At 38.3% G+C, this 109,623-nt stretch overlaps 2 protein-coding genes across 2 annotated transcripts; both read left to right on the top strand.

Annotated features, from left to right (window-relative positions):
- Positions 1 to 29,423: 29,423 nt before the first annotated feature.
- SEPTIN14 (septin 14) lies at positions 29,424 to 90,043 on the top strand. The gene is made up of 8 exons (XM_027612394.1): positions 29,424 to 29,538; positions 29,911 to 30,106; positions 46,259 to 46,445; positions 49,128 to 49,289; positions 74,630 to 74,726; positions 76,037 to 76,205; positions 79,224 to 79,356; positions 89,629 to 90,043. Exons 1-8 carry the CDS (start codon positions 29,448 to 29,450, stop codon positions 89,806 to 89,808), a joined length of 1,215 nt encoding a protein of 404 aa, XP_027468195.1. The 5' UTR covers positions 29,424 to 29,447; the 3' UTR covers positions 89,809 to 90,043.
- Positions 90,044 to 101,689: 11,646 nt separating this feature from the next.
- LOC113932783 (sorting nexin-5-like) lies at positions 101,690 to 103,632 on the top strand. Its single transcript, XM_027612201.2, has one exon. The coding sequence runs from the start codon at positions 102,031 to 102,033 to the stop codon at positions 102,928 to 102,930; it is 900 nt and encodes a 299-aa protein (XP_027468002.2). The 5' UTR covers positions 101,690 to 102,030; the 3' UTR covers positions 102,931 to 103,632.
- The last annotated feature ends 5,991 nt before the right edge of the window (positions 103,633 to 109,623 follow it).

Below are 109,623 nucleotides of genomic sequence, written 5' to 3'. Positions count from 1 at the left end.
TGTTTCTTAAATTCCACATATGAGTGGCTCTTTCCATAGTTTGGCTATCGTGGACATTGCTGATATAAACTGGGGTGCACGTACCCCTTTGGATCACTACATTTGTATCTTTGGGGTAAATAGTAGTGCAGTTGCTGGATCGTATGGTAGCTCTATTTTCAACTTTTTGAGGAACCTCCATACTGTTTTCCAGAATGGCTGCACCAGCTTGCATTCCCACCAACAGTGTAGGAGGGTTCCCCTTTCTCCGCATCCCCGCCAACATCTGTCGTTTCCTGACTTGTTAACTTGAGCCATTCTGACTGGTGTGAGGTGGTATCTCATTGAGGTTTTGATTTGGATTTCCCTGATGCCAAGCGATGTTGAGCACTTTTTCATGTGTCTGTTGGCCATTTGGATGTCTTCTTTGGAAAAATGTCTGTTCATGTCTTCTGCCCATTTCCTGATTGGATTATTTGTTCTTTGGGTGTTGAGTTTGGTAAATTCTTTATAGATTTTGGATACTAGCCCTTTATCTGATATGTCATTTTTAAAATTTTCATTTTATTTTATTATGTTATGTTAGTCACCATACAGTACATCATTAGTTTTTGATGTAGTGATCCACGATTCATTCTTTTAGTATAACACCCAGTGCTCCATGCAGTACATGCCCTCCTTAATACCCATCACTGGGCTAACCCATCCCCCCACAACCCCCAAAACCCTCAGTTTTTTTCTCGGAATCCATAGTCTCTCATGGTTTGTCTCTCCCTCCAATTCACCCCCCCTTCATTTTTCCCTTCCTTCTCCTAATGTCCTCCATGCTATTCCTTATGTTCCACATATAAGTGAAACCATATAATTGACTTTCTCTGCTTGATTTATTTCACTTAGCGTAATCTCCTCCAGTCCCATCCATGTTGATGTAAAAGTTGGGTATTCATCCTTTCTGATGGCTGAGTAATATTCCATTGTATATATGGACCACATCTTCTTTATCCATTCATCTGTTGAAGGGCATCTTGGCTCTTTCCACCATTTGGCTATTGCAGACATTGCTGCTATGAACATTGGGGTGTATATGGCCCTTCTTTTCACTACATCTGTGTCTTTGGGGTAAATACCCAAGAGTACAGTTGGTGGATCATAGGGTAGCTCTATGATTTTTTGAGGCACCTCCACACTGTTTTCCAAAGAGACTGTACCAATTTGCATTCCCACCAACAGTGTAAGAGGGTTTCCCTTTCTCCACAACCTCTCCAACATTTGTTGTTTCTTGCCTTGTCCATTTTTGCCATTCTAACTGGCGTAAGGTGGTATCTCAATGTGGTTTTGATTTGAATTTGCAAATATCTTCTCCCATGCTGTTGGTTGTCTTTTGGTTTTGTTGACTATTTCCTTTGCTGTGCAAAAGCTTCTTATCTTGATGAAGTCCCAATAGTTCATTTTTACCCTTGCTTCCCTTCCATCTGGCGATGTTTCTGGGAAGAAGTTGCTGTGGCTGAGGTCGAAGAGGTTGCTGCCTGTGTTCTCCTCAAGGATTTTGATGGATTCCTGTCTCACATTTAGGTCTTTCATCCATTTGGAGTTTATTTTTGTGTGTGGTGTAAGGAAATGGTCTAGTTTCATTCTTCTGTATGTGGCTGTCCAATTTTCCCAGCATCGTTTGTTGGAGAGACTGTCTTTTTTCCATTAAACATTCTTTCCTGCTTTGTTGAAGATTAGTTGACCATAGAGTTGAGGGTCCATTTCTGGGCTCTCTATTCTGTTCCATTGATCTATGTGTCTGTTTTTGTGCCAGTACCATACTGTCTTGATGATGAGAGCTTTGTAATAGAGCTTGAAGTCCGGAACTGTGATGCCACCAGCTTTGCTTTTCTTTTTCAACAATTCCCTGGCTATTTGGGGTCTTTTCTGGTTCCATACAAATTTTAGGATTATTTGTTCCATTTCTTTGAAAAAAGTGGATGGTATTTTGATAGGGATTGCATTGGGTGTGTAGATTGCTCTAGGTAGCATAGATATTTTAACAATGTTTATTCTTCCGATCCATGAGCTTGGAACGTTTTTCCATTTCTTTGTGTCTTCCTCAATTTCTTTCATGAGTATTTTATAGTTTTCTGAGTACAGATTCTTTGCCTCTTTGGTTAGATTTATTCCTAGGTATCTTATGGTTTTGGATGCAATTGTAAATGGGATCGACTCCTTGATTTGTCTCTCTTCTGTCTTGTTGTTGGTGTATAGGAATGCCACTGATTTCTGTGCATTGATTTTATATCCTGCCACGTTGCCTGAATTCTTGTATGAGTTCTAGCAGTTTTGGGGTGGAGTCTTTTGGGTTTTCCACATAAAGTAGCATATCATCTTCAAAGAGTGAGAGTTTGACTTCTTCTTTGCCTATTCGGATGCCTTTGATTTCTCTTTGTTGTCTGATTGCTGAGGCTGGGACTTCTAGTACTATGTTGAATAGCAGTAGTGATAGTGGACATCCCTGCCGTGTTCCTGACCTTAGGGGAAAGGCTCTCAGTTTTTCCCCATTGAGAATGCTATTCGCTGTGGGTTTTTCCTAAATGGCTTTTATGATATTGAGGTATGTACCCTCTATCCCTACACTGTGAAGAGCTTTAACCAAGACAGGATGTTGTACTTTGTGAAATGCTTTTTCTGCATCTATTGAGAGGATCATATGGTTCTTGTTCTTTCTTTTATTAATGCATTGTATCACATGGATTGAATGCAGATTTTGAACCAACCTTGCGGCCCAGGAATAAATCCCACTTGGTGGTGGTGAATAATCCTTTTAATGGATTGTTAGATCCTATTGACTAGTATTTTGGTGAGAATTTTTGCATCCATGTCCATCAGGGATATTGGTCTATAATTCTCCTTTTTGGTGGGGTCTTCGTCTGGTTTGGGGATCAAGGTAATGCTGTCCTCATAAAATGAGTTTGGGAATTTTCCTTCCATTTCTATTTTTTGGAAGAGTTTCAGAAGAATAGGTATTAATTCTTCTTTAAATGTTTGGTAGAATTCTCCTGGGAAGCCGTCTGGCCCTGGGCTCTTGTTTTTTGGGAGATTTTTGATTACTGCTTCAATTTCCTTACTGGTTCTGGGTCTGTTCAGGTTTTCTATTTCTTCCTGGTTCAGTTTGGGTAGTTTAGATATCTCTAGGAAAGCATCCATTTCTTCCAGATTGTCTAATTTGCTGGCATATAGTTACTCATAATACGTTCTTAAAATTGTTTGTATTTCTTTGGTGTTGGTTGTGATCTCTCCTCTTCGTGATTTTATTTATTTGGGTCCTTTCTCTCTTCTTTTTGCTAAGCCTAGCGAGGGGTTTATCAATCTTATTAATTCTTTCAAAGAACAAGCTCCTAGTTGTGTTGATCTGTTCTACTGTTCTTTTGGTTTCTATTTCATTGATTTCTGCTCTGATCTTTATTATTTCTCTTCTCCTGCAGGGTTTAGGCTTTATTTACTGCTCTTTCTCCAGGTCCTTTAGGTATAGGGTTATGTTGTGTTTTTCAGACCTTCCTCGTTTCTTGAGAAAGGCTTGTATTGCTATATACTTTCCTCTTAGGACTGCCTTTGCTGCATCCCAAAGATTTTGAACAGTTGTGTTTTCATTTTCATTTGACTCCACAATTTTTTGAAAATTCTTCTTTAATTTCCTTGTTGACTCATTCATTCTTTAGTAGGATGCTCTTTAGCCTCCATGTATTTGAGTTCTTTCCAACTTTCCTCTTGTGATTGAGTTCTAGTTTCAAGGCATTGTGGTCTGAAAATATGCAGGGAATGATCCCAGTCTTCTGGTAGTGGTTGAGACCTGATTTATGACCCAGGATGTGATCTATTCTGGAGAATGTTCCATGTGCACTAGAGATTAAATGTGTATTCTGTTGCTTTGGGATGGAATGTTCTGAATAAATCTGTGAAGTCCACCTGGTCCAGTGTGTCATTTTAAGCCCTTATTTCCTTGTTGATCTTTTGCTTAGGTGATCTGTGCATTTCAGTGAGGGGGGTGTTAAAGTCCCCTACTATTATTGTGTTATTATTGATGTGTTTCTTTGATTTTGTTATTAATTGGCTTATATAATTGGCTGCTACCATGTTAGGGGCATAGATATTTACAATTGTTGGAAATTCTTGTTGGATAGACCCTTTAAGTGGGATACAGTGTCCTTCCTCATCTCTTATTATAGTCTTTGGTTTAAAATCCAATTTGTCTGATATAAGGATTGCCACCCCAGGTTTCTTTTGGTGTGCATTAGCATGGTAAATGGTTTTCCACCCCCTCACTTCCAATCTGGGGGTGTCTTTGGGTCTAAAATGAGTCCCTTGCAAACAGCATATCTATGGGTCTTGTTTTTTAATCCAATCTGATAGCCTGTGTCTTTTGATTGGGGCATTTAGCCCATTTACATTCAGGGTAACTATTGAAAGATATGAATTTAGTGCCATTGTATTGCCTGGAAGGTGACTGTTACTGTATATTGTCTGTGTTCCTTTCTGGTCTATGTTATTTTTAGGTTCTCTCTTTGCCTAGAGGACCCCTTTCAATATTTCTTGTAAGGCTGGGTTTGTGTTTGCAAATTCTTTTAGTTTTTGTTTGTCCTGGAAGCTTTTTATCTCTCCTATTTTCAATGACAGCCTAGCTGGATATAGTATCCTGGCTGCATTTTTTCTCATTTAGTGTCCTGAAGATATCATGCCAGCCCTTTCTGGCCTGCCAGGTCTCTGTGGGTAGGTCTGTTGTCAGTCTAATATTTTTATCATTGGAGGTTACAGACGTCTTTTCTCAAGCTGCTTTCAGGATTCTATCTTTGTCTCTGAGACTTGTAAGTTTTACTATTAGATGTTGGGGTGTTGACCTATTTTTATTGATTTTGAGGGGGTTCTCTGTGCCTCCTGGCTTTTGATGCCTGTTTCCTTCCCCAAATTAGGGAAGTTCTCTGCTATAATTTGCTCCAGTATACCTTCTGCCCCACTCTCTCTTTCTTCTTCCTCTGGGATCCAAATTATTCTAATATTGTTTCATCTTATGGTATCACTTGTTTCTCAAATTCTCCCCTTGTGATCCAGTAGTTGTTTATTTCTCTTTTTCTCATCTTCTTTATTTTCTATCATTTGGTCTTCTATATCACTAAGTCTCTCTTCTGCCTCATTTATCCTAGCAGTTAGTGCCCTCATTTTTTATTACACCTCATTATAGCCTTTTTTATTTTGACTTGGTTAGATTTTATTTCTCCAGAAAGGGGTTCTCTAATATCTTTTTCAAGCCCAGCTGGTATCTTTTTAATCATCATTCTGAACTCTAGTTCTGACCTCTTACTAATGTCCATGTTGATTAGGTCCCTGGCAGTTGGTAATGCCTCTTGTTCTTTTTTGTGAGGTGAGATTTTCCGTCTTGTCATTTTGTCCAGAGAACAGATGAATGAGAGAACAAAATGCTAACAGGGTAACAACGACCCCAATAAAAAATACACTAAACAAATCAGAAGAGACCTGAAACCAGGGGGAAAGAAAGAAAAAAAAAAAAGAACATGATCAGGCTGGTGAATATATCAGAGCCACACACTAGATTTGGGGTGTATTTTGGTCTGTTAGAAGAAACTGCCTCCCAAAATTTTAAAGAAAGAAAAACATATATATGCACAGAAAATAAGTTTAAATACAATGAAGGGATAGAATACGACTGTAAAGATGCTAATTATTTTTTAAAAAAGGAATTGATAATGTAAGATGTTGACTGAAAAAGGAAAGAAGAAAAATTTTAAAAAAGAAATAGAAAAAATAAGTAAAATTAAAAAATTAACTTTGAAAGACTAAAGTATCATGGGGGAAAAAAGCCATGAATTCTATGTGCTGTATTCCCCTAGCGCTGGACTTTTGTCATTCACATTGATTGGCAAAGTTGGTCTTTACTGGCTGTTCTTGCCGATCTTCTCAGGGAGGGGCCTGTTGCAGTCATTCTTAAATGTCTTTGCCGGAGGCGGAATTGCCCCGTTCTTGTCGGTCCGGGCTAAACAATCTGCTCGGGTTTGCTCTCAGGAGCTTTTGTTCCCTGAAGGCTCTCCGTACAGCTTTGGAGGATGAGAGTGAAAATGGCGGCCTCCCGATCTCCGCCCCGGAGGAGCCGAGAACTCGGGCCCCGCTCCTCAGTGCACCCCCAGAGAAAAGCAGCCAGTCACTCCCGTCTCCCCCGTCTCCGGCCGCACTCCGTGCTCACCCGGCCTGTGACCGAGCGTTTCTATCTCTGGCACCGACCCCGTGTGGAGTCTCCAAACCCAGCAGATCCCTGCACCGCTCCTCCCGGGGGAGGGAGGGGAGTCTCCCTGGCTCTGCCGCTTGTTGGGTCCCTGCTGGAGGAGCAGTGGCCCGACTGGGCCACGGATCACAGTTTATGGCCACCCCGAGCTGAGAGCCCGCGCCTCGGCTCCGTCTCTGTGGCTGGCTTCCCCGCTTCGATACCTGGGAGCTCTGCCGCACTCAGGCACCGCCGGTCTTTCTGTGACCCCAAGGATCCTGAGACCACACTGTCCCGGGAGGGTTCCACCTCCCGCTTAGCCACTGGAGCGACATCCCTCAGCGGAGCCGACTTCTAAAAGTCCGATTTTGTGTTCCGCGGCTCTAGCACTTGCCAGAAGCGGCCGACGGAGGCCTCCTCCCCCGCCGCCTATCCTCCTGAATATCGCCTCGGATTCACTTCTCCGCGTGTCCTACCTTCCAGAAAGTGGTCGCTTTTCTGTTCAGAGAGTTGTTGCTATTCTTTTCTTTGATCTCCTGTTGAGTTCGTAGGTGTTCAGAATGGTTTGATCCCTATTCAGCTGAATTCCTGGGTCCAGAAGAAATTTAGGTCTCCTACTCCTCTGCCATCTTGCTGAGCTTTCTGCCTCAACTAAATTGAATTTAAATAAACAACTTAAAAAAGGAAGAAACTTCTGACACATGCTACAGCATGGATGAACCTTGAAGATATTATGCTAAGTGAAATAATTCATTCACAAAAGGACAAATATTATATGATTCCACTTATATGGGATACCTAGAGTATCCAAATTCTGATTTTCACAGTAAGTTCAAAGATTGCCAGGGGCTGGAGTGGGGTGAAGGGGATGGCCAGTTGCTGTTTAATGAGTATAGTCAGTTTGAGACTAGGAAGTGTTCTGGAGATGAAAGGTGGTGATGAGTATACAACAATGTGAATTTATTTAATACCACTGAATTTAATATGGTAAATTTTACATAATAATGTGACTATATTCTAACAATATAAAAAAGCAAAAAATTAAAAGATAACGCAATTACCATATCTGCTTCTACATTCAATCATTTGAAATATGTTATCTTGGTTGATGTTTCTGAAGAAAATCTGGTTTCATATAGATATGTAGTTGGAGAAAAGGAATCCTTAAGTAGTTTTCTCACATAATTGTTAATGTTTTTCTTTGATATGCCACTAAAATGTGACAAGATAAGTTGCAATGTAGAATCTGAAACCACATTAAAGAAGTTTTTGTTTTATTACATTAAAATCTATTGTTCTATCTCACTCTCCAAATAGATCCGGAACTCACATATAACTTTGTAATATAATGCACTGGTCATTTGGAAAATCTCTGTTCACGTTATTCAACCCAGTGTTTCTTGGCTGAAGGTGATTTTACCCTTTAGGAAATATTTGGCAATATCTGGAAATATGTTTGGTTGTCACACTCAAGTCTTGCTACTGTCATCTACTAAGTAGAGGCCAGAGATTCCACTAAACATCTTTTTTTTAATTTAATTGTTATGTGAGTCACCATACAATACATCACCAGTGTTTGATGTAGTGATCCACAATTCATTGTTTTCCTGTAACACTCAGAGCTTCATGCAGTACATGCCCTCCTTAATATCCATCACTGGACTAACCCATCCTCCCATCCCCCTCCCCTCTAAAACCCTCAGTTTGTTTCTCAAAGTCCATAGTCTCATGGTTCATCTCTCCCTCCTATTCCCCCCCATTTTTCCCTTCCTTCTCCTAATGTCCTCCATGCTATTCCTTATGTTCCACAAATAAGCGAAACCATATGATAATTGACTTTCTCTGCTTGACTTATTTCACTTAGCATCATCTCCTCCAGTCCCATCCATGTTGATGTAAAAGTTGGATATTCATCCTTTCTGATGGCTGAGTAATATTCCACTGTATATATGGACCACATCTTTATCCATTCATCTGTTGAAGGGCATCTTGGCTCTTTCCACAGTTTGACTATTGCGGACATTGCTGCTATGAGCATTGGGGGTGCATATGGCTCTTCTTTTCACTACATCTGTGTCTTTGGGGTAAATACCAGTAGTGCAATTGCTGGGTCATAGGGTAGCTCTATTTTTAATTTTTTGAAGAACCTCCACACTGTTTTCCACAGTGGCTGTGCCAACTTGCATTTCCACCAACAGGGTAAGAGGATTCCCCTTTCTCCATAACGTCTCCAACATTTGTTGTTTCTTGCCTTGTCCATTTTTGCCATTCTAACTGGTGTAAGGTGGTATGTCAATGTGGTTTTAATTTGAATTTCCCTGATGGCTAATGATGATGAATATTTTTTCATGTGTCTGTTAGCCATTTGTATGTCTTCTTTGGAGAAGTGTCTGTTCATGTCTTCTGCCCATTTTTTGACTTGATTATCTGTTTTTGGGGTGTTGGGTGTTGATCTTGGATACCAGCACTTCATCTGTAGTGTCATTTGCAAATATCTTCTCCCATTCTGTGGTGTGCCTTCTTGTTTTGTTGACTGTTTCCTTTGCTGTGCAGAAGATTTTTATCTTGATGAAGTCCCAAAAGTTCATTTTTGCTTTTGTTTCACTAGTCTTTGGGGACATGTCTTGAAACAAGTTGCTGTGGCAAATGTCAAAGACGTTACTCCCTATGTTCTCCTCTAGGCTTTTGATGGATTCCTGTCTCACATTGAGGTCTTTCATCCATTTTGAGTTTATCTTTGTGTATGGTGTAAGAATGTTCGAGTTTCATTCTTCTGTATAGCTGTCCAATTATCCCAGCACCATTTATTGAAGACGGTCTTTTTCCATTGCATATTTTTTCCTGCTTTGTCTAAGATTATTTGACCATAGAGTTTAGGGTTCATATCTGGGCTCTCTATTCTGTTCCATTGGTCTATATGTCTGTTTTTGTGCCAGTACCATGCTGTCTTCGTGATCGCTGCTTTGTAGTATAGCTTGAAATCAGGCAACGTGATGCCCCCAGCTTTCTTTTTCTTTTTGAACTTTTCCTTGGTGATTCAGGGTCTTTTCTGATTCCATACAAATTTTAGGATTGTTTGTTCCAGCACTTTGAAAAATGTCACTGGAATTTTGATTGGGATGTCATTGAACATATAGATTGCTCTGGGTAGCATAGACATTTTAACAATGTTTATTCTTCTGATCCATGAGCATGGAATGTTTTTCCATCTTTTTGTGTCTTCTTCAATTTCTTTAATGAGTGTTCTGTAGTTCCTAGCGTATAGATCCTTCACCTCTTTGGTTAGGTTTATTCTGAGGTATCTTATGGTTTTTGGTGCTATTGTAAATGGAATCAATTCTCTAATTTTGCTTTCTATGGTTGCATTGTTAGTGTATAAGAAAGCAACAGATTTGTGTGCTTTGATTTTGTATCCTGCCACATTACTGAATTGCCGTATGAGTTCTAGTAATTTGGGGGTGGAGTCTTTTGGATTTTCCACATGAAGTATCATGTCATCTTTGAAGAGAGCGAGTTTGACTTATTTGCCAATTTGAATACCTTTTATTTCTTTTCGTTATCTGATTGCTGTTGCTAGGACTTCTAGTAGTATGTTGAACAATAAGAGATGCCGCTAAACATCTTACAGCCCCTTCATAACAAATAATTATACAGCCTCAAATGTCAATAGTTGGGAAACCTAGTTTATTTAATGCTGACATACTTCATTATACAATATCAAAATTTTACATGTGTTACTATTACCACTAATCTTTTAGGGAAAGTTTGTAAGCATCAGGAATCTGTCAGGATCATGATGTTGGATATGAGTTCTCTAAGAACTTTAAGACTCAAATTTTACCATTTGCAACATATTTTCCCAGTTATTTTCCTTCATGTTACAAAGCACATTTTATTCATTTTCAAGAAACTGTCCTAGAAATAACAAAGCCTGAAAACTAATGTTGTCAGTTGTTTTTTCAATGGAAATTGGTGTTCCTTGACAAAAGGAGTTATTTCTCAGAAACATAACTTGTTTTACCTAAGACGTCCATCACACTTGCATAGTATAAATATTTAAAGGTACTCACCTTCTTTTTCTTTTTGCATGAATGTGTGAAGTGACTAACACAATGACTAATCATACAATTTGGTGCCACTGCCTTTATTAAAGTGCAAATGTCAACACACTGGAAAAAACAAACACCTTCATATTAGAAAAAATTTTTGACCTTACGGATTCTCTGAAAGAGTGTCAGTGATCTCCAGAGTCCTAGGTAACATACTTGGAGAATTTTTGCTCACGACTTATGTGACATAAGTAAACTCCAATTTGTTTAAGACACAGTTAATTAGGTTTTAAAATACAAGATAACTTGTATCTCCAGTTTTCAAGACATCTTGTACAGGCTTGTCAAAAGTCAGCAGTTAGAGATACTTGTTTTCTGAAAATATTTTTCTCTTTTTTACAGCTTTCTTAAGATGTGACTGACAAAACTATATGTATTTAAGGTGCACAATGTAATATTTTGATATACATATACATTGTGAAATAATTATCCTAATAAAGCTACCAGTACCTCACATAGTTACCATTGTGTGTGGGGGGATGGGGGGGAAGAACACTGAAGATCTACTCTTTTAGCAGATTTCAAGTATGCAATACAGTATTATTAACTATAGTCACCATGGTATTAGCAGATTTCAAGTATGCAATACAGTATTATTAACTATAGTCACCATGGTATATAGATCTCCAGAATTTTTCATCTGCATAACTAAAACTTGAAACTTGAATTTATAGTAACATTTCAAATTCTGAGAGGATAGGTAGAAAAACTTAAGAAACAATTCCTTTTTAGTGGTTTAGATGTTTATTGTTAATTGCAATTAAAGGCTGGAAATACCCATCACTAAGTTCTGCTAAATAGTATAGAACCTTCATATATACTAGACTAGAGTAAACCATACCATAAAACAGAACACTATCTGTATTAGAGGACACTATTTGCTAGAAAGGAAAAAATGAGGTCAGTATATACAAAAAAGAGGAATAATCCTCAGGATGTATCAAGTGAAGAAACCATGGTACAGAGCCATTCTTTGATTCTGTTTGCTATTCTTTTTGCTGTACTTGTATATAATATTTCCTTTTAAATCATGCCTCATATTCTCATATCTTTGTGCTGTACTCAAAAGTAGGGTAGCATGTCCTTCTCAGGCAGTTCTGCTTAGAAATCAGCACAACATGCTCTTTTGTACCTCGCCTCCCTTGTTCCACAGTGTTGCAAACATAGTGAATATTTGGTTCATAACTGGGGACAGTAGAAAGAACACCAGCTTTGGATCAGTTCAGACCTGTGTCTGCTGCATATTGAAGTCTTGGGCAAGTAAGTTACTTGAATTTTTCTGAATCTGAATTTTCTCACTTGGCATATGGCAAAAAAAAATATGTATATATCTATCTACTATGAGGATTAAAGGAGCTGAAGCATATAAGCACTCAGCACAATGCTAGGTGCATAATAAGAGCATCATAAATGACAATTATTATTAATTTAGTTCAATGTCTGAGGGACTTGTTTAGATTTTATAAGCTCTTTCCCAATCCTCCTTGAATAAGTACACTGTAACACCCTAGTCTTCCCTGGTAAGCTACTCTAGAAAGTTAAGTAATTATGTGCTTTCCTGGTTCTTTTAAGTACTTTTTAAAAGCAAAATTAACCTCTTTCACACCCACATAGTACTTTGCTCTCTGTTGTCTTGATTTCAAGAGTTTACCTTTCTTTGGATGATTTTGCATGTTTATGCTTAAATGTATCTCTGTACATTATAAGTTAAATATTACATATTATTTATTATATAGGAACCTCTCTAGCAAAACAATCACAATTTAAAACAGGTCGGTTGTGTGGACTGGAAGCCAAAATCTGGGATAATGTCCTATTAGACTCCCTCATTGATCTAAATTATAGGAATATAGCCTTCTAAAGTAATTTTTAAAAGATTTTTATTTCTTCATTTTCAGCTCTTTTAACCTGGCATGGCAGAAAAACCAATGTGTATGCCCACACAAATACCCCATGATGAAGATATAGTTGAGTATATCTTTCAAATAGAACTTTCCATTTTGTACTTTAATGAGATTGGGTAATTTTAAAATATTGACTCAGTAAAGGCTTATGTTTGTTATGTTTGCACATTAATTAACTTTTATATTGATTGGAGTTAAATACTAATAATGGTTTAAATAACAGTTGTCTGTTTCTTGAGTTTGCAGACCTTTTAGTAGTGCAAAAGAGTATTCCTATTTAACACCAAAGAATAACAAATTAAAACTCCAGGGTGCCTGGATGGCTCAGTCGTTAAGTGTCTGCCTTCGGCCCAGGTCATGATCCCAGGGTCCTGGGATCAGTCCTGCATCAGGCTCCCTGCTCCGCAGGAAGCCTTCTTCCTCTCCCACTCACCCTGCTTGTGTTTCCTCTCTTGCTGTTTCTCTCTCTGTCAAAAAAAAAAAAAAAAACCTCCAGAATTTCCCATTAGGTGAGAAGAATAGCATTATTTTGATGCATGTATTTGTGGAACTTTATGTGCTGATAATAACTTTTATTTATTTATTTTTTAAAGATTTTATTTATTTATTTGACACAGAGAGAGATAGTGACAGCAGGAACACAAGCAGGGGAGTGGGTGAGGGAGAAGCAGGCTCCCCGCAGAGCAGGGAGCCCGATGTGGGGCTCGATCCCAGGACCCTGGGATCATGACCTGAGCCGAAGGCAGTGGCTTAACCGACTGAGCCACCCAGGCGCCTCTGATAATAACTTTTAAATGAAGTTATTTTAGGAAATGGTTGGGTGACTGCTTGTTTATTTCTTTGCTCAGTGGGAGACTGAACCAAGTTTCATTTTAAGATGAGCCTCTGTACTAGGGACAATGTATAATAACTCACACAAAACTTTAACTAAAAGAGTAGTATGCCTGAATGGGTGAAAACTCAATTTTGAATTCTTTTTGAGCAGAATTTCAAATATATACATGAATATTGATCTATGTTAAATAACGTTCATTTATGTCTTTTTGAAATTTAAATTCGGGATGCCTGGGTAGCTCAGTTGGTTAAGCGTCTGCCTTTGGCTCAGGTCATGATCCCAGAGTTCTGGGATTGAGTCCCGCATCTGGCTCCCTGCTCAGCGGGGAGCCTGCTTCTCCCTCTGCTGGCCGCTCCCACTTCTTGTGTGCTCTCTGGCAACTAAATAAATAAAACCTTTAAAAAAATTAAATTCAATTAGCCAAGGTATAGTACATCATTGGTTTTTGGTATAATGTTCAATGAGTCATTATTTCAGTATAACACCCAGTGCTCATCATATCACATGCCCTCCTTAATGGCCATCACCCAGTTACCCCATCCTTCCCACCCACCTCCCTTTCCGCAACCCTCAGTTTGTTTCCGGGAGTCAAGAATCTCATATGGTTTGTCTACCTCTCTGATTTCTTCCCATTCTGTTTCCCCCCCCTACACACACACCCTATTGTCTTAATAACTAATGGCTCTCTTCTTGGTGTTTTCTCTTCCTCCAAACATGCAGGTTTTTCTATACCCAAACTGCAATATTTTTTTTAAATTTTTTTTTAATTTTTTATTGTTATGTTAATCACCATATATTACATAATTTGTTTTGGTGTACTGTTCCATGATTCATTGTTTGTTCATAACACCCAGTGCTTCATGCAGAATGTGCCCTCTTTAATACCCATCACCAGGCTAACCCATCCCCCCACCCCCTCCCCTCCAGAAACTGCAATATTTTTTTTCTTTTCCTTCTCACTGGTACTCCTTTGGAGTGAATGACTTATTCAATTTTATTTTTGTATCAGTCACACTTTTAAAATCACACTTGATCCACCTTTCATCTTCACAGCTTTTTAAACTACTGTCAAGGTTTTGTTTCAGAAACTAAACCACTGACTTATGTTCATTCCATATTATCTTTGGTCCCCCCTTTGCATTAAATCATGGTGAACACTTCTTTGTTTACATGATATTAAAATAATACAATTTTAGAATTAAAAGGGATCCAAAAGGCCAATAGTCAGTCTTTAATCTGATACATAAATGCTTGCTACACATCTTTTTTAAAAAGATTTTGTTTATTTATTTGACAGAGACAAAGTGAGAGAAGGAAAATAAGCAGCGGGAGTGGGAGAGGGAGAAGCAGGCTTCCCACTGAACATGGAGCCCAATGTGGGGCTTGGTCCCGGGGCCCTGGGATCATGACCTGAGCCGAAGGCAGACGCTTAATGACTGAGACACCCGGGCTCCCCTTGCTACACTTTTAGCAAGTAATCTTACAGCATCTTTTTTTGGAATCCTTTTACAATTGACAACGAGTTTATTCTCTCATTTAAATATTAAAATTATCATGCTCGAACAATAGGAAAGAGAAAACACTTCTCTCAATCTAGTCGTTGTTGTTGTTGTTGTTTTACCAGCAATAACTAATCTTTGGACAACTTTTCATATCAGCACATAGATCAACCTTATTCTTTTTAATAGTTCTGTACTAGAAAGTACAGAGCTGTTATGAATGTACTTTTCTTCAGTAACCAGTCCCCTCTGGGTAGCGATAAGGTAACTCCTGCTTTTTTTTTTCCTTTTTTCCTTTCTTCCCCCACCTCCTCCTCCTCCTTGCTTCTTCCCAATTCCATATAATGCTGCATTTAATATACTTCTACATCCTTTTTCATGTATATGTTTGAATACTCTGCTAGAAATGGAATTGTTGGGTCAGAAAATAGACACAATTTAAAATTTGATAGGAATTACCAAATCACTCTATAAAGATATTATGCCAGTTTATACTATAACCATCGATATGTGAGGATGGCTAGTTTTGTTTGTTTTTTTTAAATCTCTCTCCTGTATTGGGTTTAAAGCTTAAGTAAACTCAATTGTTTTTATTGAAGTGTAATTAAGATGCAGTGCTATATTAATTTCAGGTATACAATATGATTCAAAAATTCAAGACATTCCTCAGTACTCATAATGATAAATGTACTTAGTCCCTTTATCTATTTCCCCATCCCCCCACCCATCTTTTTTCTGAGAACCACCAGTTTCTTCACTGTATTTAAGAGTCTATTTTTTGTTTGTCCTTTTCTCTTTGTGTACTTTGTTTCTTAAATTCCAAATATAAATAAAATGATATGGTACATGTTTTTCTATTTCACTTAGCTTTATACCATCCAGGTCCATCCATGTTGTTACAAATGACAACACCTCATTCTTTTTTCATATTCCATTGCATAGAAATATACCACTTCTTTTCTCCTCCAAATTATTATTTAAATTCCAGTTAGTTAGCATACAGTGTAATATTAGTTTCATGTGTAGAATTTAGTGATTCAACACTTCCATACAACACTTGGTGCTCATTAAATCAAGTGCCCTCCTTAATCCCTATCACCTATTTACCACATCCTCCCACCCAAATTCCCTCTGGTAATCATCGGTTTCTTCTCTATAGTTAAGAGTCCGTTTCTTGGCTTGCCTCTCTTTTTTCCCCTTATGATCATTTGTTTTGTTTCTTAAATTCCAGATATGAGTGAAATATGGTATTTGTCTTTCTCTGAACTGACTTATTTCGCTTAACATAATACTCTCTAACTCTTTCCATGTCATTGCAAATGGCATGATTTCATTCTTTTTAATGGCTGAGTAATATTCCATTGTGTATATATACCACATCTTCATCCATTCATCAGTTGATGGACATTTGGTCTCCTTCCATAATTTGGCTATTGTTGATAGTGTTGCTATAAACGTTGGGGTACATGTATCCCTTCAGATCAGTATTTTGGTATTCTTTGTGTAACTACCTAGTAGTGCAATTGCTGGGTTGTAGAATAGTTCTATTTTTAACTTTCTGAGAACCTCCATACTGTTTACCAGAGTGGCTTCACCAGTTTATATTCACACTACCAGCGTTAGAGGGTTCCCCTTTCTCCACATCCTCACCAAAACCTGTTGTTTCCTATATTGTTAATTTTAGCCATTCTGCCAGGTGTGAGGTGATATCTCATTGTGGTTTTGATTTGTAATTCCTTGATGATGAGTGATGTCGAACATCTTTTCATGTGCCTGTTGGTCATCTGGATGTCTTCTTTGGAAAAAAATGTCTATTCACGTCTTCTGCCTAATTTTAACTGGATTATTTGTATTTCAGGCATGAGTTTTATAAGTTCCTTATATTTTTGGATACCAACCCTTCATCAGATATGTCATTTGCAAATATATTCTCTTATTTCATAGGTTGCCTTTCATTTTGTTGATTGTTTCCTTCTCTGTGCAGAAGCTTTTTATTTTGATGAAGTCCCAGTAGTTTATTTTTGCTTTTGTTTCTCTTGCTTCATATCTAGAAAGAAGTTGCTATAGTTAATGTTAAAGAGGTTACTGACTGTGTTCTCCTCTATGATCTTTAAAAAATTTTTTTAAAATTAACTTATAATGTATTTTTTGTTTCAGAGGTACAGGTCTGCGATTCATCAGTCAACACATGGCGCAGTCACCACAACACATACCTTCCCGTGTCCATCACCCAGCTACCCCATTCCCCCCACTCCCTTACCCTCCAGCAACCCTCAGTTTGTTTCCTAAGATTAAGAGTCTCTTATGGTTTGTCTCCCACTCTGGTTTCATCTTGTTTTATTTCTTCTCTTCCCCTATGATTCTCTGCCTTGTTTCTTAAATTCTGCACATCAGTGAGATCATGATATTTTTTTTCTCTGATTGACTTATTTCGCTTAGAATAATACCCTCTAGTTCCATCCACATCATTGCAAATGGCAAGAATTCATTTTTTTAATGGCTGTGTAATATTCCATTGTGTATATATATACCACATCTTCTTTCTCCATTCATCTGTCAATGGACATCTGGGCTTCATAGTTTGGCTATCGTGGACATTGCTGCTCTAAACATTGGGGTGCAGGTGCTCCTTCAGATCACTACATTTGTATCTTTGGGGTAAATACACAGTAGTGCAATTGCTGGGTCGTAGGGTAGCTCTTTTTTCAAATTTCTGAGGAACCTCCATACTGTTTTCCAGAGTGGCTCCACCAGCTTGCATTCACACCAATAGTATAGGAGGGTTCCCCTTTCTCCACATCCTCGCCAACAGCTGTCATTTCCTGACTTGTTAATTTTAGCTATTCTGACTCGTGTGAGGTGGTCTCTCATTGTGGTCTTGATTTGTATTTCCCTGATGCCGAGTGATGTTGAGCACTTTTTCATGTCTGTTGGACATTTGGATATCTTCTTTGGAGAAATGTCTGTTCATGTCTTCTGCCCATTTCTTGATGGGATTATTTGTTCTTTGGGTGTTGAGTTTGATACGTTCTTTATAGATCTTGGATACTAGCTGTTTATCTGATATGTCATTTGCAAATATCTTCTCCCATTCTGTCGGTTGTCTTTTGGTTTTGTTGACTGTTTCCTTTGCTGTGAAAAAGCAGTTTTTAAAAATTTATTATCTTTTTATTACTATGTTCAATTAGCCAGCATCATTAGTTTTTGATGTAGTGTTTTCTGTAGTGGGGCACGTGTAGTGTCCAATGATTCATTAGTTACATACAACACCCAGTGCTCATCACTACATGTGCCCTCCTTACCTATCACCCATTTACTGCACCCCACTCCCGCTCCCTTCTGTAACCCTAAGTTTGGTTCCCAGAGTCTAGAGTCTCTCATTGTTTGTCTCCCTCTCTGATTTCTTCCCATTCAGTTTTCCCTCCCTTCCCCTGTGGTCCTCCATGCTATTCCTTTTTCCACATATGAGTGAAATCATATGATAATTGCCTTTCTCTGCTTGACTTATTTCACTTAGCATAATCCCTTCCAGTTCCATCCATGTCAATGCAAATGGTTGGTATTCATCCTTTCTGATAGTTGAGTAGTATTCCATTGTACGTATGAACCACATCTATTTATTCATTCATCTGTTGAAGGGCATCTCAGCTCCTTCCACAGTTTGGCTATTGTGGACATTGCTGCTATGAACATTCGGGTGCATGTGCCCCTTGTTTTCATTACCTCTGTATCTTGGGGTAAATATTTAGTAGTGCAATTGCTGGGTAGTAGGGTAGCTCTATTTTTAATGTCTTGAAGAATCTCCATAATGTTTTCCAGAGTAGCTGTACCAGCTTGCATTCCCACCAACAGTGTAAGAGGGTACCCCTTTCTCCACATCCTCGCCAACACTTGTTGTTTCCTGTTTTGTTAATTTTTGCGATTTTAACTGGGGTAAGGTCATATCTCATTGTGGTTTTGATTTTATTCCCTGATGGCTAGTGATGTTGAACATTTTTTTCATGTCTGCTATCCATTTGTATGTCTTCTTGGGAGAAGTGTCTGTTCATGTCTTCTGCCCATTTCTTGACTGGATTATTTGTTTTTTGAGTGTTGAGTTTGAGAAGTTCTTTATAGATCTTAGATGCCTGCCCTTTATCTGATATGTCATTTGCAAATATCTTCTTCCATTCCGTGGGTTGCCTCTTAGTTTTGTTGACTGTTTCCTTTGCTGTGCAAAAGGTTTTTATCCTGATGAAATCCCAATAGTTCATTTTTGCCCTTGCTTCCCTTGCCTTTAGAGAAATGTCTTGAAAAAGTCGCTGTGGCCTATGTCAAAGAGGTTACTGCCTATGTTCTCCTCTAGGGTTTTGATGGATTCCTGTCTCACATTTAGGTCTTTCATCCATTTTTAGTTTATCTTTGTGTATGGTGTAAGAGAATAGTCCACTTTCATTCTTCTGCATGTGGCTGTCCAATTTTCCCAACACCATTTGTTGAAGAGACTCTCTTTTTTCCATTGGATGTTCTTTTCTGATTTGTCGAAGATTAGTTGACCATAGAGTTGAGGGTCCATTTCTGGGCTCTATATTCTGTTCCATTGATCTATGTGTCTGTTTTTGTGCCAATACCATGCTGTCTTGGTGATCACAGCTTTGTAATATAGCTTGAGGTCAGGCATTGTGATTCCCCCTGCTTTTCTTTTTCAACAATCCCCTGGCAATTCAGGGTCTTTTCTGGTTTCATACAAATTTTAGGATTGTTTGTTCCAACTCTGTGGAAAATGCCAAAGGTATTTTGATAGGGATGGCATTGAAAGTGTAGATAGCTCTGGGCAACATAGATTTTAACAATGTTTTATCTTCCTATCCATGAGCATGGAATGTTTTTCCCTCTTTTTGTGTCTTCCTCAATTTCTTTCATAAGTGCTCTGTGGTTTCTAGAGTATAGATCCTTTACCTCTTTGGTTAGGTTTATTCCTAGGTAGCCTATGGTTTTTGGTGCTATTGTAAATGGGTTCGATTTTTAAAATTTCTGTTTCTTCAGTCTCATTGTTTGTGTATAGAAATGCAACTGACTTCTGTCCATTGATTTTTTTTTTTTTTATCCTGACACATTGCTGAATTGCTGTATGGGTTCTAGTAATTCGGGGGTGGAGTCTTTTGGGATTTTCACATAAAGTATCATGTCATCGGGGAAGAGAGAGAAAGTTTGACTTCTTTGCCAATTTGAATAACTTTTATTTTTTTTGTCGTCTGATTGCTGAGTCTAGAACTTCTAGTACTATGTTGAACAAAAGTGGTGAAAGTGGGCGTCCTGTTGTGTCCCTCACCTTGAGGAAAAAGCTTTGTTTTTCCCTTTGAGAATATTTGCTGTGGGTTTTTCATAGGTGGCTTTTATGATAATGAGTTACGTTCCTTCTATTCCTACACTCTGAAAAGTTTTAATCAGGAAAGAATGCTGCATTTTGTTAAATGATTTTTCTGCATCAATTGAGAGGATTGTATGGTTCTTCTCTTTTCTTTATTAATGTGCTCTATGATGTTGATTGATTTGAGAATGTTGAACCACGGTTGCATCCCAAGAATGAATCCCACCTGGTCATGATGGATAATCCTTTCAGTGTACTGTTGGATCCTATTGGCTAGGATCTTGTTGAGTATTTTGGCATTCATGTTCATCAGGCATATTGGTCTGTAATTCTCCTTTTGGATGGGGTCTTTGCCTGGTTTTGGGATCAAGGTAATTGTGGCCTCATAGAATGAGTTTGGAAGTTTTCCTTTTGTTTCTATTTTGAAACAGCTTCAGTAGAATAGGTATGATTTCTTCTTTAAACGTTTGGTAGAATTTCCCTGGGCAGCCACCTGGACCTGGACTCTTGTTTTTTGGGGAGATTTTTGATCACTGCTTCAATTTCGTTACTGGTTAATGGTCTATTCAGATTGTCTATTTTTTCCTGTTTCAGTCTTGGTAGTTTATAAGTTTCCAGGAATGTATCCATTTCTTCCAGGTTGCTTAATTTGTTGGCATATAGTTGCTGGTAATAATTTCTAATAATTCTATTTCCTTGGTGTTAGTCATGATCTGTACCCTTTCATTCATAATTTTATTAATTTGGGTCCTTTTTCTTTTCTTTTAGATAAATCTGGCCAGTGGTTTATTGATCTTATTAATTCTTTCAAAGAACCAACTTCTAGTTTCATTGATATCTTCTACTGTTCTAGTTTCTATTTCATTGATTTCTCCTCTAATCTTTATTATTTCTCTTCTTCTGCTTGGTTTAGGTTTTATTTGCTGTTCTTTCTCCAGATCCTTTAGGATTCTTAGGTTAGCTTATGTATTTGGGATTTTTCTACTTTTTTGAGAGAGGCTTTGACAGCTATATATTTCGCCCTTAGGATCACTTTTGCAGTATCCCATAGGTTTTGGACCGATGTGTTTTCATTCTCATTAGTTTCCATGAATTGTTTAAGTTCTTTAATTTCATGGTTGACCCATCCATTCTTCAACAGGATGCTTTTTAACCTCCAGGTATTTGCATTCCTTCCAAATTTTTCCTTGTGGTTGAGTTCTAGTTTCAATGCATTGTGGTCTGAAAATATGCAGGGAATAATCTCAATCTTTTGGTATCAGTTGAGACCTGACCCAGTATGTGGTCTATTCTGGAGAAAGTTCCATGTACACTCGAGAAGAATGATTTTTCTTTGTTTTAGAGTGAAATGTTCTGTATATATCTATGAAGTCCATCTGGTACAATGTGTCATTCAAAGCTCTTGCCTCTTTGTTGATCTCTGCTTAGATCATCTGTCCATTGCTGTGAGTGGAGTGTTGAGGTCTACTATTAATGTATTATTATCAATATGATTCTTTATTTTGGTATATAGGTAGCTTATGTAGTTGGCTGCTCCCATGTTGGGGGCATAGATATTTACAGTTGTTAGATTTTCTTGTTGGATAGCCCCTTTAAGTATGATATAGTGTTCCTCTACATCTCTTACTACAGTATTTGGTTTAAAAACTAATTTGTCTGATAAGAGAATTGCCACCCCAGCTTTCCTTTGAGGTTTGTTGGCATGATAAATGCTTCTCCATCCCCTCACGTTCAATCTGGAGGTGACTTTACGTTCAGAATAAGCCTCTTGTAGATAGCATATGGATGGATCCAGTCTTTTTATCCAATCTGAAACCCTGTGCCATTTCATGGGTGCATTTAGGCCATTCACTCTGAGAGTAACTTTTGAAACATATGAATTTAGTGCCATCATATTGCCTGTAAAGTCCTTGTTTCTATAGATTGTCTATATTATTCTTGGGGTATTTCTTTTATAGAATCCCCCTCAATATTTCTTGCAGGACTGGCTTGGTGGTCTCATATTCTTTCAGTCTGCCGGTCCTGGAAGCTCTTTTCTTTTCTTTTTTTTATATTATGTTATGTTAATCATCATACATTACATCATTAATTTTTGATGTAGTGTTCCGTGATTCATTGTTTGCATATAACACCCAATGCTCCATGCAGAATATGCCCTCTTTAATACCCATCACCAGGCTAACCCATCCTCCCACCCCCCCTGGAACCCTCAGTTTGTTTTTCAGAGTCCATCGTCTCTCTAGGTTCATCTCCCACTCCGATTTCCCCCCCTTCATTCTTCCCCTCCTGCTATCTTCTTCCTTTTTTTTTTTTTTAAACATAAAATGTATTATTTGTTTCAGAGGTACAGATCTGTGATTCAACAGTCTTGCACAATTCACGGTGCTCACCATAGCACATACCTTCCCCAATGTCTATCACCCAGCCACCCCATCCCTCCCACCCACCATCACTCCAGCAACTCTCAGTTTGTTTCCTGAGATTAATAATTCCTCATATCAGTGAGATCATACGATACATGTCTTTCTCTGATTGACTTATTTCGCTCAGCATAACACTCTCCAGTTCTATCCATGTCATTGCAAATGGCAAGATTTCATTCCTTTTGATGGCTGCATAATATTCCATTGTGTGTGTATATATATATATATACCACATCTTCTCTATCCACTCATCTGTCGATGGACATCTTGGCTCTTTCCACAGTTAGGTTATTGTGGACATTGCGCTATAAACACCAGGGTGCATGTTACCCTTCGGATCCCTACATTTGTATCTTTGGGGTAAATACCCAGTAGTGCAATTGCTGGATCATATGGTAGCTCCATTTTCAACTTTTTGAAGAACCTCCATACTGTTTTCCAGAGTGGCTGCACCAGTTTGCATTCCCACAAACAGTGTAGGAGGGTTCCCCCTTTCTCTGCATCCCCACCAACATCTGTCGTTTCCTGATTTGTTAATTTTAGCCATTCTGACTGGTGTGACGTGGTATCTAATTGAGGTTTTGATTTGGATTTCCCTGATGCCGAGCGATGTTGAGCACTTTTTCATGTGTCTGTTGGCCATTTGGATGTCTTCTGTGGAAAAATGTCTGTTCATGTCTTCTGCCCATTTTTTGATGAGTTCTTTGGGTGTTGAGTTTAAGAAGTTCTTTATAGATTTTGGATACTAGCCCTCATTCTGATGTCATTTGCAAATATTTTCTCCCATTCTGTCAGTTGTCTTTTGGTTTTGTGGACTGTTTCTTTTGCTGTGCAAAAGCTTTTTATCCTGATGAAGTCCCAATAGTTCATTTTGCCCTTGCTTCCCTTGCCTTTGGCGATGTTTCTAGAAAGAAGTTGCTGTGGCTGAGATTGAAGAGGTTGCTGCCTGTGTTCTCCTTTAGGATTTTGATGGACTCCTGTCTCATATTTAGGTCCTCCAACCATTTGGAGTCTATTTTTGTGTGTGGTGTAAGGAAATGGTCCAGTTTCCTTCTTCTGCATGTGGCTGCCCAATTTTCCCAACACCATTTGTTGAAGAGACTCTTTTTTCCATTGGATGTTCTTTTCTGATTTGTCAAAGATTAGTTGACCATAGAGTTGAGGGTCCATTTCTGGGCTCTCTATTCTGTTCCATTGATCTATGTGTCTATTTCTGTGCCAGTACCATACTGTCTTGATGACGACAGCTTTGTAATAGAGCTTGAAGTCCGGAATTGTGATGCCACCAGCTTTGCTTTTCTTTTTCAACAATTCCCTGGCTATTCAGGGTCTTTTCTGGTTTCATACAAATTTTAGGATTATTTGTTGCATTTCTTTGAAAAAAGTTGATGGTATTTTGATGGGGATTGCATTGGGTGTGTAGATTGCTCTAGGTAGCATTGACATCTTCACAATATTTCTTCTTCCAATCCACGAGTATGGAACGTTTTTCCATTTCTTTTTGTCTTCCTCAATTTCTTTCATGAGTATTTTATAGTTTTCTGAGTACAGATACTTTGCCTCTTTGGTTAGATTTATTTATAAGTATCTTATGGTTTTGGGTGCAATTGTAAATGGGAATTACTCCTTAATTTCTCTTTCTTCTGTCTTGTTGTTGGTGTATAGGAATGCCACTGCTTTCTGTGCATTGATTTTATATCCTGCCACTTGCCTGAATTCCTCTATGAGTTCTAGCAGTTTTGGGGTGGAGTCTTTTGGGTTTTCCACATAAAGTATCATATCTGCAAAGAGTGAGAGTTTGACTTCTTCTTTGCTGATTTGGATGACTTTTATTTGTTTTGTTGTCTGATTGCTGTGGCTAGGACTTCTAATACTATGTTGAATAGCAGTAGTGATAGTGGACATCCCTGCCATGTTCCTGACCTTAGGGGAAAAGCTATCAGTTTTTCCCCATTAAGAATGATATTTGTGGTGGGTTTTTCACAGATGGCTTTTATGATATAGAGGAATGTGCCCTCTATCCCTATACTCTGAAGAGATTTGATGAAGAAAGGATGCTGCACTTTGTCAAATGCTTTTTCTGCATCTATTGAGAGGATCATATGATTCTTGTTCTTTCTTTTATTAATGTATTGTATCACATTGATTGATTTGAGGATATTGTACCAACCTTGCAGCCCAGGGATAAATCCCACTTGGTCATGGTGAATAATCCTTTTAATGTACTGTTGGATCCTATTGGCTAGTATTTTGGTGAGAATTTTTGCATCCATGTTCATCAAGGATATTGGTCTGTAATTCTCCTTTTTGATGGGGTCTTTGTCTGGCTTTGGGATCAAGGTAATGGTGGCCTCATAAAGCGAGTATGGAAGTTTTCCTTCCATTTCTATTTTTTGGAACAGTTTCAGAAGAACAGGTATTAATTCTTTAAATGTTTGGTAGAATTCCCCTGGGAAGCCATCTGGCCCTGGGCTTTTGTTTGTTGGGAGATTTTTGATGACTGCTTCAATTTCCTTACTGGTTATAGGTCTGTTCAGGTTTTCTATTTCTTCCTGGTTCAGTTTTGGTAGTTGATACATCTCTAGGAATGCATCCATTTCTTCCAGGTTATCTAATTTGCTGTCATATAGTTGCTCATAATATGTTCTTATAATTGTTTGTATTTATTTGGTGTTGGTTGTGATCTCTCTACTTTCATTCATGATTTTATATTTGGGTCATTTCTCTTTTCTTTTTGATAAGTCTGGCCAGGGGTTTATCAATCTTGTTCATTCCTTCAAAGAACCAGCTCCTAGTTTCATTGAATTGTTCTACTGTTCTTTTGGTTTCTATTTCATTGATTTCTGCTCTTATCTTTATTATTTCTCTTCTCCTGCTGGGTTTAGGCTTTATTTGCTGTTCTTTCTCCAGCTCTTTTAGGTGTAGGGTTAGGTTGTGTATTTGAGACCTTTCTTGTTTCTTGAGAAAGGCTTGTATTGCTATATATTTTCCTCTTAGGGTGCCTTTGCTGCTATCCAAAGATTTTGAACAGTTGTGTTCTCATTTTCATTTGTTTCCATGAATTTTTAAAATTCTTCTTTAATTTCCTGGTTGACCCATTCATTCTTTAGTAGGATGCTCTTTAGCCTCCATGTATTTGAGTTCTTTCTGACTTTCCTTTTGTGATTGAGTTGTAGTTTCAAAGCATTGTGGTCTGAAAATACGCCGGGAATGATTCCAGTCTTTTGGTACCAATTGAGACCTGATTTGTGACTTAGGATGTGATCTATTCTGGACAATGTTGCATGGGCACTAGAAAAGAATGTGTATTCCGTTGCTTTGGGATGGAATGTTCTGAATATATCTATGGAGTCCATTTGGTCCAGTGTGTCATTTAAAGTCTTTATTTCCTTGTTGATCTTTTGCTTAGATGATCTGTCCATTTCAGTGAGGGGGGTGTTAAAGTCCCCCACTATTATTGTATTTTTGTAGATGTGTTTCTTTGCTTTTGTTTTTAATTGCCTTATATAATTGGCTGCTCCAATGTTAGGGGCATAGATATTTACAAACGTTAGATCTTCTTGTTGGATAGACCCTTTAAGTACGATATAGTGTCCTTCCTCATCTTTTAATATAGTCTGTGGTTTAAAATCTAATTTTTCTGATATAAGGATTGCCACCCCAGCTTTCTTTTGGTGTCTATTTGCCTGGTAAACAGTTTTCCACCCCTTCACTTTCAATCTGGGGGTGTCTTTGGGTCTAAAATGAGTCTCTTGCATACAGCATATCTATTGGTTTTTTTTTTTTTATCCAATCTGATAGCCTGTGTCTTTTGATTGGGGCATTTAGCCCATTTACAGTCAGGGTAACTATTGAGAGATATGAATTTAGTGCCATTGTGTTGCCTGTAAGGTGACTGTTACTGTATATTGCCCGTGTTCCTTTCTGGTCTATGTTGCTTTTAGACTCTCTCTTTGCTTAGAGGACCCCTTTCAATATTTCTTGTAGGGCTGATTTCGTGTTTGCAAATTCCTTTAGTTTTTGTTTGTCCTCGAAGCTTTTTATCTCTCCTTCTATTTTCAATGAGAGCCTAGCTGGATATAGTATTCTTGGCTGCATATTTTTCTCATTTAGTGCTCTGAATATATCATGCCAGTCCTTTCTGGCCTGCCAGGTCTCTGTGGATAGGTCTGTTGCCAGTCTAATGTTTGTACCATTGTAGTTTACATATCTCTTGTCTTGAGCTGCTTTCAGGATTTTCTCTTTGTCTCTGAGACTCGTAAGTTTTACTATTAGATGTTGGGGTGTTGATCTACTTTTATTGATTTTGAGAGGGGTTCTCTGTGCCTCCTGGATTTTGATGCCTGTTTCCTTCCCCAAATTAGGGAAGTTCTCTGCTATAACCTGCTCTAATATAGCTTCTGCCCCTCTCTGTCTTTCTTCTTCTTCTTCTGGGATCCTAATTATTCTAATGTTGTTTCGTCTTATGGTGTCACTTATCTCTTGAATTCTGCCCTTGTGATCCAGTGTTGTTTATCTCTCCTTTTCTCAGCTTCTTTATTTTTCATCATTTGGTGTTCTATATCACTAATTCTCTCTTCTGCCTCATTTATCCTAGCAGTTAGAGCCTCTAATTTTGATTGCACCTCATTAATAGCCTTTTTGATTTCGACTTGGTTAGATTTTAGTTCTTTTATTTCTCCAGAAAGGGATTCTCTGATATCTTCCATGCTTTTTTCAAGCTCAGCTAGTATGTTTATAATCATCATTCTGAACTCTAGTTCCGACATCTTACTAATGTCCGTATTGATTAGGTCCCTGGCAGTCGGTACTGCCTCTTGTTCTTTTTGTTGAGGTGATTTTTTTCATCTTGTCATTTTGCCCAGAGGAGAATAGATGAATGAGAGAACAAAATGCTCACAGGTAACAACATCTCCAGAAAATATACACTAAACAAATCAGAAAAGACCTGAAACCAGGGGAAAAGAAAGGGAAAGAAAAAAGGAAAAAAAAATGAAAAAAGATAAAAACAACAAAAAACCCCACAAAACACAAGAAACAGAATATGATCAAATATGATCAGACTGGTACATAGATCAGTGCCACACACTAGATTTTGGGCGTATTTTGGTCTGGTAGAAGAAAGTGCCTCAAAAAATTTTAAAGAAAGATAAACTGATATATGTACAAAAATAAGGGTTAATATGATGAAGGGATGGAATATGACTGTAAAGATGAAAACTATAAAAGATTATATAAAAGGAATTGATAAGAAGTTGGTTGAAAAAAGAAAGAAGAGGATTTAAAAAAAAAGGGAGAGAATGTGATCAGGCAGGAGACTAGAACAAAGCCATACAGTAGAGATTTAGGGTATATTTTGATCTGTTAGAAGAAAGTGTATCAAAATTTTAAAGAGAGAACAACTTATATATCCAGAATAATGATAACTACTCTGTAGGGATAGAATATGACTCTAACAATGAAAAATAAAAAAAGATTTTTTCAAAAAGGGATTGATAAGGTGTTGATTGAAAAAGTGAAAAAGAAAAATTGGGGAAAAAAGACAGTTAAAAAAATTAACTTTGAAAGAATAAAGAATCATGGGGGAAAAAAGCCGTGAATTCTATGTGCTGTTTCCCCTATCCCTGGCGTTCTGCCATTCTCATTTATCAGTAAACTTGGTCTTGGCTGGCTGTTTGTGCTGATCTTCTGGGGGAGGGGCCTGTTGCTGAGGTTCCCAAATGTCTTTGCCGGAGGCGGAATTGCCCCGCCCTTGCCTGTCCGGGCTAAGAAATCTGCTCAGGTTTGCTCTCGGGAGCTTTTGTTCCCTGCAAGCTTTCCGTACAGCTTTGGAGGACGAGAGTGAAAATGGTGGCCTCCCAATCTCCACCCCAGAAGAGCCGAGAACTAGGGCTCCACTCCTCAGTGCGCCCCCAGAGAAAAGCAGTCAGTCACTCCCATCTCCCCAGTCTCCGGCCACACTCCGTGCTCACCCGGCCTGTGACCGAGTGTTTCTATCTCTGGCACCCGACCCCGTGTGGAGTCTCCAAACCCAGCAGATCCTTGCGGTGCGTTCCCGCGCCGCTCCTCCTGGGGGAGAAAGGGGAGTCTCCCCGGATCTGCCTCTTGTTGGGTCCCTGCTGGAGGAGCAGTGGCCCGACTGGGCCGCGGATCACAGTTTATGGCAACCCCGAGCTGAGAGCCCGCACCTCGGCTCCATCTCTGTAGCTGGCTTCCCCGCTCCAATACCCGGGAGTTCTGCTGCACTCAGGCACCCCCAGTCTTCCTGTGACCCCGAGGGTCCTGAGACCACACTGTCCCACAAGGGTTCCACTTCCCGCTTAGCCACTGGAGCGACGTCCCTCAGTGGAGCCGACTTCTAAAAGTTCCGATTTTGTGCTCCGTGGCTCTATCACTTGCCAGAAGCGGCCGACGGAGGCCCCCTCCCCCGCCGTCTATGCTCCTGAATATCGCCTCAGATTCATTTCTCCGCACGTCCTACCTTCCAGAAAGTGGTCGCTTTTCTGTTCAGAGAGTTGCTGCTATTCTTTTCTTCGATCTCCTGTTGAGTTCGTAGGTGTTCAGAATGATTTGATCCCTATCCAGCTGAATCCCTGGGACCAGACAAAATCCAGGTCTCCTACTCCTCCTCCATCTTGCTGAGCCTTAGCTTCTTAAGCCATCAATAAAAATTTCTTTCTTGTGAGTCTCTAGGCGGGTGGGCGGCGCACATCTTGCCCCACTCACAGTACTAGTTTTGGAGTTTGTTCTGTCCTTCTTCAAATTGATATCTGGGGTATTTAGGATGATTTTACAGTTATCTATTTGTGTTGGTGAGATAGGATGAGCATAGGGTCCTCCTATTCCACCACCATCTTCCACTTCCTCCTCCAGATTTACTATTTTTTTAATTGAAATAGAAATCTATGTGTTTGGACAAAGACTTATATGCTCACAAATTTACTTCATTTGAATGTTGTCTGAGTTACAATATTCAAATGATAATTCTAGTTTCTTTAACATATATAAAATTATATTTTTAATGATATTACTAATTCTAATTCAATATTTTATTTTTATTTTTTTAAGCCCAAAGTAGATAGTGTCCGTTGTTTAACAATGCTTGGTCATTTTGGTTTTGAATGTTTGCCTCATCAGTTGGTGAACCGATCTATCCAACAAGGATTCTCTTTTAATATTCTCTGTGTGGGTAAGTGCCTGATTTCTCATCTGAATTATTAATTAATTTTTTAAAATGCTCATTTCAACTTAAGTAGTTTAACACTGGTGTTGTTAGTTGAAGACCATGTCTGTCGATCTGTATTTGTTTCCATCATGTTAGTCATACTACTTCGACTTTTGTTCTTTAAAGGTTTCTGTGCTCTTCAAAATCTGATTATCTTTGTGTTTATATTTTCTATATTATATTAATGACTGAGAGAGTCAAGAGAAGCATGCATACTTTAATGGACATTATAGTCATTGATGTATTTGAGACCCTTTATAACACTTTAGGGGTTAAGAGTGTTACTTCTTCTCAGCCATCTCATGCCCCTAGATAATGTATCTATGTTTATTACAGGGGAAACTGGGATTGGAAAATCAACACTCATCGACACATTATTCAATGCTAATTTGAAAGACACAAAATCCTCACATTTTTACTCAAATGTTGGACTCAAAATTCAGACATATGATCTTCAAGAAAGTAATGTTCAATTGAAATTAACTGTTGTGAAGACAGTGGGATATGGTGATCAAATAAACAAAGAAGGCAGGTTAGTGTTTTCTTATTTTATTTATAAAAGATTTTCTTATTTCAAGGAATTTAGTTTCTTTGTTGATATTTCCTCTGGCTATATCTCTTCCATCTGCCTCTATCTTCACATAGCCTTTTCTGCTCTCCTTGTGTCTCTTTTAAGGACATTTGTTGTTTGATATAAGATGTACCTAGATAATCCAGGATGATTTTATTTATGTAAACACTCTTTATTATCAGTAAGATTAAATTTACTGGTTTTATGGATTAGAATGCAGACATAACTTTTTGGGTCTCACCATTGAATCCACTGTTCCTACTTTATAAGGTAAGATTGAATTCTTAAATAATTTTTAAAATAGATTTTCCCGTTTATTTACTTGTTGCTTGGGGCGCCTGGGCGTCTCAGTCGGCTAAGGGACTGCCTTCAGCTCAAGTCATGATCCCAGGGTCATGGGATCAAGCCTCAAGTTGGGCTCCCTGCTCAGTAGAGAGCCTGCTTCTCCCTCTCCCTCCGCCCCTCCCCCTTCCCACTCGTGCTCTCTCCTCTCTCTCACTCTATCTCAAATAAATAAATAAATAAAATATTTATTTACTTGCTGGATTACTTGTTTTCTATCACTTATCCAAGTAATAAATAAATTTATTTCTGTAAAAATTTAAATGTAGCAAATGATATAGAAACCCACTTAGTCAAACATAAATATTTTGAGCCTTTTCTTTTTCCAAAAATAGCCACTATTATAAGTTTAATAAGTGTCCTCTGAGACCTTATGTTGTCATACCACTACTGAACTTTTGTAGTAATTAAAATATGTTTGAAATCATACAGAACAAACTTATTTAAACCATATTGTGTATAATTAAAAATGCATAAAACCTTTATGAACAGGTTAATAGATAATTCTGAAAGAAACATCCTATGTAAACATCTTTCTATTCAAATTATGACTGATGTCCATGGGCCTCAGGCATTACCTTCCTTAAGCACAACCTCTTATCAAACTCAGAAGAATGTAAAATGTTTGCCAGTGGCTGGGGAGAAGGAGGAATTAAGAGTTACTGTTCAATGGATACAACATTTTAACTATGCAAGATGAACAAGTTCTTGAGGTCTTCTCTATGAAAGAAGATTTAACAGTATATTTAACAGTACTTGATTGTACATTCAAAAATTTGTTATGAGAGTAGATCTCCTGTTAAGTGTTCTTACCACAATTTAAAAAAACCTATGGGATGCTGCAAAAGTATTGCTTAGAGGGAAATTTATAGCATAAAATACTTATGTTAGAAAAAATAGGGGAAAAAAGAAAAAAAAGTACAATCCCAAGTATTGTAAATTTCCATGTTAAGAAACAGACAAATAAAAACAAATTTACTCTAAAGCAAGAAAAGGAAAGGAAAAATTATACTACAGCAGAAATTGATGAAAACAGAAAAAAGGACAGAAAATCAATTAAATCAGCAAATTAATTTTGCTGGTTATTTACAAAGGTCAATAAAATTGAAAACCTTTAACCAGACAGAGCAAGCAAAAGAAATGAGAAATCAAATATCACCAACATCAGAAATAAAAAAGCAGACATTATTACTGATTTTACAAAATTAAAAAGATAAGAATACAACAAATAAGTCAATGCCTATAAATTCAACAATTTATTTTTTATTTTTATTTTTTTAGGGTGTAAGCTGCTTGGATTTGAATTTAATTTTTTTTATTATGTTCTGTTAGCCAGCTTATAGTAAGTCAACAATTTAGATGCTTTCATATATGGCGTTTATTGTGCTGAGATAAATTCCTTTTATACCTAGTTTCATGAGTTATTTTTTTAAATCATGAAAGGATGTTGAATTTTGTCAAATACATTTTCTGCAACTATTGAAATGCTCATATGAGTTTTATTTTTCAAGCAATGTGGGGTTTATAAATCAATTTCCTTATGTTGAATAATACTTGCATTCTGAAGATAAATCCTTCTTTTTCATCGTGTATGATCCTTTTAATTTGCTATTGAATTCACTTTGCTAAGTATTTTGTTGATCTGTGTTCATTAGGGATATTGCCTGTCATTTCTTTTATTATTATTATTGTTATTATTATTTGTATCAGGATAATCCTGAGCATTCAAATGAGTTTAGAAGTTTTCCCTTTAATTTTCTGGAAGAGTTTAAGTATTGGTGTTATTTCTTCCTTTAATGTTTCTTAGAATTCAATACTGAAGCCATATGGTCCTGAGTTTCTCTATGTTGGTAGATTTTTGATTACTTATTTAACCTCATTATTTGTACAAGAATACTTCATTTTATTACTCTTCACTTAATTGTTCTTGTCAGATATGTTTTTGTTTGTTTGTTTGAAAAATTGAAGGTTTTTGGCAAATCTCTGTGAAGCAAGTCTATATGGTTTTTCCAACAGCATTTGGTGACTTTGTGACTCTGTCACATTTGGTAATTTTGGCAATATTTCAAAAATTTTCATTATTGTATTTATTATGGTGATTTATGATCAGGGATTTTTGATATTACTATTGTAATTGTTTTGTGGCCCAATGACCTGTGTCTACAAAAGACAGTTAATTTAATTCAAAAGTTGGGTGTGCTTTTAATTTTTTAAAAATTTTTTAAAAGTTTTATTTTATTTATTTATTTATTTATTTATTTTTAAAAGATTTTATTTATTTATTTGAGAGAGAGAATGAGAGAGAGAGAGCACATCAGAGGGGATAGGGTCAGAGGGAGAAGCAGACTCCCTGCCGAGCAGGGAGCCCGATGCGGGACTCGATCCTGGGACTCCAGGATCATGACCTGAGCCAAAGGCAGTCGCTTAACCAACTGAGCCACCCAGGCGCACTTAAATTTTATTTTAATATGTTATGTTAGTCACCATACAATACATCCATTAGTTTTTTTTTTTTTTAAATTTTTATTGTTATGTTAATCACCATATATTACATCATTAGTTTTTGGTGCAGTGTTCCATGATTCATTGTTTGTTCATAACACCCAGTGCTCCATGCAGAACGTGCCCTCCTCAATACCCATCACCAGGCTAACCCATCCCCCTACCCCCTCCCCTCTAGAACCCTCAGTTTCTTTTTCAGAGTCCATCATCTCTCATGGTTCGTCTCCCCCTCTGACATACTCCCCTTTTCTTCCTCTTCTGTTATCTTCTTCTTTTTCTTTTTTCTTAAAATATGTTGCGTTATTTGTTTCAGAAGTACAGATCTGTGATTCAACAGTCTTGCACAATTCACAGCGCTCACCGTAGCACATACCCTCCCCAATATCTATCACCTAGCCACCCCATCCCTCCCACCCCCGACCACTCCAGTAACACTCAGTTTGTTTCCTGAGATTAAGAATTCCTCATATCAGTGAGGTCATATGATACATGTCTTTCTCTGATTGACTTATTTCACTCAGCATAACACCCTCCAGTTCCATCCACGTCGTTGCAAATGGCAAGATCTCATTCCTTTTGATGGCTGCATAATATTCCATTGTGTATATATACCACATCTTCTTTATCCATTCATCTGTCGATGGGCATCTTGGCTCTTTCCACAGTTTGGCTATGGTGGACATTGCTGCTATAAACATTGGGGTACACGTACCCCTTCGGGTCCCTACATTTGTATCTTTGTGGTAAATACCCAGTAGTGCTATTGCTGGATCGAACGGTAGCTCTAATTTCAACTGTTTGAGGAACCTCCATACTGTTTTCCAGAGGGGTTGCACCAGCTTGCATTCCCACCAACAGTGTAGGAGGGTTCCCCTTTCTCCACATCCCCGCCAACATCTGTCGTTCCCTGACTTGTTAATTTTAGCCATTCTGACGGGTGTGAGGTGGTATCTCATGGAGGTTTTGATTTGGATTTCCCTGATGCCAAGCGATGTTGAGCACTTTTTCATGTGCCTGTTGGCCATTTGGATGTCTTCTTTGGAGAAATGTCTGTTCATGTCTTCTGCCCATTTCTTGATTGGATTATTTGTTCTTTGGGTGTTGAGTTTGATAAGTTCTTTATAGATTTTGGATACTAGCCCTTTATCTGATATGTCATTTGCAAATATTTTCTCCCATTCTGTCGGTTGTCTTTTGGTTTTGTGGACTGTTTCTTTTGCTGTGCAGAAGCTTTTTATCTTGATGAAATCCCAATAGTTCATTTTTGCCCTGGCTTCCCGTGCCTTTGGCGATGTTTCTAGGAAGAAGTTGCTGCGGCTAAGGTCGAAAAGGTTGCTACCTGTGTTCTCCTTTAGGATTTGGATGGACTCCTGTCTCACGTTTAGGTCTTTCAACCATTTGGAGTCTATTTTTGTGTGTGGTGTAAGGAAATGGTCCAGTTTCATTCTTCTGCATGTGGCTGTCCAATTTTCCCAACACCATTTGTTGAAGAGACTTTTTGCCATTGGACATTCTTTCCTGCTTTGTCAAAAATAAGTTGACCATAGAGTTGAGGGTCCATTTCTGGGCTCTCGATTCTGTTCCATTGATCTATGTGTCTGTTTTTGTGCCAGTACCATACTGTCTTGATGATGACAGCTTTGTAATAGAGCTGGAAGTCCGGAATTGTGATGCCGCCAGCTTTGCTTTTCTTTTTCAGTATTCCTCTGGCTATTCTGGGTCTCTTCTGGTTCCATACAAATTTTAGGATTATTTGTTCCATTTCTTTGAAAAAAGTGGATGGTATTTTGATGGGGATTGCATTGAATGTGTAGATTGCTCTAGGTAGCATTGACATCTTCACAATGTTGATTCTCCCAATCCATGAGCATGGAACGTTTTTCCATTTCTTTGTGTCTTCTTCAATTTCTTTCCTGAGTATTTTATAGTTTTCTGAGTACAGATCCTTTGCCTCTTTGGTTAGATTTATTCCTAGGTATCTAATGGTTTTGGGTGCAATTGTAAATGGGATCGACTCCTTGATTTGTCTCTCTTCTGTCTTGTTGTTGGTGTATAGGAATGCCACTGATTTCTGTGCATTGATTTTATATCCTGCTACTTTACTGAATTCCTGTATGAGTTCTAGCAGTTTTGGGGTGGAGTCTTTTGGGTTTTCCACATACAGTATCATATCATCTGCAAAGAGTGAGAGTTTGACTTCCTCTTTGCCGATTTGGATGCCTTTGATTTCTTTTTGTTGTCTGATTGCTGTGGCTAGGACTTCTAATACTATGTTGAATAGCAGTGGTGAGAGTGGACATCCCTGCCGCGTTCCTGACCTTAGGGGAAAAGCTCTCAGCCTTTCCCCATTGAGAATGATATTCGCTGTAGGTTTTTCGTAGATGGCTTTTATGATATTGAGGTATGTACCCTCTATCCCTATACTCTGAAGAGTTTTGATCAAGAAAGGATGTTGTACTTTGTCAAATGCTTTTTCTGCATCTATTGAGAGGATCATATGATTCTTGTTCTTTCTTTTGTTAATGTATTGTATCACGTTGATTGATTTGCGGATGTTGAACCAGCCTTGCAGCCCAGGGATAAATCCCACTTGGTCGTGGTGAATAATCCTTTTAATGTACTGTTGGATCCTATTGGCTAGTATTTTGGTGAGAATTTTTGCATCCATGTTCATCAAGGATATTGGTCTGTAATTCTCTTTTTTGATGGGGTCTTTGTCTGGTTTTGGGATCAAGGTAATGCTGGCCTCATAAAATGAGTTTGGAAGTTTCCCTTCCATTTCTATTTTTTGGAACAGTTTCAGGAGAATAGGTATTAATTCTTCTTGAAATGTCTGATAGAATTCCCCTGGGAAGCCATCTGGCCCTGGGCTTTTGTTTCTTGGGAGATTTTTGATGACTGTTTCAATTTCCTTAGTGGTTATAGGTCTGTTCAGGTTTTCTATTTCTTCCTGGTTCAATTTTGGTAGTTGATACTTCTCTAGGAATGCACCCATTTCTTCCAGGTTATCTAATTTGCTGGCATAGAGTTGCTCATAATATGTTCTTATAATTGTTTGTATTTCTTTGGTGTTGCTTGTGATCTCTCCTCTTTCATTCATGATTTTGTTGATTTGGGTCATTTCTCTTTTCTTTTTGATCAGTCTGGCCAGGGGTTTATCAATCTTGTTAATTCTTTCAAAGAACCAGCTCCTAGTTTCGTTGATCTGTTCTACTGTTCTTTTGGTTTCTAGTTCATTGATTTCTGCTCTGATCTTTATGATTTCTCTTCTCCTGCTGGGTTTAGGCTTTCTTTGTTGTTCTTTCTCCAGCTCCTTTAGGTGTAGGGTTAGGTTGTGTATTTGAGACCTTTCTTGTTTCTTGAGAAAGGCTTGTATTGCTACATACTTTCCTCTTAGGACTGCCTTTGCTGTATCCCAAAGATTTTGAACAGTTGTGTTTTCATTTTCATTGGTTTCCATGAATTTTTTTAATTCTTCTTTAATTTCTTGGTTGACCCATTCATTCTTTAGTAGGATGCTCTTTAGCCTCCATGTATTTGAGTTCTTTCCGACTTTCCTCTTGTGGTTGAGTTCTAGTTTCAAAGCATTGTGGTCTGAAAATATGCAGGGAATGATCCCAATCTTTTGGTACCGATTGAGACCTGATTTGTGACCTAGGATGTGATCAATTCTGGAGAATGTTCCATGGGCACTAGAGAAGAATGTGTATTCCGTTGCTTTGGGATGGAATGTTCTGAATATGTCTGTGAAGTCCATTTGGTCCAGTGTGTCATTTAAAGTCTTTATTTCCTTGTTGATCTTTTGCTTAGATGATCTGTCCATTTCAGTCAGGGGGGTGTTAAAGTCCCCCACTATTATTGTATTGTTGTCAATGTGTTTCTTTGCTTTTGTTATTAATTGCCTTATATAATTGGCTGCTCCCATGTTAGGGGCATAGATATTTACAATTGTTAGATCTTCTTGTTGGATAGACCCTTTAAGTAGGATATAGTGTCCTTCCTCATCTCTTATTACAGTCTTTGTTTTAAAATCTAGTTTGTCTGATATAAGGATTGCCACCCCAGCTTTCTTTTGGTGTCCATTAGCATGGTAGATGGTTTTCCACCCCCTCACTTTCAATCTGGGGGTGTCTTTGGGTGTAAAATGAGTCTCTTGCAGACAGCATATGGATGGGTCTTGTTTTTTAATCCAATCTGATAGCCTGTGTCTTTTGATTGGGGCATTGAGCCCATTTACATTCAGGGTAACTATTGAAAGGTATGAATTTAGTGCCATTGTATTACCTGTAAGGTGACTGTTAACTGTCTGTTGTCTGTGTTCGTTTCTGCTCTTTGCTGCTTTTAGGTTCTCTCTTTGCTTAGAGGACCCCTCTCAATATTTCTTGGAGGGCTGTTTTCGTGTTTGCAAATTCCTTTAGTTTTTGTTTGTTCTGGAAGCTTTTCATCTCTCCTTCTATTTTCAATGATAGCCTAGCTGGATATAGTATTCTTGGCTGCATATTTTTCTCGTTTAGTGCTCTGAAGATATCTTGCCAGTCCTTTCTGGCCTGCCAGGTCTCTGTGGATAGGTCTGTTGCCAATCTAATGTTTCTACCATTGTAGGTTACATATCTCTTCTCCCGAGCTGCTTTCAGGATTTTCTCTTTGTCTCTGAGACTCGTAAGTTTTACTATTAGATGTCGGGGTGTTGACCTATTTTTATTGATTTTGAGAGGGGTTCTCTGTGCCTCCTGGATTTTGATGCCTGTTTCCTTCCTCACATTAGGGAAGTTCTCTGCTATAATTTGCTCCAATATACCTTCTGCCCCTCTCTCTCTCTCTTCTTCTTCTGGGATCCCAATTATTCTAATGTTGTTTCGTCTTATCGTATCACTTATCTCTCGAATTCTGCCCTCGTGATCCTGTAGTTGTTTCTCTCTCTTTTTCTCAGCCTCTTTATTTTCCATCATTTGGTCTTCTATATCGCTGATTCTCTCTTCTGCCTCATTTATCCTAGCATTCAGTGCCCCCATTTTTGATTGCACCTCATCAATAGCCTTTTTGATTTCGATTTGGTTAGATTTTAGTTCTTTTATTTCTCCAGAAAGGGTTTCTCTAATAACTTCCACGCTTTTTTCAAGCCCAGCTAGTATCTTTAAAGTCATGATTCTGAACTCTAGGTCTGACATCGTACTAATGTCCGTATTGAGTAGGTCCCTGGCAGACGGTACTACCTCTTGTTCTTTTTGCTGAGGTGATTTCTTTCGTCTTGTCATTTTGTCCAGAGGAGAATAGATGAATGAGAGAACAAAAGGCTAACAGGTTTACAACGTCCCCAGCAAATATATTGTATACAAATCAGAAAAGACCTGAAACCAGGGGAAAGGAAAGGGAAAGAAAGAAAAAAGAAAGAGAAAAAGAAAAAAAAAGAAAAAAAGATAAAAACAAAAACAAAACAATTCAAAAAAGGCAGAATATGATCAAATATGATCAGGCTAGTGCATAGATCAGTGCCACACACTAGATTTTGGGCGTATTTTGGTCTGTTAGAAAAAAGTGCCTCCTAAAATTTTAAAGGAAGAAAGACATATATGTACAAAATAAGGGTTGATACAATGAAGGGATGGAAGATGACTGTAAAGATGAAAATTATAAAAGATTTTATAAAAGGACTTGGTAAGATAAGTTGTTTGAAAAAAGAAAGAAGATTTAAGGAAAAAAAAAAAAAAAAGGAAAAAGGGAGAGAATGTGATCAGGCAGGAGAGTAGAACAAAGCCATACACTAGTGGTTTAGGGTATATTTTGATCTGTTAGAAGAAACTGTACCTCAAAATTTTAAAGAGAGAACAACTTATATATATATATGCCAAAAACAAGGATAACTACTATGAAGGGATAAAATATGACTCTAAAAATGAAAAAAAAATAAAAAATGTTTTTTTTTAAAAAAAAGGGATTTATAAGATGTTGGTTGAAAAAGGGAAAAAGAAAAATAAAAAAAGTCAACAAAAATTAACTTTGATGAAATAATGAATCATGGTAAAAAAAAAAAAAAAAAAAAAAGAAGCCATGAATCTATGTGCAGTATTCCCCTAGCGCTGGAGTTCTCCTATTCTCCTTGATCGATCAACTTGGTCTTGGCTTGCTGGCTGTTTGTGCTGATCTTCTGGGGGAGGGGCCTGTTGCTGTGGTTTCCAAATGTCTTTGCCGGAGGCGGAATTGCCCCGCCCTTGTCGGTCCGGGCTAAGGAAGCTGCTCCAGTTTGCTCTCAGGAGCTTTTGTTCCCTGCAAGCTCTCGGTACAGCTTTGGAGGACCAGGGCGAAAATGGCGGCCTCCCAGTCTCCGCCCGGAGGAGCCGAGAACTCGGGGCCCCACTCCTCAGTGCGCCCCCAGAGAAAAGCAGTCACTCCCGTGTCCCCGGTCTCTGGCCGCACTCCGTGCTCACCCGGCCTGTGATCAAGCGTTGCTATCTCTGGCACCCGACCCCGCTCGGAGTCTCCAAACCCAGCAGATCTCTGCAGTGCGTTCCCGCACCGCTCCTCCCCGGGAAGGAAGGGGAGTCTCCCCGGATCTGCTGCTTGTTGGGTCCCTGCTGGGGGAGCCGTGCCCCGACTGGGCCGCAGATCACAGTTTGTGGCAACCCAGAGCTGAGAGCCCGCGACTCTGCTCCGTCTCTGCAGCCGGCTTCCCTGCTCTGATACCTGGGAGCTCTGCCGCACTCAGGCACCCCCGGTCTCTCTGTGACCCCAAGGGTCCTGAGACCACACTGTCCCGGGAGGATTCCACCCCCCGCTTAGCCACTGCAGCGACGTCCCTCCGCCGAGCCAACTTTTAAAAGGTCCGATTTTGTGCTCCGCGGCTCTAGCACTTGCCAGAAGCGGCCGGCGGAGGCCCCTCCCCCGCCGTCTATCCTCCCGAATATCGCCTCGGATTCACTTCTCCGCACGCCCTACCTTCCAGTAAGTGGTCGCTTCTCTGTTCAGAGAGTTGTTGCTACTCTCCTGTTCGATCTCCTGTTGAGTTCGTAGATGTTCAGAATGGTTTGATCCCTATTCAGCTGAATTCCTGAGACCAGACAAAATCTAGGTCTCCTACTCCTCCGCCATCTTGCTCCGCCCCCCATCCATTAGTTTTTGATGTGGTGATCCACGATTCATTGTTTTTGTATAACACCCAGTGCTCCATTTAGTACGTGCCCTCCTTAATACCCATCACTGGGCTAAAGCATCCCCCACCCCCACCCCTCTAAAACCCTCAGGTTGTTTCATATAGTTGCTCATAATATGTTCTTATAATTGTTTGTATTTCTTTGGTGTTGGTTGTGATCTCTCCTCTTTCATTCATGATTTTATTTATTTGGATCATTTCTCTTTTCTTTTTGATAAGTCTGGCCAGGGGCTTATCATTTCATTGATCTGTTCTACTGTTCTTTTGGTTTCTATTTCATTGAAAACGCAGGTGTAGGGTTAGGTTGTGTATTTGAGACCTTTCTTGTTTCTTGAGAAAGGCTTGTAGTGATATATACTTTCCTCTTAGGACTGCCTTTGCTGCAATCCAAAGATTTTGAACAGTTGTGTTTTCATTTTCATTTGTTTCCATGAATTTTTTAAATTCTTCTTTAATTTCTTGGTTGAACCATTCATTCTTTAGTAGGATGCTCTTTAGCCTCCATGTATTTGAGTTCTTTCTGACTTTCCTTTTGTGATTGAGTTGTAGTTTCAAAGCATTGTGGTCTGAAAATATGCAGGGAATAATCCCAATTTTTGGTACCGTTTGAGACCTGATTTGTGACCTAGGGTGTGATCTATTCTGGAGAATGTTGCATGGGCACTAGAGAAGAATGTGTATTCTGTTGCTTTGGGATGGAATGTTCTGAATATATCTGTCAAGTCCATTTGGTCCACTGTGTCATTTGAAGTCTTTATTTCCTTGTTGATCTTTTGCTTAGATGATCTGTCCATTTCAGTGAGGGGGGTGTTAAAATCCCCCACTATTATTGTGTTGTTTTCAATGTGTTTCTTTGCTTTTGTTATTAATTGCCTTATATAATTGGCTGCTCCCATGTTAGGGGCATAGATATTTACAATTGTTAGATCTTCTTGTTGGATAGACCTTTAAGTATGATATAGTGTCCTTCCTCATCTCTTATTATAGTCTTTGGTTTAAAATCTAATTCGTCTGATATAAGAATTGCCACCTCACCTTTCTTTTGGTGTCCGTTAGTATGGAAAATGGTTTTTCACCCCTTCACTTTCAATCTGGGGCTCTTTGGGTCTAAAATGAGTCTCTTGCATACAGCATATCTATGGGTCTTGTTTTTTTTTTTATCCAATCTGATACCCTGTGTCTTTTGATTGGGGCATTTAGCCCATTTACATTCAGGGTAACTAATGAGAGATATGAATTTAGTGCCATTGTATTGCCTGTAAGGTGACTGTTACTGTATATTACCCGTGTTCCTTTCTGGTCTATTTTACTTTTAGGTTCTCTCTTTGCTTAGAGGACCCTTTTCAATATTTCTTGTAGGGCTGGTTTTGTGTTTGCAAATTCCTTTAGCTTTTGTTTGTCCTGGGAGCTTTTTATCTCTCCTTCTATTTTCAATGACAGCCTAGCTGGATATAGTATTCTTGGCTGCATATTTTTCTCGTTTAGTGCTCTGAATATATCATGCCAGTCCTTTCTGGCCTGCCGGGTCTCTGTGGATAGGTCTGTTGCCAATCTAATGTTTCTACCATTGTAGATTTAGATCTCTTGTCCTGAGCTGCTTTCAGGATTCTCTCTTTGTCTCTGAGACTTGTAAGTTTTACTATTAAATGTCAGGGTGTTGACCCATTTTTCTTGATTTTGAGGGGGGTTCTCTCTTCCTCCTGGATTTTGATGCTTGTTTCCTTCTCCACATTAGGGAAGTTCTCTGCTATAATTTGCTCCAATATACCTTCTGCCCTTCTCTCTCTTCTTCTTCTGGGATCCCAATTATTCTAATATATTTTCATCTTATGGTATCACTTATCTCTCAAATTCTGCCCTCATGATCCAGCAGTTGTGTATCTCTCTTTTTCTCAGCTTCTTTATTTTCCATCATTTGGTCTTCTATATCACTAATTTTCTCTTCTGCCTCACTTATCCTAGCTGTTAGAGCCCCCATTTTTTATTGCACCTCATTAATAGCCTTTTTTTATTTCAACTTGATTAGATTTTAGTTCTTTTATTTTTCCAGAAAGGGTTCCTCTAATATCTTCCATGCTTTTCTCAAGCCCAACTAGTATCTTTAAAATCGTCATTCTGAACTCTCGTTCCGACATCTCACTAATGTCCGTATTGATTAGGTCCCTGGCAGTCGGTACTGCCTCTTGTTCTTTTTTTTGAGATGATTTTTTTCCGTCTTGTTATTTTGCCCAGAGGAGGATAGATGAACGAGAGAACAAAATGCTAACAGGGTAACAATGACCCCAGAAAAATATACACTAAACAAATCAGAAGAGACCTGAAAGTGGGGGAAAAGAAAGGGAAAGAAAGAAAAGAAAAAGAAAAAGATTTAAAAAAAACCCACTAAGAAACAAACAAACAAAGAAAAAACAGAATATGATCAAATATTATCAGGCTGGTGCATAGATCAGTGCCACACACTAGATTTTGGGCGTATTTTGGTCTGTTAGAGGAAAGTGCCTCCCAAAACTTTAAGGAAGAAAAAAACTTATGTATGTACAAAAGTAAGGGTAAATACGATGAAGGGATAGACTATGACTGGAAAGATGAAAATTATAGATTTTATAAAAGGAATTGTTAAGAAATTGGTTGAAAAAAGAAAGAAGAGGATCTAAAAAAAAAAAAGGAAAGAATGTGATCAGGCAGGAGACTAGAAAAAAGCCATATACTAGAGATTTAGGGTATATTTTGTTCTGTTAGAAGAAACTGTATCCCAAAATTTCAAAGAGAGAACAACATGTATATAAGCCAAAAATAAGGTTAACTACTATGAGGGGATAGAATATGACTGTAAAAATGAAAAATTAAAGATTTTTTAAAAAAGATTTTGGTTAGATTTTGGTTGAAAAAGGGAAAAAGAAAAATTTTTAAAAAAGGAAAAAGAAAGTTAAAAAAAAGTTAACTTTGAAAGACTAAAGAATCATGGGGAAAAAGCCGTAAATTCTATGTGCAGTATTCCCCTAGCTCTGGAGTTCTGCCATTCTCATTGATTGGTAAACTTGGTCTTGGCTGGCTGTTCTTGCTGATCTTCTGGGGAGGGGCCTGTTGTCGAGGTTCCCAAATGTCTTTGCCGGAGGCGGAAGTGCCCCGCCCTTGCCGGGTTCCAGCTAAGTAATCTGCTTGGGTTTGCTCGAAGGAGCTTTTGTTCTCTGCAAGCTTTCCATAGAGCTTTGGAGGAAGACAGTTAAATGGCGGCCTCCCAATCTCTACCCCAGAGGAGCCAAGAACTCAGGGCCCCTCTCGTCATTGAGCCCCAGAGAAAAGCAGTCAGTCACTCCCATCTCCCCGGTCTCCGGCCGCACTCTGTGCTCACCCGGCCTGTGACCGAGCCTTTTTTATCTCTGGTTCACGACCCCATGTGGAGTCTCTCGACCCCGTGTGGAGTCTCTAAACCCAGCAGAGTCCTGTGTTGTGCTCCTGCGCTGCTCCTCCTGGGGGAGAAAGGGGAGTCTCCCCAGATCTGCCGCTTGTTGGGACCCTGCTGGAGGAGCAGTGGCCCGACTGCCGCAGATCACAGTTTATGGCAATCCTGAGCTGAGAGCCCACCTCTCGGCTCCGTCTCTGCAGCTGGCTTCCCTGCTCTGATACCTGGGAGCTCTGCCGCACTCAGGCACCCCTGGTCTTTCTGTGATCCTGAGGGTCTTGAGACCACACTGTCCCAGCAAGTGTTCCACCCCCTGCTTAGCAAATGGAGCGACGTCCCTCAGCGGAGCAGCTTCTAAAAGTTTCGATTTTGTGCTCCGCCTCTCTATCACTTGCCAGTAGCAGCTGACGGAGGCCCCCTCCCCCGCTGTCTATCTTCCCAAATATTGCCTCTGATTCACTTCTCCACAGGTCCTACCTTCCAGAAAGTGGTCGCTTTTCTGATTAGAGAGTTGCTGCTATTCTTTTCTTTGATCTCCTTTTGAGTTCATAGGTGTTCAGCATGGGTTGATCTGTATCTAGCTGAATTCCTGGGACCAGAGGTAATTTAGGTCTCCTACTCCTCTGCCATCTTGGTCTTCCCCCCAACTTTTGTTGATTTTGATGGCACTTTTCCATGCCTCCTGGATCTAAATATCTCTGTTTTTCCCCCAGGTTAGGGAAGTTTTCAGGTATTATTTCTTGAAATAAATTTTCTGCCCCCTTTCTCTCTTCTTCTGGGAGTCCTATATTATGGATGATACTATGTTTGATGGAGTCACTAAGTTCCATAAGTCTATTTTCCTTTTGCATAATTCTTTTTTTCCTCTTTTGTTCAGTTTGGTTACTTTCTTCCATTACTCTTTCTTTTAGGTCACTAATTCATTCCTCTGCTTCTTCCTTTCTTCTGTTCATTCCATCAAGCATGTTTCTCATTTAGTTTATTGTGCCCTTTGGCTCTGCTGTTTGTTGCTTACCTCTTTGTTAAGGTTCTTACTCATGTCTTGCACTATTTTCTCAATTCCAGTGAACCCTCATAATCATTGCTTTAAATTCTCTATCAGGCACGTTTCTTTTATTTGTTTTGCTTTGAATGGGCTGTGGCCTTGTCCTATTCTTTCAATCTGGGTAAGTTTCTCTGTCTCCTCATTTTGTCTCCCTCTTGGTGTCCGTGTGTGTTAACAATGTCAGCTATGTCTTCTCTTCTTGAAAGTAGTGACTTTATGAAGAGGCCCTGTGCACTGTCCCCTGTGTACTGGAAACTGACACTTCAGTAGAGTATCCTATGTGTGTTGCTTACATCCTGCTTTTGTGTCTGGGTCACTTTTCCTTTCAGTTCAGTCACCTGCACTGACTCTCTGCCTATTGTGGGCTGTGCTTATTCTCTGTGGTGTTAGTGGAACCTAGGCAATGCAGCTCTTAGGGGTTACACCTGCTGGAGAACTTGGAGGTGGGGCAGCAGCTTTAGCAAAATTTTCTTTATGCAGTAGTCTTATGCTGGATCCCTTGAAGTGCAGGGGCAGCTGGGGGCTGGACTTCAGTGTGAGAGGGTGTGGGTTGCTGGGCACTCTGTGTGGTGGTAGGTGGGCATAGCTGAGTCATATGCGCAATGGTGGCTGAGAACCCAGCAGCTGGGCATGGCCAGTATGCAACTTAATGAAATTTTCCCTGAGCCCAGGACTGAGGCTAGCAGCATTGGAGTGTGGGAGTCCTCAGGAGAACTTGTGGGCATGGCACATTGCTAATAAGTTAGTTAGCTAGTGTCTGTGCAGCCCACGGTCCTGCAGATGGCCCTGTGTTTATGATGGAAAGTGGCATCTGCCAGCTCCCTCATTTTCAGGGAAGTCTCCAACATGCTCAGTAAAAACAGATGTGTCTCCTGTTTGCCCCCAGCATTGTGTAGACTGCCATTTTTTTATATTACCTCCATGCACAGGCTGCTGTCTCTTAAGGGTAGTGACACAGCTATTACAGCTATTACTAGCCCTCTGGGCTTGCCCATTGCTGAGTCAGCTGGCACTTAAAGCTCCAGGTTCCAAATCCTAGTGGTTATACAAACTCATGGAATTCAGCTCCTCTGGTTTTTAAAACCAAAAGATATGGGGATTTGTCTTCCCTCTGTGTGCTCCGTGGTGCAAGGACCTATTTCTCTCCCCTCTCTGCACGTGCAGTTCCCTCCCTGTGGGCAGCCTTCCTCTACCTTTCTGAACTTCCTAAACTTTCAGATGCAGCTTCTTCTTTTTTTTTTAAAGACTTTATTTATTCATTTGAGAAAGAGAGCACAAGCAGAGGGAGGGTCAGAGGGGGAGAGAGAGGGACAAGCAGTCTTCCCACTGAGCAGGGAGCCCAACACGGGGCTTGATCCCAGGACCCTGGGATTATGACCTGAGCTAAAGGCAGATGCTTAACCTACTGAGCCACCTATGTGCCCTAGATGCAGTTTCTTCTCTATATTTAGTTGTGGAATTTGTTTTGCCAGTCTTTGGATCTCTCTCTGATTTATTGACTTGGATGTGGATGATATTTATTTGTAAACATGGGATGGGGTGAGCCCAGTGTCTTTCTACTCCACCATCATCCCAAGCTCCCCCATGTTAACTATTTATTAAATGGTGAAAAGACAGACTATAGGTGTTATTAATCCGTCATGCTAATCTGTTGAAATAATCTTTTTTTTTCAGCTATCAACCTGTAGTTGACTATGTAGATGCTCAATTTGAGGCCTATTTTCAAGAAGAATTGAAAATTAAACGTTCCTTCATTGACTACCATGATTCCCGTATACATGTGTGCCTTTACTTCATTTCACCTACAGGACATTCTCTGAAGTCCCTTGATCTATTAACTATGAAGAACATTGACAGTAAGGTGTGTTCGATAAATCCATCAATCTATCAAGACTTGAGAATTATTTTGTGATAATACATAATTTGAAGGTATTTGCATGTAAGAACTTGTTAATTTTAATATGTTAAAATATAATTTTTCTTTTTTAAGAAGGTTTTATTTCTTTATTTGACAGAGAGAGGGAGATAGTGCAAGCAGGGGGAGCAGCAGGCAGAGAGAGAGGGAGATACAGGCTTCCCTCTGAATGGGGAGCCCAACTCAGGGCTTGATCCCAGGACCCTGGGATCATGAGCTGAAGGCAGACACTTAGCCAACTGAGCCATCCAGGCACCCCCAAACATAATTTTTTCTGTTAATCTTTAAAGCACTGCTCTTAGTTTCCAAGGCATGGCATGGCAACATACCACAAACTTAGTAGTTCAAACAACAGAAATTAATTTTCTCACAGTTATGGGAAGTGGAAATCCAAGATGAAGATGTCACCAAGGTGTTTTTTTTTTTTTTTGAAACCTCTTTTTTTGAGTGATAGATGGCTGCCTTCTCACCATGTCCTCACATGGTCTTTCCTCTGCACATATCTGATGTTTCTATATGTCTGTGTTTCCTCTTCTTATAAGCACACCAGTCTCATTGGATTAGCGCCTATTCTAATGACTTTATTTTCACTTAATCACCTCTTTAAAGAGTCTTGTTCTGAGATACTGGGGGTTAGGGTCTGGGGAGAGATGATATGCACTGGGGAGAGATGATACATTCAGCACATAAGAGCATTTGATAAATTTCAACCTTAGTTTGCTTTCCAGAAAAATTTAATTAGGTATGTATTAGGAAAATAAGATAAAGGTTAAAAAATATTAAAATAAAAATTTATGGTTTTTTGTGATTAAAGTCATAGAGGTTGTGGTAATTTGTCTGTATTTTTAAAATTGAATTCATTCTACAGTAGTACAAAACAATCCCATTAACATTACCTGTTACCACTGATTGTGTGGTACCACTAAATTAATTTAGTGTACAGTACTGATGAAAGTCTCTTCTGACTTTTAGTACTCAGTTTAAGAAATTAAATTGATAATGAATTAATTTGACTATCATGAAGTTTTCATGATCCTAGCTAATGGTCCTATCACAGAGTATTCAGAATGTAATATGTATGTATATATTTTTTCCAATGGAGGGTAAATATACATGTGAAAGAAACTTTTATGTCATGTGTTCTTTTCTACACTTTATTAAGTTGAAGAGAGAAAAAGTTTTAAAATTTGGTTTGTTTTTATCAAAGAAGGCCTGACCTTTGCTATGTATTGTTCAAACTGGAAAAAAATTTTGAACCTAATCTTATATGTCACCAAGTTGTTGAAAGAAGTTAGATTTCTAGTTAAAATCAAGAGCTGCCTCAGTTTCTTGAGTATTACTATATTCCGTCGCCAGGGACACACAGTTTTACTTTTAATTTTATGGGTAGCTCTTTTCATTAAACAATTTCCAGATATAGAAAATTACTATTTTTTTTTTACAGGAACATTACATAAAGGGATGAGCAGTGGTGTGTGTGTGTCTGTTGTCTTCACTTCTATGTTGCCTAGTTCCCTTCTGCAATAAGTGACTTTCATTCCTCAAATCTGAACACCTAAAGAATTATTAACATGGAAAATTGTCATTTGTTATGTGTTAAGGTTTTACTATCATTAGAAGATAGCTTTCTCAGCAATACAATCCAAGATATTTATGTTAGACTTGAACCTACCTTAGTAGTTGTGTGCTTTTTACTGTGGAAGGTATTATTTAAGATTCTAAAATTAGATAAAAATTTGAACATCACTGTTATATTGGGGCCCTAGATTTGTACAAGGATTTTTTAAATATACTTTGAAGACTCTAAAACAAAAACAATATACCTAGAGCTGACTTTTATGCACTCTTACTATATCACAGAACTTGACATTGTATAGCTATGATTTAATAAGATACTTTAACAGCAATAAAACATTTTATAATTTTGCACATTTTTAATTTCTACAAAGTTTAATTGTTAAAATGTAAATGCATGGAGACAGGAGTGATCATATTGTAGAACTAGGAAGAAAAACTTATGAATAAAATTTCAACCTCAAATATGCAATTTAGAAATAGTACCTTTTTACAAATTACAAATGAAGATATCTGTGAGCAAGGTATTATGCACATATACACATACACTCAGTCTTCAGAGTATGGTAACAGAAAAGGGTCTATTATTTTAGGTGGCCTTTGGAAAACACAAGCAAATATATCTACAAAGATGGATTTATGGAGAAGGTAATGAAAATGAATGACATGTAGAAGGCTAAAATTAATTTGTGTACAGTATTGATGAAAGTCTCTTCTGACTTTTAGTACTCAGTTTAAGAAATTAAATTGATGATGAATTAATTTGACTATCTTATTCTACTACTTACATTTTACTAACTCCGAATGTGTTGAAAGTCTAAGAAAGTTTGAGAAAAGAATTTTGAAACTTCTAAACCTGAATTCTGATAAAAGATTAATCTTCAAAAGTAATGATGATTTTGGAAAGCCATTTTGTGAAGAAGGTATGGTAGTAGTCAGTGATTATCTAGTTGTAAAAATTTATTGTCAGAGATTGTGAGGTTTTGACATAAAAATTCCAGGATTAACAACAAATCCTCAATAGTGAGATTTTGTTTGCTTCCTTATTTACAGGTGAACATTGTGCCGTTGATTGCCAAAGCAGATACAATTTCTAAAAATGATTTACAGAAATTCAAGTGTAAAATAATGAGTGAATTGGTTAGTAATGGCATCCAGATATATCAGTTTCCAATAGATGATAAAACTACTGCTCAGATGAACTCCTCAATGAATGTAAGCTTTTAACTATTGAATATCAATTGTATTTTGTGTGGGAATAAAAATATAATTTGTAAGTAACAATATTAGTAATAAATTGTCACTTGTATCTGACAAAGAGACTTTAAAATCTATTGTGGGAAATCTCTTTTCTCTCCTCCCCTCCACTCCCCTCCCCTTCACCCCTTCCCACCCACCTTTCTTTCTTTCTCTCTTCTCCTCCCCTCTCCTCCCCTCCCCTCCCCTCCCCTCCCCTCCCCTCTCCTGTCCTCTCCTCTCCTCTACTACCTGTCAGATCTCCTCCTTACCAACCATAGGCAACCACTAATCAAATTCATTCTCTGTAGATGATTTCTCTGTTCTGGACATATCATATGAATAGAATTAATGATATTTAGTCTCTTTATGTACTTATTGGCTATTAGCATATCTTCCCAGAAGAAATGTTTGCTTATATCCATTTTATAAGGATCTGGAAAATGGAAAAGATCCATTTTAAGTGAGCTTTTATCTTTTTATCATTGAGTTGTAAATTCTTTATGTATTCTGGATATAAGTAACTTATGAGACATATAACTTGGAAATATTTTCTCCCAAGCTGTTGGTCATTTCCTCACTTTCTTTTTGCTCTCATTTGAAACACAGAAGGTTTAATTTTGATGAAGTCCAATTTATCTATTTGTTGTTGTTTATATTTTTGGTGTCATATCTAAGAATATTTTGCCAAATCCAAGGTAATACATATTTATGTTTTCTTCTAAGAGTTTAAAAAATTATGGAAAATACACATAACATGAAATTTACCATCTTAAATATTCTACAGTGTACAGTGGAGGGGTATTAGTCGTTCACATTTTTGTGCTCCCATCATCATCATCTATCCACAGAACCATTTTCCCACCTTGCAAAACTGAAAGCCTGTATCTAAGAAACAGTAACTCCACATCACCCCTCCCATCAGCCTCTGGAAACCACCATTGTACTTTCTGTCTATAAATTTGACTATTCAAGGTAGTTCCTGAATACAGAATTATACAATATTTGTCCTTTAATGTCTGTACAGATATCTCTTTGAGTCCTGCTTTTAATTACTTTGAGTACCTTCCAAGAAGTGGAATTGTTAGATTTTATGGAATTCTATGTTTAATTTTTTGGAGAACTGTCACACTGTTTCATTATCAACTACAGTTTATCTACATCCTAGCCAATGCTTCTTCTTTTCTGTTTTTTTTTTTTCTTAAATAATAGCTAGTCTTAATGGATGTGAGGTGGTATCTCACTGTACTTTTGATTTGAATTTTCCTAACGATGACTGAAGTTGAGCATCTTTATATGTGTTTTTTAAGTTTGTATATCATCGGTGGAGAAATGAGTAAATATCCATTTTATTTAGTTGTCTGATTTGTTGGTGTGCTATTGTTCATAGTATTCATTTATGATTATTTTTATTTCTGCAATGTTGGTGGTAATGTGTCTCATTTCTGATTCTAGTAACTTGAGTCTCTTCTTTTTATCTTGGTTGATCTGGCTAAAGGTTGGTCAATTTTGTTGATCTATTCAAAGAACTCACTTTTAATATCTTTGATTTTTCTATATTTTACTGTTCCTTATTTCATTAAATCACACTTTACCCAGTATTATTTCCTTCCTTCTGCCTGCTTTAGGTTTAGATCTTTCTTCTTTTTTTGTGTCTTAAAATGAATGGTTAGGTTGTAGATTTGAATTTTTTTCTTTTTTTAAAATTTAAAATCAATTAAAAAACATATAATGTATTATTAGTTTCAGAGGTAGAGTTTAGTGATTCATCAGTTGCATGTAACACCCAATGCTCATTACATCACGTGCCCTTTTTAATGCCCATCCCCCAGTTACCCCATTCCCCCACCCACCTCCCCTCCAGCAACCCTGTTTGTTTCCTATAGTTAAGAGTCTCATGGTTTGTTTCCATCTCTGATTTTGTCTTATTTTATTTTTCCTTCCCTTCGCCTTTGTTTATCTGTTTTGTTTCTTAAATTCTACATGAGTGAAATCGTATGTTATTTGTCTTTCTCTGGCTGGCTTATTTCGCTTAGCATAACACCCTCTATTTCCTTCCACGTCATTGCAAATGTTAAGATTTCATTTTTTGATGCCTGAGTAATATTCCATATATATATATCTCACATCTTCTCTATCCATTCATCATTCAGTAGACATTTGGGCTCTCTTCATAGTTTGGCTATTGTTGATAATGCTGCTACAAAACATTGGGGTGTATGTACCCCTTCAAATCAGTATTTCTGTATCCTTTGGGTACATACCTAGTAGTGTAATTACTGGATCTTAGGGCAGTTCTATTTTTAACTTTTTGAGGGAACCTCCATACAGTTCTCCAGAATGACTGCACCAGTTTGCATTTCCATCAATGGTGCAAGAAGGTTCCCCTTTCTCCACATCCTCATCAACACCTCTTGTTTCTTGTCTTGTTAATTTTAGCCATTCTGGCAGGTGTGAAGTGGTATATCATCATGGTTTTGATTTGCATTTCCCTGATGATAAGTTATGTTGAGCATCTTTTCATGTGCCTGTTAGTCATTTGTATGTTCTTTGGAAAAGTGTCTATTTTTGTCTTCTGTCCAGTTCTTAACTGGATTATTTGTTTTTTGGTTGTTGAATTTGATAAGTCCTTTATAGGTTTTGGATACTAACCCTTTATCAGATATGTCGTTTGCAAATATCTTCTCCCATTCCATTGGTTACCTTTTAGTTTTGTTGATGGTTTCCTTTGCTGTGCAGAAGCTTTTTATCCTTATAAAGTCTGAATGATTCACTTTTGCTTTTGTTTCCCTTGCCTCAGGCAATATGTCTAATAAGAAATTGCAAGGCTGAGGTCAAAGAGGTTTCTGCCTGTGTTCTCTAGGATTTAAGTCTCACATTTAAGTCTTTCATCGATTTTTAATTTATTTTTGTTTTATGGTGTAAGAAAGTGGTCTCGTTTCATCCTTTTGCATGTTGCTGCCCAGTTTTCCTGGCACCATTGTTGAAGAGACTGTCTTTTTCCCTTCGGATATTCTTTCCTGCTTTATTGAAGATTGGTTGACCATAGATTTGAGGGTCCATTTCTGGGTTCTCTGTTCTGTTCCATTGATCTATATGTCTGTTTTTGTTTCAGTACCATATTGTCTTTTTTTTAAAATAAGATTTTACTTATTTATTTGACAGAGAGAGAACACAAGCAAGGGGAGCTGCAGAGGGAGAGGGTGAAACAGGCTCCCCACTGAGCATGGAGTCCAATGCAGGGCTTGAACCCAGAACCCTGGCATCATGACCTAAGCTGAAGGCAGATGCTTAACTGACTGAGCCACCCAGGCACCCCAGTACCTTACTGTCTTGATGGCTACAGCTTTGTAACGTAGCTTAAAATCCAGAATTGTAATGCCTCCAGTTTTGTTTTTCTTTTTCACAATTGTTCGGCTATTTGGTGTCTTTTCTTGTTCCATTCAAATTATAGGATTGTTTGTTCTAGTTCTGTGAAAAACACTGGTAGTATTTTGATAGAGATTGCATTAAATGTGTAGATTACTTTGGGTAGTATAGAAATTTTAACAATGTTTGTTCTTCAAAACCATGAGCACGGAATGTTTTTCCATTTATTTGCGTCCTCTTCCATTTCTTTCATAAGTGTTCTATTGTTTTCAGAATATAGATTTTTTACTTCTTTAGTTAGATATATTCCTAGGTATCTTACCATTTTTGGTGCAATTGCAAATGGGATTGATTCCTTGGTTTCTGTATCTGCTGCTTCATTAGTGGTGTATACAAATGTAACAGATTTAAGAGGAAGATGGCAGAGGAGTAGGGGACCCTAATTTTGTCTGGCCTCTGGAATTCATCTACATAGCTATCAAATCTTTCTGAACACCTGTGAACTCAACTGGAGATCTAAGAAAAGAATTGCTGCAATTCTACAAACAGAAAACCAACTACTTTTTGCAAGGAATCCCAGGCCGTATATCAAGATAAACCATGGGGGCGGGGGAGGGAACCTCCATAAGCCCGCTACTGGAAAGTGATATAGCAGTAGAGTGCAAAATCAAAACTTTTAGATGTCTGCTCCAGTGAGGGATATTCCTGTCTGAGGCACTCAGGTGGTAAAGTGGGCAGAATCCTAGGTGGAACAGTGTGGTCTCAGGCTCCCTAAAGTCACAAAAAGAATGGAGGTGCCTGAGTGCTGCAGAGTTCCCAAACAGTGGAGTAGGGAAGCCAACTGCAAACAGAGAGCCCAGGAATGGGCTTTCAGCTGTGTTGCCATAAGTCATAAACCTTGGTCGGTCAGGCAACCACTCTCCAAGCAGGGGCCCAACAAGAGACAGAACCGTGGCAAGACTCCTCTCTGTCCCCCAGGGGGAGTGGTGAAGGTGCATGCCACAGGAGTCTGTAAAGTTTGGAGACTCAAAATGGGGTCAGGAGCCTGAGATAAAAATGCTTGGTCACAGGTTGGGTGAACACAGAGTGTAGATGGAAAGCAGGGAGACAAGAGTGATTGACTACTTTTCTGTGAAGACTCACTGAAGAGGTGGTGAGTGCAATATTTCAGATCCCCAGCTGGAGATTGGGAGACCGCCATTTTGATTTTCATCCTCTAAAGTGGTGCAGAAAGCTTTCAGGGAACAAAAGCCACATAGAGCAATCTGAAGGCATTCACAACGAGCCTGGCCTCCTGGCAAGGGTGGTGCGATTCTGACGGGGCAAAGACACCTGAGAATCAGCATAACAGAACCCTCCACCAGAAGATCAGCAGGAACATCCTAATACCAAGTGTTTTTTGTTTGTTTGTTTTCATTGAAAAATTTTATTTTTATTATTTAAAAATTTTTATTATGTTTAATTAGCAAACATATAGTACATCAAAAATATTGATGTAGTGTTCAGTGATTCAAGAGTTGGGTATAACACCTAGTGCTCATCACAACACGTGCCTAATATCTATCACCCCGTTACCTGATCCCCCACCTCCCTCCCTTCTGTAACCCTCAGTTTGGTTCCCAGGGTCCACAATCTCTCATGGTTTGTCTCCCTCTCTGATTTCTTTCCATTCAGTATTCCCTCCCTTCCCCTGTGGTCCTCCACGCTATTCCTTATATTCCACATATGATGAAACCATATGATAATTGTCTTTCTCTGCTTGACTTATTTCACTTAACATAATCCCCTTCAGTTCTATCTATGTCGATGCAAATGGTAGGTATTCATCCTTTCTGATGGCTGAGTAATATTCCATTGTATATATGAACTGCATCTTCTTTATCCATTCGTCTGTTGAAGGGCATCTTGGCTCCTTCCACAGTTTGGCCATCATGGACATTGCTGCTATGAACACTGGGGAGCATGTCTCCTTCTTTTCACTACATCTGTATTTTTGGGGTAAATACCTAGTCGTGCAATTGGTGGGTAGTAGGGTAGCTCTATTTTTAATGTCTAGAGGCATCTCCATACTGTTTTCCAGAATGGCTGTGCCAGCTTACACCACAGTGCAAGAGAGTTCCCCTTTCTCCACATCCTGGCCAATACTTGTTTCCTGTCTTGTTTATTTTTGTGATTCTAACTGGTGTAAGGTGGTATCTCATTGTGGTTTTGGTTTGTATTTCCCTGATGGCTAGTGTTGTTGAACATTTTTTCATGTGTCTGTTAGTCATTTGTATGTCTTCTTTGGAGAAGTGTCTGTTCATGTCTTCTGCCCATTTTTTGACTGGATTATTTGCTTTTTGGGTGTTGAGTTTGAGAAGTTCTTTATAGATCTTGGATGCCAACCCTTTATCTATAGTGTCATTTGCAAATATCTTCTCCCATTCTGTGGGTTGCCTCTTAGTTTTGTTGACTGTTTCCTTTGCTGTGCAAAGGCTTTTTATCTTGATGAAATCCCAATAGTTCATTTTTGCTTTTGTTTCCCTTGCCTTTAGAGACATGTCTTGAAAGAAGTTGCCTTTAGAGACATGTCTTGAAAGAAAGACATGTCTTGAAAGACAATGTTGAAGGGGTTGCTGCCTATGTTCTCCACTAGGATTTTGATGGATTCCTGTCTCACATTGAGGTCTTTCATCCATTTTGAATTTATCTTTGTGTATGGTGTAAGAGAATGGTCTAGTTTCATTCTTCTGCATGTGGCTGTCCAACTTTCCCAATACCATTTGTTGAAGAGATTTTTTTTCCACTGGATATTCATTCCTGATTTGTTGAAGATTAGTTGACCATAGAGTTGAGGGTCCATTTCTGGAGACTCTACTCTGTTCCATTGATCTATGTCTGTTCTTGTGCCAATAACATGCTGCCTTGATCACAGCTTTGTAATATAGCTTTAAGTCAAGCATTGTGATACCCCCAACTTTGGTTTTCTTTTTCAACAATTCCCTGGCAATTCGGGGTTTTCCTGGTTCCATACAAATTATAGGATTGTTTGTTCCAACTCCATGAAAAACGCCAACGGTATTTTGATGGGGATGGCATTGAAAGTGTAGATTGCTCTGGGCAGCATAGATATTTTCACAATGTTTATTCTTCCAATCCATGAGCATGGAATGTTTTTCCATCTCTTTGTGTCTTCCTCAGCTTCTTTCATAAGTGTTCTGTGATTTCTAGAGTATAGATCCTTTCCCTCTTTGGTTAGGTTTATTCCTAGGTATCTTATGGTTTTTGGTGCTATTGTAAATGGGATCGATTTTTTAAAATTTCTGTTTCTTCAGTCTCATTGTTAGTGCATAGAAATGCAACTAATTTCTGTGCATTGATTTTTGTATCCTGCCATGTTGCTGAATTGCTGTATGAGTTCTAGGAATTTGGGGGTGGAGTCTTTTGGGTTTTCCACATAAAGTATCATGTCATCTGCGAAAAGAGAGAGTTTGACTTCTTTTTGCCAATTTGAATGCTTTTATTTCTTTTTGTTCTTTTATTGCTGTTGCTAGGACTTCTAGTACTATGTTGAATGATAGTGGTGAGAGTGGGCATCCCTGTCATGTTCCTGACCTTAAGAGAAAAGCTCTCATTTTTTCCCTATTGAGAATGATATTCACTGTGGGCTTTTCATAGATGGATTTATGATATTAAGGTATGTTCCCTCTATCCCTATACTTTGAGAGTTTTAATCAAGAAAGGATGCTGTATTTTGTCAAATGCTTTTTCTGCATCAATTGAGAGGATCGTATGGTTCTTGTCTTTTCTTTTATTAATGTACTCTATCATGTTGATTGATTTCTGAATGTTGAACCACTCTTGCATCCCAGGAATAAATCCCACTTGGTCGTGCTGAATAATCCTTTCAATGTACTGTTGGATCCTATTAGCTAGTATCTTGGTGAGTATTTTGGCTCCATGTTCATCAGGGATATTGGTTGTAATTCTCCTTTTTGATGGGGTCTTTGTCTTGTTTGGGAATCAAGTTAATGCTGGCCTCATACAACAATTTTGGAAGTTTTCCTTCCATTTCTATTTTTTGGAACAGCTTCAGTAGAATAGGTAGGATTTCTTCTTTAAATGTTTGGTAGAATTCCCCTGGGAAGCCACCTGGCCCTGGACTCTTGTTTTTTGGGAGATTTCTGATTTCTGCTTCAATTTCCTTTCTGGTTACTTGTCTGTTCAGATGTTCTACCTCTTCCTGTTTCAGTCTTTGTAGCTTATAAGTTTCCAGGAAAGCATCCATTTTTTTTCCAGATTGCATAGCTTTTGGCATATAGCTGATGGTAATAAGTTCTAATATTGTCTCTATTTCTTGGTACTAGTTGTGATTTCTCCCCTTTCATTCATGATTTTATTAATTTGGGTCCATTCTCTTTTATTTTGGGTAAGTCTGGCCAGATGTTTATTGATCTTATTAATTCTTTCAACAAACCAACTTCTAGTTTCATTGATCTCTTCTACTGTTCTTCCAGTTTCTATTTCATTGATTTCTGCTCTAATCTTTATTATTTCTCTTCTCCTGCTTGGTTTAGGCTTTATTTTCTGTTCTTTCTCCAGATCCTTTAGTTGTAAGGTTAACTTGTGCATTTGGGATATTTCTACCTTTTTGAGAGAGGCATGGTTGGCTATGTACTTCCTTCTAAGGGCCGCCTTTGCAGTATACCCTAGGTTGTGAGCCAATGTGTTTTCATTTTCATTGGTTTGCATGAATTGTTTAAGTTCCTCTTTAATTTCCTGGTTGACCCATCCATTCTTTAGCAGGATGCTTTTTAACCTCCAAGTGTTTGCATTCCTTCCAAATTTTTCCTTGTGGTTGAGTTCCAGTTTCAAAGCATTTTGGTCTGAAAACATGCAGGGAATAACCCCCATCTTTTGGTACTGATTTGTGAGCCAGTATATGATCTATTCTGGAGAAAGTTCTGTCTGCATTAGAAAAGAATGAGTATTCTGTTGTTTTAGGGTGGAATGTTCTGTATATATCTACGATGATGTCTCTTACTATTAATGTATTATTATCAATATGATTATTTTTGTTATTAGTTGGCTTATGTAGTTGCTGCTCCCACTGGGGGCATACGTATTTACGATTGTTAGATTGTCTTGTTGGATAGCCCCTTTAAGTATGATATAGTGTCTCCCTACATCTCTTACTACAGTATTTGGTTTAAAATCTAATTAGTCTCTTATGAGAATTGCTACCCCAGCCTTTTTGAATGCCATTACCATGATAAATGGTTCTCCATCCCCTCACTTTCAGTCTGGATGTGTCTTTAGGTTCAAAATGAGTCTCTTGTAGACAGCATATGGATGGGTCCTGCTTTTTTCTCCAATCTGAAACCCTGTGCCATTTCATGGCACATTTAGGCCATTCACTTTGAGAGTAACTTTTGAAAGATATGAATTAATGCCATGATATTGCCTGTAAAGTCCCTGTTTCTATAGATTGTCTGTGTTAATTTCTGGTGCATATTACTCTTGGGATCTTTCTTCTTTTATAGAATCCCCCTTAATGTATCTTGCAGGGCTGGCTTGGTGGTCACATATTCTTTCAGTTTCTGCTGGTCCTGGAAACTCTTTTTCTCTCTGTCCATTCTGAATGACAGCCTTGCTGGATAAAGTATTCTTGGCTGCATGTTCTTCTCATTTAGTATCTGAATATGTCTTGCCAGCCCTTTCTGGCTTGCCAGGTCTCTGTGGATAGGTCTGATGTTATTCTGATGTTCCTCCCTCTCTATGCAAGAAATCTCTTCCCCCAGCTGCTCTCAGGATAGGCTTCCTTGGCTCTAAGATTTATAAGCTTCACCATTATATGTCAGGGTGTTGATATATTTTTATTGGTTTTGGAGGGGTCCTCTCTGCCTCTTGGACACGAATGCTTGTTTCCAGATTAGGGAAGTTCTCATCTATGATTTGCTCAGTTACACCTCCGGCCCTCTCTCTCTCCACCCCCTCAGGGATACTAATAATTCTGACATTGGAATGTTCATTGTGTCATTGACCTCTCTAAGTTTATTTCCATGGGCTACTAGTGCCCATCCCTATTTTCCTCAGCTTCTTTCCTTTCTATCAGCTTATCTTCTAGATCTCTAATTTGTTCTTCTGTCTCATTTACCCTGGCTGTTAGAGTATCCAGTTTAGACTGCATCTCATTCATAACATTTTTAACTTCGGCCTGATTAGATCTCATTTCTGCCCTTAGAGTTTCTATATTGTCACTAATGCTTTTCTTCAGCCTAGCTATTGACTTCATGATTGCTATCCTGAAGTCTATCTCTGCCATCATGCTTATATCTATATCCATTAGTTCTGTGGCAGAGGACATTGCCTCTGGTTATTTTCTTTGTTGGGAGTTCCTCCTCCTCCTCATTCTGTTGAGGGATCATTGAGGGAATGGACAGAGTCCAAAATATCAACCACGCCCCAAGCAAAATGCACCATAGAAAAAATCTGAAGTGGTCGAACGCTACCACAGATATGCCACCAAAGCCAAGATGATCCAAATCAGTAAGACAAAAGAAAAAAGAAAAGAGAGAGAGAGAGAGAGAGAAAAGAGGGGGAGGTGGGGAGAGAGACTATAATCTCTCCGGGTGGACACAGCAGGGTAATCTGCCTATTCCTGCTTGATTTTTGGTCTGTGTGTTAGAAGACACTATATTCCAAAATTGCAAAGAAATCAGAAATTATGTATATATCAAGATAAAATTGAATAGAATGAAAAACGGGCTAGTATGGGGTATAAATCTATAAAAGATATATGTGAAAAAGAAAATAAAAGTTAAGAAGTGACTTAAAAACATAGGTTGGGAAATATGAATTCTTTTGAAATGGGAGCAGGGTTACAAAAAAAAAAAAAAGAATAAGAAAAGAAACTAAAAAAGAAATGTAAAATTTTAGCCTGAAGTATAAGTGAGTTGTGAGGGAACACCTGGAGCTCCCTGTTATTTTCCCCTGGTGCTGGAGTTTTACAGTCCTGTGGGAAATAAGCTTATCTTTCACCTGTTCTTCCAGTCTGTCTTCTGGGGGAGGGGCCTGCTTGCTGGGTTTCTTAGGCATCTTTGCCTGGGTGGAGTTGCCCCTCCCCTTGTCACCGGTGTGGGCTTAATGTAATCTGGTTGGCTGCATGGATTTTGTTCCCTGGCATCTTTCCACTTCTCTTTAGAGGGTCAGAGCAAATATGGCAGTGCAGGAATCTCCAGCCCAGAGCCTAAACATTGTGGTAGCCCCCTAACAAGTCCTACAGGCCAATCCATCTCCACCTCTGCACTACCAACCTCCACAGACTCATGAAATTCATGCCCACTGCCCCTCTCCCGCAAGAGTCATGGGGATCCGTGAGCATCTCTGCACTTTGTGACTTTGCAATTTCTAGCAGCCATGGGCTTGCACATGTACCCTCTTCCACAGCTGGGTGTTGCCCCAGCATCCCTTCATGGGCCACACTGCCCCAAGAGCTGTCCCTCTTATGGGCACAAGCTGTTCTATTTCTCCCCTAGGAAATTAGACAGCCCATACCTTCTAGTCCTTTTCAGCGTGGTCAGGCAGAATGCAGTCTTCCTACTGGCTCAGCTTGTGGTTTATGGTGACTGGAACTGAAAGTCCCCTCTGGGCTCACTGACCATAACCAGTCTCCCCACTCCCCTGCTTGGGCACTCTATCAGTTTAGACTCCCCCATTCTTTCTGAGTCTCCTGGAATCCTGAGACCACAGTGATTCACCTCAAATTCTGCCCTATTTGCCCCCTGTGCCCTTTTCAGAAGGGAGTGCCTCTCACTAGAGCAGATTTCCAAGTGTCCTGTTTTTTTTGCTCTGGTGCTATATCACTTTCCAGTGGCTGGCTTATGGAGGCTCCCTCCCCTCTCCACTTAACTTCGGATATTTCCCTTGAAGCTTCAAGGTTCTGCACCTCCTACCTTGCAAAAAGTAGTCATTTTTCTGCTTGTGGAGATCCAGATAAATCTTACATCTCAGGTTGAATTTGTGTGTGCTCAGAATGGTTTGATAGATAGCCAGCTAAATTCGAGGGACTGGATGAAACGAGGTCCCCTACTCTGCCGCCATCTTGCCCCCTTTCAGAAAGAAATTCCTGGCAGTGCAGGAATCTCTGGCCCAGAGATTTGAGATCACAGAGAACTGCAAAACTGCAGCACTAGGGGAAAACAGTATATAGAATTCATGTTTTTTTTTTTCTCTCATGATTCTTTAGTCTTTCAACTTTAATATTTTTTCCTTTTCAACTAATTTCTTATTTTATCAACTTTTTAAAAGTATTTTTTAATTTTCATTTTAACAATTACATTCTATCCTTTTATTGTATATAATTTTATTTTTGTATACGTATATCTTTCTTTACAATTTTGGGATCTAGTTTCTTCTAACAAGCAGATCAAAATACACCTGGAATCTATTTATTGCTCTGTTCTGTTCACCTGTCTGATTCTATTCTCTCTCTTTTCAGTTTCTGGTCCCTTCTGATTTGTTTAGTCTATACTTCTCTGGGGGTAGTTGTTGCTATTTTAGTATTTTGTTCTCTTGTGCGTGTATTCTTCTCTGGACAGAATGACAAGATAGAAGGAATCATTCCCCCAAAAGAGAACAAGAGGCAGTACTGACTGTCAGGGACTTAATCAGTATAGCTGTAAGAAAGATTGTGGAACTAGAGTTCAAAATAATGATTATAAAGATACTAGCTGGGCTTGAAAAAACAGAGAAGACACTAGGAAATCCCTTTCTGGAGAAATAAAAGAACTAAAATCTAATCATGTTGAAATAAAAAGGCTAATAATGAGATGCAATAAAAAATGGAGGCTCAAACTACTAGGATAAATGTTGCAGAAGGGAGAATTAGTGATATAGAAGACAGAATAATGGAGAATAAAGAAACTGAGAAAAAGATAATCAACTACTGGATCATGAGGGGGAGAAATTGAGAGATAAGTGATACCATAAAGCAAAACAGTATTAGAATAATTGGGGTCCCAGAAGAAGAGGAAAGAGAGAGAGGGGCAGAAGGTATATTTGAGCAAATCATAATTGAGAACTTCCTTAATCTGGGGAAGGAAATAGGTATTCAAGTCCAGGTGGTAGAAAGAACCCTTCCCTCTCAAATTCAGTAAAAATGGTCAACACTTCAGCATATAGTGAAGCTCGCAAATTTTAGAGATAAAGAGAAAATCCTGGAAGCTGCTCAGGAAAAGAGGTCCTTAACCTACAAGGGTAGACACATAAGGCTGGCAGCAGACCTATCCATAGAGACCTGGCAGACCAGAAAGGAGTGGCATGATATATTCAGGAGCTAAATGAGAAGAACATGCAGCCAAGAATACTTTGTCCAGCAGGGCTGTCATTCAAAAAGGAAGGAGCGATAAGGAGCTTCCAGGACAAACAGAAACTAAAAGAATTTGTGATCACTAAACTAGCCCTGCAAGAAATATTAAAGGGGATCCTTAGTGAAGAGAGAGCCTAAAAGTAACATAGACCAGAAAAGGACAGAGCCAGTATACAGAAACAGTGACTGTACAGGTTATACAATGGCACTAAATTCATATCTTTCAATAGTTGCTCTGAATGTAAATGGGCTAGGTGCTCCAATCAAAAGACACAGGTTATCAGATCGGATAAAAAAGCAAGACCTATCCATCTGCTGTCTACAAAAGACTCATTTTAGAATCTTTTAGATCCAGATTGAAAGTGTGGGGGTGGAAAACCATTTATCATGGTAATGGCATTCAAAAAAAGCTGCAGTATCTATCCTTATACCAGACAAACTAGATTTTAAGTCATAGACTGTAATAAGAGATGAAGAACACTATATCATAATTAAAGGGTCTATCCAACAAGAAGATACAACAATTGTAAATATTTATGCCCCTAACATGGGACCAGCCAATTATATAAACCAATTAATAACAAGATTAAAGAAACACATTGATAGTAATAAAAGACTTCAGCACCCCACTCACAGCATTGGACGGATCATCTAAGCAGAAGATTAAAAGGAAACAAGGGCTTTGAGTGACACACTGGACCACACGGACTTCAAAGATATGTTCAGAGCTTTCCATCTTAAAGCAACATAATACACATTCTTCTCAAGTGCACATGGAACATTCTCCAGAATAGGTCACATACTGGCTCACAAATCAGGTCTCAACCAGTACCAAAAGATGGAGGTTATTCCCTGCATATTTTCAGACCACAATGCTTTGAAACTTGAATGGAATCACAAGAGGAAATTTGAAAGGAATTCAAATACTTGGAGGTTAAAGAGCATCCTGCTAAAGAATGAATGGGTCAGCCAGGAAACTAAGGAAGAATTAAAAAAACTCATGGAAACAAATGAAAATGAAAACACAATGGTTCAAAACCTTTGGGAGATAAGTGGGATGCCCCCGGGCATCCCTCTGTCCCAGGGTGGGGGGCAGGGTGGAGACCACCAGCCTTGTGGGCCGCCAGTGAAATACCACTACTCTTATTGTTTTTTCACTGTCTCAGTGAGGAAGGTGGGAGGGGGCAAGCCCCAGGGGGTTCTCACCTCTGGCGCCAAGGGTCCAGCTGCAAAAAACAAACAGATAAACAAACAACAACAAAAACCTTAGGGCAGAAGCAAAGGTGGTCCTAAGAGGGAAGTAAATAGCAATACAAGCCTTTCTCAAGAAATAAGAAAGGTCTCAAATACACAACCTAATCTTACAACTAAGGGAGCTGGAGAAAGAACAGCGATTAAAGCCTAAATCCAGCAGGAGAAGAGAATTAATAAACATTAGAACAAAAATCAATGAAATAGAAACCAAAAGAACAGTAGAATAGATCAATAAAAGTAGGAGTTGGTTCTTTGAAAGAATTAATAAGGTCAATAAACCCCTGGCCAGACTTTTCAAAAAAGAAAAGAGAGGGGACCCAAATAAATAAAATCATGAATGAAAGAGGAGAAATTACAACCAACGCCCAAGAAATACGAATAATTATAAAAACATATTATGAGCAACTATATGCCAACAAATTAGGCAATCTGGAAGAAATGGATGCATTCCTAGAAATTTATAAACTACCAAAACTGAAACAGAAAGAAATAGAAAACATGAACAGACCCATAACTGGCAAAGACATTTAAGAAACAATTAAAAATTTCCCAACAAACAAGAATCCAGGGCCAGATGGCTTCCCAGTCGAATTCTACCAAACATTTTTTTAAAAGATTTTATTTATTTATTTGAGAGAGAGAATGAGATAGAGAGAGCATGAGAGAGGGGAGGGTCAGAGGGAGAAGCAGACTCACTGCCGAGCAGGGAGCCCGATAGGGGACTCGATCCCGGGACTCCAGGATCATGACCTGAGCCAAAGGCAGTCACTTAACCAACTGAGCCACCCAGGTGCCCTCTACCAAACATTTATAGAAGAATTAATACCTATTCCTCTGAAACTGCTTCACAAAATAGAAATGGAAGGAAAACTTACAAACTCATTCTATGAGGCCAGCATTACCTTGATCCTAAAACCAGACAGATACCCCACTAAAAAGGAAAATTACAGTCCAATATCCCTGATGAACATGGAAGCAAAAATTCTCACCAAGATACTAGCTAATAGGATCCAACAGTCCATTAAAAGGATTACTCACCATGACCAAGTGGGATTTATTCCTGGGCTGCAGGGGTGGTTCAACATCCACAAATCAATCAATGTGATTCACTATAGTAGTGAAAGAAAGGACAAGAACCGATCCTCTCAATTGATGCAGAAAAATCATTTGGCAAAATACAGCATTCTTTCTTGATTAAAACTCTCCGCAGTGTAAGGATAGAGGGAACGTACCTCAATATCATAAAAGCCATCTACAAAAAGCCCACAGAGAATATCATCCTCAACAGGGAAAAACTGAGAGCTTTTCCCTTAAGGTCAGGAACATGACAGAGATGCTGGTATTATGCTAAGCAAAATAAGTCCAAGAAAGACTATTATCATATGATCTCACTGACACGTGGAATTTAAGAAGAAAACAGAGGATCATAGAGGAAGAGAGGAAAAAATAAAACCAGATGAAATCAGAGAGGGAGATAAACCCTAAGAGACTCTTAATCATAGGAAAGAAACCAAAGGTTTTGCTGGAGGGGAGGAGGTGTGGAGGGATGGGGTAACTGGGTGATGGGCATTAAGGAAGGCACCTGATGTAATGAGCACTGGGTGTTATATACAACTGATGCATCACTGAACTCTACCTTGAAAGTAATACAGTATTTGTTAATTGAATTTATTTTTTTAATTTAAATTCAATTAGCTAACATAGAGTACATCATTAGTTTCAGATGTAGTGTTCAATAATTTATCAGTTGAATTATTGAACTTTAATTTTTTTTATTATGTTCAGTTAGCCACTGTATAGTAAGTACATCATTAGCTTTTGATGTAGTGTTCAGCAGTTCATCAGTTACGCATGACATCCAGTGTTCATCACAACATGTGCCCTCCTTAATACCCATCACCCTGTTATCTCCTTCCCCCACTTCCTCCCCTCCAAAGCCCTTGGTTTGTTTCCTGGGGTCCATAGTCTCTCATGGTTCATCTCCCTCTCTGATTTCTCCCCCTTCAGATTTCCCTCCTTCTTCTGTGGTCCTCCGTGCTATTGCTTATGCAAATTCAATTTAAATAAAAAAGAAATGTAACAGATTTCTGCACTTTGATTTCCTATCCTGCCACTTTGCTGAATTCCTCTGTGAGTTCTAGCAATTTTTTGGTGGAGTCTTTTGGTTTTTCCAGAGAGGATGTCATTTCATCTGCAAATCGTGAAAAGTTTACTTCTTCGTTGTCGATTTAGATGCCTTTCATTTCTTTTTGTTGTCTGATGGCTGAGGCTAAGACTTCCAGTACTGAGTTAAATGGTAATTTATAGAGTGGATATTCTTGTCTTCATCCTGACTATAGGGGAAAGGCTCTCATTTTTTCCCAATTGAGGATAATATTAGCTGTGGCTCTTTCATATATGGACATTATGATGTCGAAGTGTGTTCCCTCTATTCCTACTTTGTGGAGTATTTTTATCAGGAAAGGGTGCTGTATTTTGTCAAATGCTTTTTCTGCATCTTTTGAGAAGATCATATCGTTCTTATCCTTTCTTATTAATGTGGTGTATCATGTTGACTGATCTGTGGATGTTGAACCATCCCCGCAGCCCAGGAATAAATCCCACTTGGTCATGGTGAATAATCCTTTTAATGCACTGTTGAAGCCTATTAGTTAGTATCTTGGTGAGAATTTTTGCTTCCATGTTCATCAGGGATATTGGACTGTAATTTTCCTTTTTAGTGGGGTCTTTGTCTGGTTTTAGGATCAAGGTAATGCTGGCCTCATAGAATGAGTTTGTAAGTTTTCCTTCCACTTCTAGTTTTGTGATGTATTTTCAGAAGAATATGTATTAATTCTTTTAAATACTTGGTACTTGGAAACAAATGAAAATGAAAACACAATGGTTCAAAACCTTTGGGAGATAAGTGTGTGCTCATGTTTGTTGGGAGATTTTTGATTACTGCCTCAATTTCTTTCCTGTCTATGGGTATGTTCAGATTTCCTATTTCTTCCTGCTCTAGTTTTGGTAGTAATTTATGCATGTCTTCCAGATTGCCTAATTTGTTGACAGATAATTTTTCATAGTATTCTTTTATAATTGTTTGTTTTTCTGTGGTGTTTGTTGTGATCTCTTCTCTTTCATTCCTGATTTTATCTGTTTGTGTCCTTTCCCTTTCTTTTTGAATATCTGACTAGGTGTTTATCAATTTTGTTAATTATTTTGAAAAACCAGCTCTCAGTTTTTTAATTCCATTCTACTGTTTTGTTTCTGTGTCATATATTTCGGCTGCAGTCTTATTTCCCTTATTCTGCTGGCTTTAGGCTTTATTTCCTATTCCATTTCTAGCTCCTTTAGGTTTAAGTTTATGTTTTGTGTTTGAGACTTTTGTTTTTCCAGGTAGGTCTGTATTGCAATGTACTTCCCTCTTAGAACTCCCTTTGCTGCATCCTAACAGTTTTGGGCTCTTGTGGTTTCATTTTCATTTGTTTCCATGTATTTTTTAAATCCTTCTTTAATTTTTGGTTAACCCATTCATTCTTTTTTTTAAAGATTTCATTTCTTTATTTGAGAGTGAGAGAGAGCACAAGTGAGGTGTGGGACATGGGAATAGGGTCAAGCAGATTCCCTGCTGAGGGGGAGCTCGATGTGTGGCTTGATCCCAGGACCCCAAGATCATGACCTGGGCTGAAGTCAGACACATAACCCACTGAGCCACCCAGGCACCATAGCCCATTTATTCTTTGGTAGGATGTTCTTTAACCTCCATGTATTTGAGATCTTTCCAAATTTTTCTTGTGGTTGACTTCCAGTTTCATATTATTTTGGTCTGAAAATATGCATGATATCTCAATCTCTTTGTACTTGTTGAAGGCTGATTTGTGACCCAGGATGTGATCTATTCTGTAGAATATTCCATGTGCACTCAAGAAGAATATGTAGTCTGCTGCTTTAGGATGAAATGTTCTCTATATATCTGTTAGGTCCATCTGGTCCAGTATGTCATTCAAAGCCCTTGTTCCCTTGTTGATCTTCTGCCTAGATAATCTGTTCATTGCTGTAAGTGGGATGTTAAAGTCCCCTACTGTTTGTGTTATTATCAATGAGTCTCTTTATATATTTTATTAATTGATGTATACATTTGGGTGCTCCCAATTTGGGGGCATAAATATTTACCATTGCAAGATCCTCTTGATGGATAGACCCCTTAATTATGATATAATGCCCTTATTCATCTCTTGTTACAGTCTTTGTTTTAAAATCTAGTTTGTCATAAAGAAGTATGGCTACTCCAGCTTTCTTCTGATGTCCATTAGCATGATAGATGGTCTCCATTCCCTCACTTTCAATCTGCTGGTGTCTTTAGGTCTAAAATGAGTCTCTTACAGGCAACATATAAATGAATCTTGTTTTTTTTTTAATCCATTCTGATATCCTATGTCTTTTGATTGGCACATTTGGTTCATTTACATTTTGAGCGATTATTGAAAGGTAAGAATTTAGTGTCATGGTGCTACCTGTAGAGTTTGTGTTTCTCATAATGTTCTGTGGTCTTTTCTAGTCTTTGTTGCTTTTCGTCTTTTTTCTCCACTCAAAGAGTTCCCCTTAAAGTTTAGTTTTTGTTTATCTGAAAAACTCTTTATCTCTCTTTCATTCTGAATGACAGTCTGCTGGATAAAGAATTCCTGGCTGCCTATTTTTCCCCAATCAGCTTGTTGAGTATATCCTTTCTTCTGGCCTGTCAAGTTTCTGTGGACGAATCTGCTGTGAATCTGATCTGTCTTCTCTTGTAGGTTAAGGACTTTTTTTTCTCTTGCTGCTTTCAGGATTCTTTCCTTGTCTGTGTATTTTGTGAATTTGACTATGATATGTATTGGCAATGTTGGCCTTTGTTGAATTTAAGGGGAGTTCTCTGTGCTTCTTGGGTTTTGATGTCTGCGTCCTTCCCCATATTAGGGAAGTTTTCATCTATAATTTGTTCAAATAAACCTTCTGCCCCCTTTTCTCTCTCTTCATTTTCTGGGACTCCTATGATACAAATGTTATTGCATTTTAATAAGTCTCTGATTTCCCTAAGTCTACCTTCGTGATCCATTACCTTTCTTTCCCTCTTCTTTTCAGCTTCATTATTTTATAATTTTATCTTCTATATAATGGAATTGTTCCTTTACTTGTCCATCCTTGTTTTTATGACCTGCATACAAATGAGATTTGTATCTCATTTACAGTATTTTTAATTTTAGTCTTACTAGATTTTAATTCATTTATCTCTGCATTAAGGGATTCTTTTGTTTCTTCTATGATTTTTTTCAAGACCAGCTAGTATCCTTATAATTGTTTTAAATTCTAGCTCAGACATCTTTTTATATATATATCTGTTTTGATTAAATCCCTGGTCATTCGTTCTATATCCTGTTCTTTCTTTTGAGGTGAATTACTCTGCCTTGTCATTTTTTTCTGGAAACAAAACAAAACAAAACAAACTAGATCCTGGTTGTGTTTTGGTCTGCTTGTTAAAAGAAGCTAGATCAAAAGAAGAAGAAGAAGAAGCAGAAGCAGCAGCAGCAGCTAGATCCCCAAAAAATAGAAAATAAAAAAAGAAAGATAATATATAAAAAATATATAAAAATAAAAAACAAAAAGGAATAAAAAATAAAAAATAATAAAAAATAGAAATAAAAAGGAAGCTAGATCCTATTTCCCCTAGAGATGAGGCTTTGCAGCCCTTGATGATCAGTAGACTTTGGTGTGAGTTGTTTCTACTTGTCTTATGGGGAAGGGGCCTCATGCTGATTCTCAGGTAGACTTGCCCAAATGGAGATGTGCCTGCAGGGTGTGGGGGATGGAGCTTGGTGTAGGCTGCTCCAACCTCTACTAGGTGGAGTTTTGCTCCCTTAAGACTTTTAGCACTGATGGGTGGGTGAAAATAGTGGCACCATGCTCTCTATCCCTGGAGCTGAGAGTTCACACCCACCACTCTTCAGGAAGCCTTCACAGAAGTGCAAACAATCACCCGTCTTGTCCTTGGCTTTCTTCAGATCCCTGCCTTCACCCTGCCTGTGTCTGAGTTGTTTTATCTCAGGTGTAAGCCTTGGTTTCAAAACTCTAAATTTTAGGGACTTCTGTGGTGCAGACCCATGCTGGTCTTCTGGGTCAGGGTCTCATGGCTCTTTAGCCATTTGCTGGTCCATCCCAAGAAAGTGGTCATGTTACTGCACAGAAGTTTAAAGTTTATGGCAAGGAGAAGAGAGCTGGCATCCAGTCTCACTGCCTTCAGTGATTCCCTGCTCCTATGCCTGGGAACAGTGTAGCATGTTGGCACCACCCATTCTTCCTGCAACCCAGGGCATTCTCAGATGCTGTCCATTCCTGGGTCTCTTCCCTCCTTCCCTACTGCAGCACCTTTAAGTCAGTCATGACTTGATGGTGGCTGACTTCTAAAACTTTAGATTTTATGCTCTGTTGCTTATACTACCATGTGCAGTATCTGTAAGCAGGGCTCCCTCCCCTCCACCATCCTCAAAGTTCTTATCTCCCCCAAATCCACTATACACCTCCTACTTCCAGAAGGTGCTTGCTTTTCTACTTGTAGACTTGCAGTTTTGTTCTTTCAGACCTCTGATTTCTTGGGTGTTCAGACTGTTTTGATAATTATCTAGCTGTGTCCAAGGGATGAGGCAAGCTTAGGTTCCACCTACTCCTCTGTCATCTTAACTCCTTCTCAAATCATATTTGAAAAGGTAAACCCTGTAGTTAGACTTAAATTTCAATTCTACCTTCTGTATTTAAAAGTGATAGCATGCTTAGAACAAACTATTCTAAAATTTGTATGGAACCACAAAAGACCCCAAATAGTCAAAATAATGTTGAAAAGAAATGCAAAGCTGGAGGCATCACATTTCCAGACTTCAAGCTATATTACAAAACTGTAATCATCAAGACATGATGGTGCTGGCACATAAACAAACATATAGATCAATGGAACAGAATATAGAACCCAGAAAAGTACTCTCAACTCTATGGTCAACTAACCTTTGACAAAGCAGGAAAGAATATCTAATAGAAAAAAAGACAATCTTTCAACAAATGGTGTTGGGAAAATTGGAGAGCTACATGCAGGAGAATGAAACTGGACCACTTACACCATACACAAAAATAAATTCAGGAGTGCCTGTGTGGCTCAGTCTGAGCCTTTGGCTCAGGTCATGATCCCAGAGTCTTGGGATTGAGCCCTGCATCAAGCTCCTGACTCAGCGGGGAGTCTGCCTCTCCCTCTCCTACTCCCCCTGCTTATGCTCTGTCTCTCTCTTTTTATGTCAAATAAGTAAATAAGATCTTTTTAAAAATTCAAAATGGATGAAAGACCTAAATGTGACACAGGAATCCATCAAAATCCTAGAGGAGAACACAAGTAGCAACCTCTTTCACCTCATCCCCAGGAACTTCTTCCTAGACATGTCTCCAAAGGCAAAGGAAACAAAAGCAAAAATAAACTTTTGGGACTTCATCAAGATAAAAAGCTTCTGCACAGCAAAGGAAACAACAAAACTAAAAGGCAACCTATGCAAATGACATATCAGATAAAGGGCTAGTATCAAAAATCTATAAAGAACTTATCAAATGCAACAGCCAAAAACCTAATAATCCAGTCATGAAATGGGCAGAAGACATGAACAGACATTTCTCCAGAGAAGATATACAAATGTCCAACAGGCACATGAAAAAATACTGAACATCACTCGGCATCAGGGAAATACAAATCAAAACCACAATGAGATACCGCCTCACACTACTCAGAATGGATAAAATTAACAAGTCAGGAAACAACAGATGTGACTCTTAACTATATGGAATGAACTGAGGGTTGCTGGAGGGGAGGTGGATGGGTAATGGGGCAATTTGGTGATGGGCATTAAGGAGGGCACTTGATATAATGAGCGCTGAGTGTTACATGCAACTGATGAATCGCTGAATTCTCTCCCTGAAACTAATAATACATTATATGTTAACTAACTTGAATTTAAACAAAACAAAACAAAGCAAAAAAAAAAAACCCATATCATCCTACCACAAATATGAGTCAAGAATTCATAAGATAAAAGGATGTAAAGTATGACACCATATATTTAAAATGTGGTGAGGGGGAATAGAAATTTAGTTCTTTTAAGATGGGTTCAAACTTAAATGACCATCCACTTAATATAAGCTGCTATACACATAAGATATTATATATAAAACTAATGGTAAAAAAATAAAAAGTCTAAAATAGATAGTAAAAAGAAAAAGAAATAGAAGAATAACACTAGAGAAAAACATTAAACCACAAGGGAAGAATGCAAGAGAAGGAGGAAGGATGAGAGAACTATAAAAACAACTGTAAAACAATAACTGGCAATAAGTACTGATTATCATTAATCACTCTAAAGGCAAATGTTTTAAATAATCCAAAGACAGAATTACTGGACGTATAAAAAAGCAAGACCAGATGAATGGATAAAGAAGATGTGTGGTCCATATATACAATGGAATATTACTCAGCCATCAGAAAGGATGAATACCCAACTTTTACATCAACATGGATGGGACTGGAGGAGATTATGCTAAGTGAAATAAGTCAAGCAGAGAAAGTCAATTATCATATGGTTTCACTTATTTGTAGAACATAAGGAATAGCATGGAGGACATTAGGAGAAGGAAGGGAAACATGGGGGGGGGGCGGAAATCGGAGGGAGAGACGAACCATGAGAGACCATGGACACTGAGAAACAAACTGAGGGTTTTAGAGGGGAGGGGAGTGGGGGGATGGGTTAGTCAGGTGATGAGTATTAAGGAGGGCACGTACTGCATGGAGCACTGGGTGTTATACGAAAACAATGAATCGTGGATCATTACGTCAAAAACTAATGATGTATGGTGACTAACATAACATAATAAAATTAAATTAAATTAAAAAAATAATAAAATGGTGAAAATGGCAAAAAAAAAAAGCAAGACCCATATGTTGTCTATAAGAGATTCACTTCAGACCTAAAGACACACACAGATTAAAAGTGAAGGTATGAAAAAACATTTAAGTTTTAAATGGAGGGGCGCCTGGGTGGCTCAGTCGTTAGGTGTCTGCCTTAGGCTCAGGTCATGATCCCAGGGTCCTGGGACCAAGCCCTGCATCATCAGGCTCCCTCTTCCATGGGAAGCCTGCTTCTCCCTCTCACACTCCCCCTGCTTGTGTTTCCTCTCTCACTGTGTCTCTCTCTGTCAAATAAATAAATAAAATCTTTAAAAAAAAGATGTAAATGGAAACAAAAAGAAAACTGGAATATAAGAAGCAAAATAGGGAAAACAGTATGTAAATTTCTCAGGAAGTTAAAAATAGAGCTATCCTATGATCGAGTAGTTGCACTATTTGGTATTTACCCCCAAATTAAAAAAAAAACACAACCCTAATTCAAAGGGATACATGCACCTGTATGTTTATAGCAGCATCATTTACAATAGCCAAATTATGGAAGCAGCTCACATGTCCATCAATAGATGAATGGATAAAGAAGATGTGGTTCATAAAGACAATGGAATATTATTCAGCCATAAAGAATGAAATCTTGCTATTTGCCATGACATGGATAGAGCTAGAGAGTATAATGCCGAGGGGAGTAAGTTAGCCAGAAAAAGACAAATACCATATGATTTCACTCATATGTGGAATTTAAGAAACAAGACAAATGAGTAAAGGAAAAAGAAAGAAAGAGAGGGAGAGAAGCCAAGAAACAGATTCTTAACTATTTGATAACAAACTGATGGTTATCAGAGGGGAGATGGGTTGGGGGATGGGTTAAATAGGTGATGGGGATTAGGGAGTGCATTGTGATGAGCACCAAGTGTTGTATGGAAGTGTTGAATCACTATATTGTACACCTGAAATTAATATTACATTATATGTTAACTAACTGAAACTTAAATAAAAACTTTAAAAAAGAGTAAAACTATTTAAAAAATCCACAGGATCTTATACAATTCCTATCTTCCCTGAGCCAGTTAACTTATATATACTATGGGATCACTGATATGACTTGAGGCTTCTTGTAAAACTTCTTGCAAATTTCCTGATACACGGTGTCTAGATATAACAAATAAGTACTAATTCTGTTTTTTCCATTTTCTTTTGTTATTTTTCATACACCATTTATTTTAAGATTTCACAAACTAGTTTTCTGAATTGAAAAGCTGAGTAATGTAAGATTTTTATTTATTCTTCTGTGTTATATTTTCTTTAGATTTTGTCTTAAAGATTTTGACCTCTCTAATTTTACCTCTAGGGATTCATAGGGAATTTTTTTAACCAAAATTAATTAATAAATTAAATACTGTTAATTATTAAATATTTAACATGATGCTTAATAATTTTTATCTTTTGACATTTCTTGTATATCAACCCTTCTCTTCAATCTATGTAACTTCTGACAGATCATGAATTTATCTTGCATATTTCTGCTGTCTTTACATCCTGCTCAAAACCCTATTTTACCTATGATTATTCTTATCACCTTCCCCAATCTCCCTTGGGTTGCACATTAATTTTCAGATCCCTCTGACTCTCACCTCCCAGAGTGACCCTTTAATTTTCTTTAGAGTTCATTGAGATGTATAGAATATATTTATTAGTATACTCTAATTGTATACCCATTAACTAATTATTATAGTTTTTTTCTTTCTTTTTTTAAAAGATTTTATTTATTTGACAGAGAGAGACACAGTGAGAGAGGGAACATAAGCAGGGAGAGTGGGAGAGGGAGAAGCAGGCTTCCCACTGAGCGGGGAGCCCGATGCGGGGCTCAATCCCAGGATCCTGGGATCATGACCTGAGCCAAAGGCAGATGCTTAACGACTGAGCCACCCAGGCACCCCTATAGTTTTTTCTTAATACTTTCCATTTTAACTTGTATACTGGAGTTAAAAGTGGTTTACATATTATTTCCTCAACATATTTGTATTTCAGGGTAAAGATAATGTGAAAAAATTTGTATCTAGTAAAAATATTTTTTATTTGTATTCCCCACAGCAGACCCCCTTGCTTTAAGGCTCTACTCAGTAGATAGTTTTCAGTTGTGTGCATGGCCTGATGATAATGTTTGCAAAAACTAATTTGCACATATTTACTACTAAGTCTTAAAATCTGAGACAGGGTAGATGCCTTGTTTGAATAAACTTATGATATTCTTCTCTCTATTGATTCCCATAACAGAAATAAGTAACAAAAAAAAATAATAAAAATCTAATTTGTTTTTCTCCCTAGGAAAAAAAGAAAGAAAGAAAGAACAGAGTAGGCCATATTGTTATAAGGGAACATAATTAAAGTTGTTCTTACTTTTAGGGACAATTACCTTTTGCTGTAGTAGGGAGTATGGATGAAGTGAAAGTTGGAAAAAGAATGGTCAGAGGCCGTCAGTACCCTTGGGGAGTTTTACAAGGTAAATGTGATGAAAGTGAGCAGGCTTGCTCTGGAAAGTGTGTGTGTGTGTGGGGTGTGTGTGTGTGTGTGTGTGTGTAGTCTCATAGTCTTAAAATATTTTAACTTGAGTCAATATTGATAATTGTTGCTAAAGAGTAAATTAAGGGTTACTAATGAAGAGCATAAATTATTTTCCATTTAAGCGAATTCTTACTTTGACTATAATTCATTCTCATAAGAGTTTGCTAAGTGGTGCTTTAGACAAAAATGCACAGAGATATGGTAGAACCTCCTCATTTACCCCAATCTGACATATGCATAGTATCTCTATATGCATAAATGATTACATTCAGAATGTTGGAAAGTGCTTTGAACAAAAGAACTTTGAGCAACATTAAAGCATAAATGCCAGTGTTAAAACCTGTTACATAAATTAATTACTACTTAATTTATAAGGCATTTTTAAGTGGTCACTAGACAAAAAGAAATGGTAAACTATTTTTAAAATAAAAAAATGTAATTTACCTTTGGAAAAATTATGCTTAAATATTTTATTAGTTATCTAACGTGATGAGTTGAAATACTCTAACAGGCAGTCATTTATTCTCTGGTTTATATAGTTGTAATACAAATTACTGGGGATTGGATTATTTCCACTTGTACTAGTTTCCAAAATGTTGTTTTATTAATTGATATATTAAAAATTAAATTTATGAAACACACTTAAAATGATATATTTTAATGAATATTAAATTTGGTTACAATATCATGCACAATAAAATATATATATAGTGCTCAGTAGTCTGGATATGACAAACACAGGAGAGAGCCATGTAAATTTATTGATTGATTTTAAATATTAACTAATTTGTTTTCATAAATATGGGGTATAAATAGTATTTGAGAACTAAAACATGCATAATTTTAATGCCTTCATGGTAGCAGGATTAATGAAATTATTTACTTTAGTGAAATTATATTACATTCTTTGTTAGTGCTCTGTGAAATACCTTGGGGGCAGTTTGTAAAATACTAACAATTATTAACAAAAAATTATGCCATACACTAATATAACATGTTAATTCGCTGTTTCCTATTTTTTTGGCCAATAAATTAAAGCAAATTTCCTGATCCAAAAATAAACTCTGTCTATAATAGATATGTACCATATAATCATAGTTACAGTTACAAAGAATTATATCTATTAATTATAGCAATCTCTTAGCTGTTATTTTAAATGTGTTTTTCATGCATACGTTCACTCAGGAATACTTATTGGGTGCCAAGGATGGATAATGAGTGTTGTCGCTTTCTTATTTTTCTGCCTAGTGGAAAATGAAAATCACTGTGATTTTGTCAAGCTCCGGGATATGCTTCTTTGTATAAATATGGAAGACCTGAAAGAACAAACCCACGTTCAGCACTATGAACGTTATAGGTGCTACAAACTGAAGAAAATGGGCTTTACCGATGTCAGCCCAGACAACAAGCCACTTAGGTGAGTGGAGGAGATCTTGTCAGAACAAGCTAATGGGTGAATTAGAAATCCCTTACAACCATGAGATTCAATCATTTGCGAATGAGAATAACTGTACATTTCACATTCTGGGTCATCCTGAATTGTATGTTTTTTAATCATTAGACTTAGATGGATAGAGTTATTAGCAGCAATGTAATTCAAGGGCCCATTTATATACTGAAATATGAGTATTCAATATGTGTATATGCTGAAATGTGTATCTAAAAGAAAAATATTATTTTGTTTTTATTTTTGTATTTTATATGGAATAGATGTTCATGGAGGAGATTTTCAAATATTGGCAAAGATTGATAAAGGCTGGCAAAGGATATTGAGAAGGATGGCAAAGGACATTGAATGTTGGATGAAGGAAAGAGGAACAGCAACAGTAACACTGTGGAAGTCAAGTGAAAATAGTTTGAGAGCAGGTGTATTTAGATATATTTAAGAGGAATAGGATTTGTACTGCAAAGGATGACAGTGTAGTATGATCCAGGTATATCGATTTTTTAGGTACTTTGAAGACAACCAAAATTGAAACTGGCTATCTTAACTGAATTAAATTTTGAAAGATGCCTGACTTAATTTTTATAGTTTTATTTGGGAGAAGAGATGGACTTTTTAATAAAGATGTTGTGGAAACCAGATTTTTTTCACTCTCAAAGTCAATTTAAAAAAACGAAGTATAGTTGATACCCAATATTACATTACTCTCAGGTGTACACATAATTATTTGATAACTTTATACATTATGCTATGCTCACTACAAGTGTAGCTACCATTTGTCACCATAGAACACTATTATAATACCACTGACTATATTTCCTATGCTGTACCTTTCATCCCCATGACTTATTTATACCATAACCAGAAGCCTGTACCTCCCGCTCCCTTTCACCCATTTTGCCAATCTCCCATTACCTTTCCCTTTGGCAATCACCAGTTTGTTCTCTGTATTTATTCTTCTGTTTCTCCTTTTCTTGTTTGTTTGTTTATTCATTTGCTTTGTTTTTTAGATTCCACATATAAATGAAATTATATGGTATTTTTCTTTCTATGTCTGACAGTTCCCTTAGCATAGTACTCCCTAGGTCCATTCATGTCACAAATAGCAAGATTCTTTTTTTAAGGTTGAGTAATATTCTTTACACACACACACACACACACACACACACACACACACACACACACACACACCCCACATCTTATTTATCCATTCATCTATTGATGGAAACTTAAGTTGCCTCCATATATTGGCTATGGTAAATAATGCTGAAATAAACATAAAGATTCATATATTTTTTTCAAATTAGTGATTTCATTTTCTTTGGGTAAATAATCAGTAGTGGAATTACTAGAACCTATGATATTTCTATTTTTATTTTTTTAAGGAACCTCCATACTTTTTTCTACAGTGGCTGCACCAATTTACTTTCCAGCCAACAGTGCATGAGGGTTCCTCTTTGCCACATCCTCACCAACATTTTTTTATTTTTGTCTTCTTGATTCTAGCAGTTCTGACAGGTGTAAGATAATGTCTCATTGTGGTTTGATTTGCATTTCCCTGATGATAGTAATGTTGAGCATTTTTTCATGTGTTTTTTGGCCATCTGTATATTTTCATTGGAAAAATCTCTATTCATGTTCTCTGCCCATTTTTTATCAGTTTTTTCTTTTAGTGTGGAGTCATATAAGTTCTTATATCTGATAAAAGGTTAATAACCAAAATATATAAAGAACATTTGCAAATGTTTTTCTTTAAAGATTTTATTTATTTATTTGACAGAGAGTGAGAGAGATCACAAGCAGGGGGAGAGGCAGAGGGAGAGGGAGAAGCAGGCTCCCAGCTGAGCAGGGAGCCCGATGTGGGGCTCGATCCCAGGACCCTGGGAACATGACCTGAGCCGAAGGCAGACACTTAACCATCTGAGCCACCCAGGTTCCCCTGCAAATGTTTTTTTTTTTTCCCATTCAGTAGGTTACCTTTCCATTTTGTTGATGGTTTCCTCCACTGTACAAAAGCCTTTTATTTTGGAGTAGTCACAATAATTTATGTTTGCTTTTGTTTCTTTTGCCTCAGGAGACATAGCTAGAAAAATGTTGGTAGAAAAATGTTGACCAATGTCCAGGAGATTGCTGCTTATGTTTTCTTCTGGGAGTTTTATGGTTTCAGGTTTCACATTTTGGTATTTAATTAACTTTGAGGTTCTTTTTATATATGGTATAAGAAACTGGTCCAGTTTCATAATTTTGCATATAGCTGTTCAGTTTTCCAGTACCAATTATTGAAGAGACTGTCTTCCCCCCATTGTATATTCTTGCCTCCTTTGTCATAGATTAATTGACCATATAAACCTGGGTTTGTTTTTGGGCTCTCTACTATGTTCCATTTTTGTGTCAGTATTATACTATTATTATTATTATTATTATTTTTAGGATGTCTGGCTTTATTTTATTTTTATTTTTAAAAGATTTTATTTATTTGTTTGTTTGTTTATCAGAGAGAGAGAGAGCACAAGCAGGGGGGAGTGGCAGGCCGAGGGAGAAGCAGGCTTCCTGTTGAGCAAGGATCCTGATGTGGGACGCAATCCCAGAACTCTAGGATCATGACCTGAGCCAAAGGCAGACACTTAACCAACTGACCCACCCAGACATCTCTGCCTGGCTTTATTTTAAATAAGAACCTTATAAAGTGGAGATTTCCCCAAATTTTGTTATCAAAAGATGTGAAGGAGTGTGATATATTGAAAAGTGGTGGTAACAAGAAATCACTAATATAATTGTTTCAAAATTCTAGTACTTTTTAGGCATACAGTCTATATATTCTTCAATACTGCACCTATTTTTTTTACATCTCATGATATAGAAATTTCTATTTCTATACATGAGGAAAATGTTGGTAAATGCCCTTACATGGGATTTATCATACAATATATATTTTTACAGGTTTATTTATATTACCATTTTAATATAAGAGTATTAAAATATTTTTTATAGTTTTCAAGAGATCTATGAAACCAAAAGACAAAAGTTCTATGATCAATGTCAGAGGGAAGAAGAAGAACTGAAACAAAAGTTTATGCAGCGAGTAAAAGAGAAAGAAACAACATTTAAAGAATCTGAAAAACAGGCAAGTATACTAGTCTGGTATAATTTGTATTCACTTTTAGGAATGTTATTAATTTGGAGGGTTTTTTAAATTATGTTATATTAATGACCATATATTACATCATTAGTTTTTGATGTAGTGTTCCATGATTCATTCTTTGCATATAACACCCATTGCTCCATTCAGTACGTGCCCTCTTTAATACCCGTCACCAGGCTAACCCAACCCCCCACCGCATCCCCTCTAGAACCCTCAGTTTGTTTCTCAGAGTCTGTAGTCTCTCATGGTTCATCTCCCCCTCTGATTTCCCCCCCTTCATTCTTCCTTTCCTGCTATCTTCTTTTTCTTTTTCTTTTTTTAACATATAATGTATTATTTATTTCAGAGGTGCAGATCTGTGATTCAACAGTCTTAACACAGTTCACAGCGCTCACCATATAGCACATACCCTCCCCAATGTCTGCCACCCAGCCACCCCATCCCTCCCACCCCCCACCACTCCAGCAACCCTCAGTTTGTTTCCTGGGATTAAGACTCTCTTATGGTTTCTCTCCCTCTCTGGTTTTGTCTTGTTTCATTCTTCCCTCCCTCCCCTATGATCCTCTGTCTTGTTTCTCAAATTCCTCCTATCAGTGAGATCATATGATACTTGTCTTTCTCTGATTGACTTATTTCGCTTAGCATAATACCCTCTAGTTCCATCCATGTCATTGCAAATGGCAAGATTTCATTTTTTGATGGCTGCATGATATTCCATTATATATATATATCACATCTTCTTTATCCATTCATCTGTTGATGGACATCTAGGCTCTTTCTATAGTTTGGCTATTGTGGACATTGCTGCTATAAACATTGGGGTGCATGTGCTTCTCTGGATCACTACATTTGTATCTTTGGGGTAAATACCCAGTAGAGCAAATGCTGGGTCGTAGGGTAGCTCTATTTTCAACTTTTTGAGGAACCTCCACACTGTTTTCCAGAGTTGCTGAAACAGCTTGCATTCCCACCAACCGTGTAGAAGGGTTCCCCTTTCTCTGCATCCTCGCCAACATCTGTCATTTCCTGACTTGTTAATTTTAGCCATTCTGAATGGTGTGAGGTCGTATCTCACTGAGGTCTTGATTTAGATTTACCTGATGCTGAGTGTTGTTGAGCACTTTTTCATGTGTCTGTTGGCCATTTGGATGTCTTCTTTGAAGAAATGTCTGTTCATGTCTTCTGCCCATTTCTTGATTGGATTATTTGTTCTTTGGGTGTTAAATTTGATAAGTTCTTTATAGATTTTGGATACTAGCCCTTATTCTGATATGTCATTTGCAAATATCTTCTCCCATTCTGTCAGTTGTCTTTGGTTTTGTTGACTGTTTCCTTTGCTGTGCAAAAGCTTTTTATCTTGATGAAGTCCCAATAGTTCATTTTTGCCCTTGCTTCCCTTGCCTTTGCTAATGTTTCTAGGAAGAAATTGCTGCGGCTGAGGTCGAAGAGGTTGCTGCCTGTGTTCTCCTTTAGGATTTTGATGGACTCCTGTCTCACATTTAGGTCTTTCAACCATTTTGAGTCTATTTTTGTGTATGGTGTAAGGAAATTGTCCAGTTTCCTTCTTCTGCATGTGGCTGTCCAATTTTCCCAACACCATTTGTTGAAGAGACTGTCTTTTTTCCATTGGACATTCTTTCCTGCTTTATTGAAGATTAGTTGACCATAGAGTTGAGGGTCCATTTCTGGGCTCCCTATTCTGTTCCATTGATCTGTGTGTCTGTTTTTGTGCCAGTACCAATTATAGCTTTGTAATAGAGCTTGAAGTCCGGAATTGTGATGTCACCGGGTTTGCTTTTCTTTTTCAACATTCCTCTGGCTATTCGGGGTCTTTTCTGGTTCCATAGAAATTTTAGGATTATTTGTTCCATTTATTTGAAAAAAGTTGATGGTATTTTGATAGGGATTGCATTAAATGTGTAGATTGCTCTAGGGAGCATACACACTTTCACAATATTTGTTCTTCCAATCCATGAGCATGAATGTTGTTTCATTTCTTTGTGTCTTCCCCAATTTCTTTCATGAGTATTTTATAGTTTTCTGAGTACAAATCCTTTGCCTCTTTGGTTAGATTTATTACTGGGTATCTTATGGTTTTGGGTACAATTGTAAATGGGACCAACTCCTTAATTTCTCTCTCTTCTGTCTTATTGTTGGTGTATAGAAATGCAACTGATTTCTGTGCATTGATTTTGTATCCTGCCACTTTACTGAATTCCTGTATGAGTTCTAGCAGTTTTGGGGTGGAGTCTTTTGGGTTTTCCAATTAAAGTATCATATCATCTGCAAAGAGTGAGAGTTTGACTTCTTCTTTGCTGATTCAGATGCCTTTTATTTCTTTTTGTTGTCTGATTGCTGAGGCTAGGACTTCTAGTACTATGTTGAACAGCAGTGGTGATAGTGGACATCTGTGTCATGTTCCTGACCTTAGGGGAAAAGCTCTCAGTTTTCCACCATTGAGTATGATATTTGCTGTGTGTTTTTCTTTTCTTTTCTTTTCAAAGATTTTATTTGTCAGAGAGAGAGAGAGAAAGTGTACAGTCATGGGGAACGGCAGGCAGAAAGAGAAGCTGGCTCCCTGATGAGCAGAGAGCTGGATGCCTGCAGGACTCGATCCCAGGACCCTGGGATCATGACCCGAGCCAAAAACAGATGCTTAACCGACTGAGCCACCCAGGTGTCCCTTGCTGTGGGTTTTTCATAGATGGCTTTTATGATATTGTTGTATGTACCCTCTATACCTACATTGTGAAGAGTTTTAATCAAGAAAGAATGCTGTACTTTGTCAAATGCTTTTTCTGCACCTATTGAGAGGATCTATGGTTCTTGTTCTTTCTTTTATTAATATATTGTATCAGATTGATTTTCATTTTCATTTGTTTCCATGATTTTTTTAAATTCTTCTTTAATTTCCTGGTAGACCCTTTCATTCTTTGTAGGATGCTGTTTAGCCTCCATGTATTTGAGTTCTTTCCAACTTTCCTCTTGTGATTGAGTTCTAGTTTCAAAGCCTTGTGGTCCAAAAATATGCAGGGAATGATCCCAATCTTTTGGTACTGGTTGAGACCTGATTTGTGACCTAGGATGTGATCTATTCTGGAGAATGTAACATGTGCACTAGAGATAAATGTGTATTCTGTTGCTTTGGGATGGAATGGTCTGAATATATCTGTGAAGTCCATCTGGTCCAGTGTGTCATTTTTTTTTTATTTAATTTTATAGTATTATGTTATGTTAGTCACCATACAGTACATCATTAGTTTTTGATTTAATGATCCACCATTCATTGTTTTTGTATAACACCCAGTGCTCCTTTCAGTATGGGATAACCCATCCTCCTCCTCCCCTCCCCTCTAAACCCTTCGTTTGTTTCTCAGAGTCCATAGTCTCTCATAGTTCATCTCCCCTTCTGATTCCCCCTTTCATTTATCCCTTCCTTCTCCTAATTTCCTCCATGCTATTCCTTATGTTCTACAAATAAGTGAAACCATATGATAATTGACTTTCTCTGCTTGACTTATTTCACTTAGCATAATCTCCTCCAGTCCCATCCGTGTTGATGCAAAAGTTGGGTATTCATCCTTTCTGATGGCTGAGTAATATTCCATTGTATATATGGACCACATCTTCTTTATCCATTCATCTGTTAAGGGCATCTCAGCTCTTTCCACAGTTTGGCTATTGCAGACATTGCTGCTATGAACACTGGGGTGCATATGGCCCTTCTTTTCACTACATCTGTGTCTTTGGCGTAAATACCCAGCAGTGCAATTGCTGGGTCAGAGGGTAACTCTATTTTTAATTTTCTGAGGCACCTCCACACTGTTTTCCAAAGTGGCTGTACCAACTTGCTTCCCACCAGCAGTGTAAGAGGATTCCCTTTTCTCCACAACCTCTCCAACATTTGTTGTTTCTTGTCCTGTTAGTTTTTGCCATTCTAACTGGTGGAAAGTGGTATCTTAGTGTGGTTTTGATTTGAATTTCCCTGATGGCTAATGATGATGAACATTTTTTCATGTGTCTGTTAGCCATTTGTATGTCTTCTTCGGAGAAGTGTCTGTTCATGTCTTCTGTCCATTTTTTGACTTGATTATTTGTTTTTTGGGTGTTGAGTTTGAATTCTTTATAAATCTTGGATACCAGCCCTTTATCTGTCATGTCATTTGCAAATATCTTTTCCCATTCCGTGGCTTGCCTCTTTGTTTTGTTGACTGTTTCTTTTGCTATGTAGAAGCTTTTTATCTTGATGAAGTCCCAAAAGTTCATTTTTGCTTTTGTTTCACTAGCTTTTGGAGATGTATCTTGAAAGAAGTTGCTTGTAGCCAGTGTCGAAGAGGTTACTGCCTATGTTCTCCTCTAGGATTTTGATGGATTCCTGTCTTACATTGAAGTCTTACATCCGTTTGGAGTTTACCGTTGTGTATGGTGTAAGAGAATGGTCTAGTTTCATTCTTCTGCATGTGGCTGTCCAATTTTCCCAGCACCATTTATTGGAGAGACTTTTTTCCATTGGATATTTTTTCCTGCTTTGTCGAAGATTATTTGACCATAGAGTTGAGAGTCCATATCTGGGCTCTCTATTCCCTTCCGTTGGTCTATATGTCTGTTTTTGTGCCAGTACCATGCTGTCTTGGTGATCACAGCTTTGTAATATCGCTTGAAATCAGGCAACGTGATGCCTCCAGCTTTGTTTTTCTTTTTCAGCATTTCCTTGGCGATTCGGGGTCTTTTCTGATTCCATGCAATTTTAGGATTGTTTGTTCCAGCACTTTGAAAAATGTCATTGGAATTTTGATCGGGATGGCATTGAAGGTATCGATTGCTCTGGGCAGCATAGATATTTTTGCAGTGTTTATTCTTCCGATCCAAGGCCATGGGATGTTTTTCCATCTTTTTGTGTCTTCTTCAATTTCTTTCATGAGTGTTCTGTAGTTCCTAGAGTACAGATCCTTCACCTCTTTGGTTAGGTTTATTCCGAGGTATCTTATGGTTTTTGGTGCTATTGTAAATGGAATCGTTTCTCTAATTTCTCTTTCTACAGTTGCATTGTTAGTGTATAAGAAAGCAACTGATTTCTGTGCATTGATTTTTTACCCTGTCACACTACTGAATTGCTGTATGAGTTCTAGTAATTTGGGGGTGGAGTCTTTTGGGTTTTCCACATAAAGTATCATGTCATCTGCGAAAAGAGAGAGTTTGACTTCCTCTTTGTCAATTTGAATACATTTATTTGTTTTTATTTCTGATTGCTGTTGCTAGGACTTCTAGTACTATGTTGAACAATAGTGGCGAGAGTGGGCATCCTTGACATGTTCCTGATCTTAAGGGAAAGGCTCTCAGCTTTTCCCCATTGAGGATGATATTCAATGTGGGTTTTTCATAGATGGATTTTATGAACGTGAGGAATGTTCCCTCTATCCCTATACTCTGAAGAGTTTTAATCAGGAAAGGATGCTGTGTTGTGTCAAATGCTCTTTCTGCATCAATTGAAAGGACCATATGGTTATTCTCTCTCCTCTTATAATGTGTTCTATCACATTGATTGATTTGCGAATGTTGAACCACACTTGCATCCCCAAGATAAATCCCACTTGGTCGTGGTGGGGATACATTTATTTCTTATTTTAATACATTTTAATGTATTGTTGAATCCTATTAGCTAGGATTTTGTTGAGGACTTTGGAATCCATTTTCATCAGGGATATCGTTCTGAAATTCTCCTTTTTGATGGGGTCTTTCCCTGGTTTGGGGTTAAGGTAATGCTGGCATCATAGAATGAGACTGGAAGCTTTCCTTCTGTTTCCATTTTTGGAAACAGCTTCAGGAGAATAGGTATTATTTCTTCTTTGAATGTTTGGTAGAATTCCCCAGGGAATCCATCAGGCCCTGGACTCTTGTTTTTTGGGAGGTTTTTGATCACTGCTTCAATCTCGTTACTGGTTATTGGCCTATTCAGGTTGTCAATTTCTTCCTATTTCAATCTTGGGAGTTTATAGGTTTCAGGAAGGCATCCATTTCACCCAGGTTGCTCAGCTTACTGGCATATAGTTGTTGATAATAATTTCTAATAATTGTTTCTATTTCCTTGGTGTTAATTGTGATCTCTCCCCTTTCATTCATAATTTTATTAATTTGGGTCCTTTCTCGCTCTCTCTCTCTTTTTTTTTTTTTTTTGGATAAGTCTGGCCAGTGGTTTATCGATCTTCTTAATTCTCTCAAAGGACCAGCTTCTAGTTTCATTGATCTGATCTACTGTTTCTGGTTTCTAATTCATTGATCTCTGCTCTAATCTTAATTATTTCTCTTCTAATGCGTAGCTTAGGCATCGTTTGTTGCTTTTTCTCTAGTTCTTTAAGGTGTAAAGTTGGTGAATTTGGGATTTTTCTTTTCTTTTTCTTTTTTTTTTTTTTTGAGTGAGGCTTGGATGGCTATGTATTTCCCCCTTAGGACCACCTTTGCAGTATCCCATAGAGTTTGGACCGATGTGTTTTCATTCTCATTGGTTTCCATGAATTGTTTACGTTCTTCTTTGATTTCCTGGTTGACCCAAACATTCTTGAGCAGAGTGGTCTTTAGCTTCCAAGTGTTTGAATTTCTGCCAAATTTTTTCTTGTGATTGAGTTCCAGTTTTAAAGCATAATGGGCTGAAAATATGCAGGAAATAAGCTCAGTCTTTTGGTATCTGTTGAGACCCGATTTGTGACCCGGTGTGTGGTCTATTCTGGAGAAAGTTCCATGTGCGCTTGAGAAGAATGAGTATTCAGTTGTTTTAGGGTGGAATGTTCTGTATATATCTATGAGGTCCATCTGATCCAGTGTGTCATTCAAAGCTCTTGTTTCCTTGTTGATTTTCTGCTTAGATGATTTGTCTATTGCTGAGAGTGGAGTATTGAGGTCTCTTACAATTAATGTATTGTTATCAATATGACTCTTCATTTTGGTTAACAGTTGGCTTATGTAGATGGCTGCTCCCATGTTGGGGGCATAGATATTTACAATTGTTAGGTCTTCTTGTTGGATAGACCCTTTAAGAATAATATAGTGTCCTTCTGTGTCTCTAACTACAGTCTAGTTTAAAATCTAATTTGTCTGATATAAGAATTGCTACCGCAGGTTTCTTTTGAGGTCTGCTGGCAAGGAAGATGGATCTCCATCCCTTCACTTTCAGTCTGGATGTATCTTTAGGCTGTTCACATTGAGAGTGATTATTGAAAGATATGAATTAATTGTCATCAGGTTGCCTGAGAAGACCTTGTTTTTATAGATTGTCCCTGTAAATTTCTGTTGTATATCACCCCTGGGGTCTTTCTCCTTTTATAGAGCCGCCATTAATATTTCTTGTAGGGCCGGCTTAGTGGTCACATATTCTTTCAGTTTCTGCCAGTCTTGGAAGCTCTGCATCTCTCCATCCATTCTAAATGACAGCCTTGCCAGATAATGTATTCTTGGCTTCATGTTCTTCTCGTTTAGTACCCTGAATATGTCTTGCCAGCCCTTTCTGGCTTGCCAGGTCTCTGTGGATAGGTCTGATGTTATCCTGATGTTCCTCTCTCTGTACATAAGGAATCTCTTCCCCCTAACTGCCCTTAAGATGGTTTCCTTGGTTCTAAGATTTGCGAGTTTTACTATTACATGCTGGGGTGTTAGCATGTTTTCCTTGATCTTGGGAGGGGTCATCTGTGCCTCTAGGGCACGAATGTTTGTTTCATTCCCCAGAATAGGGAAGTTATCAGCTACGATTTGCTCAAATATACCTTCTAGTTCCCCCCCTCCACCCCCTCAGGGACTCCAATAATTCTTACATTGTAGCTTTTCATGGTGTCACTTATTTCTCTGATTCTATTTTCATGGATTCTGAGTTGTTTTTCCCTGGCCTTCTCTTTTCCCTTTTTATCTATTAAATGGTCTTCCAGGTCACTAATTCGTTCTTTGCCTCGCTTACCCTAGCTGTTAGAATATCTAGATTAGATTGGATCTCATTGATACCATTTTTAAGTTCTGCCAGTTCAGCTTTCATTTCTGCCCTTAGAGACTCTATGTTGCCATTAATCGATTTCTTTATTCTAGCTATTGTCTTCACAACTGCTACCCTGAATTCCATCTCCAACATCTTGGTTATATCTGTATCCATTTGTAAATCTGTGGCATAAATCATAATCTCTGAGTCTTTCCTATTTTGGGGGTTCTTCCTCCTAGTCATTCTGTTGAGGGGTGGTTGAGGGAATGTACAGAGTCCAAATTATTGACCACCACCAAAGCAAGATGCACCTGTTTTTTAGGGACCTTAGGGTTGCTAGCTTCTTGTTTTCCCAGCCTGTCTTCCGGGGGGGGGGGGGGTCTGTTGTGCTGTTAGTCAGACAACCCTGTTTAGGCAAAGTTGCCCTGCCCCCTGTGGGGGTGGAGGGGCTCAGTGAAAACGGGTTTGGGGGGGCTTTTGTTCCCTAGCAGCTTTCCTTGGTGGCTTTCTGCATCTCTTCTGAGAGTCAGAGCAGAAGAGACCATTTCCAACCCTCTGCCTCAGAGCGGAGAGATCGCAGTCTGTTCTTCAGTGAGCTCTCCAGGCCACACTATCTCCATTTCTGTCTGTGCTGCTATAAACTGCAGCATCCTGGGTTGTGCACCCCTCAGCAGGGCTCCCAGTCCTCACCTCCAGGTCTGGGCATGGGGGCACGTCTCTGTCCTTTGTGCTTCTAAAATCGCCAGCTACCCCCAGTTCACATGCATGGCCCCGCTGCTGAAGATTTCAGTCCAGGGGACTGCCCTAAAATATCTTCCGTGCCGCTACCAGCCTGTGAGTCTGTGCCCTATCCCCAGCATGGGAGGCTATCAATCACTGGCAGTGTAGGATCCTCACGGCTCCCTGCCCCTTCCGTTTGTCTTCGGATATGTGCCCGCAAAATCACGGCTCCCTGCTTCATACCTTGAAACCAACTCCCTGCAGTATCCTGTTTGTAGAGATCCTGATATATCTTTTTACATCTCAGGCTGATTTCATGGGTGTTCAGAGTGGTCTGGTAGATATCCAGCTTAATTCCTGGGACCAGTTGGAATATGTTCCCCTACTCCTTTGCCATCTTTTGCAGGAACAACTTCACCTAGGGATTTCTAAAAGCAGTGATACTCAGGTTTCCACTCCAGATAGTCTGGTACAACTGATCTGTGTGCAACCTGTGCATTGGGAGACTTGCAAGATTACTGAATGATTCTAATGGCCATCTAGAGTTGAGAACCACTAGTATGACAATGTGCTTGTGTTCTTCACAGCCATATATAAGCCAGCTAATTAATATTGTGGTAGTTTAAACATCTAGTCTGATTTTTTTTCTCAAAAAGTTAAACTGAAAATAAGTGTCCTATGTATTTTTATGCCACAGTAGCCATAGCTTTAAAAATCATATGTCCTCTGATGCATACAAGCAATCCTTATGTTGAATAAAGTCATGCTACAGACCCAGTTCTTTCTCTAATGGAAATTAAGGTGATATTATTTCCTTCTTATGGTTAATTAAGCTCATTTTAAGTCCCACAGATAAAATAAGATCTCAGAAGCAAATAAAAAGTAACTGAATGAGGTTTTTGTTTCTTCCTATTATTATGCTAATATTACTTAACAAGGAAATTATCAGACTTTCTTTCAAAATGCTTTTATGAATTAAAATGTCAAGGAATATTTTATAATTCATGTCATATTTTAATGTATGTAATTTTAGTGGACTTGGATATATTAAAATTTTTTAAAGATTTTATTTATTTATTCATGAGAGACAGAGAAAGAGAGAGAGAGAGAGAAGAGGGAGAAGCAAGCTCCCCACTGAGCAGGGAGCCTGATGCGGGACTCAATCCCAGGACCCTGGGATCATGACCTGAGCCGAAGGCAGATGCTTAACCATCTGAGCCACGCAGGCACCCTGTATATATTAAATTTTACTCAAAGAGATTTATGGGAAAATGTAGAGTTATGGGAAAATGTAGAGTTAAAAATATATACCTCATTAGGAAAAAATTCTACAATTGAGCGTTTTTCATAAATTTGTGTTTTATTACATTTGGTTCAATGGGGACACATTTAAAATTAAAAGAAAGAAATTCTATATCTGATTTTTTACTTTAAATATGAAAGTTTGAAACTGTCGTTAAGATCAAGCTCTACTTTGATGTAGGCTATGTTTGATAACCAGTAGAAAAGACAAGCATGTCCCTGGGAATGTGCCACCATCGTGTACTTTGAGTCATAACTGCACATTTGTTTCACAGCTACAGGAAAAGTTTGAGCATCTTAAAAGAGTCCAACAAGAGGAGACCATGAAACTTGAGGAGGAAAGAAGACAACTGGAAGAAGAAATAATAGATTTTTATAAAATGAAGGCTGTTTCTGAAACATTACAGACTCAAGTGTGCGCCAATATAAAGAAGGAGAAAGAGCGTAAGAAATAGTCCTCTCTTATCTTTCTGTGTATGGTAGAACCCTATCATTCTCTATCTTCCTGTGAGATGATCTTTATAGTACTTAACTGAACTAATTTTTGAAATTTGTTTTCTTATTGTATATACTCCCCAACTAGAATGTTAACTCCTCAGGAGCAGGTACCCTGACCATCTTGTTAGATTCTATATCCTCAGTGTTTATAATAAAGACTAGCACAGAGTTTCCACTCAATAAATATTTGCTAAAATGAAAAAAAAAGTCGAAGGAATATATAGGACAGTGTAAATAGTGTTGATTAGCTGTGGGATTTTATTTTTACCATAACTCTGGATGCACTTCCAGTGTACATTTTTAAATATATCGAAATATAAGTAGGGGATTTGTTTTAAAAAAAGAACTAGGGGATTCATTCATGAGCCATAGGCATAAAGTATGGTATAAAAAGCTAATCTTAGGAGAGAGGAGTTAAGATGGTGAAGAAGTAGTGGGATTCTGGGCTTTCCTTGTCCCGCAAACACAGCTGTATTGAGGTCAGGTCACTTGGAACACCCAGGAAATCGATCTGAGGATTGGAAGAAGGATCTCCGTAGTTGGAGACAGGTGTGAGGTACATAGAAGTGAATTGGGGGAAAGAAAAGTTGCTGTGCTGCAGAGGGGAGGGAACACTTTCCACAGAGAGAGAAAAGGGAGAGTAGGAGAGAGGGGTTGAGAGAGTGAGGTATCGGGTTCATACAAGAAAATCTCTTGGGCCAAGATTGAGGATCTGGGGGAACTGAGTGCCGCAGGTTTTTCCACAGTGTGTGGAGCTCATGCTCAGAGATTTTGAAAGCACATAATTTTGTAGAAGCAGAACTATAGCATGCACTCTTGGAGAGAAGGAGGGCTCTGGCCTGGGAGTGCACACAGAGTGGTATGGGGATCAATCACCAGGGTGGCACTGGGAGAGATTGTTCTTCTTTCTGGAGTACATTTGGAAGAGGGTATATTGCCTCTCCAAGGACAAAAGACCCTGCAGGCACCAGCAAATGACCTTTCATAGGTAGGGGACAAAGGTGAGGGCAGGGGATGGATAAACTGGTCACTGATTTTCGAGGTGAATATATCATAGATTCTGAGCACTGCAAAGGCAGGGGACTGTTTTTCTGGGGCAAAGGGCACTAGTAAGACCAGAGCCAGTCTCTGATCCAGAGGAGGGAGTGGATCCCCGTGGTCAGCTCCTTAAAGATTTGGAGTTTTGAATCCCCACCCTGCCAAAGATAAAATACAAGAAAGCTGGGCACTGGGTGTGCTAACAGCCTTCGCTCTTCTGTAAGGGCTTCCAGAACGGGAGGCTGTGTGAGATCCCCTGTCTAAAGGGGGGTGTCACCATTTTACTCCCACTACCAACATAGTCAGACATCAGAGAGCGACCCAGTGGCCCCTAGTGGAGGTGGGAGCTGCTTACATCAAACTCCATACACCCCCCCACCCCATTCTTGGCAACTGTTGTTGTTCTTGTTTTAACAAGGGCAAGATTGACTCTGAGCTAGCACAGCAGGCTTCTCCCCCAGAAGAGCAAAACAGGCAGCAGGCCACATGCACCAAGTCTACTAATCATAGAGAGCTTCAAAGCATCCCCTTCAGTTCTGGTGGAAATACGATCAGGCTGTATTTTTTTTTTTTATTTAACTTAGTCTTTCTTTTACTTTTTTCTTTTTCCATTGGAATTAGGCTTATAGTTTTTTTGTTTGCTTGTTCGTTTGTTTTTTCATTTCCTTTTCTCTGGATCAGGGTTCTTTTTTTTTCTTTTTCTTTACTTTTTTCTTTATAATCAGGGTAATAGTTTTTTTTAAATTTTTATTTATTTATTAGTCACCATACAGTACATCATTAGTTTTTGATGTAGCGTTCAATGATTCATTATTTGCATGTAACACCCAGTGCTCATTACAACATGTGCCCTCCTTAATACCCATCACCGGGCTCCCCATTCCCCCCACCCCCCTCCCCTCTGAAACCCTCAGATTGTTTCCCAGAGTCCATAGTCTCTCATGGTTCATCTCACCCTCTAATTTCCCCCCTTCAGTTTTCCCTTCCTTCCCCTAATATCCTCTGTGCTATTCCTTATGCTCTACATATGAGTGAAATCATATGATAATTGTCTTCCTCTGTTTAACTTATAATCCCCTCCAGTTCCATCCATGTCAGTGCAAATGGTGGGTATTCATCCTTTTGGATGACTGAGTGATATTCCATTGTATAAATGAACCACATCTTTATACATTCATCTGTTGAAGGGCATCTCAGTTCCTTCCAAAGTTTGGCTATTGTGGACATTGCTGCTATGAACATTGGGGTGCAAGTGCCCATTCTTTTCACTACATCTTTATATTTGGGGTAAATACCCAGTAGAGCAATAGCTGGGTAATAGGGTAGCTCTATTTTTAACTTTTTGAGGAAACTCCATACTGTTTTCCAGAATGCCTGTACCAGCTTGCATTCCCACCAACAGTATAAGAGGGTGCCCCTTTCTCCACATCCTCGCCAGCATTTGTTGTTTCTTGTCTTGTTAAAATTTGCCATTCTAACTGGTATAAGGTGGTATCTCAGTGTGGTTTTGATTTGAATTTCCCTGATGGCTAATGATGTTGAGCATTTTTTCATGTGTCTGTTAGCCATTTGTATGTCTTCTTCGGAGAAGTGTCTGTTCATGTCATCTGCCCATGTTTTGACTTGATTATTTGTCTGTTGGGTGTTGAGTTTGAGAAGTTCTTTATAGATCTTGGATACCAGCCTTTATCTTTCATGCCATTTGCAAATATCTTCTCCCATTCCGTGGGTTGCTTCTTAGTTTTGTTGGCAGTTTCCTTTGCTGTGCAGAAGCTTTTTATCTTGATGAGGTACCAAAAATTCATTTTTTGCTTTTTTTCCCCTTACCTTTGGAGATGTGTCTAGAAAGAAGTTGCTGCCTATGTTCTCCTCCTCTAGGATTTGATGCATTCCTGTCTCACATTGAGGTCTTTCATCCATTTTGAGTTTATCTTTGTGTATGATGTAAGAGAATAGTCCAGTTTGATTTTTCTGTATATAGCTGTCTAATTTTCCTAGCACTATTTAAAGAAGAGACTATCTTTTTTCCATTGGATATTTTTTCCTGATTAGTCGAAGATTAGGTGACCATAGAGTTGAGGGTCCATTTATGGATGCCTTTTTTTTTATAGAATAAACTTTATAGTCTCTTTTTAATTAATTAATTTAGTTTTTAAATTTTATTTTATGTTATGTTAGTCACCATATAGTACATCATTAGTTTTTGACGTAGTGATCCACGATTCATTGTTTTCGTCTAACACCCATTGCTCCATGCAGTACGTGCCCTCCTTAATACCCATCACCTGTCTAACCCATCCCCCCACCCACCTCCCCTCTAAAACCCTCATTTGTTTCTCAGAGTCCATAATCTCTCATGGTTCATCTCTCCCTCCGATTTCCCTCCCTTCATTTTTCCCTTCCTTCTCCTAATGTCCTCCATGCTATTTCTTATGTTCCACAAATAAGTGAAACCATATGATAATTGACTTTCTCTGCTTGACTTATTTCACTTAGCATATTCTCCCCCAGTCCCATCCATGTTGATGTAAAAGTTGTGTATTCATCCTTTCTGAAACCATTGTATATATGGACCACATCTTCTTTATCCATTCATCTGTTGAAGGGCATCTCAGCTCTTTCCACAGTTTGGCTATTGTGGACATTGCTGCTATGAACATTGGGGTGCATATGGCCCTTTTATTCACTACATCTGTGTCTTTGGGGTAAATAACCAGTAGTGCAATTGCTGGGTCATAGTGTAGCTCTATTTTTAATTTTCTGAGGTACCTCCACACTGTTTTCCAAAGTGGCTGTACTAACTTGTATTCCCACCAACAGTGTAAGAGGGTTCCCCTTTCTCTACAACCTCTCCAACATTTGTCGTTTCTTGCCTTGTCCATTTTTGCCATTCTAACTGGTGTAAGGTGGTATCTCAATGTGGTTTTGACTTGAATTTCCCTGATGGCTAATGATGAACATTTTTTTCATATGTCTGTTAGCCATTCATATGTCTTCTTCAGAGAAGTGTATGTTCATGTCTTCTGTCCATTTTTTGACTTGATTATTTGTTTTTTGGGTGTTGAGTTTGAGAAGTTCTTTATAGATCTTGGATACCAGCCCTTTATCTGTAGCGTCATTTGCAAATATCTTCTCCCATTCTGTGGGTTGCCTCTTAGTTTTGTTGACTGTTTCCTTTGCTGTGCAGAAGCTTTTTATCTTGATGAAGTCCCAAAAGTTCATTTTTGCTTTTGTTTCACTAGCTTTGGAGATGAATCTTGAAAGAAGTTGGTGTGGCTGATGTCAAAGTGGTTACTGCCTATGTTCTCATCTAGGATTTTGATGGATTCCTGTCTCACATTGGGGTCTTTCATCCATTTTGAGTTTATTTTTGTGTATGGTGTTAGAGAATGGTCGAGTTTCATTCTTCTGTATATAGCTGTCCAATTTTCCCAGCACCATTCATTGAAGAGACTGTCTTTTTTCCGTTGGATATTTTTTCCTGCTTTGTCAAAGATTTGTTGACCATAGAGTGTCCATTTCTGGACACTCTTTTTTTTTTAGAATAAACTTTATATTCTTTTTTAAATTAACATATAATGTATTATTTGTTTCAGGGGTACAGGTCTGTGATTCATCAGTCTTACACAATTCACAGCACTCACTATAGCATATACCCTTACCAATGTCCATCACCTAGCCACCCCAGCCCTCCCACTCCCCTCCACTCCGGCAACCCTCAGTTTGTTTCCTGAGATTAAGAGTCTCTTATGGTTTATTTCCCTCTCTGGTTTCATCTTGTTTCATTTTTCCCTCCCTTCCCCTATGATCCTCTGTCTTGTTTCTCAAATTCCTCCTATCAGTGAGATCATATGATACTTGTCTTTCTCTGATTGACTTATGTCCTTTAGCATAATACCCTCTAGTTCCAGCCATGTCGTTGAAAATGGCAAGATTTCATTTTTTGATGGCTGCATAATATTCCACTGTGTGTGTGTGTGTGTGTGTGTGTGTGTGTGTGTGTGTGTGTGTGTGTGTGTGTGTGTATCACATCTTCTTTATCCATTCATCTGTTGATGGACATCTAGGCTCTTTCCATAGTTTGGCTATTGTCGACATTGCTGCTATAAACATTGGGGTGCACCTGCCCCTTTGGATCACATTTGTATCTTTGGGGTAAATACCCAGTAGTGCTATTGCTGGGTCATAGGGAATCTCTGTTTTCAGCTTTTTGAGGAAACTCCACTGTTTTCCAGAGTGGCTGCACCAGCTTGCATTCCCACCAACAGTGTAGGAGGGTTCCCCTTTCTCTGCATCCTTGCCAACATCTGTCGTTTCCTGACTTGTTAATTTTAGCCATTCTGACTGGTGTAAGGTGGTATCTCATTAAGGTTTTCATTTGTATTTCCCTGATGATGGGTGATGTTGAGCACTTTTTCATGTTTGTTGGTCATTTGGATGTCATCTTTGCACAAATGTCTGTTCATGTCTTCTGCCCATTTCTTGATTGGATTATTTGTTCTCTGGGTGTCGAGTTTGATAAGTTCGTTATAGATTTTGGATACTAGCCCTTTGTCTGATATGTCATTTGCAAATATCTTCTCCCATTCTGTCGGTTGTCTTTTGGTTTTATTGACTGTTTCCTTTGCTGCTGGACAGTCTTTCTGTTCCATTGATCTATGCGTCTGTTTTTGTGCCAATACCATGCTGTCTTGGTGATATAGCTTTGTAATATAGCATGAAATCAGGCAACGTTTTGTTTTTCTTTTTCACATTTCCTTGGCGATTCGGGATATTTTCTGGTTCCATACCAGATGGCGTTGAAAGTGTAGATTACTGTGGACAGCATAGACATTTTAACAATGTGTATTCTTCCAGTCCAAGACCATGGGATGTTTTTCCATCTTTTTGTGTCGTCTTCTTCAATTTCTTTCATAAGTGTTCTGTAGTTTCTAGAGTACAGATCCTTTACCTCTTTGGCTAGGTTTATTCCTAGGTATCTTATGGTTTTTGGTGCTGTTGTAAATGGAATCGATTCTCTAATTTCTCTTTCTACAATGACATTGTTAGTGTATAAGAAAGCAACTGATTTCTGTGCATTGATTTTGTATCCTCCCATATTACTAAATTGCTGTATGAGTCCTAGTAATTTGGGGGTGGAGTCTTTTGGATTTTCCACATAAAGTATCATGTTATCTGTGAAGAGAGAGTTTGACTTCTTCTTTGCCAATTTGAATGCCTTTTATTTGTTTTTGTTGTCTGATTGCTGATGCTAGGACTTCTAGTACAATGTTGAACAGTAGTGGCAGGAGTGGGCATCACTGTCGTGTTCCTTTTCTCCATTGAGAATGATAATTGCTGTGGGCTTTTCATAGATGGTTTTTATGATATTGAGGAGTGTTCCCTCTATCCCTACTCTCTGAAGAGTTTTAATCAGAAAGGATGCTGTATTTTGTCAAATGCTTTTTCTGCATCAATTGAGAGGATCACATTGTCTTGTCTTTTCTTTTATTAATGTATTCTATCACATTGTTTGATTTCCGAATGTTGAACCACTCTTGCATCCCAGGAATAAATCCTACTTAGTCGTGATGGATAATCCTTTCAGTGTGCTGTTGGATCCTATTGGCTACCAAGATACTAGGGTATTTTGGTATCCATGTTAATCAGGGATATTGGTCTGTGATTCTCCTTTAGGATCGGGTCTTTGCCTGGTTTTGGGATCAAGGTAATGCTGGCTTCATAGAATGAGTTTGGAAGATTTTCTTCTGTTTCTAGTTTTTGATGCAGCTTTAGAAGAATAGGTATGATTTCCTCTTTAAATGTTTGGTAGAATTCCCCTGGGAAGCCATCTGGCCCTGGACTCTTGTTTTTGGGGAGGTTTTTGATTACTGCTTCAATTGGTTATTGGTCTGTTCAGATGTTCTACCTCTTTCTGTTTCAGTCTTGGTAGTTTATAAGTTTCCAAGAAGGCATCCATTTCTTCCAGGTTGCTTAATTTGTTTGCATGTAGTTGCTGGTACTAATTTCTAATAATTGTTTCTATTTCCTGGTGTTAGTCGTGATCTCTCCCCTTTCATTCATAATTTTATTAATTTGGGTCCTTTCTCTTTTCTTTTGGATAAGCCAGAGTTTTATTGATCTTATTAATTCTTTCAAAGAACCAAATTCTGGTTTCGTTGATCTGTTCTACTGTTCTTCTAGTTTCTATTTCATTGATTTCTGCTCTTTATTATTTCTCTTCTCCTTCTTGGTTTAGGCTTTATTTGCTGTTCTTTCCTCAGCTCCTTTAAGTGTAAGGTTAGCTTGTGAATTTCGGATTTTTCTACTTTTTTGAGTGAGGATTGGATGGCTATGTATTTTCCCCTTAGGACTGCCTTTGCGGTATCGCATAGGTTTTGGACTGAAGTGTTTTTGTTCTCATTGGTTTCCATGAATTGTTTAAGTTCTTCTTTAATTTCCTGGCTGACCCAATCATTCTTTAGCAGGATGCTTTTTAACTTTCAAGTGTTTGAATTCCTACTTCCAAATTTTTTCTTGCGATTGAGTTCCAGTTTCAAAGCATTTTGGTCTGAAAATATGCAGGGAATAAACTCAGTATTTTGGTATCAGTTGAGACTTGATTTTTGACCCAGTATGTGTTCTATTCTGGAGAAATTTCTGTGTGCATTCGAGAAGAATGAGTATTCTGTTCTTTTAGGGTGGAATGTTCTGTATATATCTACGAGGTCCATCTGGTCCAAGCTCTTGTTTTTTTGTTGATCTACTGCTTAGATAATCTGTTCATTGTTGAGAGTGGAGTGTTGAGGTCTCCTACTATTACAGTATTATCAACATGATTCATTATTTTGGTTAACAGTTGGCTTATGTGGTTGGCGGCTCCCATGTTGGGGGCATATATATTTATAATTGTTAGACATTCTTATTGGAAAGACACTTCAAGTGTGATGTAGTGTCCCTCTGCATTTCTTACTACAGTCTTCAGCTTAAGATATAATTCATATGATATGAGAATTGCTACCCCAGCTTTCTTTTGAGGTCCATTGACATGATAAGTGGTTCTCCATCCCCTCGCTTTCAATCTGGAAGTAACTTTAGGTTCAAAATGCGTCTCTGTAGACAGCATATGGATGGGTCATGTCTTTTAATCCAATTTGCAACCCTGTCCTGTTTCATGGGAGCATTTAGGCTGTTCATATTGAGAGTGACTATTGAAAGATATGAGTTTAGTGCCATCATATTGCCTGTGAACTCCCTGTTTCTATAGATTGTCTCTATAAATTTCTGGTCTATATTCCTCTTGGGGTCTTTCTTCTTTTATAGAACCCCCCCTTAATATTTCTTGCTGGGCCGGCTTGGTGGTCACCTATTCTTTCAGTTTCTGCCATTCCTGGAAGCTCTTTATCTCTGTCGATTCTGGATGGCAGCCTTGCTGGATAAAGTATCCTTGGCTACATGTTCTTCTCATTTAGTACCCTGAATATGTCTTGCCAGCCCTTTCTGGCTTGCGAGGTCTCTGTGGACAGGTCTGACATTATTCTGATATTCCTCCCTCTGTATGTAAGAAATCTCTTACCCCTAGCTGCTCTCAGGATGATTTGCAAGTTTTATTATTAAATGACAGGGCATTGGTCTGTTCTCATTGATCTTGGGAGGGGTACTCTCTGCCTCCTGGACATGAATGCTTATTTCCTTCCCCAGATTAAGGAATTTCTCAGCTACGATTTGATCAAATATACCTTCTAGTCCTTTCTCTCTCTCTCTCCATCCCCTCATGGATCCCAATAATTCTGACATTGGAAGGTTTCATGGTGTCATTAATCATTCTCAGTCTATTATCATGGGCTTTTAGCTAATTATCACAGGCCTCCTTGATTTCCTTTCTTTCTATTGTCTTATCTTCTAGCTCACTAATTCGTTCTTCTGCCTCATTTACCCTGGCTTCAGGGTATCCAGTTTAGACTGCATCTTATTCATAGAATTTTTATTTTGGCCTGATTAGATCTCATTTCGGCCCTTAGAGATTCTATATTGTCAGTCATATTTTTCTCAAGCTTAGATATCGACTTCATAATTATTATTCTGAAGTCTATTTCTGACATCTTGTTTATATCCATATAGACTAGGTCTGTGACAGAGGCCACAGTCTCTGATTCTTTTCTTTGTTGGGGGTTCCTCCTCTTAGTCATTCTTTTGAGGGGTGGTTGAGGGAATATACAGAGTCCAAAGTATAACCACGACCCGAGCAAGATGCACCTGTTTTATAGGGACTTTAGGGTTGTTGTCCTCTTGTTCTTCCAGCCTGTCTTTTGGGGGAAGGGCCTGCCACGCTCTTACTCAGGCAACCCTGCTTGGGCAGAGTTGCCCTGCTCCCTGTTGGGGGGGGGGTGGGCTCTGTGGAAACAGGATTTTTGAGCTTTTGTTCTCTGGCAGTTTTCCATGCCTGTTCTGAGATTCAGGGCAGAAATGGCCCCACCCAAACCTTGGTCCCAGAGTAGAGAAATCATAGTCTGCTCTTCACTGAGCCCTCCAGGACACACAGTTTCTGTATGAGCTGTTAAAAACTGCAGCCTCTTGCAGTGGTGTTTCCCACAGCAACTCTCCCAGAGTTCAATCCCAGGGCCAGGGTGTGTCTCTGACCTTTGTGCTTCTAAAACCATGAGCTGCCCTGGGTTTTAGGGGTGTGCACTCACAGCTCCTGGATCCTGCCTGGGGGCTGCTCTAAAGCCCTCTTCCATCTGATACTATTCTGTGAGTTTGTGCCCAGTCCCCAGCACAGGATGCTTTTGTCCTCCAGTGTTATATCACTTTCTGGGTGCCAGTTTATGGCGGCTCCCTCCCTCTTCTGCTTATCCTATGATATCTGCCCACAGAATCACAACTCCACCCTTCATACCTCGTGACTGCTAGTTTTTCTGCTTGTAGAGATCCTGATATATATTCTTACATCTCAGGCAGATTTCGTGAGTGTTCTGAATGGTTTGGTAGATATCCAGCTAAATTCAGGGGACCTGTTGAAATAGGGTCCCCTACTCCTCCACCTTCTTGCCTCCCCAGGGTAATAGTTTTTGTTGTTGTTGTTGTTGTCTGTTTGGTTGTCTTCATTCCCTTTCTTCTTTTCCTTTTATTTATTTTTTTTGGAAGCAGGCTTTTCTTTTTCTCCTTTTTTTGTTTCTCTTTTTATTCTTTCTCTCTTCTCTCTTTCCTTTTTTCCCCCAGGGTTTTTTTTTTTTTTTTTTTTGACAAACAAATCAAAGTATACCTAGATAAAGGTCCAAGCACTCCCCATTGCAATCAAAGAGTAACTCTGCAGAGAAATGACCAGTGGGAAAGAGCAGCCAAAATGCAACAGCAGAGTGCACTCAGCATATACACCAGAAACACTCTTTGAAGTGCCAGCCCCCAGACAGTATATGACCTCTTTTTAATATAGCATTCATCTGAGGTGCAGGAAACATAACAAGCTTTCATAGCAGGCAAAAGATAGAAACTTAGCCCAAGTTACAAGACAGAGGAATTCTCTCCAAAGAAAGGGCCAGAAGATATCATGGCAGGGACTGGCTGAATGCAGATATAAGCAAGGTATTTGAACAAGAATTTAGATCAACAGTCATTAGAAGACTAGCTGGACTTGAAAAACACATAGAAGACACCAGAGTAACTCTTGCTACAGATATAAAGGACCTAAAAACTAGTCGGGCTGAAATACAAATGCTATAACTACGATACAGAATAGTTTGGATATAATAACAATGAGGATAGAAGAAGCAGAGAAGACAATAGATATAGAGAATAAAATTATGGAAAATAAAGAAGCTGAAAAGAAGAGGAAAAGAAAACTATTAGATCATGAAGGTAGGTTTAGGGAACTGAGCAATTCTATAAGGCAAAATAATATCTGAATCATAGGAGTCCCAGAAGAAGAAGAGTGGGGAAAAAGGGACAGAAAGTTTATTTTAACAACTTATAGGCGAGAACTTCCCTAATCTGGGGAAGAAAACAGGCATTCAAGTCCAAGAAGCACAGAGAACCCCCCTCAAGATAAACAAAAATAGGTTAACCTCATGACGTATCATAGTGAAACTTGCAAAATAAGAACAAGGAGACAATTCTGAAAACAGTTCAGAACAAGAGGTCTTTAACCTACAAGGGTAGACACATAAAGCTGGCAGTAGACCTGTCCACAGAGGCCAGGGAGGCCAGAAAGGACTGGCATGATATATTCAACCTGCTAAATAGGAAAAACATGCAGCCAAGAATACTTTATCCAGCAAGGCTGTCATTCAGAATAAAGGTAGAGATAAAGAGTTTCCAGGACAAACAAAAACTAAAGGAGTTTGTGAACACTAAACCAGCCCTGTAAGAAATATTAAAGGGGAACTTTTGAGCAGAAAGAGAGACCAAAAGTAATAGACTGGAAAGGAACAGAGACAAGCTACAGGAACAGCAACTTTGTAGGAATACAATGGCACTAAATTCATATCTTTCAATCATTACTGTGAATGTAAATTGACAAAATGCTCCAATCAAAAGACATAGGGTATCAGAATGGAATAAAAAAAAAAAAGACCCATCAATATGCTGCTTACAAAGGACTCATTTTAGACCCACAGAGACCTCCAGATTGAAAGTGAAGGGGTGGAGAACCATTTATCATCAAAAGAAAGCTACAATAGACATCCTTATATCAAAGAAACAAGGACTGTAGTAAGAGATGAAGAAGGGTTGAGACGGGCGTTGCTGAGAGTACTCGTTGCTCCGAGTCCTTGTTGCGGCCCTGCGATCGGCCGTTTCCGCGTGGCCTGGAGCGAGGAAGGCCGCTGCTCGAGGCACGCGTCGCCAGCAACTCAAACTCGGTTCCCGAGTTGCTGCAGCAGCAGAAGGAGGACCGCAGCAAGCTGAGATCTGTATCTGTGGACCTGAATGTTGATCCCTCGCTTCAGATTGACATACCCGATGCACTCAGTGAGAGAGATAAGGTCAAATTTACAGTGCACACCAAGACCACGCTGCCCACGTTTCAGAGCCCAGAGTTTTCTGTTACAAGGCAACATGAAGACTTTGTGTGGCTACATGACACTCTTATTGAAACTGCAGACTATGCTGGGCTTATCATTCCGCCCGCTCCTACAAAGCCTGACTTTGATGGCCTTCGAGAAAAGATGCAGAAATTGGGAGAGGGTGAAGGGTCTATGACCAAAGAAGAATTTGCTAAGATGAAGCAAGATCTGGAAGCTGAGTATCTTGCGGTCTTTAAGAAGACTGTGTCCTCCCATGAAGTCTTTCTACAGCGGCTCTCTTCTCACCCTGTTCTCAGTAAAGATCGCAACTTCCATGTGTTCCTGGAATATGATCAGGATCTAAGTGTTAGGTGGAAAAATACCAAAGAGATGTTTGGTGGCTTTTTCAAAAGTGTGGTGAAAAGTGCTGATGAGGTCCTTTTTTCTGGAGTTAAGGAGGTAGATGACTTCTTTGAGCAAGAGAAGAATTTCCTCATTAACTATTACAATAGGATCAAGGATTCATGTGCAAAAGCTGACAAAATGACCCGATCTCATAAAAATGTTGCAGATGACTATATCCACACTGCAGCCTGTCTGCATAGCCTGGCTTTAGAAGAGCCCACGGTCATCAAAAAGTACCTATTGAAGGTTGCTGAGCTATTTGAAAAACTTAGGAAAGTAGAAAGTCGAGTCTCCTCAGATGAAGGCTTAAAGCTGACAGAGCTTCTCCGATACTACATGCTCAACATAGAGGCTGCTAAGGATCTCTTATACAGACACACCAAAGCCCTCACTGACTATGAGAACTCAAACAAAGCCTTGGATAAGGCCCGCTTGAAAAGCAAAGATGTTAAGTTGACTGAGGCAAACCAGCAGGAATGCTGCCAGAAATTTGAACAGCTTTCTGAATCTGCAAAAGAAGAACTAATCAATTTCAAACGAAAGAGAGTGGCAGCATTTAGAAAGAATCTAATTGAAATGTCTGAACTGGAAATAAAGCATGCCAGGAACAATGTCTCCCTTCTGCAGAGCTGCATTGACTTGTTCAAGAACAACTGATCTGCCTTTTCTCTGAATGAAGGACACGAATGTGAAAGAAAGCCAGCATCACTTGCACTTAAATCATCACAAGATTTATTACCTTTGACTTTAGTTTAAAATTATGTGAATAAATATTTTGACTTCTAAAAATCTTAACACTTAACCATGTTGGTTTAAAAATATTTCTATTGCATGCTAATTGGACATAACGAATCTTTTCCTTATGCATTTAATACCTCAAAGTGGGCAGAATCTACATGCTGAGTTCTCCTGTAATTTGTCTTTAGTTATAAAGAGTGCAGGAAACATGTGCCTTCTGGAACCAAGTACAAGCAATGGCTTGGCACATGTTGTCTCATGGTTTCATGTGCCCATGTCCCTCCAAACCAGTAATTTAGAGTAGGTGCCACTGACAACAAATAAGTCAGCTGCTTGTTGCAGGTAACATATACATTCCATTCCTTAATGTGATTCCCCCCCCCCCTTATACTCATGGTTCTTTAGTCACCTTAAGTGACTGTACTATAACAAGAGCGAGAAAATCTCATTTATATACCCTTTGCAGCTCCATTTTTTGTAGTTGGGATATAAATATTTGAGGGGAGAGAAATATCTTAGGGTATAAAAACAAATAATATGGCCTACTTTAGAAGATGGCCAGTCTAAGATGTGAGCCCCCTTCCTGACCGTAGGGGGAGGTGTGTGTGTGTGTGTGTGTGTGTGTACTTTGTATAATAAAATAATAAACCATGTTACCAAAAAAAAAAAAGAGATGAAGAAGGACACTATATCTTAATAAAAGGTTGTATCCAAAAGGAAGATCTAACAATTGCAAATATGCCCCTAACTTGGGAGCACTCAAATATATACATCAATTAATAGCTAATATAAAGAAATCCATTGATAATAATATAATAATCATAGGAGACTTTAACACTCTACTCACATCAATGGACAGATCATCTAAGCAGAAGGGCTTTGAAAGACTGAACTAGATGGACTTAGCAGATATATTCAGAGCATTTCATCCTAAAGCAGCTGAATATACATTCTTTTTGAGTGCATATGGAATATTCTCCATAAGAGATCACATACTGGGTTACAAATCAGGCCTCAACTGGTCCAAAAAGATTGAGATCCTACAATATATAGTTCCAGACCACAATGCTGTGAAACTTGAAGTCAACCACAAGAAAAAATTTGGAAGAATCACAAGTACATGGAGCTTAAAGAACATCCTACTGAAGAATGAATTGGTCAAGAGGAAATTAAAGAAGGATTAAAAAAATACATGGAAGCAAATGAAAATGAAGAGGTGATAGTCCAAAACCTTTGGGAGGTAGAGTACATGCCTACTTTAAGAAGGAAGAAAAGTCTCAAATACACAACCTAATCTTACACCTAAAGAAGCTGGGAAAAAGAACAGTAATTAAAGCCTAAATCCAGCAGGATAGGAGAAATAATAAAGATTAGAGCAAAATCAATGATATAGAGTTAAAAAAAAGTAGAACAGATCAATGAAACTAGGCACTGGTTTTTGAAGGAATTCACCAAATTGATAAACCCCTAGCCACACTTATCTGAAAGAAAAGAGAAAGGACCCAAATAAACAAAATCCCAAAAGAAAGAGAAGAGATCACAACCAACACCACAGAAATACAAACAATTGTAAAAGAATATTATGAGCAAATGTATGCCAACAAATCAGGCAATCTGAAAGAAATGGATGCATTCCTAGAAACATACAAACTACCAAAACTCAGACAGGCAGAAATAGAAAACCTGAACAGACCCATCAGCAAAGAAATTGAAACAGTAATGAAAAATCTCCCAACAGACAAGAGTCCAGGGCTGGTTGGATTCTCAGGGGAATTCTACCAACCATTTAAGGAAGAATTAATACAATTTTTCTGAAAATATTCCAAAGAATATTAATGGAAGGAAAACTTCCAAACTCATTCTATAAGGCCAACATCACCTTGATCCCAAAACTAGACAAAGAACCCACTAAAAAGAATTGCAGAGCAATATCCCTGATGAACATGGATGTGAAAATTCTCACCAAGATACATGCTAATAGGATCCAATAGTACATTAAAATGTTTATTCACCTTTTAATGATTTATTAAATCATTTATTTAATACATGATTTGTTAAATAAATTTATTTAATTTATTAATCTCATTTATTCCTGAGATGCAGGGGGGATTCAACATCTGCAGATCAATCAATGGGACACACCACATTAATAAAAGAAAGAATGAGAACTATATGACCCTTTCAATAGGTGCAGAAGAAGCATTTAGCAAAATACAACATCCTTTCTTGAAAAAACGTCCACAAATTTAGGGATAGAAGGAACATAACTCCACTTCATAAAGGCCTATATGAAATACCCTCAGGTAATATCATCCTCAATGGGGACAAACTGAGAGCTTTTCCCAAAAGGTCAGGAACAAGACAGGGATGTCCACTCTCATCACTGTTGTTGAACATAGTACTGAGTGTCCTAGTCGCATCCATCAGACAACAAAAAGAACTAAAAGGCATCCAAATCGGCAAAGAAGAAATCAAACTTTTGCTTTTTACAGATGACATGATACTCTATATAGAAAATCCAAAAGACTCCACCAAAATATAACTAGAACTGATGAAGGAATTCAGCAATGTTGCAGGATATAATATCATTACACAGAAGTCCATTGAATTTCTATACACCAACAATGAAACAGCAGAAAGAGAAATCAAGCAATTGATCCCATTTACAATGGAAAGAAATGCCATAAGATATGTAGGAATCAGCCTAACCAAAGAGGTAAAGGATCTGTACATTGAAAACTATAGAACAGTTATGAAAGAAATTGAGAAAGACACAAAGAAATGGAAAAATATTCCATGGTATTGGATTGGAAGAACAAATATTGTTAAAGTGTCTATACTACCCAAAGCAATCTACACATTCAGTGCAATCCCTATCAAAATACCATTAACATTTTTCACAGAGCTGAGACAAACAATCCTAAAATTTGTATGGAACCAGAAAAGACCCCGAATAGTCAAAGGAATGTTGAGACAGAAATGCAAAGTTGGAGGCATCACAATCCCGGGCTTCAAGCTGTATTACAAAGCTGCAATCATCAAGACAGTATGGTACTGGCACAGAAACAGACACATAGATCAATGGAACAGAATAGAGAACCCAGAAATGCACACTCAACTCTATGGTCAACTAATCTTCAACAAAGCAGGAAAGAATATCCAATGGAAAAATTGGTGTTGAGAAACCCGGACAGCCACATGTAGAAGAATGAAACTGGACCACTTTCTAACACCATACACAAAGATAAACTAAAAATGGATGAAAGACCTAAATGTGTGACAGGAACCCATCAAGATCCTAGAGGAGAACACAGACAGTAACCTATTTGACCTTGGCTGAAAAACTTCTTCCTAGACATGTCTGCAGAGGCAAGGGAAACAAAAGCAATAATGAACTATTGGGACTTCATCAGGATAAAAATTTCTGCACAGCCAAGGAAACAAACAACCTAAAAGACAACCTATAAAATGGGAGAAGATATTTGCAAATGCCATATCAGATAAAGGTCTAGTGTCCAAAATCTATAGAGAACTTATCAGACTTAACATCCAGAAAACAAAAAATCCTGTCAAGAAATTGGCAGAAGACATGAATAGACACTTTTCCAAAGAACATATAAATGGCTAAGAGACTCATGAAAAAAGTGTTCAACATCACTCATCACCAGGGAAATATAAATCAAACCACAATGAGATACTAGTTCACACTTGTCCGAATGGCTAAAATTAACAATTCAGGAAACAACAGATGTTGGCGAGGATGTTGGTGGGAATGCAAACTGATATAGCCACTCTGAAAAACAACATGGAGGTACTTCAAAAAGTTAAAAATAGAGCTACCCTATGACCCAGGAATTACACTACTAGGTATTTATCCAAAGGATACAAAAATAGTGATTCAAAGGGGCACATGCTCCCCAATGTTTATAGCAGCAATGTCCACAATAGCCAAAATATGGAAAGAGTCCATCAACTGATGAATGGATAAAGAAGAGGTGGTAAATATATACCATGGAATATTACTCAACCATCAAAAACATGAAATCTTGTCATTTGCAATGATGTGGTTGAAACTAAAGGGTATTATACTAAGTGAAAAAAGTTGGTCAGAGAAAGACAAATACCATATGATTTCACTCATGTGAAATTTAAGAAACAAAGCAAATGAACATAGGGGAAGAAAAAAGAAAAATAAAATAAGATAGAGAGGGAGGCAAATCATAAGGACTCTTACCTATAGGGAACAAATTGAGGATTGCTAGAGGGAAAGTGTGTTGGAATTGGTAATTCAGCAATGGGCATTAAGGAGGGCACTTGATATAATGAGAGCTGGTGTTACATGCAACTGATGAAATCACTAAACTCTACCCTGAAACCAATAATACACTATATGTTAACTAACTTGAATTTAAATTAAAGTAAAATAAAATTCTCACTGTTTCACCAGGGTCCCCACATAATTCATAACACAAAAGATACAGTGGCATAATGTAATATTCACATATTTCAATCTAAATAGTAGTCAGTCTTTTACAAGGTCAGTTAGATTTAACACTTGTTTCCTGTGGGTTTAAAAAAGTTTATCCTCTATAATAAAGTTTGATTTCAGAGTTCTTTAATGGCATAACTATAGCACAGTATCAAAATGGTCATTTATAAAGGTGTTTTCAAATAATTTCAAATATCAGAAACTTGCAATGTCTAATATTCCTTCAGTTAGATTCTCCAGTGTTAATGACGTGCATTTGCTCCTTCACAGAAATTCTCAGTGTATTTTTCCCAGTTTAGTCACAATTTAACTCGATAGTGCACAACTCACACATCAGCATAACAATATTGAAAATCTAATCCACAGACCCACTTCAATACGAGTGTTACCAAGTACAACTAACTATATAAAAAAAATACATCTTTCTTCATCCTGATTCTGAGACTATTCCTTATTTTCATAACCTTGATTAATTTAAGGAGTTCAGATTTCTTCAACCTCATCATGTGCAGTTTCAGGCATCACTGTATTCCTGATTTTAGAGAAGTTTTCAGTATTTCATCATTGAGTATAATGTGAACTGTGAGTTTGTTGTATGTGGCCTTTTTATGCTGATGTATTTTACTTCCATACAAAATTTTTTGGTGGTTTTATTACGAAAGAACGTTATATTTTGTCAAATTTATTTTTGCATCTACTGAGATGATCATATGATTTTATCTTTAATTCTATTAATGTGATATATCATATTTATTGATTTGCGTATGTTGAACCATCCTAGCCCCTCAGAAATAAATGTTACTTGGTCATGGTGTATAATCCTTTTAATGTTCTTTTAATTTGGTTTCTTAATATTTTTTGAGAATTTTTGCATCTATATTCATCAGGGATATTGGTCTATAGTTTTCTTTTCCTTTAGAGTCCATATCTGGGTTGATATCAGTGTAATGTTGGCCTCATATAAAGAGTTTGAAAGTGTACCTATTCTTAAACTTTTTTTTTGTAAGGGTTTGAGAAATTCTTCATTAAACATTTGGTAGAATTTACTGGCTGTTTAGTCATGGGTTTTCTGTACAACTAGTGTTTTCAGAATACTATAGTACACCTTATAGTGGTGTACTAGGAGCAGCATGGTGTAGTGAAGACCCACATTTGCTGAAATAAAATATCAGACATCATTTTTAAAACATCTTTCATATTAATGCTTTACAGAGTGTGTTACATGCAACATTCATGAAGACCACATTCTTTCACTGAAATAATACTACTTTTATGTTATCACATATTCTCACTCGTGGAAAAATACTTAATGCTTCATAACAATGCATAATGTATTCCATAGTGTTCACCACCATAGTGTGGTGAACATATATTTCATTTAATAACACTATACTTATTCACATGTACAACTAGCATTCTTATCTTTTATACCTGGGCATTTACAAAGTGTATTAAATTAACTCTTGTAGTGAGGGTGGAGTTAAGATGGCAGAGAAATAGGGGGACCCAGGGCTTTCCTTGTCCCTTGGACAAGGCTGTATTGAGATCAGATCACTTGGAATACCCAGGAAATTGATCTGAGCATTGGAAGAAGGATTTCCATGGTTGGAGGGAAATGGTGTGGCAGGTGCAAGGTTTGTGGAAATGAACCGTGTCCGGTGGGGGGGGGGGTGTGGAGAAAGCTGCCATGCTGCAAAGGGGAGGGAATCATTTCCATGGGGAGAAAAAAAGGGAGAGAGTGGCTGAGAGAGTGTTGTGTAAGATTCACACAAGAACCTGGGGAGCTGGGGGAAACATTTAGGGCAATTCACCATCTGTTTAGTCCTGGCTTTTCTCTACAACTAGTGTTTTCAGAATATTATAGTATACCTTATACTGGTGTATTAAGTGCAGTGGTGTACTATTGCACTTAGTACAAAGTTTTTTTGCAAACTGAGTGTAGCTCAAACTCTGAGTTTTTGGAAGTGCACATCTTTTGACTGAGCAGAGCTGTAACATGTACACCTATAGAGAAGGATGGTTCTGGCCCAGCACAGGGTGGTGTCGGGATCTCCTGGGTCACACAGAGAGAGATCATTTCCCTTTTGGAGTACATTCGGAAGAGGGTATATTGCCTCTCCAAG

Source organism: Zalophus californianus, chromosome 10 (genome assembly GCF_009762305.2).
Source record: "Zalophus californianus isolate mZalCal1 chromosome 10, mZalCal1.pri.v2, whole genome shotgun sequence".
Taxonomy (NCBI): domain Eukaryota; kingdom Metazoa; phylum Chordata; class Mammalia; order Carnivora; family Otariidae; genus Zalophus; species Zalophus californianus.
The sequence above is the reverse complement of the archived record's forward strand: the minus strand, read 5'-3'. Positions and strand labels throughout refer to the sequence as shown.

Coding starts and splice junctions, on each gene's coding strand:
- LOC113932783 (XM_027612201.2), top strand. CDS start 102,031: ATGCAGAAATTGGGAGAGGGTGAAGGGTCTATGACCAAAGAAGAATTT.
- SEPTIN14 (XM_027612394.1), top strand. CDS start 29,448: ATGCTTGGTCATTTTGGTTTTGAATGTTTGCCTCATCAGTTGGTGAAC. Junction 46,446..49,127: donor TGAAGAACATTGACAGTAAG/GTGTGTTCGATA, acceptor CCTTATTTACAG/GTGAACATTGTGCCGTTGAT. Junction 74,727..76,036: donor CCCTTGGGGAGTTTTACAAG/GTAAATGTGATG, acceptor TTTTCTGCCTAG/TGGAAAATGAAAATCACTGT.